At 46.3% G+C, this 129,588-nt stretch overlaps 2 protein-coding genes across 9 annotated transcripts in view; both read left to right on the plus strand.

Annotated features, from left to right (window-relative positions):
- Window positions 1–10,478: 10,478 nt before the first annotated feature.
- EHMT2 (euchromatic histone lysine methyltransferase 2) lies at window positions 10,479–88,101 on the plus strand. Of its 8 annotated transcripts, none has more exons than XM_068250275.1 (28): window positions 10,479–10,505; window positions 14,127–14,205; window positions 15,528–15,656; window positions 16,288–16,496; window positions 20,372–20,459; window positions 22,624–22,670; window positions 28,972–29,121; window positions 29,196–29,246; window positions 32,805–32,913; window positions 60,107–60,205; window positions 60,439–60,584; window positions 61,963–62,106; window positions 62,187–62,407; window positions 63,763–63,957; window positions 64,105–64,211; window positions 67,556–67,662; window positions 69,386–69,508; window positions 71,260–71,361; window positions 71,445–71,549; window positions 72,937–73,091; window positions 76,634–76,801; window positions 78,793–78,937; window positions 79,018–79,095; window positions 80,993–81,111; window positions 83,307–83,393; window positions 83,675–83,753; window positions 84,735–84,910; window positions 87,642–88,101. In XM_068250275.1, exons 1-28 carry the CDS (start codon window positions 10,494–10,496, stop codon window positions 87,811–87,813), a joined length of 3,402 nt encoding a protein of 1,133 aa, XP_068106376.1. In that variant the 5' UTR covers window positions 10,479–10,493; the 3' UTR covers window positions 87,814–88,101. The 8 variants fall into 8 exon arrangements, with proteins under 8 accessions (XP_068106376.1, XP_068106377.1, XP_068106378.1 ...); XM_068250276.1 differs by having other exon boundaries at window positions 80,996–81,111; XM_068250277.1 differs by having other exon boundaries at window positions 63,763–63,945.
- A 27,962-nt stretch (window positions 88,102–116,063) lies between these two features.
- The window catches only part of SLC44A4 (solute carrier family 44 member 4), a 146,850-nt gene continuing 133,325 nt past the window's right edge, over window positions 116,064–129,588 (plus strand). Inside the window, exon 1 of the mRNA XM_068250284.1 lies at window positions 116,064–116,162. Coding sequence (XP_068106385.1) covers window positions 116,147–116,162 — 16 coding nt within the window. The 5' untranslated portion in view covers window positions 116,064–116,146. The remainder of the gene's footprint in view (window positions 116,163–129,588) is intronic.

Below are 129,588 nucleotides of genomic sequence, written 5' to 3' on the forward strand. Positions count from 1 at the left end.
ACTCCGCCCACCTAGTTCCCCCTGAAAGAGAGCAGCTCTCACTGCTGAGCACCCAGGTACTCCTCCCACCTAGTTCCCCCTGATAGAGAGCAGTTCTCACTGCTGAGCACCCAGGTACTCCACACACCTAGTTCCCCCTGATAGAGAGCAGCTCTCACTGCTGAGCACCCAGGTACTCCGCCCACCTAGTTCCCCCTGAAAGAGAGCAGCTCTCACTGCAGAGCACCCAGGTACTCCTCCCACCTAGTTCCCCCTGATAGAGAGCAGCTCTCACTGCTGAGCACCCAGGTACTCCTCCCACCTAGTTCCCCCTGAAAGAGAGCAGCTCTCACTGCTGAGCACCCAGGTACTCCTCCCACCTAGATCCCCCTGCTAGAGAGCAGCCCTCACTGCAGAGCACCCAGGTACTCCTCCCACCTAGTTCCCCCTGATAGAGAGCAGCTCTCACTGCTGAGCACCCAGGTACTCCTCCCACCTAGTTCCCCCTGATAGAGAGCAGCTATCACTGCTGAGCACCCAGGTACTCCGCCCACCTAGTTCCCCCTGATAGAGAGCAGCTCTCACAGCTGAGCACCCAGGTACTCCACCCACCTAGATCCCCCAACTAGAGAGCAGCTCTCAGTGCTGAGCACCCAGGTACTCCACCCACCTAGTTCCCCCAGCTAGAGAGCAGCTCTCAGTGCTGAGCACCCAGGTACTCCACCCACCTAGTTCCCCCATCTAGGGAGCAGCTCTCACTGCTGAGCACCCAGGTACTCCACCCACCTAGATTCCCCTGATAGAGAGCAGCTCTCACTGCTAAACACCCAGGTACTCCACCCACCTCGTTCCCCCTGATAGAGAGCAGCTCTCACTGCTGAGCACCCAGGTGCTCCACCCACCTAGTTCCCCCTGATAGAGAGCAGCTCTCACTGCTGAGCACCCAGGTGCTCCACACACCTAGTTCCCCCTGATAGAGAGCAGCTCTCACTGCTGAGCACCCAGGTACTCCGCCCACCTAGTTCCCCCTGATAGAGAGCAGCTCTCACTGCTGAGCACCCAGGTACTCCTCCCACCTAGTTCCCCCTGATAGCGAGCAGCTCTCACTGCTGAGCACCCAGGTGCTCCACCCACCTAGTTCCCCCTGCAAGAGAGTAGCTCTTACTGCTGAGCACCCAGGTACACCATCCACCTAGCTCCCCCTGATAGAGAGCAGATCTCACTGCTGAGCACCCAGGTACTCCTCCCACCTAGCTCCCCCTGATAGAGAGCAGCTCTCACTGCTGAGCACCCAGGTACTCCACCCACCTATTCCCCCTGATAGAGAGCAGCTCTCAGTGCTGAGCACCCAGGTACTCCACCCACCTAGTTCCCCCAGCTAAAGAGCAGCTCTCACTGCTGAGAACCCAGGTACTCCTCCCACCTAGTTCCCCCTGATAGAGAGCAGCTCTCACTGCTGAGCACCCAGATACTCCACCCACCTAGTTCCCCCTGATAGAGAGCAGCTCTAACTGCTGAGCACCCAGATACTCCACCCACCTAGTTCCCCCTGATAGAGAGCAGCTCTCAGTGCTGAGCACCCAGGTACTCCACCCACCTAGTTCCCCCAGCTAAAGAGCAGCTCTCACTGCTGAGAACCCAGGTACTCCACCCACCTAGTTCCCCCTGATAGAGAGCAGCTCTCACTGCTGAGCACCCAGATACTCCACCCACCTAGTTCCCCCTGATAGAGAGCAGCTCTAACTGCTGAGCACCCAGGTACTCCTCCCACCTAGTGTCCCCAACTAAAGAGCAGCTCTCACTGCTGAGCACCCAGGTACTCCACCCACCTAGTTCCCCCTGATAGAGAGCAGCTCTCACTACTGAGCACTCAGGTACTCCACCCACCTAGATCCCCCTGATAGAGAGCAGCTCTCACTGCTGAGCACCCAGGTACTCCACCCACCTAGTTCCCCCTGATAGAGAGCAGCTCTCACTGCTGAGCACCCAGGTACTCCTCCCACCTAGCTCCCCCTGATAGAGAGCAGCTATCACTGCTGAGCACCCAGGTACTCCACCCACCTAGTTCCCCTGATGGAGAGCAGCTTTCACTGCAGAGCACCCAGGTACTCCTCCCACCTAGTTCCCCCTGATAGAGAGCAGCTCTCACTGCAGAGCACCCAGGTACTCCACCCACCTAGTTCCCCCTGATAGAGAGCAGCTCTCACTGCTGAGCACCCAGGTACTCCATCCACCTAGTTCCCCCTGATAGAGAGCAGCTCTCACTGCTGAGCACCCAGGTACACCGCCCACCTAGTTCCCCTGATAGAGAGCAGCTCTCACTGCTGAGCTCCCAGGTACTCCACCCACCTAGTTCCCCCAACTAGAGAGCAGCTCTCAGTGCTGAGCACCCAGGTACTCCACCCACCTAGTTCCCCCAGCTAGAGAGCAGCTCTCACTGCTGAGCACCCAGGTACTCCGCCCACCTAGTTCCCCCTGATAGAGAGCAGCTCTTACTGCAGAGCACCCAGGTACTCCACCCACCTAGTTCCCCCAACTAGGGAGCAGCTCTCACTGCTGAGCACCCAGGTACTCCACACACCTAGTTCCCCCTGATAGAGAGCAGCTCTTACTGCAGAGCACCCAGGTACTCCACCCACCTAGTTCCCCCAACTAGGGAGCAGCTCTCACTGCTGAGCACCCAGGTACTCCACACACCTAGTTCCCCCAACTAGAGAGCAGCTCTCACTGCTGAGCACTCAGGTACTCCACCCACCAAGTTCCCCCTGATAGAGAGCAGCTCTCACTGCTGAGCACCCAGGTACTCCACCTACCTAGTTCCCCCTGATAGAGAGCAGCTCTCACTGCTGAGCACCCAGGTACTCCTCCCACCTAGTTCCCCCTGATAGAGAGCAGCTCTCACTGCTGAGCACCCAGGTACTCCACACACCTAGTTCCCCCTGATAGAGAGCAGCTCTCACTGCTGAGCACCCAGGTGCTCCACCCACCTAGTTCCCCCTGATAGAGAGCAGCTCTCACTGCTGAGCACCCAGGTACTCCACCCACCTAGTTCCCCCTGATAGAGAGCAGCTCTCACTGCTGAGCACCCAGGTACTCCTCCCACCTAGTTCCCCCTGATAGAGAGCAGCTCTCACTGCTGAGCACCCAGGTACTCCTCCCACCTAGATCCTCCTGCTAGAGAGCAGCTCTCACTGCTGAGCACCCAGGTACTCCGCCCACCTAGTTCCCCCTGATAGAGAGCAGCTCTCACTGCTGAGCACCCAGGTGCTCCACCCACCTAGTTCCCCCTGATAGAGAGCAGCTCTCACTGCTGAGCACCCAGATACTCCACCCACCTAGTTCCCCCAGCTAGAGAGCAGCTCTCACTGCTTAGCACCCAGGTACTCCTCCCACCTAGTTCCCCCTGATAGAGAGCAGCTCTCACTGCAGAGCACCCAGGTACTCCTCCCACCTAGTTCCCCTGATAGAGAGCAGCTCTCACTGCTGAGCACCCAGGTACTCCTCCCACCTAGTTCCCCCTGATAGAGAGCAGCTCTCACTGCAGAGCACCCAGGTACTCCTCCCACCTAGTTCCCCTGATAGAGAGCAGCTCTCACTGCTGAGCACCCAGGTACTCCTCCCACCTAGTTCCCCCTGATAGAGAGCAACTCTCACTGCTGAGCACCCAGGTACTCCACCCACCTAGTTCCCCCTGATAGAGAGCAGCTCTCACTGCAGAGCACCCAGGTACTCCTCCCACCTAGTTCCCCCTGATAGAGAGCAGCTCTCACTGCTGAGCACCCAGGTACTCCTCCCACCTAGTTCCCCCTGATAGAGAGCAGCTCTCACTGCTGAGCACCCAGGTACTCCTCCCACCTAGTTCCCCCTGATAGAGAGCAGCTCTCACTGCTGAGCACCCAGGTGCTCCACCCACCTAGTTCCCCCTGCAAGAGAGCAGCTCTCACTGCTGAGCACCCAGGTACTCCACCCACCTATTCCCGCCTGATAGAGAGCAGCTCTCACTGCTGAGCACCCAGGTACTCCACCCACCTAGTTCCCCCTGCAAGAGAGCAGCTCTCACTGCTGAGCACCCATGTACTCCACACACCTAGTTCCCCCTGATAGAGAGCAGCTCTTACTGCTGAGCACCCAGGTACTCCACCCACCTAGTTCCCCGATAGAGAGCAGCTCTCACTGCTGAGCACCCATGTACTCCACCCACCTAGATCCCCCTGATAGAGAGCAGCTCTTACTGCTGAGCACCCAGGTACTCCACCCACCTAGTTCCCCGATAGAGAGCAGCTCTCACTGCTGAGCACCCAGGTGCTCCATTCACCTAGTTCCCCCTGATAGAGAGCAGCTCTCACTGCAGAGCACCCAGGTACTCCGCCCACCTAGTTCCCCCAACTAGAGAGCAGCTCTCACTGCTGAGCACTCAGGTACTCCACCCACCTAGTTCCCCTGATAGAGAGCAGCTCTCACTGCTGAGCACCCAGGTACTCCACCCACCTAGTTCCCCTGATAGAGAGCAGCTCTCACTGCTGAGCACCCAGGGACTCCACCCACCTAGTTCCCCCAACTAGAGAGCAGCTCTCACTGCTGAGCACCCAGGTACTCCACCCACCTAGTTCCCTCAGCTAGAGAGCAGCTCTCACTGCTGAGCACCCAGGTACTCCTCCCACCTAGTTCCCCCTGCTAGAGAGCAGCTCTCACTGCTGAGCACCCAGGTACTCCACCCACCTAGTTCCCCCTGATAGAGAGCAGTTCTCACTGCTGAGCACCCAGGTACTCCTCCCACCTAGTTCCCCCTGATAGAGAGCAGCTCTCACTGCTGAGCACCCAGGTACTCCACCCACCTAGTTCCCCCTGATAGAGAGCAGTTCTCACTGCTGAGCACCCAGGTACTCCTCCCACCTAGTTCCCCCTGATAGAGAGCAGTTCTCACTGCTGAGCACCCAGGTACTCCTCCCACCTAGACCCCCCTGCTAGAGAGCAGCTCTCACTGCTTAGCACCCAGGTACTCCTCCCACCTATTCCCCCTGATAGAGAGCAGTTCTCACTGCTGAGCACCCAGGTACTCCTCCCACCTATATCCCCCTGCTAGAGAGCAGCTCTCACTGCTGAGCACCCAGGTACTCCTCCCACCTAGATCCCCCTGATAGAGAGCAGCTCTCACTGCTGAGCACTCAGGTACTCCTACCACCTAGTTCCCCTGATAGAGAGCAGCTCTCACTGCTGAGCACCCAGGTACTCCACCCACCTAGTTCCCCTGATAGAGAGCAGCTCTCACTGCTGAGCACCCAGGTACTCCACCCACCCAGTTCCCCCTGCAAGAGAGCAGCTCTCACTGCTGAGCACCCAGGTACTCCACCCACCTAGTTCCCCTGATAGAGAGCAGCTCTCACTGCTGAGCACCCAGGTACTCCACCCACCTAGTTCCCCCTGATAGAGAGCAGCTCTCACTGCTGAGCACCCAGGTACTCCACACACCTAGTTCCCCCAACTAGAGAGCAGCTCTCACTGCTGAGCACTCAGGTACTCCACCCACCTAGTTCCCCCTGCAAGAGAGCAGCTCTCACTGCTGAGCACCCAGGTACTCCACCCACCTAGTTCCCCCTGATAGAGAGCAGCTCTCACTGCAGAGCACCCAGGTACTCCTCCCACCTAGTTCCCCCTGATAGAGAGCAGCTCTCACTGCTGAGCACCCAGGTACTCCTCCCACCTAGTTCCCCCTGATAGAGAGCAGCTCTCACTGCTGAGCACCCAGGTACTCCTCCCACCTAGTTCCCCCTGATAGAGAGCAGCTCTCACTGCTGAGCACCCAGGTGCTCCACCCACCTAGTTCCCCCTGATAGAGAGCAGCTCTCACTGCTGAGCACCCAGGTACTCCACCCACCTATTCCCGCCTGATAGAGAGCAGCTCTCACTGCTGAGCACCCAGGTACTCCACCCACCTAGTTCCCCTGATAGAGAGCAGCTCTCACTGCTGAGCACCCAGGTACTCCACCCACCTAGTTCCCCTGATAGAGAGCAGCTCTCACTGCTGAGCACCCAGGTACTCCACCCACCTAGTTCCCCCTGATAGAGAGCAGCTCTTACTGCTGAGCACCCAGGTACTCCACCCACCTAGTTCCCCGATAGAGAGCAGCTCTCACTGCTGAGCACCCATGTACTCCACCCACCTAGATCCCCCTGATAGAGAGCAGCTCTTACTGCTGAGCACCCAGGTACTCCACCCACCTAGTTCCCCGATAGAGAGCAGCTCTCACTGCTGAGCACCCAGGTGCTCCATTCACCTAGTTCCCCCTGATAGAGAGCAGCTCTCACTGCAGAGCACCCAGGTACTCCGCCCACCTAGTTCCCCCAACTAGAGAGCAGCTCTCACTGCTGAGCACTCAGGTACTCCACCCACCTAGTTCCCCTGATAGAGAGCAGCTCTCACTGCTGAGCACCCAGGTACTCCACCCACCTAGTTCCCCTGATAGAGAGCAGCTCTCACTGCTGAGCACCCAGGGACTCCACCCACCTAGTTCCCCCAACTAGAGAGCAGCTCTCACTGCTGAGCACCCAGGTACTCCACCCACCTAGTTCCCTCAGCTAGAGAGCAGCTCTCACTGCTGAGCACCCAGGTACTCCTCCCACCTAGTTCCCCCTGCTAGAGAGCAGCTCTCACTGCTGAGCACCCAGGTACTCCACCCACCTAGTTCCCCCTGATAGAGAGCAGTTCTCACTGCTGAGCACCCAGGTACTCCTCCCACCTAGTTCCCCCTGATAGAGAGCAGCTCTCACTGCTGAGCACCCAGGTACTCCACCCACCTAGTTCCCCCTGATAGAGAGCAGTTCTCACTGCTGAGCACCCAGGTACTCCTCCCACCTAGTTCCCCCTGATAGAGAGCAGTTCTCACTGCTGAGCACCCAGGTACTCCTCCCACCTAGACCCCCCTGCTAGAGAGCAGCTCTCACTGCTTAGCACCCAGGTACTCCTCCCACCTATTCCCCCTGATAGAGAGCAGTTCTCACTGCTGAGCACCCAGGTACTCCTCCCACCTATATCCCCCTGCTAGAGAGCAGCTCTCACTGCTGAGCACCCAGGTACTCCTCCCACCTAGATCCCCCTGATAGAGAGCAGCTCTCACTGCTGAGCACTCAGGTACTCCTCCCACCTAGTTCCCCTGATAGAGAGCAGCTCTCACTGCTGAGCACCCAGGTACTCCACCCACCTAGTTCCCCTGATAGAGAGCAGCTCTCACTGCTGAGCACCCAGGTACTCCACCCACCCAGTTCCCCCTGCAAGAGAGCAGCTCTCACTGCTGAGCACCCAGGTACTCCACCCACCTAGTTCCCCTGATAGAGAGCAGCTCTCACTGCTGAGCACCCAGGTACTCCACCCACCTAGTTCCCCCTGATAGAGAGCAGCTCTCACTGCTGAGCACCCAGGTACTCCACACACCTAGTTCCCCCAACTAGAGAGCAGCTCTCACTGCTGAGCACTCAGGTACTCCACCCACCTAGTTCCCCCTGCAAGAGAGCAGCTCTCACTGCTGAGCACCCAGGTACTCCACCCACCTAGTTCCCCCTGCTAGAGAGCAGCTCTCACTGCTGAGCACCCAGGTACTCCACCCACCTAGTTCCCCAACTAGAGAGCAGCTCTCACTGCTGAGCACCCAGGTACTCCACCCACCTAGTTCCCCAACTAGAGAGCAGCTCTCACTGCTGAGCACCCAGGTACTCCACCCACCTAGTTCCCCAACTAGAGAGCAGCTCTCACTGCTGAGCACCCAGGTACTCCACCCACCTAGTTCCCCCAGCTAGAGAGCAGCTCTCACTGCTGAGCACCCAGGTACTCCTCCCACCTAGTTTCCCCTGCTAGAGAGCAGCTCTCACTGCTGAGCACCCAGGTACTCCACCCACCTAGTTCCCCCTGATAGAGAGCAGTTCTCACTGCTGAGCACCCAGGTACTCCTCCCACCTAGTTCCCCCTGCTAGAGAGCAGCTCTCACTGCTGAGCACCCAGGTACTCCACCCACCTAGTTCCCCCTGATAGAGAGCAGTTCTCACTGCTGAGCACCCAGGTACTCCTCCCACCTAGTTCCCCCTGATAGAGAGCAGTTCTCACTGCTGAGCACCCAGGTACTCCTCCCACCTAGTTCCCCCTGATAGAGAGCAGTTCTCACTGCTGAGCACCTAGGTACTCCTCCCACCTAGTTCCCCCAACTAGAGAGCAGCTCTCACTGCTGAGCACCCAGGTACTCCTCCCACCTAGATCCCCCTGATAGAAAGCAGCTCTCACTGCTGAGCACTCAGGTACTCCTACCACCTAGTTCCCCTGATAGAGAGCAGCTCTCACTGCTGAGCACCCAGGTACTCCACCCACCTAGTTCCCCTGATAGAGAGCAGCTCTCACTGCTGAGCACCCAGGTACTCCACCCACCCAGTTCCCCCTGCAAGAGAGCAGCTCTCACTGCTGAGCACCCAGGTACTCCACCCACCTAGTTCCCCTGATAGAGAGCAGCTCTCACTGCTGAGCACTGAGGTACTCCACCCACCTAGTTCCCCTGCTAGAGAGATTTAAAGCGGTATCGTCACCATAAAAAACAAAATTACAACAGCAACTGGTCTGAATGTATTAAGTGATAAAGATGCTAATTCTGTGTTCAAAACTTTTTCTGCTGTTATGGTTTGGAGTTATCACATACCTTAGGACAGTGTTCGCCAACCCCGTCCTCAAGGCCCACCAACAGTGCATGTTTTGTGGAAATCCACAGAGGTAGTTAATCAGCTCTGCTGAGACACTGATTACCCCACCTGTGAATGTTTGTGGTTTTCTGCAAAATGTGCACTGTTGGTGGGCCTTGAGGACAGGGTTGGGGAACTCTGCCTTAGGAGCACTGGCCCTTTAATAGCCATTGCCATTTAGTTGCATGCTGGGGGTTAATTTTATCTATAGTATATTCCTCCTCTTCCTTTTTTTTTCCTGCCTAGCTGAAACATGATCCTCTGCTTACTTGTACCCCCCAGGTTTTTATTGTTACAGAGTCTCTTTAAAGGACCACTATCGTGAAAAAAAGTAGGCAGTTAAAATCTGACAGCCAGTCCATCTCCTCATGGGGGATTCTCAGGGTTTTGTTTGTTTTCAACAGCAATATTTCTTGGACAGCAGTTTAACTGCCAAAATAGTATTATACCAGCCAGCCTCCCTACTCACTTGCACACTATTTTGTCAGTTACACTTTGAAATTGCTGTTAAGGAAATGCTGTTGAAAACAAAGAAAACCCTGAGAATCCCCCATGAGGAGATGGACTAGCCCAGTGATCTGCAAACTTGGCTCTCCAGCTGTTAAGTAACTACAAGTCCCACAATGCATTGCAGAAGTCTGACAGCCAGAGTCATGATTCACAAAGGCAAATGCATTGTGAGACTTGTAGTTCCTTAAAGAAAACCTGTAACGAAAAAAAACCTCCCCTGAGGGGTACTCACTTTGGGTGGGGGAAGCCTCCGGATCCTATGGAGGCTTCCCCCCCCCCCCCCCTTCCTCCTCGGTCCCACGGTAGTGGCAATAAAGCTCTCCGAACAGCAAGGATGTAAATATTTACCTTCCCAGCTCCAGCGCAGTATCAGGTCTCCGCTCGGAGATAGGTGGAAATAGCCGATCGCTGTCAGGCTGCTCTACTGGGCAGGCGCAAGTCTCCTGCGCAGTAGAGCGGACCCGACAGAGATTGGCTATTTTCGCCTATCTCCGTACTGCGAGCCGCAACAGCGTCCCCGCTGGAGCCAGGAAAGGTAAACAAATCAGAGCTTATCAAGGGAGGATTCCGGGACACTTCGGGGAGCCAGCGCTGGACTGCCTGTAGCTACAGGCATGGGAGAAGCCTCAATGGGACCCTGAGGCTTCCCCCTCCCGAGGTGAGTACCCTCCAGGGGAACTTTATTTTGTTACAGGTTCTCTTTTAACAGCTGGAGAGCCAAGTTTGCAGATCACTGGACCAGCCCAAAACCTGTCGGTTCTATCAGATTTTAACTGCCTACTTTTTTCACGATAGTGGTCCTTTAAGAATCAGCAACCGCATGCGGTTTGCATTTTTAGCAAAAACACAGCTAGTGGAAAAGGGTGCAAAGTCAGTTTTTATGGACTGTACGAAAACTCATCAGTGAACTACAGGTGAGAGACCAGCAGCTTCCATCAGAGGCTTCTCACACAGGTAATCTGATAGACGCCTGACATATTAGCACTGAGGGGATCAGGTGCTCCTCAGGCACACGTTGCATCTGAGCTAAGGGCGCCCCCTGCTGTTCCAGACGCCGGGCAAGACCCCACTCCAGCACACGCCTCGCACACCTTTGTTATGCCCTCTGCCTCACGTGTCTTTCTTATTTGCACGTCGTTGCCGCTTTAAGAAGGCGCCACCCGAGGTGACAGCGAGGCTTGGAGAGCACGGCGGCCAATCGAGAAGCAGACACGTGACCCCGCCTTCCTCGCGCGAGCAGATTTGGAATGGAAGCGCTATGCTCCGTTTCCACGGCAACGCGTCAGCCAATGGCGAGTCAGGTAACGTTGTTGTAGTCGGCCCACCCGCTGGAACGCTCCGCATCCAATCGCGCGAGGAGGCGGCCGGAAGTGAGGTCAGTGGCAGACAGGAAGCGCCGTGTGCCGTGGAGCCATGGAGGCGACGGCGGGAGAGAGAGTGAGAGAATGGAGGGGAGGGCATGCTGGGGGATCAGCACGCGGGATAGTGCAGGAGGGGGCGCTCTCAGCGCTGGGGGGAGGGGGACATACTGGGGGGATGATATAGGAGATGGGGACTTGCTGTAATAACATGGGGGAGGGATCACAGTGCAATGGGAGAGCTGCAGGTGGGGGGATACAGGAAGGATGTTGGGATCAGTTTGATGATGCAATGAAAGTTGTAGGTGTGAAGGGCTATACAGGTAATTGTATGGTACATAGGTGATTCAAGAACACATGTGGCATGTAGGGGATATTAGAGGCATTGCAGTGATGTCTATGGTATGCAGGGGGTATGAGAGGCAATGCAGAGATGTATGGGACATGTAGAGGGTATACGAGGCAATGCAGAGAGGTATGTGCTATGCAGGGGGTAAAAGAGGCAATGCAGAGAGGAATGTGTCATGTAGGGGGTATGAGAGGCAATGCAGAGAGGTATGTTGCATATAGGGAGTATTAGAGGCAATGCAGAGAGGTATGGGGCATGTAGGGGTTATAAGAGACAATGCAGAGAGATATCTGGCATGTAGGAAGTATAAGAGGCAATGCAGAGAGGTATGTAATAGGTAGGCAGTATATGTGGCAATGCAGGGAGGTATGTGGCATGAAGGGGGTATAAGAGGCAATGCAGAGAGGTATGTGAAATGTACGGGATATGAGAGGCAATGCAGAGAGGTATTGGGCATGTAGGGGGTATATGTGGCAATGCAGGGAGGTATGTGGCCTGTATAGGGTATAAGAGGCAATGCAGAGCGGAGCAGTGCTTTTCAGCGCTGCTAGATTTGGGCGCCTCCATAGCCTACAATAGGAATCACTCCTATTGTAGCGCTCAGTGAGTAACGTCGGCTCTGTCAGAGGACGGAGCCGAGGTTGCTTAAAAACATAATAATTCGACCTCCAGCAATCGCTGAAAGACGAATTATTTCATTCCCCCACTATCCATGGCGGCCTGGAGGGGGAATAGTAATTAAATCGGCCTGGACTTGTGCAGAAGCAGGACCAGCCATATACCGCTGTGTCCTGCGCCCAAGTCTACCGGCGCCGATTTCAAATGTACTCATGCAGAGAGGTATGTGGCATGTAGGGGGTATAGGAGGCAATGCAGAAAGGTATGTGGCATGTAGGGGGTATGAGAGGCAATGTAGGGAGTTATGTGGCATGTAGGGGGTATGAGAGGCAATGCAGGGAGTTATGTGGCATGTAGGGGGCATGAGAGGCAATGCAGGGAGTTATGTGGTATGTAGGGGGTATGAGAGGCAATGCAGGGAGGTATGTAGCATGTAGGGGGTATAAGAGGCAATGCAGGGAGTTACGTGGCATGTAGGGGGTATGAGAGGCAATGCAGGGAGTTACGTGGCATGTAGGGGGTATGAGAGGCAATGCAGTGAGGTATGTGGCATGTAGGGGGTAAAAGAGGCAATACAGAGAGGTATGTGGCATGTAGGGGGGTATATTGCATGTAGGGCTTATGGAAGGTCATATAAAGAGTGATATGGCGTGTTGAGTATATGGGGAGTGATATAAGGAAGTATACGGCAAATGGGGAATATGAGGAGCAGTACACTTGGTCATATGGAATCTAGGGGACAATATAATGAGGAATATGCTTTGTAGTGGCTATATGAGACAATACAAGGGAATATATGACGTGGGCTTACAAGAGACAATATGAAGAGATATATGGCATTTAGGTGATATAAGAGGCAATACACAGCAGCATATACAATGTGGTATATGCTTTGTAGGGGTTTTTTGAACAATAGAATTAGATATATACAAGGTTTAAAGTGCAATAAAATGGGTTAACTGGAATGTGATGTTTATGGATAGTAATAGAAGGGGACACATGGAAATGAGGGTTTGGGAGTCAGGAGAATGGCAAATCTTGTCCGTTTCTAAAATCAGATTGACACACGACCAGTGGAAAGGGACCCTGAAATCTTGTTATTTTTATCAATGCTCACTAGTCTAGTGCTGGGAATACACCATGAGTTTTTTCAGCAGATAGATGGCTCGAAAGATTTTGCGACAGGTCCGATCTTACTTTGTTCATTTTTCTGATCGATTTTCTCATAGAAGCGAATGTAAATCGATCAGAAAACCGGTCGGAAAGTAAATCTGCCAAAAAACTCCTTGTGTATTAGCAGCATAGGGATGGTCAGTGAGATGCAATGGTTCATTCATCTGATCAGTGCAATATCCAGCTGCATACAATTCACATGAAAGCCAGTATTGCTTACTTCTCATTTACCTTATCTTGTGATTTCTTTGATAGTTTTCTTTACACAAAGCTGTTATTGTATGTTAATTCTTTGATGAAACATTTGAACTGAACACAGGTTTACTTCACTACCCAGAAGTAGAGTGGGCAAATGATAAGCTAAATGTGGCTTATACATCTTATCGACTTGATGGGCGATCGAACATCCGATTTGATTATTAAATTAAAATCGGTGCTGCCAAGTGCATGCCAACCATTGATGCAATTTCAGGCTGAAATTAGTTGCGTGTATCAATCAGACATGCTGCAAGATGTCGGGTTGTTGTGGGCGGTCGAGTGCGCGACGGTAACAAGGGCTGTGGAGTCGGTACAAAAATCTTCCGACTCCTCAGTTTATGAAACCACGACTCCGATTCTGGGTACCCAAAATTGCTCCAACTCCTCAGTCTAATACTTAACATGGCTGTGGATTTTATACAAAAATCATCCGACTCCGACTCCTCAGTTTATGAAATCAACAACTCCAACTCCGGGTGCCCAAAATTGCCCCGACTCCACAGCCCTGGCGGTAACAGCGAGCGTTATTGGGAACGAACAATGAAACCCCCAGCTCTGTCTCCCCTAATGCCAAATGTGCCCCCCGGAGCAGTATACTTTACCTTTCTGTGCCCACCACTAGATCCAGGCTCCATCCACAATCCGCCTACACACACCTCTCATGGTTTGTGGAGTAACCTGGGTGCGTGTGGCACATGTGCCCACATATACGCCGGCAGCCACATGGGACGGGTGTATGCGGATTGTGGACAGAGCCAGCGGTGGACACAGACAGGTCAAGTATACTGCACGGGGGGCGGGGGGTCAGCATCCTTTTCAGGCCATTTCCTGATCTATTTCAGCATGAAATTGATTGGGAATCAGCCTGTGGTGTATGGGCAGACCTCTCTTATCAGATTCAATTAGATAGAGATTTGTCTCTTGGTCGAAGCTGCCCATCATCGCTAGATGTATGGCTACCTTAGTAATTACGGCTGGTACGCAGCTTCGATTTGAGCCAGTCTGATGTATTTCCTGGCCACTTTTATTGGCCCAGTTACAGGTTGCATACAATTTGCATGCAAGTCAGAACTATCAGGATCTCGCTGACCATCTCTAGTCATGAGTTTTAGCTAATCACCCCCAGCTGTGTAACACAATGACGAGTGCTGCTGTTCTTCATCTAGGCACTAACCCCGAGGGAGCCCGAAAGGGACAACCCCACTGAGAAAACCACCATGGGATTGTCGGGCAGCACAAATAAGGGTAAGTCTAGACTCATTACCACTCGACAGACTTTGTGAACTGGGAAGTTTTTGATCTTAAATAACTGGAGGATTTAGGGAACAGAAAAGGAAAAGTCAGATTTTGCTTGTCGAGACATTGTTGTTTTGCATTGGTGCGCCGCAGTAGTGTTGCGATTTGGAGCCCACAAGTCGCAATGCGTATTATAGCTGTGGTGGGCAGAAAAATTAACACGTGACTGCCGGTGCACTTCCGGGATTACTGCAACAATGCGCTGCGGCTAAAGCGTTACTTCTGCGGAGCACTTCCGTCATACCGTGGGCAGTGTGTTGTGTCTCATTGAATTTAATGACCACTGCGACGAGCTGTGGCAGGGGGTTGTACCGCGATACGACTCACAGAGGTAAGTGTAAAAGGCCTAAAGTGTTCTTGAAGTGATATGGTGAAATAAACATGGGTACATCTTTTACTAGCTTTAAGTGAAAAAAGCAAACTTGAGTTATCTATGCAAAAGAGCTTGTCAAGTTCAGTCTGGTTTCCTGAAAAGTAAGTAGAGGCCGAAACAGAGAGAGAGAAGGTTCCTGTCAAGGTTTTAGTGAAGTAAAGTTCAAAGGGACATCATTTCTATTTCAGCTTAAAGGGAACCTGAGAGATTGGGTTAAAATGACAAAATATACATACCTGGTGCTTCCTCTAGTCCCCTCCGGCCTCATCGATCCCATGCCGTCCTCCTTTGGCCCCAGAAAGACCTTCAGTCCGGGGCTATATGCCGCCTTCATGTCGGCTACATGAGCATAGGTGCACAACGCTCCTGGAGACTGGGGAGCACACCTGGCCGGACTGCACTTGTGCCAACTAGCACCGACTTGATCATTTTCTGGTGCCAGTTGCAGGCGAACTATGAGGTGACTGATGACTGCGAGGGAGCAATCAGGGCGGAGGGGGCTGCAGGAAGCACCATGTATGTATACATTTTTAATGTGGCCCCTATTTCAGGTACCCTTTAACTGAAACCTGAGATAGCAACTAGTGCAGTATTTATACTTACCTGGGGCTTCCTCCTACCCCATGTGGGCTCCCGTGCCGTCCTCGCGGCTGCACGGTTGTCCCGTGGTCTGCCCCTGTAATTCGGCCAGTCGTGCTCTTCTGCACGGGGCAAATGGGAAATTGAAGTAAAAGTCAATTTCCTTGTTTTAAAACAATACATGAGATGTAAATTTATCAGCTCACCGTAGAGCATATAAAGTAAGTCGGAGGTGCAGAAAAGGCATTGGCGCTCCACCAGTCCAGGCCTCCTGGAAGTAGTGTCATCTCATCAGGACCCTGTACTATGTCTTTCCTAGGTGAGGCTGAAGTGGAGGTGTCCCTGGATGCTGTGTCAGTAAGTGTGACACTCGAGGAAGAGAAGGCCGATGCCAGGAGCTCTGAAAAGGAGAATCTAAGCTTCTCTCCAGCAGGCCGAGGTATCCCAGGTAAGAATCCTACTTCCCCCTTCCCCTCCTGTCACATGCAGTGGAATATGCAGAGGGGAAAGCTTTTCCTCAACTTGTCCTGGGAGCTCCCCTTTCTCTCTTCTCATCCTATTGTTTAACTTTGATGCCCAATCCCTAGACCCTTTGACTAACATTGAAGAGATGGATCTCAGCAAAACTACCTGGCATTGTAAGCAAATGCCAATACACACTTCATCATGGCTGTCAGAGGGCTGGTACAAATTTATGGTGGCATCAGTTGCCACAAGTTTGGTTAAACTGTAATTTGCTGCCTTTAGGAAGCCCATCAGCTGCTACATGTAACGACCCCTTACCCAGAGCAGGATCATCCACGAGGCAACCTAGGCAGGTGCCTGGGGACCAGTGGGCCTCTGGGGGCCCAACTGCCACTTTCTCTGACCCTTCTCCCATCTTAGAGCCATAAGGAGGAGCAAAAGCTACTACCGTAAGCTACCTCATCCCAACCACCCCCCTAAACGGGGAAGCTATTTTTATTTTTTTTAAATGTATTTCTATGTAGTTGCTCTGTTGCCTTTAAGAGCGGGTGTAAGTTGTCACATGTTTGTCCATATACCCGTTTCTAAGCTAACTTCCTTCTCTTCTGCACCAGGTCATGCTTCGAAGTCTCTCCCAACACCTCCTTCTTTGACTGCTTCACCCCTCTCCAGCCGAGCCAAAATGTCCCTTACAGGGGGAACCAAGATGCCCCACAACCAGCAGAGCCTGGCCATGAGGCTGCTGAATATCAACAGGGAGGGAGCGGACAAGGTGCACCGTGCCAGGAAGACCATGCCTCGGGCAGGGAACATGACTGCATCTGTAAGTCTCTGCCATGGCAGCGCAGTGTATATCCTGGAGGATGCAGGAAGTGGCAGCGCAGTATATATCCTGGAGGATGCAGGAAGTGGCAGCGCAGTGTATATCCTGGAGGATGCAGGAAGTGGCAGCGCAGTGTATATCCTGGAGGATGCAGGAAGTGGCAGCGCAGTATATATCCTGGAGGATGCAGGAAGTGGCAGCGCAGTGTATATCCTGGAGGATGCAGGAAGTGGCAGCGCAGTATATATCCTGGAGGATGCAGGAAGTGGCAGCACAGTGTATATCCTGGAGGATGCAGGAATGGGCAGCTTATACACCAACTAAGCACAAAACTGAGCAAAGCAAATTCTAACCGCAATTGAGTTGAAAAGTGAAACTGAAAGTGTATAGGAGCAAAGTGATGCACAAGACACACATTTTCATAGGCCAAATGTGCTTCTAACCATAGTACAGCTTGTTTCCTGTCTCCTCTCTGGACTTAGCTGCTGGGTGGGTCAGTCAGTTGTGACACCCAAAGTGGGAAAAGCAATAGAGGCCATTTTCCAGCAGAAATTGTTTTTTCCAGGTAGTTGGTGTTGTAAGACTGCAAGCCACTAGCTGGTAATAGTGGTAGTGATCTAAGGCAGTGCTGTCCAACTGGCGGCCCGCGGGCCGGATCCTCCTGCTGTGGCCGCCCGCTCCATGCTGTGGCAGCGTTAGCCCCCCGAATCCCCAGAGCTGACAGGACTTTTTTTTTCTTTTTTAAACCCTTTCCCCCAAGGCCCCCCCCCCCCCCCTCGTTCTCCCAGTGCTGCCACCTCTATCACACCTCAGATTGGTGGCGATGTTCCAACATTTCAGGAGATGGGAACCAGCCAGACCGGCACATAGCAGCGGCACGGGGTACTTTAAAGGGACACTTAAGTCAAATAAAAAAAATAAGTTTTACTCACCTAGGGCTTCCAATAGCCCCCTGCAACTGTCCGATGCCCTCGCCGTCTCCCTCCGATCCTCCTGGCCCTGCCGGCAGCCACTTCCTGTTTCGGTGACAGGAGCTGACAGGCTGGGGGACGCGAGTGATTTTTCGCGTTCCCAGACACATAAGCACCCTCTATGCTGCTATATGGTATATGATATATGCTATAGCAGCATAGATGGAGCTATTGTGGCCAGGAACGCGAAGAATCACTCACGTCCCCAGCCTGTCAGCTCCTGTCACCGAAACAGGAAGCGGCTGCCGGCGGGGCCATGAGGATCGGAGGGAGACGGCGAGGGCACCGGACAGCTGCAGGGGGCTATTGGAAGCCCCGGGTGAGTAAAACTTTTTTTTTTTTTTTGACTTAAGTGTCCCTTTAAATGCTGGACGTGACCAATGATGTCACTTCCTGCATTTAAATTCACAGTGCGGCTGCTATGCGCCGGTCTGGCTGGTTCCTATCTCCTGCCCGCCGCTGATCTGAGGTGTTAGAGGCGGCAGCACAGGTGAGAATGAGGGGAGGGGGGGGAATATTTATATTTAAGCAGCGGCAGCACAGGGTGAACGAGGGTGGGTGTAAATATTTACTTGTGCATTGAATTTTGTTAGGAAATCTGCTCCCAATCTGATTGCATTTTGTGGGAAATCTGCAGCCAACCTGATTGCATTTTGTGGTGAAATGTGCTCCCAATCTGATTGCATTTCATATGTAAACTGTTGCTAGATTTTTTTTTTTCCTGGTGAGGGAGGGGGGGGGGGGGTGAGACCTGCCAGCCCTCCACCGTGTGGTCAGGGTAAAAAACGTCCCTCCATGCCCGCGAAGTTGGACAGCACTGGTCTAAGGAATTGAATTCTGAGTATCGCAATGGTATTACTGTGAATTTACAATGATTGACTTTATTACTTTTAGGTTTTACTTTTTTGGGGGCTTGAAACTGGGATTCTGCAATTATTACCCCTAGTAATATCAGTTTTTCCAGCTCATTTTGAACACTTTTTTTTTTTTTTTTTTTAAGAAATTCCAAAGTTTTTTTGGTATGTTAAAAAGCTTAAAGTAGATTTGTTTTGCCTGTGCTCAATGACCCAGTCTTTTCTGTGTCCCAGAGAGCTCAATTATATAAAATAGACCTTTTTATCTACCCCCTGCTCTCAAAAGCTGTTCTGTGCTGGAAAAGTGTTTATGGCTGTTATTCCTTATCAGTGAGGGTTATGCTATAGTTCAACTGGGTCCTGACTGGAGAAAAACTGTCAGTTGCATAGCTTTCAGGTAGAAAAAGAATAAACGGAACATAGTTATTTGTATGTTTGGCCCTGTACATGCACGTCTATCTCATCATGTCACATTTCACTTAAAGTGAACCAAGCACCATTTTTAGCACCCAGGGCATCTTAGTAGCACATTAACCATTTCAGCCCGCGGGGATTTTTCACCTTCTGCATCAGAGCAATTTTCACCTCCCATTCATTCACTAATAACTTTATCACTACTTATCACAATTTATTGAGCTAGATCTTGTTTTTTCCGCCACCAATTAGGCTTTCTTTGGGTGGTACATTTTGCTAAGAGCCACTTTACTGTAAATGTATTTTAACAGGATTAATAAGAAAAAAATGGAAAAAATTCATTTCTCAGTTTTTGGCCATTATAGCTTTAAAATAATCCATGCTACCATAATTAAAACCTATGTATTTTATTTGCTCGTATGTCTCGGTTATTATACCATTTAAATTATGTCCCTATCACAATGTATGGCGCCAATATTTTATTTGGAATTAAAGGTGCATTGTTTCCGTTTTGCGTCCATCACTATTTACAAGCTTATAATTTAAAAAATGTTTGTAGTATACCCCCTTCACATGCATATTTAAAAAGTTCAGCCCCCTTAGGAAACTATTTGTCCTTTTTTTTTTTTTTTTTTTTTTTTTTTTTTGTAATTTTTTATTTTTTTAGCATCAAAAATTTTATTTGGGTAATATGTTGGTGTGAGACATAAACAATTTAATTTTTAATCTTGTAATGTGTGTAAATTGTGATGTAAAAAAATGTGCAGATGTAGTTTTACTATTTGGCCACAAGATGGCCACCTACGTTTTTGGTTTCCCTCCTTGTACTTCTGCTAAGCGGAAGTACAAGGGGGATGTAGAAGAACTGAAGCCTCACGGGTGAGCGCTTCGGTTTTTCTGCGGGGGACAGGGATCGGTGATCAGGAACCATTTTCCCTTTGACTGATCCCAGGGCTACCGGGGGACACAACGGGGGTGCGCCCGCGATCGCGCGCGGGAGCGCGCCAAAACGCGGGTGTACAGGAGAGCAGCCGCCCGGACGTGAGCTTCACGTCTGGGCGGCTGAAATGGTTAAAGGATACCCGAACTGACATGTGACATGATGAGATAGACATGTGTATGTACAGTGCCTAGCCCACAAATGACTGTGCTGTGTTCCTTTTTTCCTTTCTCTGCCTGGAAGAGTTAAATATCAGGTATGTAAGTGGCTGACTCAGTCCTGATTCAGACAGGAAGTGACTACAGTGTGACCCTCACTGATAAGAAATTCCAACTATAAAACACTTTCCTAGCAGAAAATTGCTTCTGAGAGCAGGAAAGATAAAAAGGTTCAATAGTTCTTAGATTTTGGCTCTGGCATACTTCAGTGAATGTGTCATTTAGAAAAAAACTATAAAACAGAACAAACAAAAGCTTTCATCAGCAGGGGGTGGGTAGAATGGACACTGTGCATAAAGAGTTTAGAGAAGTCACAGATGCTATCTTCACATCTTCCCCTGTATAAATAATGGACAGCTAGAAGGGGAGGGGGGAATATGGCAGCTCCTATAGCTATTAGAAACCAGGAAGAAAAAAAGTGGTGCTTGGTTCCCTTTAAAATTCCTTTTCAAGTCCACCTTTTCCTCCTTTTTTTCAGGTGATGGGCAGTACTAGAGGGCTGCTGGTCAGTGCAGAGCAGCAGAGCGCACAGAATGGTTCTCAGCCTGAGAAGCGGGATAGTCCAGGTACAGAGGTGGCATTGGGTTGTTACAGGTGGGAGAAGATGGCTATACAGTGGTGTGAAAAACTATTTGCCCCCTTCCTGATTTCTTATTCTTTTGCATGTTTGTCACGCTTAAATGTTTCTGCTCATCAAAAACCGTTAACTATTAGTCAAAGATAACATAATTTTATTATTTAGTGAGAAAAAAAACTCCAAATCTACATGGCCCTGTGTGAAAAAGTAATTGCCACCCTTGTTAAAAAAATAACTTAAAGGAATACTATCGCTGTATGCATTTATTTTTAAATGCTGTATGTTGTAGCACACATTAGGACAAGTACTAGGAGCAATTTGATTCCTCACACAGCTGTTCCTCTCAGCTGTAAAATCTGTCAGTTTTGGCGTCAGTGTTGGATACAAAATGTATCTAATACTGAGCTCCCAAAGGGCTAGACCATATCTCTGCACAGGGGAGTTGCTATCAACTCCTCAGTTTATAGTTTAATTATCACCTTGCTGAAAGAATCTTGTTGATATGGTGGTAAGGGGTTAAAGATTCTAGCAATGTGTGTTTATTATCTTTGCTTCTCTTGACTGATAAAGATACTAATAATGCTAATTGTAGACAGTGGTCTGCCCCTCTCAGCAGCTTGTAAAGTGGATGCAGCCTGGAGTGAATCACCTCAAGCAGGCAGCCAGTCTGAGTATAAACATAGACTACTGTTATAGCTAGTTATATTCCAGTAATATTACAGCCTCAGACCCAAACTATTATCAGCTGTGTGAGAAATGAATTTTTAAGCAGGGATAGCGAGAGTGAGACCTGGGTAAATAAATAAAGTGCCCCTAGCACTAGTGGTAATGTGTACACTAATATAGAGTATTAAAAATCATGCCAAGATCCAAAGAAATTCAGGAACAAATGAGAACAAAAGTACTGTAATTGAGATCTATCAGTCTGGTAAAGGTTATAAAGCCATTTCTAAAGCTTTGGGACTCCAGCGAACCACAGTGAGAGCCATTATCCACAAATGGCAAAAACATGGAACAGTGATGAGCCTTCCCAGGAGTGGCCGGCCGACCAAAGTTACCCCAAGAGCGCAGAGAAAACTCATCCAAGAGGCCACAAAAGACCCCAGGACAACATCTAAAGAACTGCAGGCCTCACTTGCCTCAATTAAGGTCAGTGTTCACGACTCCACCATAAGAAAGAGACTGGGCAAAAACGGCCTGCATGGCAGATATCCAAGGCGCAAACCACTTTTAAGCAAAAAGAACATTAAGGCTCGTCTCAATTTTGCTAAAAGAAATCTCAATGATTGCCAAGACTTTTGGGAAAATACCTTGTGGACCGACGAGACAAAAGTTGAACTTTTTGGAAGGTGCGTGTCCCATTACATCTGGCGTAGAAGTAACACAGCATTTTAGCAAAAGAACATCATACCAACAGTAAAATATGGTGGTGGTAGTGTGATGGTCTGGGGTTGTTTTGCTGCTTCAGGACCTGGAAGGCTTGCTGTGATAGATGGAACCATGAATTCTACTGTCCACCAAAAAATCCTGAAGGAGAATGTCCGGCCATCTGTTCGTCAACTCAAGCTGAAGCGATCTTGGGTGCTGCAGCAGGACAATGACCCAAAACACACCAGCAAATCCACCTCTGAATGGCTGAAGAAAAACAAAATGAAGACTTTGGAGTGGCCTAGTCAAAGTCCTGACCTGAATCCTATTGAGATGTTGTGGCATGACCTTAAAAAGGCGGTTCATGCTAGAAAACCCACAAATAAAGCTGAATTACAACAATTCTGCAAAGATGAGTGGGCCAAAATTCCTCCAGGGCGCTGTAAAAGACTCGTTGCAAGTTATCGCAAACGCTTGATTGCAATTATTGCTGCTAAGGGTGCCCCAACCAGTTATTAGGTTCAGGGGGCAATTTCTTTCTCACACAGGGCCATGTAGGTTTTGAGTTTTTTTTCTCACTAAATAATAAAAACCATAATTTAAAACTGCATTTTGTGTTCAATTATGTTATCTTTGACTAATAGTTAACGGTTTTTGGTGAGCAGAAACATTTAAGTGTGACAAACATGCAAAAGAATAAGAAATCAGGAAGGGGGCAAATAGTTTCTCACACCACTGTATGTGGCTGTGACATGGTTCTTTAACTGCTTTCTTTCTCTATCCAGATTCCACCCAGAAAACAACCAGTTCCACTCACGGCCCTGATGCAAAGGCGAGTAACTCCACAGAGGCTGAGGTGTGAATGTGCGTGGTGGCTTCTGGAAGGCTGGTGTATTGCTGAGTGTGTATATGGTTGCAGTATTGCTGAGTGTGTATAGGGTTGCGGTATTGCCGAGTGTCTATATGGTTGCTGTATTGCCGAGTGTCTATATGGTTGCTGTATTGCCGAGTGTCTATATGGTTACTGTATTGCCGAGTATGTATATGGTTGCAGTATTGCCGAGTGTGTATATGGTTGCAGTATTGCCGAGTGTGTATATGGTTGCTGTATTGCCGAGTGTGTATATGGTTGCTGTATTGCCGAGTGTGTATATGGTTGCTGTATTGCCGAGTATGTATATGGATGCTGTATTGCCGAGTATGTATATGGTTACTGTATTGCCGAGTATGTATATGGTTGCTGTATTGCCGAGTGTGTATATGGTTGCAGTATTGCTGAGTGTGTGTATATGGTTGCTGTATTGCCGAGTGTGTATATGGTTGCTGTATTGCCGAGTGTGTATATGGTTGCTGTATTGCCGAGTGTGTATATGGTTGCTGTATTGCCGAGTGTGTATATGGTTGCTGTATTGCCGAGTGTGTATATGGTTGCTGTATTGCCGAGTGTGTATATGGATGCTGTATTGCCGAGTGTGTATATGGTTGCTGTATTGCCGAGTGTGTATATGGTTGCTGTATTGCCGAGTGTGTATATGGTTGCTGTATTGCCGAGTGTCTATATGGTTGCTGTATTGCCGAGTGTGTATATGGTTGCAGTATTGCCGAGTGTGTGTATATGGTTGCGGTATTGCCGAGTGTGTATATGGTTGCGGTATTGCCGAGTGTGTATATGGTTGCTGTATTGCCGAGTGTGTATATGGTTGCAGTATTGCCGAGTGTGTGTATATGGTTGCGGTATTGCCGAGTGTGTATATGGTTGCGGTATTGCCGAGTGTGTATATGGTTGCTGTATTGCCGAGTGTGTATATGGTTGCTGTATTGCCGAGTGTGTATATGGTTGCTGTATTGCCGAGTGTGTATATGGTTGCTGTATTGCCGAGTGTGTACCGTATATACTCGCATACAAGCCGAATTTTTGACCCCCAAAAAGGGGGCCAAAAGTTGGGGGGGTCGGCTTGTATGCGAGTCATGTTGGTCCGCGGGTCCCCCCCCTCCGCTGGTCCGCGGGTCCCCCGCTCCCCCCACGTCCGCCGCCGCTGCTATTACCTGCCCGCATCTTCTATTCTTCTCTCCGTGCTTGTAAACATTCACAGCAGCGCGCCCGGCGCTGCTACTGTGACGAGGCAGGAAAGAGCGCGGCTTCCTGTTACTATGGGAACCGCTCTTTCCTGGCTCACCGCTCGTCACAGTAGCAGCGCCGGGCGCGCTGCTGTGAATGTTTACAAGAACGGAGAGAAGAATAGAAGATGCGGGCAGGTAATAGCAGCGGCGGTGGGGGTGGGGAGAGCGGGGGACCAGCGGAGGGGACCCGCGGACCAGACTATACTACCTACACTGGGCACTTTACTAGCTATACTGAGCGCTATACTGAGCACTATACTAGCTAAACTGGGGCACTATACTATCTATACTGAGCGCTATACTAGCTAAACTGGGGCACTATACTATCTATACTGAGCACCATACTAGCTAAACTAGGGCACTATACTATCTATACTGAGCACCATACTAGCTAAACTGGGGCACTATACTATCTATACTGAGCACCATACTAGCTAAACTGGGGCACTATACTATCTATACTGAGCACCATACTAGCTAAACTGGGGCACTATACTATCTATACTGAGCACCATACTAGCTAAACTGGGGCACTATACTATCTATACTGAGCACTATACTAGCTAAACTGGGGCACTATACCATCTATACTGAGCACCATACTAGCTAAACTGGGGCACTTTACTAGCTATACTGAGCACTATACTATCTATACTGAGCACTATACTAGCTAAACTGGGGCACTTTACAAGCTATACTGAGCACTATACTAGCTATACTGAGCACTATACTAGCTAAACTGGGGCACTATACTATCTATACTGAGCGCTATACTAGCTAAACTGGGGCACTATACTATCTATACTGAGCACCATACTAGCTAAACTAGGGCACTATACTATCTATACTGAGCACCATACTAGCTAAACTGGGGCACTATACTATCTATACTGAGCACCATACTAGCTAAACTGGGGCACTATACTATCTATACTGAGCACTATACTAGCTAAACTGGGGCACTATACTATCTATACTGAGCACCATACTAGCTAAACTGGGGCACTTTACTAGCTATACTGAGCACTATACTATCTATACTGAGCACTATACTAGCTAAACTGGGGCACTTTACAAGCTATACTGAGCACTATACTAGCTATACTGAGCACTATACTAGCTATACTGGGCACTATACTAGGGCACTATACTAGCTATACTGGGACACTATACTAGCTATACTGGGACACTATACTAGCTATACTGGGACACTATACTAGCTATACTGGGGCACTATACTATCTATACTGAGCACCATACTAGCTAAACTGGGGCACTATACTATCTATACTGAGCACCATACTAGCTAAACTGGGGCACTATACTATCTATACTGAGCACTATACTAGCTAAACTGGGGCACTATACCATCTATACTGAGCACCATACTAGCTAAACTGGGGCACTTTACTAGCTATACTGAGCACTATACTATCTATACTGAGCACTATACTAGCTAAACTGGGGCACTTTACAAGCTATACTGAGCACTATACTAGCTATACTGAGCACTATACTAGCTAAACTGGGGCACTATACTATCTATACTGAGCGCTATACTAGCTAAACTGGGGCACTATACTATCTATACTGAGCACCATACTAGCTAAACTAGGGCACTATACTATCTATACTGAGCACCATACTAGCTAAACTGGGGCACTATACTATCTATACTGAGCACCATACTAGCTAAACTGGGGCACTATACTATCTATACTGAGCACTATACTAGCTAAACTGGGGCACTATACTATCTATACTGAGCACCATACTAGCTAAACTGGGGCACTTTACTAGCTATACTGAGCACTATACTATCTATACTGAGCACTATACTAGCTAAACTGGGGCACTTTACAAGCTATACTGAGCACTATACTAGCTATACTGAGCACTATACTAGCTATACTGGGCACTATACTAGGGCACTATACTAGCTATACTGGGACACTATACTAGCTATACTGGGACACTATACTAGCTATACTGGGACACTATACTAGCTATACTGGGACACTATACTAGCTATACTGGGACACTATACTAGCTATACTGGAACACTATACTAGCTATACTGGGGCACTACCTACCCATACTGGGCACTTTACTAGCTATACTGGGACAAACTAGGGGAATAAGGCGGCCAGCATTTCCTACCCCCGGCTTATATGGGGGTCAATCATTTTCCCCTGGTTTTTCAGGTAAAAGTTGGGGGGTCGGCTTATATGCGGGTCGGCTTATATGCGAGTATATACGGTATATGGTTGCTGTATTGCCGAGTGTGTGTATATGGTTGCGGTATTGCCGAGTGTGTCTATATGATTGCGGTATTGCCGAGTGTGTATATGGTTGCTGTATTGCCGAGTGTGTGTATATGGTTGCTGTATTGCCGAGTGTGTATATGGTTGCTGTATTGCCGAGTGTGTATATGGTTGCTGTATTGCCGAGTGTGTATATGGTTGCTGTATTGCCGAGTGTGTATATGGTTGCTGTATTGCCGAGTGTGTATATGGTTGCTGTATTGCCGAGTGTGTGTATATGGTTGCTGTATTGCCGAGTGTGTGTATATGGTTGCTGTATTGCCGAGTGTGTGTATATGGTTGCTGTATTGCCGAGTGTGTGTATATGGTTGCTGTATTGCCGAGTGTGTGTATATGGTTGCTGTATTGCCGAGTGTGTGTATATGGTTGCTGTATTGCCGAGTGTGTGTATATGGTTGCTGTATTGCCGAGTGTGTGTATATGGTTGCTGTATTGCCGAGTGTGTGTATATGGTTGCTGTATTGCCGAGTGTGTGTATATGGTTGCTGTATTGCCGAGTGTGTGTATATGGTTGCTGTATTGCCGAGTGTGTGTATATGGTTGCTGTATTGCCGAGTGTGTGTATATGGTTGCTGTATTGCCGAGTGTGTGTATATGGTTGCTGTATTGCCGAGTGTGTGTATATGGTTGCTGTATTGCCGAGTGTGTGTATATGGTTGCTGTATTGCCGAGTGTGTGTATATGGTTGCTGTATTGCCGAGTGTGTGTATATGGTTGCTGTATTGCCGAGTGTGTGTGTATATGGTTGCTGTATTGCCGAGTGTGTGTATATGGTTGCTGTATTGCCGAGTGTGTGTATATGGTTGCTGTATTGCCGAGTGTGCGTATATGGTTGCTGTATTGCCGAGTGTGCGTATATGGTTGCTGTATTGCCGAGTGTGCGTATATGGTTGCTGTATTGCCGAGTGTGCGTATATGGTTGCTGTATTGCCGAGTGTGCGTATATGGTTGCTGTATTGCCGAGTGTGCGTATATGGTTGCTGTATTGCCGAGTGTGCGTATATGGTTGCTGTATTGCCGAGTGTGCGTATATGGTTGCTGTATTGCCGAGTGTGCGTATATGGTTGCTGTATTGCCGAGTGTGCGTATATGGTTGCTGTATTGCCGAGTGTGCGTATATGGTTGCTGTATTGCCGAGTGTGCGTATATGGTTGCTGTATTGCCGAGTGTGCGTATATGGTTGCTGTATTGCCGAGTGTGCGTAGATGGTTGCTGTATTGCCGAGTGTGTAGATGGTTGCTGTATTGCCGAGTGTGTAGATGGTTGCTGTATTGCCGAGTGTGTAGATGGTTGCGGTATTGCCAAGTGTGTATATGAACATGTGTTTGGAGGTGGGAGAGTGAGAGGCAAAACCCTGTTAGACGATTTGGGTCCCTCTTATTTGACTCGCCATGTGGCCAGGAATATATATGTCGCAGTCCACCAGATGGTTTACAGTTCTCTTTAGCACGACGAAAAATGACTGCTGGGTTTTTATTTTTTTAGAGAAACCGGATGCACAAATACTGGTGGGTGAGGCGGCATACTGAAATCCTAATAGGACCCATAGGCATGACATGCTTCTGGGTTATTGTATCGCTGCTGTCCTCCCTTAGGATCGCCAGGCTAGCGACAATCTGCTTGTTGCTAGCCTGCTTTGTTTACCTGAGGCTCCTTCGCCTCCATTACAGGCTCCCCCCGCCGCTCTCTGCCTCTGTTAGCTTCCTCCAATAGGAAGCCAAGCCGCGACCCAGGAAAAGGTGGAGATCGGTGGGGGAACGGGTTATCGAGGGGGAGGTGCTACGAGGCTGACTGACAAGCCTCACATACACAAAGCAGGCTAGCGACAAGCAGATTGTCGTTAGCCTGGCGATCTTTTAAGCTGGAACAGCAGAGCGCAGGGGGGTTGGCAGCGGCGATACAATGACCTTAATGGCATGCCATTGTGCACACGACATGCCTCTGGGGCCTATTAGGATTTCAGTATGCCGCCTCGAGTTCTCTTTAAAGGACCACTCCAGTGAAAAAAAAAAAAGTAAGCAGTGAAAATCTGACAGAACCGATCGGTTTTGAACTAGTCCATCTCCTCATGGGGGATTCTCAGGGTTTACTTTTGTTTTCAAAACCATTTCCTGGACTGCACACTATTTAGTCAGTTGGACTGAGCAACTGACGGTCAGGAGGAGATCATCAGAAGTCTATATTTTCATACATAACCAGATGTGATATCGGCATTTTGTGCATCTGTAGCGTCAGTAATAAGTTGACAAAGGTGACATGAAGAATTATTTGCAAGCTGTTAATACAGGAATCTGAATCTGCAGAAGAGCGTGAGAGTTGCGAAGACAGCTGATATAACAGTGACGTAACAGCAAGAACATTTGTTACACATTTTAGTTTCCTTTTTAGTGAAAACTTTTTACCCCCACTGTAAAGGAGGGAATAGTCCTGATGCGTTTCACATAAAAAGACGCTTACTCACTGGGTCTGAGTGGGCTTTTTTTTTTTTGTGTGCTCCTGTATGTGCACTGGATGATTTACTGAAGGAGTCTTGTAGTCAGTATATCCCTTGAGCGTGGTTCCTCTTTTCCAGCTTTGCATTGGTGAGACTGGCAGGCTTTAGTGTACACCCCCCACCCCCCCTCCCGGGTGAGCTGAGCACTTGTCCTCTTTGATACTAATGTGTCACTTTATGTAACTGTTGTGCAGGCGCCCTCAGCGCCGTCCTCGTCTGCCCCAGGAGCGTCCCGGGAACAGGACGGGGCAGAAGCTGAAGAGTGGGATCAGGAGGTTGGGGCAGAGTTCAGCCTTTATTATGACGGCCTGTCTGTGGAGGAACAAGGGGACACGGACAGTAAGGTGAGTGCAACTGGGAGGAGAGCTCATCAGGATCACGTCATCAGCTGCAGACTGACTCTTCTTATTGTCCACAGGAAGATGAGGAGGAGGAGGAGGAAGAGGGGTCCGGGAACCAGTCTGAGAGAGTAAGTCCCCACATACTGCTGCTAAACACTGATAATGCTTAAAGAGCAACTCTGTGCAGAATAGAGAAAAGAGTAGCTGTACCCAAATACTGAGTGTGTACATTTCAATGAAGAGCTAGCTAGGGATCTAGAGAGATGTACTCCTGTGTTCTTCATAAGCAGTTAGCTAGGGATCATGGGAAGTGTAGTCCTGTGTTCTTCATTAGATGTTAGCTAGGGATCATGGGAAGTGTAGTCCCGTGTTCTTCATTAGCAGTTAGCTAGGGTTCATGGGAAGTGTAGTCCTGTGTTCTTCACTAGCAGTTAGCTAGGGTTCATGGGAAGTGTAGTCCTGTGTTCTTCACTAGCAGTTAGCTAGGGTTCATGGGAAGTGTAGTCCTGTGTTCTTCATAAGCAGTTAGCTAGGGTTCATGGGAAGTGTAGTCCTGTGTTCTTCATAAGCAGTTAGCTAGGGATCATGGGAAGTGTAGTCCTGTGTTCTTCACTAGCAGTTAGCTAGGGTTCATGGGAAGTGTTGTCCTGTCTTCTTCTGGAAGTTGGAGGGGGCCGCAAGTGTAAATATATATTCATTATTACGATCAAGCTGTGATTAATTTTAAAATAATTGAATTTATTTTTATTTCCATTCACTGTTATTGCAAACTAACTGAGCACTAAAACTTTTCTGCCTTTTTTTTCGGTAGTCCCAGCTGTATTTAGACATGGTGTATATACAGTGATATGAAAAACTATTTGCCCCCTTCCTGATTTCTTATTCTTTTGCATGTTTGTCACACTTACATGTTTCTGCTCATCAAAAAACGTGAACTATTAGTCAAAGATAACATAATTGAACACAAAATGCGGTTTTAAATGATGGTTTTTATTATTTAGTGAGAAAAAAAACTCCAAATCTACATGGCCCTGTGTGAAAAAGTGATTGCCCCCCCCCCCCCCCCCCCCTTGTTAAAAAATAACTTAACTGTGGTTTATCACACCTGAGTTCAATTTCTGTAGTCACCCCCAGGCCTGATTACAGCCACACGAAATCACTTAAATAGGAGCTATCTAACACAGAGAAGTAGACCAAAAGCACTTCAAAAGCTAGACATCATGCCAAGATCCAAAGAAATTCAGGAACAAATGAGAACAAAAGTAATTGAGATCTATCAGTCTGGTAAAGGTTATAAAGCCATTTCTAAAGCTTTGGGACTCCAGCGAACCACAGTGAGAGCCATTATCCTCAAATGGCAAAAACATGGAACAGTGATGAACCTTCCCAGGAGTGGCCGGCCGACCAAAATTACCCCAAGAGCGCAGAGAAAACTCATCCGAGAGGCCACAAAAGACCCCAGGACAACATCTAAAGAACTGCAGGCCTCACTTGCCTCAATTAAGGTCAGTGTTTATGACTCCACCATAAGAAAGAGACTGAGCAAAAACGGCCTGCATGGCAGATATCCAAGGCGCAAACCACTTTTAAAGTGACTCCGAGCTCATCTAAAAAATAAAAGTTGTACTCACCAGGGGCTTTCTCCAGCCCAGTGCTGGTCGGGAGGTCCCACGCCGGCGTCCTGGCTCCTCTCCTTCTCCCTGCTCCGGAATGGCTGACAGGCCGTAGCCCGGGCGACACTCTCCCGAGTGTCGGGCTGCTCCTTCCGCATATGACGCGGATTACGTCACACGCCGGCCGGCGTGAAAGTACTGCGCATGCGCGCTTTAATCGCGCATGCGCAGTACTTTCACGCCGGCCGCCGTGATGACGCGAGGCGGCCGGCGTGTGACGTAATCCGCGTCATATGCGGAAGGAGCAGCCCGACACTCGGGAGAGTGTCGCCCGGGCTGCGCCCTGTCAGCCATTCCGGAGCGGGGAGAAGGAGAGGAGCCAGGACGCCGGCGTGGGACCTCCCGACCAGCACTGGGCTGGAGAAAGCCCCTGGTGAGTACAACTTTTATTTTTTAGATGAGCTCGGAGTCCCTTTAAAGAGACACTGAAGCGAAAAAAAAAATATGATATAGTGAATTGGTTGTGTACTATGAATAATTACTAGAAGATTAGCAGCAAAGAAAATATTCTCATACTTTTATTTTCAGGTATATAGTGTTTTTTCTAACATTGCATCATTCTATAATATGTGCAGATTACGCAACACTCAGCATTCAAAATGAGTCTTTCAGAGCAGTCTGTGAAGTAATGACCTCCCCTCTAGCAGAGGAAAAGTAAATAGTCCAGGAACAGTTGAGATAATAAAAGTCAGATAACAGCCCTCTCCACGACTAACTTAGTCGGAGAGATTAATGGCTTGTTTGCATAGAGATAACAACTGGAGTTTCTCAACTCTTCCTGTACTGGAAACAATTACACTGATGTATCTGATCTTAATGTTTTATTTCTTAGCTGTACTACACATACAAATCTTAATATCATCATTTTTTTTTCGCTTCAGTGTCTCTTTAAGTAAAAAGAACATTAAGGCTCGTCTCAATTTTGCTAAAAAAACATCTCGATTGCCAAGACTTTTGGGAAAATACCTTGTGGACCGAAGAGACAAAAAAGTTGAACTTTTTGGAAGGTGCGTGACCCGTTACATCTGGCGTAGAAGTAACACAGCATTTCAGCAAAAGAACATCACACCAACAGTAAAATATGGTGGTGGTAGTGTGATGGTCTGGGGTTGTTTTGCTGCTTCAGGACCAGGAAGGCTTGCTGTGATATAGAACCATGAATTCTACTGTCTACCAAAAAAATCCTGAAGGAGAATGTCCGGCCATCTGTTCGTCAACTCAAGCTGAAGCGATCTTGGGTGCTGCAGCAGGACAATGACCCAAAACACACCAGCAAATCCACCTCTGAATGGCTGAAGAAAAACAAAATGAAGACTTTGGAGTGGCCTAGTCAAAGTCCTGACCTGAATCCTATTGAGATGTTGTGGCATGACCTTAAAAAGGCGGTTCATGCTAGAAAACCCTCAAATAAAGCTGAATTACAACAATTCTGCAAAGATGAGTGGGCAAAAATTCCTCCAGAGCGCTGTAAAAGACTCATTGCAAGTTATCGCAAACGCTTGATCGCAGTTATTGCTGCTAAGGGTGGCCCAACCAGTTATTAGGTTCAGGGGGCAATTTCTTTTTCACACAGGGCCATGTAGGTTTTGAGTTTTTTCTCACTAATTAATAAAAACCATCATTTAAAACTGCATTTTGTGTTCAATTATGTTATCTTTGACTAATAGTTAACGGTTTTTGGTGAGCAGAAACATTTAAGTGTGACAAACATACAAAAGAATAAGAAATCGGGAACGGGGGCAAATAGTTTTTCACATGTGATGGTGGGGTTCGTAAGGGCTTGTGCGCACTGCAAGAGCTTTCCTGAGCACTTTTTGATTTGAAAAGCTCTTGCTAATGTAATGCTATGTGTGAGTTCACACTGGAGCGATGTGATTTTATAAAAATCGCCAATAGTATTACATTAGCAAGAGCTTTTTCAAATCGCTAGCACTTTAAAAAGCTTTTTGCAGTGTGCACCAGCCCAAACTCTGTATCATTTCATAAGACGCTGTCTGTCTCCCCCCTGCCCAGAGTTCAAGCAGTCTAAAAAAGAAAAGTAAGAAGAAGTGGAAGATGGACAAGGCTTGGCTCAAACCAACCAGGAAAAGGAAGAGGCGGGACAGAGAGAAGCCTGGCTCAGGTATGGGACATGGAATGATCATCTGATGGGGGAGATCTTTCATGGTGATACTGGTGGAAAAAAAATGTAGTTTCAAATATTTCATAGAAATTTGTAGGAGAATTGGGATCATTCTAAGTAGTACCGGAGTTCCCAAATCAAATATGCTAATTTGTAACTACCTGCAGCGCCACCTGCTGGTGAAATGTAGTACAGGACCTAAATACACCATACATAGCACAATTGAAGGTAAAGAGGCGCCCTGGTTGAAATAAAAGCATCTAAAAACAGCTTAAAATCGAGGAAATAATATGAGGTGGCTTACCTCAATAACGAAATCCTTGTATATGACAAAAGATTTTTATTTAGCACAGGCAACGCGTTTCGCGGGTCCAAGCCCGCTTCATCAGGCCAATAAAAGTGCCTACAATAGTGAAAGAGCTCCTCAGTATAACTATATCGACAGCGTTATAGGTTAATACAATGAATACTTATGCATTATACATTTATATCCCAATAGTATACATACCACTGGGTTAAATGAAAACGATCGAATGATTCGATAGATCCATCAATCAGAAAAACGATTTTTCGAAAAAGTAAATTTAACCTAATTTAAGGATCTAGACTGCCGATCTAAAATGGGAGATGGTAAATATGCAAATGCAGTGTTCAGCTGCATTTGAAGGTATTTATATAATGTTCAAAAATCAACAGTCCATGGGCCTGATTCACAAAGCCGCGCAAACCGTCCAGCACGGGTGCGGCAAACAGCCAGCACGCGAAGCGCCGCCCGCGGCCTCCCGCGCGCGCAAAACGCCGCGACCCACGTGACCGCGGCAAAACGCGTTTGCAATAGTCCGCGACCGCGCGAACCGCGGCACCCCACTCGCGCAAAAGCCCGCGAACGGCACCCCACGCGCCAACCACCCAGCACACCCGCGCCAAACAGCCCGCACGCCCCCGCGAACCAAGCCCACATGCCCAAAATTTCCATATGCTGGAGGAGGTTTTTATAACAAAAATTGATTAAAAACTAAAGTTATAAAATATATATATATATATACAGATATACATACACATACATACATATATATATATACACACATATACATATACACGCAGCCACAAATTAAATTAATAATAAAATAGTAATAATAGTACTAATAATGCACAAATTACATATGCAAGAATCCAGCATTCATAGTACAGTATAGGAGATATTTATCTTGCCCGTGAATATATAGCTTATAAGATAGACTAAAGTGCATATATCAATCTAAAAAAAGGGGGAACAATTATCACAAGACTTGGCCAGGTATAAATAGACATGTGTCTGACACTAACTGACACTTTAAGAATACCTGGTCATTGATATCATAAAAACAGCAAAAAACTGTGCATAGTTTAAACAGCAGGGGGAGCGCTTCATATAACTGTAATAATGGGAGTAAGCTTGACTTACCAAATGAACAAGTCGATATGGCAAAGGGAGCCTCTAATGGAGACTCTGAAGAGCTGCAATATATATTAGCTTTGCTAATCTCTGCAGCTGCAGTAATGAGAGCTCAACGAGGGGTGGATCAGATGTTCAGAGGGTGGGATGACATCACATAAGATGATGACTTCCGCAGGAAGTTGTGGCGCCGCCATCTTGGTTTAGGGCATCCGGACTATTGCAAACGCGTTTTGCCGCGGTCGCGTGGGTCGCGGCGTTTTGCGCGCGCGGGAGGCCGCGGGCGGCGCTTCGCGTGCTGGCTGTTTGCCGCACCCGTGCTGGACGGTTTGCGCGGCTTTGTGAATCAGGCCCATGGACTGTTGATTTTTGAACATTATATAAATACCTTCAAATGCAGCTGAACACTGCATTTGCATATTTACCATCTCCCATTTTAGATCGGCAGTCTAGATCCTTAAATTAGGTTAAATTTACTTTTTCGAAAAATCGTTTTTCTGATTGATGGATCTATCGAATCATTCGATCGTTTTCATTTAACCCAGTGGTATGTATACTATTGGGATATAAATGTATAATGCATAAGTATTCATTGTATTAACCTATAACGCTGTCGATATAGTTATACTGAGGAGCTCTTTCACTATTGTAGGCACTTTTATTGGCCTGATGAAGCGGGCTTGGACCCGCGAAACGCGTTGCCTGTGCTAAATAAAAATCTTTTGTCATATACAAGGATTTCGTTATTGAGGTAAGCCACCTCATATTATTTCCTCGATTTTAAGCTGTTTTTAGATGCTTTTATTTCAACCAGGGCGCCTCTTTACCTTCAATTGTGCATAGCTATACCCCCAAACAATCTGTGTTTGAGGGGTGGTGACAGACCACCTGTGGGTGCCCCACAGTGGACACCTGTCCCTACTTTTTCAAGGAGAGCGACCACATCCAGGTCCCGGCTGGGACTACCCCGAGTGGAGTCGGGTTTATGGTCTCCACCTGCTTCCTACGGTTGGTTGCCCTTGCAACCTCCTTTTGTGAGTAGTAATTTATTGAAATTTCTTTTTTCAATTGCATACTAATATACTACACTATTGGGCTCCCGTATTTGTCTCCTATATTTTTTTCCCTGCAAGGTGCTGAGACACCCCCACTACACTACACACCATACATAGTGTCTCTTTGAGGGCTATTTTATCTTTGTAGCTGGATTTTAGCTCTTTGTACTACATGGTGATCTTGTTGTGGCAGAAGGGACATTGTTCATGATCCAATTCACTTTGTCTCCTAAGTTATCTCTTAGGAGATCATTTTTCATCTTTGGTTTAAAATGTCAGCACTCTGCAATTGAAAAAAGTATCAAAAAGTTGGTGAAAAGTACAGTCAAAATTATTCTGAGTATTTTCCATGCTTTCTGGTGGCTTAAGACATTTTACCTTATATACTCTCGTATAAGCCTAATTTTGTCAGCACAAAAAATGTGCTGAGAAGTTACCCCCTCAGCTTATATGCGAGTCAGTGCAGCAGAACTGATGGTGGAGCAGGTTTTGTTACTGGCAGAGGAGGGTAAGGATCATGCGCTGGTGATCCTGCTCTTGCCAGCTGGCTCCCTGCTGTGTCCGTGCCCCCCCCCCCCCCATCCCCTGCAATATGGTGTGCAATATGCACTGCTCAAGACCAGCTGTGTCCCCTGACTTGCAGAGCAACATGTCAGCGGTGCAATGATCGAGTTTTCTTCCTGTGTGGCAATTTCTGACTTTCATATCTATGACGCCATCTAGTGGCACAGCTGTATCATCCTTGGGGCACAACTGCCTATGGGGAGGTGGGCTGACTTGTACTGGGTTCACATCTGGCTACTGTGGAGGGAGCTATACTAGGTAGGGGGCTTATACATGAGTCAATCACTTTTTCCTGCTTTCTGAGGAAAAAGTGGGTACCTTGCTTATAGGCGGGTTGGCTAATATGCAAGTATATACGGTATTTATAATGTTAAAATATCACTTAGGAGACACCTAAGGAAAAACAGTGAATTGACTCAGACCCATTGTGTCTGAAAGTACTTAAAGGGGTCTCTGTGAAATGAGGTCTGCTGTTTAACTGGACAGTGTTTTTAAATTTTATGAAAATAGTTTTTTTTTTTTTTTTTTTTTATTTAAAGGGGCACTATGGGGAAAAATTGTAAAATATGTGCAAACATAAATTAAGTACGTTTTTTTCCAGAGCAAAATGAGCCATAAGTGACTCTTCTCCTATGTTGCTGTCACACACACACACACACACACACACACACACACACACACACACACACACACACACACACACACACACACACACACACACACACACACACACACACACACACACACACACACACACACACACACACACACACACACACACACACATATATATATTAAACAATGATGCTGGCCAGCCTTCCTGCTCGCTACACAGTTTTTTGGCAGTTGGACAGAGCAACTGCCATTCACTAAGTGCTTTTGAAAATAAATAAATCCCTGAGAATCCCCCATGAGGAGATGGACTAGCCCAAAACCTGTCGCTTCTGTCAGATTTCTACTACCTACTGTAAGTGAAAGCAACATAGGAGAAAAGTAATTTATGGCTCATTTTACTCTGGAAAAAAATGTACTTCTAATTTGTATATGTTTGCACATATTTTTAGATTAAGCAATTTTTTCGCCATAGTGTCCCTTTAAGTGAAGTTTTACTTTTGTTGCACAGAAGTTTGCAATAAATTTACTGCGATTGTAATGTTTAATTTCCTCATTTCGGGTTTGCTATGACTTCTCAATACTGATGGTAGCCGCAGACCTAACTGAACTTACATAGAACCTGAAGTGAGCGGAATATGGAGGCTGCTATCCTCTAATAGACAATGCCAGTTGCCTGACTTCTATGCCGATGCTCTGCCTCACTGGCCCAGGAGGAGAGCATGTAGATCAGGTGCCGACGCTCTGCCTCACTGGCCCAGGAGGAGCATGTAGATCAGATGCCGACGCTTTGCCTCACTGGCTCAGGAGGAGCATGTAGATCAGATGCCGACGCTCTGCCTCACTGGCCCAGGAGGAGCATGTAGATCAGATGCCGCCGCTCTGCCTCACTGGCCCAGGAGGAGCATGTAGATCAGATGCTGCCGCTCTGCCTCACTGGCCCCGGAGGAGCATGTAGATCAGGTGCCGATGCTCTGTCTCACTGGCCCAGGAGGAGCATGTAGATCAGGTGCCGATGCTCTGCCTCACTGGCCCAGGAGGAGCATGTAGATCAGATGCCGATGCTCTGCCTCACTGGCCCAGGAGGAGCATGTAGATCAGGTGCCGATGCTCTGCCTCACTGGCCCAGGAGGAGCATGTAGATCAGGTGCCGATGCTCTGCCTCACTGGCCCAGGAGGAGCATGTAGATCAGGTGCCGATGCTCTGCCTCACTGGCCCAGGAGGAGCATGTAGATCAGATGCCGATGTTCTGCCTCACTGGCCCAGGAGGAGCATGTAGATCAGATGCCGATGCTCTGCCTCACTGGCCCAGGAGGAGCATGTAGATCAGATGCCGACGCTCTGCCTCACTGGCCCAGGAGGAGCATGCAGATCAGGTGCCGACGCTCTGCCTCACTGGCCCAGGAGGAGCATGTAGATCAGATGCCGACGCTCTGCCTCACTGGCCCAGGAGGAGCATGTAGATCAGGTGCCGATGCTCTGCCTCACTGGCCCAGGAGGAGCATGTAGATCAGATGCCGACGCTCTGCCTCACTGGCCCAGGAGGAGCATGTAGATCAGGTGCCGACGCTCTGCCTCACTGGCCCAGGAGGAGCATGTAGATCAGGTGCCGACGCTCTGCCTCACTGGCCCAGGAGGAGCATGTAGATCAGGTGCCGACGCTCTGCCTCACTGGCCCAGGAGGAGCATGTAGATCAGTTGCCGACGCTCTGCCTCACTGGCCCAGGAGGAGCATGTAGATCAGGTGCCGACGCTCTGCCTCACTGGCCCAGGAGGAGCATGTAGATCAGGTGCCGATGCTCTGCCTCACTGGCCCAGGAGGAGCATGTAGATCAGATGCTGTTACTCTGGTGTGACGCACTATATGAAAGGAAGGGAGGGGTTCCTCCAATAACTGTAAAATATTTTATATTTGTCATCATGCAGCTGAAAAAAGGCTGCTATTTATTATAATTTAGAAAATAGATTTTATTTCTGAAATCTTGTATTTTTAATTTGGGCCCACCACTTAAGGACCAGACGAATTTCTAATGATCGGTGCTGCGTGGGCTCTACAGCCCGCAGCACCGATCAGGATTACACCAGGGCGATCAGACTTCCCCCCCCCCCCCCTTTTTTTCCCCACTAGGGGGATGTCCTGCTGGGGGGGTCTGATCGCCGCCGGCCATTAGTGAGTTGCGGGGGGGCTCTTCAAAGCCCCCCAGCGCAGCGTTCTCCGTCCTCTCCCCGCTTACCTCCCTCCCCTCCTTTCCTTAGGTGGCGCAGGATGGATATCTGTCCTGCGCATTGTGGGATAGGCTTCAGCCTATCATATGCCGGCGATCCCCGGCCAATCAGAGGCCGAGGATCGCCGATCTGCATTACGGCGCTGCTGCGCAGCAGCACCGTATGATGTAAACAGCAGGGATTTCTTCCCCGTTTGTTTACATTACGTGTGCGAGCCGCGATCGGTGGCTCGCACACTGTTCACAGAGGCACCCTCCGTGAACTGGCATGGAAAGGTCGCTCGTGTGAGCGGCCATTTCCATGCTATACCACTAACGACCAGGCGCCGCCCATTGGCGTGAGCTGGTCGTTAAGTGGTTAAAGCAGAATTAGTCTGGCTTAACTTAACATTAAAATGTCTTCCCAGCTCCTTGTTGCCTTTATTCACCATTTCATAGCGCTTGAAGCAGCCATCATGCATAATTATTGTCATTCCTGTGCAGTCAAGGAGCTGTACGTGTCAGGGAAGAAGTACTCTGCTGCACACAATCAGTGCAGCTGCCAGTTGCAAGCTTTCTCCTTATACCAATCCTTATCTACTCCTCTCTGTACGTTTAACCATTTACCGCCATCCTAACGTATTAAAACGTCATGCTTACCGCTATTAACAGCAACATGACGTTTTAATACGTCGCGCATTCCCGCCGCTGCTACCGCCGTGTGTCCGCCGCTACCGCCGCCATTACCGTCGGGATCCCGTGCTGGGCGATTGGGGAAGAGGACTGAACAGTCCTCTACCCAATCGCAGTGCCTGGAGTGAATGGACGTGACCGCGAACAGCGGCTACGTCCATTCACATAAACAGGAAATATAACAGTTTAATAAAGTGTGTAAAAAAAAAAAAAAAAAAAAAAAAAAAAAAAAAAAGTGAACACGTCCTATGAGTGTTCACCAGCGCCATCTTGTGGCCAAAAAGTATATTACACTTACAAAATACATACATTTTCAAGTATATACACATCATTAATAAAATTACACTTCCAACCCTCCCCCCCCAAAAAAACACTTGTAAAAAAAAAAAATCAGCTTAAAAAAAAAAAAAAAATAGTTGCCTTAGGGACTCAGCTTTTTTTATTCTATATTTTATGGGGGGAAATTAATTTTAATTTATTACATAGGGGCTTGTAATTATGGCCAGAACAAACAGAAAAATAACCACTTATATTTCAAAATAATATACTGTCGCCATACATTGTGGTAGGGACATAATCTAAACGGTTTAATTATCGGGACCACTGGGCAAATAAAACATGTTTGTTGTATCCACAGGAGAATGTTTAATTTTAAAACTATAAAGGCTGAACACTGAGAAATAATGATTTTTTTTCTTTTTTTTTCTGTTTTTCTCATTAAAATGCATTTAGAATAAAAAAATTCTTAGCAAAATGTACTATCCACAGAAAGCCTAATTGGTGGCGAAAAAAACGAGGTATAGATCATTTTCTTGTGATAAGTAGTAATAAAGTTATTAGGGAATAAAAGGGAGGAGCGCTGACAACTGAAAATTGCTCTGGTCCGTTAGGATAAAAACCCTTGGGGGTGAACTGGTTAAAGGAGAACTGTAGTGAGAGATATATGGAGGCTGCCATGTTTATGGCAGCCCTGGTGATCTATTTGGCTAAAGAAGTGTCTGAATCACACCAGAAAGCATGCAGCTAATCTTGTCATAGCTGTCAAAATTGTCAGAAAAACCTGATCTGCTGCATGTTCAGGGGCTATGGCTGAAAGTATTAGAGGCAGAGGATCAGCAGGATAGCCAGGTAACTGGTATCGCTTAAATGGAAATAAATATGTCAGCCTCCCTACAGTTCTCCTTTAAATTTTTTAATCCATCAGGAAGAGCTGAGCTCAGGGTAGCTTCCTGTCTGTGCAGTTACATGTTTAGGCTTCAGGGGAAAGTGAAAATAAACCTATTAACAATTTCAGGTCCTTTTTGTTTAATGTGATTCTGTTCTAATCTTTATTAGTGGGGCAAATATATTGAAGCAGAGGGGAAAGTTTGACTGCCTTCTTGCTTTAACTTCTTCAGCTGTTATACAACCAAACATTTAGCAGTAAGATTTATTTATTTATATATTTATTTATTTTGCTCAGTAGGCCCATTTTGGCACAACACAACGCTTGAACACTTTTTGACTATAAAGATAGATTTATAGCTGAGCCTGGAGTTCGGTTTCAGTAAACCGCCACAAAGTCACTGGCTGCATGCTTGTTCCAGGTGCGACTCCTCTGGCTGCATGCTTGTTCCAGATGTGACTCTTCTGGCGGCATGCTTGTTCCAGATGTGACTCTTCTGGCTGCATGCTTGTTCCAGATGTGACTCCTCTGGCTGCATGCTTGTTCCAGATGTGACTCCTCTGGCTGCATGCTTGTTCCAGATGTGACTCCTCTGGCTGCATGCTTGTTCCAGATGTGACTCCTCTGGCTGCATGCTTGTTCCAGATGTGACTCCTCTGGCTGCATGCTTGTTCCAGATGTGACTCCTCTGGCTGCATGCTTGTTCCAGATGTGACTCCTCTGGCTGCATGCTTGTTCCAGATGTGACTCCTCTGGCTGCATGCTTGTTCCAGATGTGACTCCTCTGGCTGCATGCTTGTTCCAGGAGTGACTCCTCTGGCTGCATGCTTGTTCCAGGAGTGACAACACTGGCTGCATGCTTGTTCCAGGAGTGACTCCTCTGGCGGCATGCTTGTTCCAGGAGTGACTCCTCTGGCTGCATGCTTGTTCAAGGAGTGACTACACTGGCTGCATGCTTGTTCCAGGAGTGACTCCTCTGGCGGCATGCTTGTTCCAGGAGTGACACCTCTGGCGGCATGCTTGTTCCAGGAGTGACTCCTCTGGCGGCATGCTTGTTCCAGGAGTGACACCTCTGGCGGCATGCTTGTTCCAGGAGTGACTCCTCTGGCGGCATGCTTGTTCCAGGAGTGACACCTCTGGCGGCATGCTTGTTCCAGGAGTGACTCCTCTGGCGGCATGCTTGTTCCAGGAGTGACACCTCTGGCGGCATGCTTGTTCCAGGAGTGACTCCTCTGGCGGCATGCTTGTTCCAGGAGTGACTCCTCTGGCGGCATGCTTGTTCCAGGAGTGACTCCTCTGGCGGCATGCTTGTTCCAGGAGTGACTCCTCTGGCGGCATGCTTGTTCCAGGAGTGACTCCTCTGGCGGCATGCTTGTTCCAGGAGTGACTCCTCTGGCGGCATGCTTGTTCCAGGAGTGACTCCTCTGGCGGCATGCTTGTTCCAGGAGTGACTCCTCTGGCGGCATGCTTGTTCCAGGAGTGACTCCTCTGGCGGCATGCTTGTTCCAGGAGTGACTCCTCTGGCTGCATGCTTGTTCCAGGAGTGACTCCTCTGGCTGCATGCTTGTTCCAGGAGTGACTCCTCTGGCGGCATGCTTGTTCCAGGAGTGACTCCTCTGGCGGCATGCTTGTTCCAGGAGTGACTCCTCTGGCGGCATGCTTGTTCCAGGAGTGACTCCTCTGGCGGCATGCTTGTTCCAGGAGTGACTCCTCTGGCGGCATGCTTGTTCCAGGAGTGACTCCTCTGGCGGCATGCTTGTTCCAGGAGTGACTCCTCTGGCGGCATGCTTGTTCAAGGTGTGACTCCTCTGGCTGCATGCTAAAGAAAATAGAGAAGCTTCCTTATCCTTACTTAAGGTTATCTTTAAAGCAAACCTGAACTGAAAATGAACTGATAAAATGTTATCTATCCTCCTACTCCTAAATAGCACTTTTAAAGTGTACCTGAGACCAAATACACGCAATGATTTATACTTACCTGGGGCATCCTCCTGTAGGTTGTGGGCTCCCCTCTGTGTCCACCGGTCCCATCTATACTCCCACAGCCAGCTCTGGTAATGCACATGCCCGGCCCTGGCTGACTCCTTGGTCAGACTCCCGCGGCCATAGCGATCAGTGCCTGCGCAGTTATGAGCTTTAACTGACTGCTCATGCGTATAACTGTCATGGGAGCGTGACCAAGGAGTTCAACCGACAGTCAGGGGTCCTGGAATCTGCGACAGGCCAGAACCCATAAACCACCATGTGATACCTAGATGATGATTAGGTCCAGGGCTCACCTGTATCTCCCTCTAGGTATCACATGGTAGTTTAGGGGTCCCGGTCTGTCACAGATTCCGGGACCCCTGACTGTCGGGTGAACCAGTGTTTTGTGGTTCTACGCAGTGATGGCGCTGTACATGCCCATGTTAAACCCATCGCGTCACATGTCTGTTCAGGGGCCTTGTGCCAGCTCCTACACATTAGGTAGGATTATTAACAGAAAGAAGTGCAACTCTTCATTTAGCGTTACTACTTTAATCTGTTAATATCAATGGGTATTAAGCCACTGAAAGCTTGCATATATTTGTTTTTAGCATATCCCAGGTTGAAATAAACAGAACACGCAGACAAGAGAATTATCACTAAATATAATGTATTCTTGTGATAATATACAGAGAATATACAAAAATTACATATAAGCAAGTTATGATTAAGATGCCAATTACTAAGATATCTGCTAACATATTATAAGGTCCACCAAAAAAGATATTGCATGAGATACATTACCAGTTCCTAGAGACCGTTTAAGCAAGAGCAGCAGCCTAAAAATCTCTCTCTCGTTACCTATCTTTATAATGTTAGAACAAAGAAAGAAATCTAACTCCTCCTGCTGATTAACATACGCGTATGTCAGCACATCACATTCCAGAAATTCATTCCGATGATGTAATGTGCTTTTGGTTTCACTTTCTATCTTACGAGTCATTCTAGGAGACCTTGCCAACTATTAGCTACTTGCTAAAATATTTCAGCTATTAGTTACGTCATTTGCAGCATGAGAAAAACCAAGTGTGGGAATACATGAGAATAGTTTCACATCATTACACTCTATGCGTGATATAAGACTGGTTATACAACAGTAATTTTGAGACTATGGGTTAGGAATAAATCAAAAGATATAAATTCATGATATATAAAAGGAATACAACGTTAAATACTTGACACCCCGGCCTGAAGGTGTCAATCTTCAAATCTTCTCCTTGGAAGGAATGTAAGGAAAATAATCTTCACTTTCCAAGACTTTTTCTAGTTCAGGATGCTCATCTCCCTCACCCCCAGGCATGGGTGTCTCAAAGTCAATAACTCCACAGACTTAAGTTCCATACGATGCTTGCAACAGCTCCTCAATCGATTCAATCTCAGAAATATTTTCCTCACTTTCTTCACCATTTGATGATTTACTTGAAATGTCCTCTATGTCTTCAGTCCAAGAAGTCATTTTACTATCCTCTTCCACATCTGATGTAGCATCTGTTAGATCTACAGTTTCCACATTCTCAGATGAAGCAGGATTGCTTTGTGGACCAACAGAAGTTGAGGCTACTACTATTACTGATGCCCTTTCTTTGCCATCTATAATTGCAGTAGTAGCTGAAGCAGTATATTCCTCAGGCTTACATGTCAGCCAATGCTGCATAATGTTTTTCTCATAAGTTTCCACATTATTTTCAGCACAATCGGTGTCCTTTTTTAGATATAGATCATAAAGGGTATCCCAAAACACTGTATGACAATGCTCATGCATCAATCCAACTGAGCACCGAAATATTCCAGTTTCTTCTTCATCAAGGTGTACTTTTCTTTCATCAGAAACGCAGAATGACCAGTGTTGTTTGTTCTCCAGAACTGGCCTCAACCCCTTATGTTGAATCATCCAGTTGCTGTACACATATTTCACATATTGTCCCCACACTCCAGCTGCATCAAAATTATAAAGTGAGAATGATGCCATTTTTTCCCCTTAGCTCTTGGAATTATTTCCTGAAGAGAATAATTAAGCAAACAATTATTATTATAAAAAGTATTGGTGTTCCAACTGAAAACAATCCGCGTAGAAAGGATCCTGCTCTGGAGGTCACCCCGGTGACTAAGGTACCTGCTGCAGTAGTTAAAGCCAGTAATCCATTAGCCAGAGAGTTGAGTATTCCAGGTAATACAGAGGTGTCTTGAATCAATCTTTCTACTCGTCTTAGCTGTTCAGCTGTAAGTGAAGTCAATCTTTTGAGATTTACAGTCTCTAGTATGGCAGCGTCTGTCAAATTGTTCAACAACAACGGTGTGTCCTGTAACACTGCTAACAGAGAATATAAAGGTTTGATGTCTCTGTGCTTAACCTGTGGAACGTGCTGTGCAAGGCTCAGATAAACCTCTTCTTGTTGGAGAGCTGGCAGCAGATGAATTTCGCCACAAGTGAACCTTGAGGTACTGTTTACCAGATATGAGACCCCAGGCTCCAGACCGCACGCCCCCTCTTTTAGTAGGAGAAGATAAGTTCCATTATATAGTCTATGCTGAATGGATACAAAATCCTTGACCTGGGTGATTTGCACTGGGCATTCATTATTCCTTAGACATGAGGTGGTAATAATGTTGATAGTTCTGCAGCTGGTAGTGTCTGTAGAGTAACACTCCTCCGCTTGTATCCATGTGGGCTCCTCATTTTTCAGACAGATATAATTCACGTCGGCCTTCAGCTCAGACTTTGTTTTTTGCTTATCCTGTAAATCATACAATGGTGTGGTAATTATATTCCAGCAATGTTCAAAAAACATATCAGGCATTGGAATAATTATATCCATATCAATTATACAGGTATACGCTATCCCAGTGGTAAAGACATTTCCCACAGTCTTTACTATCTTTAGCTGTCTCACAAAAAGTTTAGCATGCTGTCTCATATAAGCTTGCTTCAGTGTACTTGATGACAGTTCAGAAATCCATGTATCTTCTTCCATTAATTGCCAAGGTACTCGTCCATTAATTAGATCACTGAATACTAGCTGGAACCTGTCCCACAAAATAAGGGTTTGAAGTTCTTCCTCAATGTCCTGTCTGACTGCAATTAATTCTTTCAATGTAATTTCTATTGCTCTCCGGTTAGTAAGGATTGCCTCTGCCAAATGTACATCATTCTCATCTGCCAGGGTAAAAAGTGAAATCATCGCTTGATGTAAGGCTTCTTGTTCTCGTACATAGTTCAATGCTAGTTCAGAAACAGGGGAACTCCAACCCCCGCTTGAAACCATATCCAGAAATGGTTTCAAAACAGGTTTTTTAGTAGTAGAAGGCAGAAGAGATGGGGGAAATGTGGGCAAAAGATCATCTTCCACAACTTTTAAATGCAACACAGTTTGTTCCACCAATTTATCCATAATCAATTTTACTTTTTGTGATTGTTCAGTAGTATATATTCCACGGAAGTTATGTTTACACATCAAAGACAGCGATAATACAGTGGAACCAGTGTAATTCCTTTGCAAGACACCTGTACAAATTCCACCTTCATGTGAAAACCACTGTCGTCTTCTACATGCATTAGGTTGACTCACCCACATACTTTCCGGTGCACCATTTTGATTCATGCGGCATAGGTGAGTTGAAAGATCACAAGGCAACGAACAAGCCATACTTTTCGGCCATGCAACTGACGTCTTGACTGTACGAAATCGAAGAGCTTCAGTAGTAAAATTATCACAAGTAGCATATGGAAGAATAGGGCTAAGATGTTGCATCAAATAAGGATACCTGCAATAAAGATCAATCCAGGGCAATTCCGTAGACCCAACCTTGTGAAGCATCCTCTTAAGCAATAACACCACCTCTGTACCATTTGGTGGAAGAAGTGGACAAGACAAATCCAACTGGCAAGAATCAAAAAGAACCAGAGGTACAAAAGAATCTGTAATCCTGGGCCAAACATTATGCTGTAACCAAGGGAACAATCCAGGCTTGCCATCCCTCCAGTTTTTCGCACAGATTTGAATCGGCAAATCCTCATTCAGATCCAAAGGTACATCCTGTTTGGAAAGATAAAGAGATCCATATTCCTTATCACACCAGGACGAAAAGTAATCCTCTCTGTTCCAAGATGTCTGTGTTCTTTCAATAGCTGTAAGTTTCAAATTTTTCAGCATGTGCAAAACACTTGGTAAAATGCTGATTTTATTCTCGCTTGAAGCAGGAAAAAGGGCCTCCGTGTTAAAGCGCAAAACCATTTTCTGTATTATATCCTCAGGAATGGAGTGCAGCGGCTTAGCCAGCCTATCATAAACCACTGCTGGGCTTTTCACAAATGCAAACTCATCCGTAGAAAGCAATTTTCTGGAAATCCTGGCAGCAGACTCCCCATCATGATCCCCATGCACTTTGTAATCCGCAAAAAGTGGAGAAAATATTTGTATTCCAAAGATGAAAACCAGGATAATCCACAGCCATAGCCAATATAACAACAAATTCAAAAAATATACATCCAAAGGGTTAAGCAACCAAAAGATCCTTTTATGATTTTGTAATCCCATGGGTCGTAGCAGACTCTGGCAGCTCAACGGTGCAAGAAGGTGAAACATCCACAGAAATCCCAGGAGAAGAAGCATCAAAGCCATTACATCCTGCAGGGTCTGGAGATCCTCTTATTCTGTTAAAAATATTATCCAACAGTCTACTGTGTGAAGAAGGGTTTGACATGTTCAAAAAACACAATCCGACGTTTCCCAAAAGAATCAGTAACGATCACTGCCTTGTTTTCCACGTGATCAACAACAGAAAAAGGCCCACTCCATGCGGGTTCAAGCGCCTTTTTGTGCAAAGTTTTCACTAGCACAGATGATCCAATTGCAGGCAACAATGTACTCTGATCTGGACCTAAAGGAGTAAAACAGTGGTTATGCATGTCATGCAATTTTTGGTGGACTATATACGGCTCTAGGAACAAACTATCAAAACTAGAAGTTTCTTTAGTGCTGGTTAATCTAGTATTGATGCACTGCACTGCTCTAGGTAAAAGACTTAACCAGTCTGAATTTTCTTCTAGAAGCATTTTCTGCAGTGTCTTTTTTACTTCAGCATTGATCCTTTCAATCATCCCATTAGTTTCAGGTGCATTTGGTATAGAGTGTTCTAAAGCAAAATCCAACTTGGCTGACAGTTCACGCAGTAATTTGTTAGAGAATGCAGGCCCATTATCAGTGACTAGTTTTTTGAAAGGAGCGGTGGACCATAGTTGAGAAATCAACTCACAAGTTTTTTCTCCTGTCAATCTCTTTTGTGGAAATGCAAACAGATATCTGCTCTTTGAATCTATCACTGTGAAAATATAAGAAAATCCTTTAAAGAGAATCTGTATTGTTAAAATCGCACAAAAGTAAACATACCAGTGCGTTAGGGGACATCTCCTATTACCCTCTGTCACAATTTCGCCGCTCCTCGCCGCATTAAAAGTGGTTAAAAACAGTTTTAAAAAGTTTGTTTATAAACAAACAAAATGGCCACCAAAACAGGAAGTAGGTTGATGTACAGTATGTCCACACATAGAAAATACATCCAAACACAAGCAGGCTGTATACAGCCTTCCTTTGTAATCTCAAGAGATCATTTGTGTGTTTCTTTCCCCCTGCAGCTATCTTCCACTGAAGTGTCAGGCTTTTTCTTTCTGCAGAGTGCAGACAGCTCTTCCTGTATGTAATTCCTCAGTATGTGAAAGCCCAGCCAGCTCAGAGGAGGATTTATCCAGATTGTAAAAGATAATAGAGCAGAGAGAACCTGCCATAATCTAAATAACACACTGGCAGTGTGCAGAGAGGGGCCTGGAGGGGGGAGATGCATCACAGAACCACAACACTGAAGAACTTGGCAGCCTTCCAGACACAGGCTGACAAGTCTGACAAGAGAGAGATAAGTTGATATATTACAGAGATGGTGATAGTAGAACGTGCTGCAGTAAGCCAGAACACATTAGAATAGCTTTTGGAACTTGTAGGATGATAAAAAACAGGATGCAATTTTTGTTATGGAGTCTCTTTAACTGATTCTAATGGCCCTATGTGATCAGCATATAGCAGAGACAAGTTCTGAGCACCTATTTCAAGCCTACCTACATAACCTTTCTTCTTGTATTGTGTAGTGACTTTTTGGCATATTAAACATGAGCGGATAGTCCTATTCATGTCCTGTTTCATTCCGGGCCACCAGTAATCAGATAATGCCTTAGTCATAGTCTGTAGATTGAAGTGTGGTGTTTTTGAAGTATGACATTTGATCAAAATCTCATCCCTGCAGTCTGGAGGGGGACACACTTTAATTCCATTTTGAGTTCCAACTAAGAGGCTCAAAGAATCTTTGTCTTTAACATAATCAAAGTCTTTTGGGTAACCTTTAACTTCTTCCCCTCTTAGGATTTTGTCAAAGTCTTGCATAGAAGATCTTAATGTCATTCTTTTAGTGAGTGCTTGAACGCCATCATCTATCAGGGAATTTCCTTGAGAATGAATGCCTTCAGTACTGTGTCCCTTCACATGTAGAAATGTCATGTTTGCTGTCACATGAGAAAAAATGTTTTTCCAAATGTCTATATTCTTCACCTTTGCTCCTTTGCAGGTCAGGAAATTGTTTTTCAACCAGACTTCCCTATTGTGAATTCCCTCTATCACATAGCAGGAATCAGAGCAGATTAATATCTTTCCAGGCACTTGCCTAGCATCAGTCACAGCCATTTCCATTGCCATAAGCTCAGCATTCTGTGCACTGTTGTCTCCCAAGGATTTAATGTTTCTGTACTCTTCAACAAAACAGTCATTAACAAATGTACCTCTTATGAATCCTCCAGCGGCTTTATATGCAGATTTAGTACCAAGTGCATGCCGTGCAGAACCATCTGTATAATAAACTACATCAAAAGTGTCCCTATCTACAGTGTCTGACTCAGAGAAAGGCAAATCGGTGAAGTTTTCTTGGTTAGAGTAGATGAAATGTAATTGTTCATTATTCAGAGAATTAGCCCACTGAACCCATCTGACATGAAGAGCTTTAGAGTCACTCACAGATGCTTTGGTTGCAGCCTGCAGCTCTGGGACTGGAGTAAAAATATAGATGTCCTTACCACCAGCCATGTCTTTATATTTACTGAGTGCATACTGTATGCATGCTAACACTTGCTCAGTCCGTGCAAATTTCTTTTCAGCCGGCGTCATTTCTTTAGAAAACCACAAGATAGGTTGTGTTTCATGCCTGTTAGTTATTTTGCCCATAAAGAAAGCATTATTTGACATAACATGAATTTCCATATCTGCAGTATCACTTCTGGAAGCCAGAGCTTCAGGGCTTGCTAAAGTCTGTTTCAACTCAGTTAGCATAGTATCATGTTCCGCTGTCCACTTGTCTTTTGTAAATCCCCCTTTCAACAATTCATAGAAAGGACGTATAAGTGAGGCAAAAACAGGTGTTGTTCTCCTGACGAAATTACAGAGTCCTAAAAGGGATTGTAATTCCTTCTCAGTAGCAGGTTTTGTAATATCCACAAGTTTTTGTTGAAAACTTTTAGTCAAAAGTTTGCCATCTGAAGAGATTTCAAAGCCCAGGAATTCCACACTGCAGAATCCAATCCTGCTTTTGGAGGGGTTAAGTACATAACCATTGAGAGCTAAAGTTTTGCAGATGAGAGTAACAGTAGCCATCAACTCACATGTAGTATCAGAAGTACAGTAAAGATCATCCATATAAACTACTGTGTCTTTGATTCCAGCCATGAGCTCCTGTACTCTGCCAGCAAATATTGGTGGTGAATTTTTGTGACCTTGCGGTAATCTTTTATAAACATAAGATGATCCTCCAAACGAGAAAGCAGTGTATTCACAATAGTCCTTATGTAGGGGTATAGACCAGAATCCATTGGATAAATCCAAGATTGCTTTATATTTTTTCCAGGGTATGGTATCGATTGTAGCAGTGGCATTCAAATTTTGTGTACTAACTCCATATGTACAGCGGTTCAAATGTCTGTAGTCCACCACAAGGCGCACTTTTCCATTACTTTTCAAAACAGGGGTTAAAGGGCTATTATAGGGGCTTGATTTTTTCTCAATTATTCCTTGTATAACCTGCAAATCAAGATTATGCTTAACTGCCATATAAAGTCCTTTCCGTATCGGATATTGCTTTTGAGGCACAGGTTCAGTTTTTATCATTTGCGGGATAATGTCACAATTTAAATCCATACCACAGTGTTCAGGATATAATTGCAGGGCATCATGTCGATCCAGTTTGTTCCATAAGGCCAAAATCTCAGGAGTGTGATATTTTTTCATATCCTCGGAAAAAGTACCTAGAAACAAATGGTTAGTATCCTGGAAAACAGGTAAGAAACAAGCATCATCCGGTTTCAGGATAAGGTCATATTCCTCTTCAGAAACAGATCTTTCTAAAAGCAGGACTGTGATAGTTCTTGCCTGTTTTATGCCCTTAAAAAAGATGGTTATAGTTCCCTGTTTGTGTTTTGCAGAAGTTCCATGCATAGTATTTAGCCATTTAAAAGAGCCATCCGGTACCCAAGAAGCAAAGTATCGTGTTAATATATTCACCTCCGTCCCTGTATCAACAAGTGCTCTTTTCCACTCAAGCCCAGGTGCTATCTGGAACAGTAGGCTGTGTCTTCCCTCCATGCTGTGTAACAGATGAGACAGGTGGAGCAGTTTCCTGTAGTCTTTTGTTGGTTTTGTAATCCTCAGGAGTTTGTTTTTTATTTTTTACTGGATCAGGCTTTTTCTGCACATGGGGTCTGTCATCAGAGAATTGCCGGTTCTTCTGTCCTTGATTATTTCGTTGCCAATGGTCAGGCATGGGAGGGGGAACAAACCTTTCAGCCTGACCCCCTCTGAACTGCTTGTTCCAATTGCCACGGTAATCACCAGACAGGTATCCTCGGCGATCATCTCTCCATCGGTTGTTATTGAAGAAAGGTCGAGGCTGACGAGGTGGATTTCTCTGTTGCTGTTGTAGATGTGGTTGTGGCGGTTTTTGATTCACAGTTTTAGGAGTGTCTTTTAGCTGCTTTGGTTTGTCCACTTTGACCTCTGGCACAAGAGGCATATGAAAAGACCTCCAAACTTCAGTTATCGCCAGTTTTACATCCTGAGTTGTAAATCCATAGCCAAGCCTCATAGTCAGAGCTCCTTTGACCCCAGTGTCATCAATTATAGCACACAAGAAATCCAAAACTTGTGTCGGTGTAGCAGTATTTGCAATAATTCTATCCACAGCAGATAAAATCCCAGAAGTCTTTAGAACCTCCTTTGCTTTCGTAGATAAATCAACAACTCCACTCTGTCCACTTGCTCTCTCCTGGCCGCAGATATACCAACCCAAGTAGAAAAAGATTCCTGCGGACCTAGGATACCTGGGGGTAAAAGCATGTTAGTGAGTAAAGTAAAATCCGCAAGGTTTAAATCCCTGGAAATTAAGTCCAGCTGTCCTGAATGCAATGCTATTTTCTGACTTAATTCTTTAGGAGTTTTATTATGCAAAGGTCCCATCATTTTAAGACAAACTTCCATTCTTGTTTTTAAATCACACATCATGCCTCCTGTATTCCAAGTAGTTTGAGGTGGTTTTTGTGGTGTCAACACAGGGAGTGGAGGGGTTAATTTTCGCTGCAAAAAAAGTTTGTTAGGGGGAGAAATTTTGTTAGTATAACGAAGCAAGTCCCCACTCCTACGTGTGGGGGTTTGGAATTCCGAAGCAACAGGCAAAGCATTTTCAGGGTCACCCTGCAGCTGCAAAGTGAGAAAAGAATCCAGCAATCCACGGACAAAGTCATATCCAGTTTGCTGCAGGTCATCCGGTAATTCCTCGTATTTTGGTATATGCACATTTTGTAACAATCCCATATCAATATCAGAAAAGTGTTTCCTCAAAAGAATAGGTCCCAACAAAGCCAAGGACGGTAGTAATTTTGCAATATCGTCCTCAAAGATGTCTGCGACTGTGTCAGCATCAATTTCACAAGTAAAGTCAATCTTCTGTAGTTTAGGCAATTCCAAGAAAACCAGAACATATTCATCTGCATCCATTTTAAAACGAAGTGGAAAGTAAATTATTTTATCCTCCACGGTTGTCTGCAAAAAACCTTGTAATCCAACAATATCTTCAAGTTTGTCTAACCCTTCATATTGTTGTCTTAAAGCAAGAAATAAAAGTTGGAGCCCTCCTGATTTAAGCTTCTGAGCTTCCTTCGGCATCGCTCTTATTAGCGCAGAAAGATTTATAATATCCTCTGTAGGAGTAGCCATTATTCTTTTTTATAGTTTGTGCACAAAAAACTGTTTCCTTGACTATCGAAACAGAAAGAATATATCTTAATTAGTTCTGTTCTATTCCAGGGACATACAACGGTGGGCGCCAAAATGCCAGCTCCTACACATTAGGTAGGATTATTAACAGAAAGAAGTGCAACTCTTCATTTAGCGTTACTACTTTAATCTGTTAATATCAATGGGTATTAAGCCACTGAAAGCTTGCATATATTTGTTTTTAGCATATCCCAGGTTGAAATAAACAGAACACGCAGACAAGAGAATTATCACTAAATATAATGTATTCTTGTGATAATATACAGAGAATATACAAAAATTACATATAAGCAAGTTATGATTAAGATGCCAATTACTAAGATATCTGCTAACATATTATAAGGTCCACCAAAAAAGATATTGCATGAGATACATTACCAGTTCCTAGAGACCGTTTAAGCAAGAGCAGCAGCCTAAAAATCTCTCTCTCGTTACCTATCTTTATAATGTTAGAACAAAGAAAGAAATCTAACTCCTCCTGCTGATTAACATACGCGTATGTCAGCACATCACATTCCAGAAATTCATTCCGATGATGTAATGTGCTTTTGGTTTCACTTTCTATCTTACGAGTCATTCTAGGAGACCTTGCCAACTATTAGCTACTTGCTAAAATATTTCAGCTATTAGTTACGTCATTTGCTGCATGAGAAAAACCAAGTGTGGGAATACATGAGAATAGTTTCACATCATTACACTCTATGCGTGATATAAGACTGGTTATACAACAGTAATTTTGAGACTATGGGTTAGGAATAAATCAAAAGATATAAATTCATGATATATAAAAGGAATACAACGTTAAATACTTGACACTTGTAAAATGTCTGCAAGCTCATCCTAGACAAAGGTCTTATGTTTAGAGATGATCAGCCAAAGGCTAATAATTCTGAGTTAAAGGGAAGGTCCGCTCTGAAATATAAAACAAACTCCCTTTACCTGCGGCTTCTTCCAGCCCCTACCAGTCAATCGGTGCCCTCACCGCAGCTCCTCTCACTCCCAGTGTCCTGCGCTGAAGAAGCCGACCTCGCCAGGTCGGCTTCCGGGTCGGCTTCATGTGCGCTCCACGGCGCGGATCACATGCTGTACATGACATCATCGGGTCTCTACTGCGCAGTAGTTCTGCGCCTGCACAATAGAGACCCGATGACGTCACGTACACCACATGGTCGGCTTCTTCAGCGCAGGACACCGGGAGTGAGAGGAGCTGCGGCGAGGGCACTGATTGACTGGCAGGGGCTGGAAGAAGCCGCAGGTAAGTGGAGTTTGGGGTTTTTTTTCAGCGCGGACCTTCCCTTTAATGCATTGTTTAACCTCCCTGGCGGTATGATTATTTCCAGATTTTTAGGGTCTAAAAGCCGTGCAATTTTCGTAGGAAATCTTTTTAATCCTATTGCTCAGAGATCTGCAGCAGCCTTAGCACTTACCTCTCTGGGAGACGGCGCCGCAGTTCTCCTTCCGTCCTCCAGGTGGCTCTGTGACCCTGTAGTGAGATTGCAGTCTGTCGTCATGACGATAAACGCCGATCTCACTAGAGGAATGCAGAGCCTCCAAGAACAGGAAGGAGAATGACTGGCGGTGTCTGGATCCCCCGCGGAGGTGAGTTGGAACGCCCGTTGCGCACTATACTTATTGAGTATACATAGACCTCCCAGCAGCTACCATGAGTCAGGCTTGGGGTTACGGCTCTGAGCTGGGAGTTAAAGGGACACTTAAGTCAAACAGAAAAAATGAGTTTTACTCACCTAGGGCTTCCAATAGCCCCCTGCAGCTGTCCGGTGCCCTCGCCGTCTCCCTCCGATCCTCCTGGCCCCGCCGGCAGCCACTTCCTGTTTCGGTGACAGGAGCTGACAGGCTGGGGACGCGAGTGATTCTTCGCATTCCCAGACACATTAGCACCCTCTATGCTGCTATATGGTATATGATATATGCTATAGCAGCATAGATGGCGCTATTGTGGCCAGGAATGCGAAGAATCACTCGCGTCCCCAGCCTGTCAGCTCCTGTCACCGAAACAGGAAGTGGCTGCCGGCGGGGCCAGGGGGATCGGAGGGAGACGGCGAGGGTACCGGACAGCTGCAGGGGGGCTATTGGAAGCCCCAGGTGAGTAAAACTCATTTTTTTTGTTTGACTTAAGTGTCCCTTTAAGCAACTTTGATAGACCAATCACAGATGCTGCATTTGAGTGATCTATTTCCAAACTGTATAAGATTTGCTTAGACTTAGACTTCTTCATCTCTCTGTATTTTGCATGGTTCTTGGCAGCAGAATTTTGTGTCATTAAAATGTCTCCTGTGCCTGACATGATCATAAAACTGGAGGAATGTGTATTATTTGTAACTGTTGTAAGAAGCAATTTTGCTTTTAAAAGACCACTGAAAACAAATCTCCATGAATTGACTGAAAAGTATTCATGTCTAAGTCCAGGCATCAAAGAAAAGAATCTCTATGCAATCTGAAACTTCCCCATTTATGGATCTGGCCACGTGATCTTTTCCCCGCTCTTCATTCGAATGATTCCATGAGAGTAGGGACTGCGTTTGCAGACGATGTGCTGACTCTTCATCTGGCTCAGCCTGGGAAGAGGGAAGGACTTTTCTGTCTTCCGTATACAGTAAAGGTGGCCATATAGTGGTAGATTTTTTTTTTTCCTTTCTTTCCATCGTTATCTGGCCAATTTGATCATTTAATTGTATCTGCTAGAAATCAATGCCCAATCAGTTATAAAGGATACATCCAGGCAGAACAAAAGCCCACTTCCTCCAGCCCCCTGCATCCGTAATGTGCCCTGGCCGCAGCTCCGGTGGCTCCCGGTCTCCTCGGCTGCAAAAGCCGACCTAGGCAGGTCTGCTTCTTGTGCGATCCACCATGCGGGTCACGTGGTAGCGCTGACGTCATCAAGATGCAGGCGCAGTAGTTCTGAGCCTGCTCAGTACAGTCTTGATGACATCAGCACTACCACATTAACCCGTGCGGTGGAGTGCAGAAGAAGCAGACCCGGCGAGGTCGGCTTCTGCATCAGAGGAGACACCGGAGCTGCACAGGAGCTGCGGCGAGGGCACAGGACGGATGCAGGGGGCTGGAGGAAGCCCCAGGTAAGTGGGTTTTTGTTTTTTGTCCTGCCTGGGCGTATCCTTTAAGACAAAATCGATTAATTGAAGGATTGTGCTGGACAGAAGATAATGCTCTATTGGTGGTGGGTCATGGATCGATTTTAAGCGACATACAGTGTAGGCAGCAGAGCTTACCCTCACCTGTCAGCCAGTGCACTTCCCGTGTCTTCTCTCCACTGCTTGCGCCACTTAACAAACACTAGAGGCCCAGCATGTACATGGTGATGCCAGGTCTCTGGTGTTCGGTCTCCAGTGTTTGTCACGTGATACAGGTGCCCTGAGAAAGAAGAGAGGGAGGAGGACTGGTGGCAATGGAGAGAAGACACTTGCCAGAAGATAGGTAAGCTCCACTGCTTAGGGCCCGTTTCCACTATCGCGAATTCGCGTGCATTTGCTGCATGCGAATTCGCATAGCTAATACAAGTGGATGGGACTGTTTCCACTTGTCAGGATTTGAGCGTTTTCGTCGGCGTGAAAAATCCGCATGGCAGAGCCATCAGAATTCACGTACCGCTATGCGGATGTATGCATATTTTCACGCAAATTCGCATGGAATCAATGGAGAAGCACACAGGTACTGCCATGGTTAAATTCGCATGCAGCGTCATTCATGCGAATTCGCATGAAAATTCACATACACCCGCATGCAAATTTTTACTGCGGCGATTCGCACCGCACAAGTGGAAATGGGCCCTTACACTCTGCACGCCCAAGGGGGGAGGGGGGGGGGTGGTTCATAGATGGGGTGACCTGAGGTGGGGTAGGGCGGAACGGCAGGCAGTGTGCAGCTCCACATGCTAAAATCTATTGAAAATCTGTGTACAGTGTGTGGAAGGAATCAATCAGATACCTCTCTGATCAGATAATGATCTGAGATGGATCTATCTGTCGGACATATCCACTAGCATATGGCTAGCTTGATTAGTCTAGCCTGGAAATAGATGCTAATAATACCAGCTTGTATGCAGATTGTACGAGCCGTGCAAATAATGGAGAAGGAGGGGGGTATTTCCTTATGCTGGGAATACACGAGTCGACCCGGCGGCTCGATTAGCCACCGGATCGACTCCCGTCACGTCCCCGCATGCGCCCGGATCGATTCCCGCTCGTCCCCGCGGGCACTCCTTATCTTCCGCTCGTTTTCTTCCCATTGTCCACCCGCGGGGATTGAGCGCAGAATCGATCCGGCAGGGTATCGGACACGTCGGAAATGATCAATCGAGCCATCAGCGGCTCGATTGATAAGGAGGAAACGAACCGTCTATGCCCAGCATTAGAGTACTTAAAGAGGAACTGTAGTCTAAATCCGTGTTCCCCAACCCTGTCCTCAGGGCCCACCAACAGTGCATGTTTTGTATATATCCACAGAGGGAGTTATTCAGCTCTGCTGAGACATCAACTACCCCACCAGTGATTGGGTGTGGTTTCCTGCAAAACATGCACTGTTGGTGGGCCTTGTGTACAGGGTTGGGGAACTATGGTCTAAATAACAACATACTTATTCATTTATATGTTATTTAGTCAGTGTTTGCCCATTGTAGAAATCTTTCTTCACCCCGATTTACTTTCTAAGATTTATCACTGGTGGTGACATCTTAGGTACTGGCAGGTGATCTCTGCGGCATGTTTGTTCTAAAGCCAGTAGAGAAGATCGCTAGTCTACCAGAATGTTCAAGGCGGGGTGTGGTTGTGGTGATTATGCGTAATAAACAGTCCAGGCTAAGCCTCATTGGATGGGTGGGGTTGCATTGCAATATATAGTTATAGGAAATGTTTCTGATGCTGAAGCTAGAAGATTTGGCCTAGTGCACACCGAGCGGTTTTGGTAGCGTTTTCAAAAACTCTGCCGCTTCTGAAAACGCTTGGCTAATGTATCTCAATGGGATGGTGCACACCAGCGGTTTGAGGCTTTTAGCAAACCGCAAACATGGGTCCTGCAACACTTTTTGCGGTTTGCAGATGCTTTCCTGCCACAATGTAAAGTATAGGAAAAGCTCAAACCGCTCTGGAAAACGCTAGATCAGAGCGGTTTTCCAGGAGTTTTCGTTACATTATACTGTAGCAAGATTTGTAATCTGCTACAGAAACGCTCCAAAAAATGCTAGGCATGTTTAGAAAACCTCTAAACATGCCTAAAATCGCTCTGAAATCTGCTTCAAAAACCTCTAGCGGTTTGCAGATCTGCTAGAGGTTTTTGGTGGGCACTGGCCTTTAACATAAATGTAGGTACACTGTAAATTATTCAGCATACCCACATTTATGTTAAAGGCCAGTGCCCACTGAAGTGAACTGATAACAGTGCAAGTTTTAGGGCAAATTATAAGACTTGTAATTACAGAGGAACCGTAACAACATATAGTAGAATGCTGTAAATAACAACATATAGTAGAATGCTGTACATTTTACAGCATTCTACTATATGTTTATGGTTCCTCTGTAATTACAAGTCTTATAATTTGCCCTAAAACTAGCACTGTTATCAGTTCACTTCAGTGAAGTGTAAATGTGCCTTCAAATGACACTCAACCAATCATTTAGTTTCATGTTTGTTTGTTTTTTACTATGTTTTGTGCAAAATGTTATTTTGAGTTTCATCCCACCAAGACACTTAAAGGGACACTTAAGTCAAACAAAAAAGTGAGTTTTACTCATCTGGGGCTTCCAATAGCCCGCTGCAGCTGTCCGGTGCCCTCGCCATCTCCCTCCGATCCTCCTGGCCCCGCCGGCAGCCACTTCCTGTTTCGGTGACAGGAGCTGACAGGCTGGGGACGCGAGTGATTCTTCGCGTTCCTGGCCACAATAGTGCCATCTATGCTGCTATAGCATATATCATATACCATATAGCAGCATAGAGGGTGCTAATGTGTCTGGGAACGCAAAGAATCACTCGCATACCCAGCCTGTCAGCTCCTGTCACCGAAACAGGAAGTGGCTGCTGGCGGGGCCAGGAGGATCGGAGGGAGATGGCGAGGGCACCGGACAGCTGCAGGGGGCTATTGGAAGCCCTAGGTGATTAAAACTCATTTTTTTGTTTGACTTAAGTGTCCCTTTAACAAATAAGATGGATAACAGATGCACATCTCATTTTTTAGCTTATTTATGCCTGGACCTGGGCATTATTGTGTCTCCTGATCCAGGGCTGAATAATGGAAAAGCCTGTAAATACCTTTTCTTATGCTTTAAAGTAGGATTTTACTACCAAAACTAACATTTGTTACTACTCTTAGGTACATGAAAGAATATTTGAAACCCTTCCCATGTAAAAATGTTAACTTTCACTGCAGAAAGCAGTACAGGCTTGCTCATCTCTGGCAAATCTGCAAATGTAATCCTTGCCAGCCAGAACACTCTCTCTGCCTGTGTCTTGATTCTGCTCCCTCCCTCTGCTGAATAGACACATCGCCCTGGCAACAGCTGAGTGCAGAGTGAAGACACAGGCAGAGAGATTATTGCCGGCACTGATTACATTTGCCGATTAGCCAGAGATGAGCAAGCCTGTACTGCTTTCAGCAGTGAAAATATACATTTTCTTTTACACACAGGGAATGCTTGCAAATGTTCTCTTATGTACCTAAGACTACTTACTGAAATTTTTAGTTTCGGGAGTATAATCCCACTTTGAGAGGGTAAACATGTCTTATGCCTCCATCTCCTCCTCTGCTCACCCTTGGCTATTTGTTGAGCTCCAACCCCTGGAAGCCCAAGACAAGGCCACTCCCAGTGAGGGCGTTGGATGAAGCAAAGGGGGGAGGAGACTGCATGGTCATGTGACCTCTTTTTTCTTTGAAGATATAAAAGGTATTTCCTGGATTGTCCTAAAAAAGACACATGAACCTTTTTGAGGGAATTCCTGGAGATTTGTTTTTCGGAGAATGTGGGAGGGAAGGATGTTATTAAGGGCAATAGACAAAGCGGGTTGTTTCCATCATAGTCACAGCTCTATTGCCCTACTTGTTGCCCCGCTCTTTTAGCTGTCCCTTCCGTGGGGGGATCACAAAGTGAGTACACAGAGGTGCCTCTGGGATCCCTGGATCTACCCAGCGAGGGCGCTCTATCTCCCAACCATACAGGTAACTCTTTTACCCAGTCGCCTAACATTCACGTTGTGCTCTGTGCATGCCAGTGCTGCATCATCACTTATATCCCCCTCCCGCCCCCCAAGCTTGCATCACTCCCTCCTGGAACCTCCCCCTCCCCTCCTTCCCACTGATCCGGTGATGGCTGTTGCCCTTTTCTAATAATGCCCCATCCTCACCTGCATGCTTCCTTATCCTGCCCTGCTGATCGCAGTGTCTCCTCCCAGGTGTGTGTAATGAATCCAGCTCCATGGACACCGAGCGCTTTGAGGAACTGCCCTTATGCAGCTGCCGTATGGAGGCCCCCAGCGTGGAGAGAGTGTCAGAGCAGGCTAATAACATGTGTATGGCCACCGAGAGCGTAGACGGAGAGGTAAGCGAGACCAGGCTGTGGGTATTGCTGCTGTGTCGTGTGTGGAGGGAGGGGCACAGGATAACCCTTTGCTAACTGCTTCACCAGCACAAAAGTCATATCAATCGATGGCAACAATAGCTTATCAATACTGAACATACATACTGTGTGCATGATGTCTCCACAGTGCATCACTGCTGAATATGCAAATTATCCATTGTTGTCCCTGCAAGTTATACACACCTCCAGTTCCCCTGGAATGCAATGATGTATCAGCTTGTTAATTGTACAGAGCCACAATAATCCAACATGCATACAGACTGTTTTTCAGATTGGTTGATCATCAGTGCATGGCATAGATTAATGTGGCTTTTGGAGTAGGACTTGAAACACCCAGAGGTACAGAGTACCCAGCAAGCTCAAGGTCCTTTGTAGCCCCTTACACATTCGTAGGAGTACTGGTTCACCATGAGCTCGCTGGGTCTAACTCCTATACTAGGATGTTATATGCTTCCGCTGGGGCACTAATGTTTGGCCACTGGCTGTCATATTTATGTTTACCATTCGCAATGAAGTGATACATTGATAATATTGAACAAATGCAAGCTGTCCTAAACGTTTGCACTGCAGACAAGGAAATCTCATATAGTTGCTGAGAAATTCACTGTGTGTGTGTGTGTAGAGAGATCAGCCAGTGTAATTAGCTGATCTGTATTGGTGTCTACCATTGTCTGTATTATTCTGTACCACATATTTGTTTCCTACTTTTGTACAACGCTATGGAACATGTTGGCACTTTATGAAATAATATCGGCAAGTAATTTGTAAGTGTTAGAACCGGTGTCCACTGGGAGCCGCGGCCGTTTCTGAATTGGCCTCGGCTCCTTTGCCATGCTAAGCTATAGGGCACAGCATAAAACTGCAGCATGCCATCCGGATTTAAACCGAATTGAGATGTGGACGGAAAGCCATAGCCTTTAGCTGTGTTTCCTGCCCCTCAGATTTGTTCTGAATTTGGCATTAGTGGAAAAGGGGCCCTTAATTATTGCTGTGAGCTGTGCCACAGTGTGCCATTGTGCTAATATGTAAACACTGGAGCTTAACCCTTTTTGTGCTCCCAGAAATTCCAGGAAGTAAACACTGCAGGCTTATTGTAAGAGTTGTATAAATTGTAACAAAGAAGTTCTGAGTTTAGGTCTGCTTTAACTGTACAGAAAACACATTTACTATTGTGAACTTTTTGTTTACTAGACTAGGAATCTGTTTGCATACAAGCATCTACATAAATGCAATTAGGCCTTTGCAATAATTTTTAGCTTTTTTTTTTTTTTTTTTTTTTTTTTTTTTTTTTTTGAGTTCCTGAGTCTGGCTAATGAAGTTTTATCTGTTTCCTTTGTAGCTGAGCGGGTGCAATGCTCCCATCACCAAGCGGGAGACAATGCGCCCTTCAAGTAGAGTCCCCCTTATGATCCTGTGTGAGAACCACCGCGCCCGCATGGTGAAACATCACTGCTGCCCTGGATGTGGCTATTTCTGCACCACCGTGAGTACCCAGCGGTGACTGTGTGTTTATGTAGCTGTTGTGCCCTCTGTGCTGCGTTCTAAAAGTCCTGTGCCCTACAGGGAACGTTCTTGGAGTGCCACCCTGATTTCAGGATAAACCACCGCTTCCATAAGACCTGCGTGTCTCCTCTGAACGGGATTATATTCTGTCCGCACTGTGGAGAGGATGCCTCTGAAGCTGAGCAGATTACCATAGCAAAGGCGGATACACCCATCCCTGTCCCTGCTCCACCCCAGCATGATGCCAATGGACCTGGAAGAGCCGACACTACACAGCCTAGGTGAGTATAACTTACCTGCTCATTGGGGGACACGATGGGGGGGGGGGGGGGGGGGCAGTTGTCATGACTGTCACAAATACTCTTTGTTGCTCCACTGACCATCAGTGGCATGAGCACCGTAAAAACAGCACAGGAGATTTGGGCGCAGCCGGCGCCACCATAGTCCGTAATAGGAATTAACGCTAAAGCAGCGCTTATTGAATGATTTGGGTGCCGTCAGAAGACGGAGCCCAAATTACTATAAAAACACTGTAATTCGGCCACCAGCAATAGCTGGAAAAGCTGAATGACACCTTACCCCAACTATCCATGGTGGCTTGGAGGGGGGATAGTACTTAACACCGCCGGGAGTTGTGCAAGAGCAGGGTAAGCCATTTACTGTCTTTACTCTGCGCCCCGGCGGCTCATATATACTCTCAGTGGCATACTACACTTCACCTGTGGCAGTTGGTTGTTGCACTTGGCTCTGATCCATAGGCACTTGGTTGATGGCACCATATACGGTACATATGACCACAAGGGGGGTTGCATGTGTTGGAAAGGTTTTTACAAAAAATACAACTTTCTATTTTCTATTTTAAAATTGAGAAAGAGAAGGTTCATATTGGGTAAATGATAACTAGAAACAAAATTAGTTGGGAAAGAGATCAAATTCTAATAGTGACTTAGATCATGCTCTTAGTTCTAATCAATCTCCTCTCTCTCCTGTCTGCTACCGAGTTGTCCGCCTATTCCTAACAAGCAAAAAAAACCTACATGTTTTACCTCCAAGAGAAGGATTCGTCAGAGGTGCCACAATCATAGGACACAACATTCACAACATATTACATGTAGCAACAAAAAGACTGCCTGTCCGGCCAAGCGCATCAGCATACATGACTTTACCAGGGGTGTTTATTCACCTGCATTATGATCCATGTTACATTGGTAAAAGGTAACTGCATGTGATAAATGCAGCTATATCTTCTGTGCTTCTTTCCTGCACTGGATCACTGCCTAAAGGCTGTACACATGCTGGTGACTTAAAAAGCCTTTAATTGACAAGTTGTGAAAATATCCTCTGGGCGAAAAGTCAGGAGAAAAAGTTAGTTTAATATGGGCCCTAGTTCTCCAAAAACGCACTGGGAGGAGAAGTCTGCATAGCTAAAGAGCCTAGGAAGTGATGTCACTGGGAGGGCGGGGCTACGAGCCAATATACAGATATAGGAAAATTACTGTAAAGCCGGATATCCTGAATAATTAATTTAATGCATTCTACTATGTGCCACCACAGTTCCCATTTAGGCGAAGTGAGGAGGAGTTGGAGGTTAGAGAGCCTATATGAGTCACGTTATAATGTGTTCTTCTGCTTGTAGCGCCCGTATGAGAGGCATGGGGGAGGGGAAGCGCTCCCTGGTAGATGACCATCTTGTTAATGGGGAGACTCCAGGCCCCTCGGTTGTTCTTCAGTCTGGAGTGACTCTCAGCACTGCCGGTCTGCCGCCTGGTCCTGCACGGGATGCTCTTCAGAAAGCCTTGATGTCCCAGGAAACTGACAGGTACAAGGCCTGGTATGCTCTCTTATGTCTTTATTCCTCCCCTTTCCATCTGTTGTACCCTCGCTATGCATTTCATCCCTACATGTATGTTACGTGTTCACTGTGTGTCCCTCTGCCTGATCAGAAGCGTAATCCCCCCCCCCCCCCTTCCTTGTGCAGCTTATCCCAGCAGAAGAGAGATCGCAGGAAGAAGATCCGTTACAACTCTCGCCAGCTCTATCTCGGCGTGAAGGCTGGAGAACTGCAGAAAGTCCTGCTTATGTTAGGTGAGGCACGCCAGTTCTTGTAATTTGTCCACTAGGGGCCACTGTAGAGTTAGAGAACTCGAGGTGGGATTGAAAAATTCTATTAGGACACAGAGGCAAGTGCTGTATACAATGAGCAGCCTCTGTGTCTTTACATACTGTCAGCCAAAACAATCCTAGTTAGGACTTCCCCCTCAGCGGATATATATCCAATCAATTTTATTGCATTTCACTTGCGGTAGTACAAAACATAGAAGCCAGCATGACGTTTCAGGCCAAGTGCCCTTTATGAAATGATAAGCATTTGATAAAGGGCACTTGGCCTGAAACGTCATGCTGGCTTTTACGCTTTGTACTACCGCAAGTGAAATGCAAAAAAATTGATTGGATATATATCCTCTGAGGGGGAAGTCCTAACTGGGATTGTTTTGGCTGTTCTGGACTTTGGAAGGGAGGATTGAAGGACCTCTTACCCGATTTGGACTCCCCATCATCATTGATCCCAGAGGTGGGCAGATACACCTTGTCCTTACAGACTGTCTCCAGGTTCCCCCCGGGCTCTGCTGTCCCCCATTAAAAAAAAACAACAAAAAACCTGCCAGGCTAGCGACACATAGATTGTCGCTAGCTGGCTGTTTACCTGAAGGCTGTCAGTCACCGCTGCTTCCCCACCTCTTGTATAGCGCGGCTCCCCGCCTATGTCCCTTTCCTCCCCGCCTCCGTAAGCCGATTGGGGAGCCATGCTATACAGGAGGCGGGGGAGCGGCAGTAAGTGGCAGCCTTCAGGTAAACAGCCGGCTAGCGACAATCTGCGTGTCGCTAGCGTGGCGGGTTTTTTTATGGGGCACAGCATAGCGCCGAGGGGAGCCTGGAGACAGTCTGTTAGGACACAGAGACTTTTCATTGTATACAGCGCTTGCCTCTATGTCCTAATAGGATTTTTCAAACCCACCTCGGGATCTCTTTAAAGGGAACCCAAGGTGAGAGACATATGGAGGCTGACATAACAAAGCAGACCTGAACTGTTGTAGCAGTCATGTGACACGGGAGAGATCAAATTACAACTTGTGATTAGACCCAGATAAAGGGGAACTAGAGAGGCTAAACTCTCTAAAAACATACAGGGTACATTTAGCGGTTTTCCTCCTGTCCCATGCAAGTGTTCAGGCCCACTTTAAACAAAGCACATTGCCTGGCTGTCCTGCTAATCCTCTACCTCTAATACTGTAAGCCAGTTTCAGGTGTGTGACTTAGACCCAACTAACCAGAAAGATCAACAGGACAGCCAGGCAACTGTTATTGTTTAAAAGGAAATATGCCTCACCTCGGGTTCCTTTTAAAGGGAACCTAAACTGAGAAGGGATATGGATGTTTCCTTTTAAACAATACCAGTTGCCTGCCAGTCCTGCTGATCTCTTTGGCTGCAGTAGTGGCTGAATCACACACCCGAAACGCGCATGCAGCTAATCCAGTCTGACTGCAGTCAGAGCACCTGATCTGCTGCATGCTTGTTGAGGGGCTATTGCTAAAAGTATTAGAGACACAGGATCAGCAGGAGAGTCAGGCAACTGGGATTATTTTAAAATAATAAAATCCATGTCGTTCTCAGTTTAGGTTCCCTTTAAGTAGTGATGGTCATGTCTAGGTGAACTCATGCAGAAGCATGTGATTTGTTTATCCATTTCAGCCAACGGGTATTTTTCACCTTATGGACGAGAGGAATTTTTACATTTCAGCCCTCCTCCCATTCATTCCCCAATAACTTTATCACTACTAATCACAACGAAATGATCTATATCTTGTTTTTTACGCCACCAATTAGGCTTTCTTTGGTTGGTACATTATGCTAAGAATTATTTTATTCTAAATGCATTATAATGGGAATATTATGAAAAAATGATTAAAAAAATCATTATATTTCAGTTTTCAGCCATTATACTTTTAAAATAATTCATGCTACCATAATAATATCCACACATTTTATTTGGCCAATTGTCCCGGTTATTGCTACATTAAAATTATATCCCTAGTATAATGTATGGTGACAATATTTTATTTGGAAATAAAGGAGCATTTTTTCAGTTTTACATCCATCACTAATTTTTAGCCCATTATTTAATAATTATAGTCCCTCTTGACATGGATATTATTTTTTTTTCCCGCTAAAGTCAGTAGGTGTATTTTACTATTTGGTCACAAGATGTCCCCGCTGAGCAAAATTCTATGTAGCATACAAGTAAGCTACATAGGATACAATGGCCTCAATTCACTAAGCTTATCTCCTGTCTTTAATAACTCTTCTGGAGTTGTTACCATGGTGATAAGGCATGTAGTATTCTGGAAACATTTTACCTCAGGCAAACCTAAAGTTAACTCTTCTGTCTTTAAGTTAACTCTTTAATCCTTAAACTAACTCCAGAGTTAAAGACAGGCTGTTCATTAACTGCATGTGAAAATAACTACAGAGGAGGTAACTTAATTACAGAGGAGGTAAATTAACTACAGAAGAGGTAACGTAAGGAATGAAGAGATAAGATAACTCTCTTACTAGTGGAGGTAAGTTTTCTCTTGCCTTATCTCCAGCATGATCTTAGTGAATTGAGGCCAATGTATTTCTACATTGTAACTAGGGGAAGTGACACAAGGTTTCAGTGGAAACCTGCGATCACAGTGCTGGCGGGGAGATTAATGAATGGGAACTTAGTTTCCATTCATAAAATTAACGATCGGGCGGCGGAATTCACGGCGGGAGATAGCGTGGCGGCTCTATATAAGAATAATCACTGTTTTTGAACAATAACTGTTTATTCTTGGCGGTAATGTACAGATTGGCACAGGGAGCTTTTGCCCCCCCCCCCCCCCCCCCTTCCCCTGCAGCCAATCTCCCCCTGCTTTCTGTAACATCGCAATCGCCTGCAAACCACCCAAACTGCTGGGACGTGACTAGCGTGTCCCTGCGGCTCTAGCAGCTGCCACTGCGGACGTGAAGCTCACATCCACGCGGCATAATAATGGTTAATCAGCTTATAGAATTGCAAAGCTCTGATTTGGTAGTATCACATCCTGCCTTCTTAGCACATGATCCTGACTATTAAATCAGAGACTTGCATATCTATCACCTGACCAGACAATGTGGCGTTTAGCTACTGCTAGTTCATAGTAGCCAAACTCCACGCACCGCTTTCTGACTCCTCTCTGCCAATATCAGGGGTTAGGTTACTTGATAGCCACACCCCCGTCACCACTTAAACCCCTTTGCTGCTAATTTATGATCTGCTGCATGGTAGCTGAGCTCTGTGCTTCACTGCTGCCGTCTGGAGTTCTGATCTGGAGCTGTAACCTCCCCCACTTCTCTCCTCTCTTAGTGGATAACCAGGACTCCAGCTTCTTGAATGACCATCAGCTGAAGAGGAGTCCCCTGCATGCCGCAGCCCAGAGGGGGAGCCTGGAGCTCTGTCATATCCTCGTACAGGTGACGCCTCTTCTGCCGTCTGTATTAATAATCTCTTGTACTTTATCATTTATTTACAGTACTCTTCTTTTAGCCTATATTTATATGGACAGTCAGTTCAAATGCCATGAAAATGTAGTGAGCTCTTTTTCCTTTTACCCCGAGCATTTTGCTGCTGCTTGTACATCACTAGAGGGCAGCAGTCATAGCGAGTGGAAAGGGTTTCTGTCTGTAATGTAGCCTGTCAGGTGATCTATTGGCATTTAAAAAGGAACTGCAGTGAAAAAAACATAATGGAAAAAAAGTGCTTAGTTTTTACAATAATTATTTATAAATAATTTAGTCACGGATTGCCCATTGTAAAATCTTTCCTCTCCCTGATTTATATTCTGACATTTATCACATGGTGACATTTTTACTGCTGGCAGGTGATCTCTGTGGGAGGAGATGCTGCTTTTTGGCAGTTGGAAACGGCTGTTATTTCCCACAATGCAACAAGGCTCCCACAGTGTGATGTCAGGACCATGGTCCTGACATCACACTGTGGGAGGGGTTTTCACCACAATATCAGCCATACAGAGCCCCCTGATGATCCGTTTGAAAAAAAGGTAAAGATTTATCATGGGAAAGGGGGTATCAGCTACTGATTGGGATGACGTTCAATCCTTGGTTGCAGTTCCTCTTTAAGTTTTTATTAGTATTTTATTAGTATCTGTAGAACACTAGCTTAAAAAAAGTTTTGTTTTTTTATTCTTTAGAGCAGCTTGAAAACTATAGAACAACTGTCTGGCTGCACAGTGCTTATAAAAAGCTCCTGCCTTACATACGTTACTGGAGCATACTTCACTTTAATTTGCCCCTGTTGTGTCATTAAAGGGAACTTGAAGTGAGAGGTATCTGGAGGCTGCCATATTTATTTGATTTTAAGCAATACCAGTTGCCTGGCTGTCCTGCTGATCCTCTGCCTCTAGTACTTTTAGCCATAGCCCCTGAACAAGCATGCAGCAGATCAGGTGTTTCTGACATTATTGTCAGATCTGGCAAGATTAGCTGCATGCTTGTTTCTGGTGTGATTCAGATACTACTGCAGCCTCCATATTCCTCTCACTTCTGGTTCCCTTTAAAGCATATTTGTAGTCGGACTAAAAAAAAAGTTACTCACCTCAGTCAGGAGGAGCGGATGGTGCTTCCCCAGCCTTCCTCTGCCCCTCCTGTGCTGCGTTGGGTCCCTTTTTACAGTGTTGACTATTAATGTTGAAGACTTCTCATGGTCACACTCTCCTCCATGCATGAATGCTGCTGCACTGCACAGAGGGCCTGCGCAGTAGCACAAAGTCGCTCATGCAGGAACCCGCTGGCACCTGCATAGTGCAGCCATGTTTGTACACTGAGGGGAGATCACTCCATACAATTCGCCACATCTAAATGTTCCTTTAGTCCCAGTTGACAGAAAAGGGGTCATGGAGGATCACTGAAGCCAGAGGCTTCACACAAAGGGCCCTTTTACACTTAATGCGTTGGTGTGCGTTAGTACGCGTTTTTTTCCATAGCAGTGCATTGTGAAGAAGATTTCAGTTAAAACGCGTATAGTGTGAACTGTGCCCTAGGAAAACATGGGACTTACTTTGAAAATCAGTTTTCTTTCCGTTATAACTGAGAGCAACCGATTACATGTAAAAGGGGCCTAAGTTAAGTTTTATAAAGTTACAGGTGTAATGTTATTTTAATTGTATTTCTCTTACAGGCTGGTGCCAACATTAACGCCACTGACAAAATCCTGCGCACCCCATTGTTGGAAGCCGTTGTGAACAATCACACCGACATCGCCAAATATCTGGTTCAGAACGGAGCGTGCGTTTACCACAAGGTATCTTCATCCTCTCACTGCCAATGTTAACGCCTCCCTGCACAGAGCTCTTCCCAGGCTTTACCTTCTTCCAGCACTAGATGGCACCATTGAATTTTTCATTTCTAGTGCTCTGTTAGTGGAAATGCTGGAGTGTATGCAATAAACTGTGTTAAAGTGGACCTGTAGTGAAAAAAAAAAGTGCCCATAGGGGGTGCTTACCTCAGGAGAGGGAAGCCTCTGGATCCTAAAGAGGCTTCCCTCTTCCTCCTCAGCAGAGGGGATACAGCGCTGGGATCACTGAAGATCTGCTTGTCGACACTTGTCTCTAGCCTTAGGTGCAAAAATGAGCTGCCTGTGCAGTAGAGCGGACCTGTTCAGGCTCTGCTATTTCCACCAGAGCCCGAGTGGAGAGCTGCTAGTGCAAAATATTATTGTGGCTCTGCATTCGAGGGCTGTCAGCGCTGGATCAGACTGGCTTCCCCCTCCCGAGGTAAGTATCCTACACAAGCTCTTTTATTCCCCCATACAGGTCTACTTTAAGCAGAATTACATGCAATACTTAACACGTATGCATTACAGTAAGACTTTACGCACGTAATTCTGCTTAACACATTTGATTGCATACACCCCTCTGATAGATATTTAATGGTAAACCACATTAAATCTGTGGAGGAAAAATAAAAAAAACTTCAACGCACTATTTTCATCAATGGCTCCTTCTCCTGGTGAGTACTGATGTGATTGAGGTGTGTGGCTCCACCCCCTTACCCACAATCCTGTGCTCCCTGCTTGCGCTCCAGCTGCAGCCAGAGGATTTATTACACGAGACCTTATCACTGGGTAAAAAACTGACTTGGGCTAGCTTACAGTGATAGACAAACTTGGCTCTCCAGCTGTTAAGGAACTACAAGTCCTACAATGCATTGCAGGAGTCTGACAGCCACAGTCATGATTCATAAAGGGAAATGCATTGTGGGACTTATAGTTCTTTAAAGTGAACCTTAAGCCAGAAAAAAAACATTTAGTTTTACTCACCTGAGGCTTCTACCAGCCCCCTGCAGCAGTCCTGTGCCCTCGCAGCCACTCACTAATCCTCTGGTCCCGCTGCCAGCTAGTTTCGTTTTTGACGACAGGCCCGTCAGGACTGGCCACGCGTAGCTTTTTCCGCATTCCCGACTGTAATTAGCGCTATTGCGCGTCGCAACGCGTACAAAAATACACGTTGCCGCATATCTATGCGTTCGTAATGCGGCAACGCATATTTTTGTACGCGTTGCGGCCCTCAATTGCACTAATTACAGTCGGGAATGCGGATAAAGCTACGCGTGGCCAGTCCTGACGGGCCTGTCGGCAAAAACGAAACTAGATGGCAGCGGGGGACCAGAGGATTAGTGAGTGGCTGCGAGGGCACAGGACTGCTGCAGGGGGCTGGTAGAAGCCCCAGGTGAGTAAAACTTTTTTTTTTCTGGTTGAAGTGTCCCTTTAACAGCTGGAGAGTCAAGTTTGCCTATCATTGGGCTAGCAGAAGGGAGGTGTGAGTGGCAAGTGGTCATCACAGTGGGAGGGGCAGACCAGAACCTCAGTCAAGTGGTTCTGTTGATTTCACAAAAGCTTGATGGTAAAGGCGAGGAAACTCTCCTGAAAAGAGCTCCTTTTTGCCCAAACAAATGTTTGCCAGGTCATGCTTGTGAGGGGCTCTTGGCCGTAGTTTTTGTTTGGCAGCAGAGTTCCTGTGTTCAGATGCACTTTATCCTCCTGATGTTTTCCAGGAGGAAGACGGTTCCACGTGCCTTCACCACGCAGCCAAGAGCGGCAACCAGGAATTGCTGGACTTCCTTCTGGCCACCGGCCAGGTTAATGTGAACGCACAGGTAAGAGTGCAGCCTTGGTAACGTGCAGCTGTCATAGCTGTCAGGGTGAGGCTTGTCCCACTAATCGTGTCTCTTCTGTACAGGATAATGGTGGATGGACTCCAATCATCTGGGCTGCAGAACACAAACACATCACTGTGATCCGTACGCTGCTGACTCGGGGGTCCGATGTCACCCTGCAGGACAATGTGAGTACAGGCCTCTCCTCTCCTGCATTTAGCAATGATTCCCTGTCCTGCAAAACCCACAGTTCAGCAACAACCCATATTTCCTTGTAAAAAGAATTATACTTGGGAATTAGTTTTCACTAATGAGGGTTTTTTCCTCTTATTTCTTCCCATGTGTAGTGGTTTTTGGGCGTTTTCAAGATATAGCAAATAATTGTTAAAGGGGTACTATGGCGAAAAACTGTATTGCAACTGAGGTTGTTTTCACAGTTCAGCGCAGCTCTGAATTCCTTGGCAATAACTTTATCACTACCTATCACAGCTAATTCATTTATATATTTTTTTCATGATAAATTAGGCATTTTTTTTTTTTTTTTTTTTTTTGTAAATCCCTAAATTTCTATGCATTTTAAAGGGATAAATAAGGAAATCAATGCAATTTTCCCATTTTTACCCATTATAGCTTTAATGTAAACGGTTCATTGTACATTAAACCCCACACGTTGTCTCTATTTCTCCTGTTTGTTAAAACTGTGCAGTGACTTATTTTCTTGTCCTGTGGTTGGAAGTGGTTACATTGAATTGTACACATACATATGGAATGCATTCATCCCAGAATAAAATAAACTATACATTTTTTTACTTCCAATGTAGCTGTCACACACATGCATTCTAATCTACCAACATTGAACATCTTATGGACAGGTATTGGACTAGTCTATCTCCTCATGGGGTACTCTCAGGATTTATTTTACTTTCAAAGGCACTCCTTGAATGGCAGTGGCACGAGTAGGCAGGCTGGCATTTTTGTATATGTCCTTTCTAGTAAGTGCTTTTGAGAAGTTGAAAGAAACTTTGAGGACCCCCCATGAGGAGATGAACGAGTCTAAAACCCCATGACAGGAAGTAAATTTATGGTGCAGTTACTTTGGAATAAGTGTCTGTGTACATATGTGTTTCCTGTTTCTTGCCATAGTGCCCCTTTATGTGTTGCCGGGGGACACCTGTACACATTTAAGAGGCTCATCAGTTAATGTAGCTGTTGTGCAGTGAGCTGCCAGATTATTTTCTTTTATCTTGAATCTGTGACGATAAATCAAAGAAAGCACAAGAGTTTTTGTGTGTAAGCTTCATTGATTGTAAGTAGAAGAGAGACATTTTTTCTCACTGAAGAGCTTCTTAAATGAAATGGACATAACATACCTAGGCAGTAGCAGCTCCCAGCTGTGCTAAGATTTATTTTTTGGGGGAGGGGGCTTGTGATTTTGACAGAGGTAACATTCATTTTGGAATTATATGGGCAATAAAGATTAGTAACACAGGTTTCATTACATATTATGTCAGGCTGCATTTAACTGTATGCAGATGGCATGTAAATGTGTGTACTCTGCTGTTACGCCTTCCTCAGGAGAAAAACATCTGCTTGCACTGGGCATCCTTCACTGGCAGTGCCGAGATCGCCGAGGTTCTCCTAAACGCTCAGTGTGACATCCACGCGGTTAACTTCCATGGCGACACGCCTCTGCACATCGCAGCCCGAGAGGGTTTCATCGCCTGTGTCAAGTGAGTGGTATTAATAACTCCTCTACAATGTAGGATAACTAACTTATTTAGGGAGCTTATAGAGGAATTCCAGTGAAAATATTGTCCATTGTAAATTCTTTCCTCCCCCCAGTCTGACATTTATCACATGGTGACATTTTTACTGCTTGCAGGTGATGTCAGTGGAAAGAGATGCTGCTTGCTTTTTTTGGCAGTTGGAAACAGCTGTTATTTCCCACAATGCAACAAGGCTCCCACAGTGTGATGTCAGCACCTTGGTCCTGACATCACACTGTGGGAGAGGTTTCACCACAATATCAGCCATACAGAGCTCCCTGATGATCCATTTGTGAGATTAAGATGAAGAGATTGGTATGAAGTTCAATTCTTGGTTACGGTTTCTCTTTAAAGGATACGTCCAGGCTACTAAAAAAAAGATCCACTTACCTGGGGGTTCCTTCAACCCCTGGCAGCCGCCATGTGCCCTCGCCGCAGCTCCGGTGGCTCCCGGGCTTCTTCTGCGCAGTACCGTCCTAATGACGGTGAGACCACGTGACCCGCGCGGTGGAGGGCAGAAGCCGTCCCGGAACCCAACCTGTCAAGGTCCGCTTTGCCAGCGGAGGAGACCAGGAGCCACCGGAGCTGTGGCGAGGGCTGCCAGGGGCTGGAGGAACCCCCAGGTAAGTGGATTTTTTTTTTTTTTTTTGTAGCCTGGACGTATCCTTTAAAGTGAACCTGAAGTGAGAGTGATACGGAGGCTGCCATATCTATATTTACCAGTTGCCTGGCAGTCTTGCTGATCTAGTTGGCTGCAGTACTGTCTGAATTATGCCAGAAACAAAAGAATAAGGCATTTTTTCTGACTACCTTTTCTTGCACTGCCTGGCTATGGGAATGGGGGGGGGGGGCGAGCAGGAAGGCGATAATGGTTGGTTTGCTACAGTAATTAAAGGACAACTGTCACAGAAACTGTAACCATAAATGAAAGCCATGCTGTGCAGACAGTGATTAGGAATTGTAAGACGTGCTTATTGTGTGTTCCTTATACAGGTGTGTGGGAGCAAAGCCTGCAACAGATGACTGCACCAAAGTGCTATTTAAACTTTTTTTTTAGCTTCTGTTTATCCCCTCCTTGCGGCTGTTTATCTTTCACTCCGTAAATGACAAAGGCTGATGGGAGAGGGATTTTCTCTGACACCGTGGAGGTGGCCACTGCAAGATAAACTGCAAGGATTGAAATAGAAGTTATATTTAAGTTTAATGACCGCTTTGCTATCGTCCTTGTACATCGCCATCCAGTTATACAAGTGAGATTATAGAGAAACATTGCTATTTACACACACCTCTTTGTGAAAGGGCAATGCCATGTTTTAAAAAAGCGAAAGGCCTGGTAGACACGTACGAGGGCAGTCGCCTGCATGGATCAGGGCTTGATCAGGTGACCCATGTTAGGGGCCAAGGCTTTACAGATAAGGCTAGTAATGCTTTATGTTGCTCTGCAGGCGGAGCTGCTTGAGCAAACGGCGCATGACAGAGCACGGAGAGCAGGCAGGGTGATTAGGGTAATAATTCTCTCGGCAGAATTGTTCCGCCAGGCTGATCACTGGCTAGGCACCCAGAGGGCAAGATGGGTCATTTGGCCTCTACTGGGCGCGCTTCATGTAAAAAAAAGGCTGTGGTTACCGGCAAGCACTATCCACACCACCATCCGAGTGAGGATAGTGGAGTTGAAGCAGCTGGATCAAGCACTGTGCCCGAAGCCCAGCAGCTGAAGACACCGAGGGTCCTGGTATGCAATTTCATAGGCTTTGCTCAAATTACCCGGCGCCTTTTCATATTCATGCCCCCGAAGGAAGTCTGGGTCTGCTGTACACAGGCTAGATTTCCTGCAGTGGAGGCCCTGATTGGTTGAGAACCCATTTAGCCATGTACAAGGCTGTACAGTCTGCATAGGTTGGCAGTGATTTTGGTTATTTTTAGTGTGTTCTTAACCACTTAAGGACCACAGGGTTACAACCCTCCAGTGACCAGGCTATTTTGTACAATTCAGGGCTCTGCTGCTTTAAAGGGACACTTAAGTCAAATAAAAAAAATGAGTTTTACTCACCTAGGGCTTCCAGTAGCCCCCTGCAGCTGTCCGGTGCCCTCGCCGTCTCCCTCCGATCCTCCTGGCCCCGCCAGCAGCCACTTCCTGTTTCGGTGACAGGAGCTGACAGGCTGGGGATGCGAGTGATTCTTCGCGTTCCCAGACACATTAGCACCCTCTATGCTGCTATATGGTATATGATATATGCTATAGCAGCATAGATGGCGCTTTTGTGGCCAGGAACGCGAAGAGTCACTCGCGTCCCCAGCCTGTCAGCTCCTGTCACCGAAACAGGAAGTGGCTGCCGGCGGGGCCAGGAGGATCGGAAGGGAGCCGGCGAGGCACCGGACAGCTGCAGGGGGCTATTGGAAGCCCTAGGTGAGTAAAACTCATTTTTTTTTTTGTTTGACTTAAGTGTCCCTTTAACAACTCGCTGCAGAGCCATACAACTTAAATAAATTTTACTTCCTTTTCTTGCTACCAACAGAGCTGTTGGTTGCATCTGATTGCTGCTGCGATCGTTGTTTTTTTTTTTCCTTATTTCCCTCCCTCCCCCTGAGATCCAATCAGTGATCACCTCTCATAGGCATATGCCTATGAGAGGGGATCACATTGTGAGCGACTCGAGGGGACAGTTTTGTCACTAAGCTGTCCCCAAACAGCACTGTGCATAGATCACAGCGCTGTAAACAGAAAAAAAAAAAAAAAAAAAAAGCTTTTATTTTCTTTTAGCAGCTTGATAGCCGCGATCGCGTGCGATCCTCGCTAATCTCCTCCCCCAGGACATTACGCCTTTTGGCGTTAGGCGGTCCTGGGGAAGCCACTCTGCGACCGCCAAGCGGCGTTAGGCGGTCGTAGAGTGGTTAAAGCTTGAAAACGCATACTTGCCTAAGGAGAGGGATGCCTAGATCCTAATGAGGTTTCCCACAGCATACTCTGGTCCCACGTTACTGTTGTCAGACCTTCCAGCAGTCGTGGCCTCAATCGAGCTACTAACAAGCCCTTGTCAGTAATCATTGGAGGGTCCGCGAGTGGCTACAGGGGACGCTGTGGGAAGCCTCTAGGATCCAGAGGCTTGCCTCTTCTTAGGAAAGTATGGGATTTTTGTACCCGAGCCTCGGCTTATGTAACTTTTTTTAAGCAGACTGCTCTGCTCCTCCCCACACCAGTGAGACCTGTCTGGATAGCCCTCCTGGCCACACTTTTCTCCATACTCTGAGGGAAGTTTAGAGACATACTGGCCCCTTCTCCTAGCCCTGATCACCACATCGCACAGTGACACGCCCCTCTACCACACCCCGTACATTTAACAGGAAGGCGTGACTAGCCTCTCTTCTCCAGTCAGATAAGGGAGTGTTATTCTCCAGCCCCTCAAAATAGTTATCGTTTCTTCGGAGCACAAGCAGGCCGTACACCAAGTCTCTGAAAATGCATGCAGTATATTTATGCCCTTAATTTTCTCCCGCTCTTTCTTTAGCCTCTTCCTGTCTCGTGGGGCAGACACAGAAGCGCGGAACAATGAAGGAGACATGCCATGTGACCTGACAATGGAGCACACCGATGTCTGGTACGCCTTGCAGCTCAACCGCAAGATCCGGCAAGGGATTCACAACAGGGCCGTGCGCACAGAGAGGATTGTCACCAGGTGGGTTGTACTACTGTCATGTGACATTCATCCCAACCTGACCGCGAACAGATTTTAATTTTACCTTATAACCCTGTCCTCAAGGCCCCCCTACATGTTTTGCAGGAAACCGCACACAATCACAGGTGGGGTAATTAGTGTCTCAGGCCTTATTAATTACCTCTGGATTACGGTTGAGCTACGTATAGCTCTGCCGTTCCTGATCAAAATTACAATAACCACTTGCTGGAGGGCATGGTGTGGGTGGTTTCACTTGCCCATGTTGCCGCCTATAGCCGATGCGCTCCGAGTTGCGTTCACTCGTGTTCCTCGTCACTCCCATGCTTCCTCCTTCCGGGTTTGAAGTTGGAATCATGGAAGTGACGTGGAACGAAAGTGAACGCGACGTGGAGCGCATTGGCTATAGGCGGGAACCTGGGCAAGTTAACGCCCCCTCTGCTGCGGGCAGCAAGTAGCAGTCCTAATTTATATTAGAAATGGCGGAGCTCAACACTACTGTGGGGATGTCCACAAAACATGCTCTGTTGGTGGTACTTGAGGGCAGGGTTTGGAGAACAGTGAAACCACTAGGAAGAGGTGTCTGTAGTGTTTGTTTGTTTTTTTTTTGGGGGGGGGGGGGGGGGGACCTTGCTCCATCTTCTTTACTGCCTTAGAAGTGCCTGGCTGACCTTCATGGCTCTATGCACCCTAGTTAGGCCTTTTTTGTTTTGTTTTTTCCATGTGTGGCTGAACTGCTCGTTTGTCGAGCAGTTCAGGCTGACGGCCACAAGTGCCATTCACCTGCAGTTACTTGCAGTCAACTGGAAATGTTTGGTAACACTGCACAAGTCATGTTTGACATGCAGCAGCATTAACTGGTGGCCGAAAACTGACAGCAACCGCCATGCTCAGATGCAGCTCTATGGGAAGCCGCCTGTCCACCGCCTGTGCCGACCGATACCATGTGCCTGCTTGTTCAACAGGAGCCTCTGACAGGCAGTGAACTCGCTGCCTTCAGCTTCTCATGGAAAATGTTGCTTACTGGTGCCTTCCCAGCTCCACACATTTACTCTTGCACCTTTGCTTGTTCAGAGGGCGGGGAAGAAGTGCCAGAACAGCCTGAGGCCAGCTTCACACTGCAAACTGGGGGTGCAGTAGCCACACCGCACTGCCAAAAACAGGCCTTCGGAGAATACCGCATTACTATGCGGTATTGCCCATCTGGCCAAGCAGGAAGTGATGCGCGCTTGCAGTCACTTTCTGCTTTGGGGTATGCGGAAGTGCACGGTGCGCCGTAAAATGTTAAAAAATCCCCACGTCGCCATAGACTAACGTGACTTCCAGGCCGACGCAGATCGCCGCAAGTTGCCGCAGAAGCAACACAGCAACATTGTTCTGGATCACCCTCAGATCGAGGACTTCTGGTGGATCGCACCGTGATGCAGGTAATACGAATGACTCCATAGGTTTGCACTGGAGTGCGGTATCAGGTGCGTCAATTTGACGCACCGCCCCAGTGTGAAATGGCCCTTACGGTTACTGGTTTTCTGTGGCAAGACGAACAGTTGGGAATGGGGGTGGCCTCTTACGGAGAAGAATGTACACAAAGCCATGCACAGAAGAGTGATAAATAAATCACCACTGTTAGCAAATGTCAGGAGCAAGTCCTACAAGGAGCTTGTCCACAGCTCTTGTCTGCAAGTGTTTGGGATTAGGTACACTCTGTGATTGGTGGCTTTAGTGACCAATAGTTAAGCTCATCTCACTTTACTGACCACCGCATAGCCTTGTTATAGGACTTACTGGAGTACCAGATTCCAAAGTCTCCTTTTTTTAACATTATTGGTGTTGTGCAGTGTTTTGCACTGAGACAGCATGATCTCTAGTCTGCTCTTAGACTAATATATGCCTTTAGTGAGATAATCCAAGGGTACTACTTGTGCCTGTGAAGCATGAGGTCATGAGTTCGACTCCCTGGTCAGAAACAAAATGCCTCTTTTTTTTACATGCAGAGATATTGCTCATGGATATGAAAATTTTCCAATTCCATGTGTGAATGGAGTGGATGAGGAGTTCGCTCCAGAGGACTACAAGTATGTGTCAGAGAACTGTGAAACTTCAGCCATGAGCATCGACCGCAACATCACCCACCTCCAGGTACAGCACTTTCTACCTCAGCTTCTGTCTGTTCCCAGAATCCTCTGTGCTTCTGTCACTGACTTCCTGTGTATTCACAGAACTGCAGCTGCCAGGACGACTGTTCATCCAGTAACTGCCTGTGCGGACAGCTGAGCATCCGCTGCTGGTATGATAAGGTGAGCTGATGGATTACCTTTGGATGAAGCCTCACTCCGGTGGGGAGGTCTGTACAGAGAGTGGAATTCTAGTTCCTCTTCTTAGTAACCTCAGGGAATAAGATTGGGAACGCTCTGACTGTGCAGCATTTCCTGTAGCAGAGCTCTCTATATCCATTGTGCTACCACAACTGTGTACACTTGCAAATCACTTTGTCGGGAACACTGTACGTATCCAGTATAGAGCTTCCCTCTGCCTCTTAACCGCCCTGGCGGTATGGTTATTTCCAGATTTTAGGGTCTAAAGCGGTGCAATTTTTTTTACACTCTTTATACCCTAAAACCAGGAAAAATAATAGCAGTGAGATCTGCAGCAGCTCCTGCACAGACTCGCCAAACTGGTATCCAGCGCTGCAATCCTCCTTCTGTCCTCCAGGAGGAGCTGTACCACTATAGTTAGATCACTGTCTGTCATGATGACAAACCGCAATCTCACCGGAGGGATCCAGAGCCTCCTAGAACAGGAAGGAGAATGGCTGCCAGCGTCTGGATCCCCCGTGGAGGTGAGTTGAAACGCCCGCTGCGCACAGGCTCTGCATTTACCTCCCCGCGGCTACCCCAAGTCAGGCTCGGGATTACCGCACCTGGCTTCTTTTTTTCCACCCTGAGCCTGACTCTGGGTTACCGCCAGGGAGGTTTAAACAGCTTTAGTTCTTTATAGCCTGGATTCCACAAGATGGGAGGTTCTGGTCCATGTTGACATGATTTCAGGCACTCGTAGTTTAGCGATGTGAGGTATTGTTGACTTCAGCTTACTTTTCAGCATTTTCCCTGCCCTGATTGTTTGCAGCTGATCCTAACCTTCAAATACTTGATAGTCAGATGAACCTGATAGTCAGATAAAAAGTTATATAGCCTAACTTTTATGCTACAGGTTCTCAGGTTTCCCATCAGCCAGTGGTGGCTTAGTCACTCCACTTAAAAGCGGACCTGAACTCAGATCTTCCTCTCTGCTCTAAGGCCCGATGCACACCAAAACCCGCTAGCAGATCCACAAGATGCTCATAGATTTTTAAACACTTTTTTTTTATGTTTCCGAGGCGTTTTGCTAGCATTTTACGGATTGCTGCTGCGGATTTCAGTGTAGTAGATTTCATATATTCTTACAGTAAAGCTGTTACTGAACAGCTTCTGTAACACAACCGCCTGGCAATCTGCTCTGATCTGCCGTTTTTCAGAGCGGTTTGCATTTTTCTTAACTTAACATTGAGGCAGAAACGCCTCCGCAATCCAAAAAATGCCTCACCCAGGGAGGATTCGTTTCTGCAAAACACCTCCCGCTCTGGTGTGCACACCCCCATTGAAATGCATTACCCTAGCGTATCCGCAGCAAAAACGCTCAAAAAGCCGCTCGGTGTGCCCAAGCCCTAAAAGATAAGCAACAGCATAATAACCTTTAAAGCAAAACATTTATTTGTTACAGCTGATACAAATCCTGCAATAAATCTACAGTGTGTTTACTTCCTGCTTTTGTAGAAGCAGACAAAACATTTTGTGTTCACAGATTTGCTGCTCTGCCTTGGCAGGGGAGATTCCTGAGCTGACACAGCTGAGAGCTCAAATTACAACTTGTGATTAGTCATAGTTGAGGGGGAGTTAGACAGGCACCCTGTATGTATTTAGAAATACATACAGGGTGCATTTCTCTGTTTTCCTTCCTGTGCAAAAGTTCAGGTCCACTTTAACTTGGTGTTTATAGACTTCCTGTATGAGAATACTGGAAATATCTGCCCTCCTCCTAGCTGATCACACATGAGAGATGGAGCTGTTTTAGGCTGTAGCATCATTTGATACACTGTACGGTTAGAGAGGTTTTCCCCATCACATTGTATTCTAATTGTCATCGCTCTGCTGTCAGCAGGATGGCCGCCTCCTCCAGGAGTTTAACAAGATCGAACCGCCGCTTATCTTTGAATGTAACCAGGCCTGTGCCTGCTGGCAGACCTGCAAGAACCGGGTGGTGCAGAGCGGCATCAAGTAAGTATACTGGTGACTGTGCTGTGGCCTCTGCACTGAGCAGCGCAGGGTCCGGCTCTGGAATATGTGCTGCAGCTGTGAGGGGTGACATCACTTTACAGGTCGCTGGCCTAGAGGCTAGCAATGCGTCTGTTAGTGGGGGAGGGGTGGGTGATGCACGACATAGCAGCTTCCGGGAAGGGCGGATAGCTAGAGTGGGAAGATGGCGCACTCGGGGGTTCTTCAGTTGTTGCACTAAAGGCCCGGATGCCAGACGTTTGTTACATCTGGGTGCTTCCATACAGTGTTGGATTCACACCCAAGGCATTATCTATCAGCTGCCTTAGATGAGTGTAATCCAGTGTGTGTATATAAAAGGATGTCCGAGGTGACATGATGAGATAGACTTGTATATACAGTGCCAAGCACACAATTATGCTGTTACATTTGCATACATCCAAAAGCGGCACCAGGAAATTTGGGCGTAGGGTTAAGCCGATAAATGGCTCACCCTGCTCCTGCTCAACTCCCGGCGGTGTTAAGTTCTATTCCCCCTCCAGGCCGGCGTGGATTGCTGGTGGCCAAAATACGCTGTTTTTAAATTGAATTTGGGCTCTGTGTTTTGACAGCTCCAAATCGCTGTCTGAGCGCCACTATAGCTGTAATTTACATTATTCACATCCTGGTGCATGGTGCGGACAAACTTCTGTTATGGTCCTTTATATCTTTATTCTGTCTTGTTTGGGACTAGTTTGGACTATAGAATAACTAACTAATAAAGAATTGAGGCTTGTTCACACTACAAGAGCTTTTCCTAAGGGCTTTGTGATTTTTAAAGCGGACTCAAACCAAACTTTTTTTAATTCAAAATATTTAGTTGCAGCACTCTGACACATACAAAGATAAATAAACACTCCTTCAAGCCTATGAGCATTTCAGTGCATGCTTTTCACCCTTCTCTTTTCATAACTAGAGTTATACAGGTGGCAGCCATTACTTCTGAGCTTAGTAGGAGGTTTTAGATCATGGGTGTGTTTGTCATCAGCTACCCTCCCTCACAGGGGCGCCGTCTTTGTGAAATCTCACACAAGCTGAGATCACCTCCCCTGTGATATCATCAGTAGCAGCCTGTGTTTTGTTTTTGTTTTTTATCTCCTCCACCAGTTTGCCGGAAAAATCCCGGCAATATGAGAGGAAGGGAGGGGTTCCTCCAATAGATGTAAAATATTTTATATGTGTCATCATGCAGCTGAAAAAAGGTTGCTATTTATCATTATAATTTAGAAAATAGATTGTATTTCTGAAATCTTGTATTTTTAATTTGGGTCCACTTTAAAAGCTCTTAGGGTAATGTGAGGACAGGGATTCCCTGCTTAAAACGTCCACTGGGGGTGTTTTTGCAGGCTTTCCAGAGCTGCCATTGGGCAGCTCTCTCTCCCTGGCCACTCCCCCGCCTCTCTGCTTCCAGCGTTAAGACTCAGAGGTCACGATAACAAAAGTGATTGCAGGCCAACCGAGCGACAAGGATGGCGGCTACCTGATCCACCCAGCTCCCCTGGTCAGGTAGCATAGGGCTCTCTCTCTCGGGCTCTCTTTAAATGAAGCCATCAAAGTGCATATAAAGAAAGTGTAGCTGGTTCTCTGTATTTGGAAGCTGGGCTTCTGTGTTCTCTGGCTGGGGAGAGACTTCACTCCTCCCTCATTTGAATTGCTGCATCCTTCCCCTGTCCCAGCCTGAGCAGTGATCATAGCTTCTGTTATGCTGGATACACACGGTGCGTTCGCGCACTTCGATTTCCCGCTCGATTCCCGTCGATTCGTTTATTTCCAACATGTACGATTTGGATTTCGATGGATCGTTAGGTCGATTTGGCATACTTTGCATGCGAATCGACCTAATGATCCATCGAAATCCAAATCGGACATGTTGGAAATAAACGAATCGACGGGAATTGAGCGGGAAATCGAGTGCGCGAACGCACCGTGTGTGTTCAGCATTATGTGACATGACAATGGAGTACCTAGCAGGGGGGGGGGGGGGGTAGGGGAATGTGAGCGGACTGTAACATTTGTTGCTGGATTGCTGAGGACAGCATGTGTATTAATTACATTACTGTTTGCTGAAGGATTTTGGTTTCTGTCTGAAGATAATAGTTTCAGTGTGCTCTGTGTATTTAGCTTAGCCCTGCTGTAACCCTCTGGACTTGTCTCCTCAGATTCCGGCTCCAGTTATACCGCACAGCCAAGATGGGTTGGGGAGTGCGAGCTCTGCAGGACATTCCACAAGGAAGCTTCATCTGCGAGTGAGTCCATCACACATGGAGGAATCTTCTTTAATCCCTCTGTTTGTTATCACTCTGCTCTGAATGTCGCATTTGTCTATTACAGTGAGCCTATTATCCTGATAATGCGGGTGCAGCAGACCCAGCTTGTTTGTTGACCACATTTGCATTGCTGTCTTTGTATCTGTTTTGATTCCTTATACTGATGATGTGTCTGCCTTGTCCTCCCTCCTGTGATGTGCACTCTGTTGCCTGGATGTTCTGCCCGTCATTGTACCGTGTCATGTGACTCATTGCTGCAGGTATGTGGGGGAGCTGATCTCTGATGCAGAAGCCGACGTCAGAGAAGACGATTCCTATCTGTTTGATCTGGACAATAAGGTCAGTGGCAGAATGTAGTATTCTCAATAAGGGGTTACTGTGCTGTTTAAAGCAGAACTCTACCCACAGTATTTTGGCTTCAATTCAAAAAGCCTTACTGCCCTTTGTAAAACAGAAAACAGATAATTTTTACCAAACATTTACTAAAATGTAAATTCACTAAGGCAGCTACCAAGGTTTAAAGGAGAGTGCCGAATCAAATATTGCCCCTAGCAACAAGCAGTAACAAAGTTGTTGTGATGCCACAGTTAGGGCCCTTTTACACAAGCAGTTGATAGGTAGTGAAAAGACTGTCGAACTCTCACAGCTGCTTGCTGCTGCCTGACAACTGCATACCGCTGCCTGGCAAGCATACTGCTGCCTGGAAAGCACACTGCTTGCTGAGCACACAGTTCAACTGCCTGTAGAAATGAGCCCCTAGGGCCCTTTTTCATGAGCAGTTGATAGGCAGTGACAAGACTGTCGAACTCACAACTGCCCGCTGCTGCCTGGCAACTGCTCACTGCTGCATGGCAACTGCTCAGCTGGGCCCTTACTGCTGCATACAGATGGTCAGTGAGATGCTAATTTTTCTGGCTTGCATGCCAATGTCATGAAAATTGTATACAGCTTGGAATTAATCCAATCAGTTGAACTTCCTGTCTGCTGTAATTGGCCTACTATAAAGCTGCATATAATTTGTATGCAAAACTGAAATCATTTGCATGTTTAAGACCAGTGTTTCTCAAACTTATTAGACTATGTACCCCTTTATGATGGTGTTTACAGAGTACCCCCTGTTGTGAGCCACGTCATCTCATGTGTCTCCTGACACGTATATTTTTGTATAAATGCATTTGAAACATTCCGTTATGTTTTTTAATGAACTCAAATGACTTAATCTGGCATATTTATTTATGACATAGACAATCCTCGCTGCTGGTTGATAAGCTTGTAGCTGTATTTGTCTGGATGTAATCCCCCCTTCCTTCTCTCCCGCAGGATGGAGAGGTGTACTGTATAGACGCCAGATACTATGGGAACGTCAGCCGCTTCATCAACCATCTGTGTGAGCCCAACCTGATCCCAGTGCGAGTCTTCATGTCCCACCAGGACCTGCGCTTCCCCCGCATCGCCTTCTTCAGCGGGAGGGACGTCAAGGCAGGGGAGGAGCTCGGGTAAGTAGGGGGCGGGAGGTACTGTTCACTCTAAAGGGGAATTCCGCCTTTGCTGAGGAATAAGCAAGCCCTTCTGTTCAGCTTTGCCTATTGTGAGGATTAATGGCGCATTTCGTATTGATTACTTTGTATAGAGGAATGCATCTTGCTTATCTTAAACAGAATCTGTAAATATAAAACTGATACTTACCTCGGAAGGAGGAAGCCTGTGGATCCTAATGAGCCTTCTGTTTAGAGCCCAAGGAGGGAGACCACTAGACACCAGGGAACTATTTAGGGGTGGGAGAAGGACCACTGGACACCAGGGAACTGAATAGGGGGAGGGGGGCACTAAACACTAGGGAACTGGTATAGGGGAGGACACTAGGGAACTATATGGGGGGGGGGGGCTTAGACACCAGAGAACTGTATAGGGGAGGGGTTCACTAGAAGCCAAGGAACAGTTTCAAGGAGGGGGACCACAAGACACCAGGGAATTGTATAGGGGTGGTAGAGGGGCCCATTAGACACCAGATAACTTTTTATAAAGGGAGGGAAGTGCTCACTAGACATCGAGATTGGCCCATGACTTGGTCGCAGTGGAGCAAATGTGCTTGTGCACTGTTTTTCAGTTTATGGGTGGACTGTACCTGCCCATGTGCAGTACGACCACACCATGGCCCCTGCTTGCACACTGAAGGGGGAGACAGATACAGAATGGCTTTAAAGGACAACTGACCTGAGCAGGATATGGCAGCTGCTAAAAAATACCAGTTGCCTGGTAGTCCTGCAGATCTTTCATGCATCAGTAGTGTCTGACACAACTCTGAAACAAGCATGCAGCAAATAAAGTCAAACTCAACAAAGAAGGTCATTTCGGTGCACGCTCTTCCCCGCGCTGCGCCTGCCCTGGGTACCACCATAGACACAATGTTATGTCTACGGCCGCCGCGCAGCAGTGTAATTCAGGTGTCGGCGATCGCCAGACCCCAAATTACTTCTCCTTCTGAGTTGCTATGACTTAGAGGGGGAATAGTCATTAACGCCGCACGGAATTTGTGCGGCTGCAGGGTGAGTCATCATTTGACATCATTTGCGCCAAAATGACGGGCGGCGAAAAACAATGTACACCAAAGTCAAAGAGACTGTAACAAATTTTCAGCCTTATTTCTTGTATCCTATAAGTTCCTATACCTGTTGTAATGTGGTCTGGCTTACTGCAGCCTTTTCTAATTGCACTGTCTCTGTAATATATCTAATATAATATATCTAGTCTTTTTTTTTGTTGAGCCAGGGAGGAATGTTCTGCCTCTACTGTGATAGGGAGAAGTTATACACGCCCCCTCCAGGCTCTGTGTGCTTTGTTTACTACTCACAGACAGAGCTCTCTAAGGGGGGAAGGAAGCTGCCTGTCTCATGCTGAGAACTGTGAGAATCCCAGACTGGAGTGCAGATAATTCTTTATGTAATAAAAACTTGTAGTATACTGTAACATGAGACCTATACAAACATCACTTGCTGGTTAGCGGCCATGTTTTTTGTTTCTAAACACTGCCTAAAACTGGCGATTAAAAGCCAGGATTGCAGCAGGGAGTGGCAGAAACAGCACAGAGGGGCCCAGGAGAACATCATGAATAGAATGGTATGCTTTTTATTGTAAGAATTTGAGAGTACAGATTCTCTTTAAAGGACACCTCAAGTGAGAGGGAAATGGAGGCTGCCATATTTATTTCGTTTTAAGCAATACCAGTTGCCTGGCTGTCCTGCTGATCCCCTGCCTCTAATACTTTCATCCATAGACCCTGAACAAGCATGCAGCAGATCAGTCGTTTCTGACATCATTGCCAGATCTGACAAGATTTAGCTGCATGCTTGTTTCTGGTGCGATTCAGACACCACTGCAGCCAAATAGACCAGCAGGGCTGCCAAGCAACTAGTATTGTTTAAAAGGAAATAAGTATAGCAGCCTCCATATCACTCTCACTTCAGGTGTCCTTTAAAGCGAACCCAAGCCGAAGCTCAGGTTCAAAATCTGATACTATGAAGAGAGGTAAGCCTCAGGATCCTATTAAGGCATCCCTCGGTTGTCGGAAGCCCAATGTTGCTGAGCACGGCCACCCTTCACAACGGGCCCACGCAGCTCCTCATCCTGGATCAAGTGTGCACACACAATGGCCACACGGGGGGAGCAGCATGGCCCGATGTGATTAACAATGCGAGGAAGGGGGGGGCGCTCAGCGACAGGGGACCAAAGAGTAGCAAGGGAAGCCTCAATAGGATCCTGAGGCTTCTCTCTCTTTAGGTAAGTATCTGATTTTGTACCCGAGCTTCGGCTCAGGTACACTTAAAGTCAAACTTCTGATCTGCATGCTTGATTTGGGTCAATGGCTACAAGTGTAAGAGGCAGAGGATTACCAGTACAGCCAGGCAATCTGCATTGTTTAAAATGAAATAAATATGACAGCCTCCATATCTTTCTCAGAAGCCGGTTGACCTTTAAGTGTGGGGCCTCTTAGAGGCCTGGCATAATGCCCTAGGAGAGAAGCACCGGTTGCTGTTTGGACATCACAAGTACTCACAGCCGGCTGCTTGATTCCGCACAGCTGCCATAACTGCATATCATTGTTTTTTTCCACTGAACTGTTTTATTTTAGCTTGTGACACCGCTTTGGGTTTTTTCTTTCTGTGCTTCCTTGTTGTGCGTTTCCCAACCTCCTCTCATTATTTGTTTGTCCTTTTCTGTCCTCTGCAGCTTTGATTATGGAGACCGTTTCTGGGACATTAAGAGTAAATACTTCACCTGTCAGTGCGGCTCGGAGAGGTGTAAACACTCGGCTGAAGCCATCGCTTTGGAGCAGAGCCGCCTGGCCCGGCTGGAAGTCCCCGACGCATTGCCAGTTCCCGCTGCTCCGCCGGTCGTGTGATACCGTTAGACTTGTGTGCCTGACTCTGTTCATGGCCCCGTACTCTTATACCAGAGAAGCCCTGCAGAGCCTTTTATCATCAGCCCTGGTGGCCAGCAGCGTTTCGCTCACACATCCGGGACTTCTTCAGTGTCACTCTGTTCAGCCTCTTCCTGCCAGGGCTCTGCAGAGCGCCGTTCCCTTCTTGTGGAAGTAGAATCACTCTGTTACCCGTTCTTTTTCCATTGTCTTGTAAATCGTACAGTCTCATGATAAAAATAAAGAGCTTGACTTTTTTTATATATAAAATTACATTTCACTTATTTGAGACACATTTTATAGAATACTGCTTGGGAATAATATATACTGTATATCATACGCTTACAATAATTATTTATGGGGGTGATTCATTTAGCTGCGCTGCTAAAGCAGCACAGCTTAAAGTGAACCTCCAGACTAAAAATCTACTCAGCAGCACTGAAAAGGCTTGGTGCTTCTTTAACAGTTTCACAGCATCAGAACTTTGTTTTTCTTACTTAAGCCTAATTTTTAGCTGCACGGAAGCTAAGCTCCACCCATCAAAGAAAACTGCCCGGGCATTTTTCACCTGATGCTGTGCAAAGCATGATGGGATTTCCTATGTTCTCGTTGCCTAGCAATTGGGAGGGGCGATCAGGACACAGGACAGTTGGAACTGTGTCTCATGCTCCCTGTCACCTCCTGTCAACCAAAAAGATGGCTGCCCCCATGAAATCAAACATTTGCCTGTTCTTTTAAAACAGGGTGGGTAAGAGATTATATTACCTATCTATTTTAATTAACATAACTAATGTAACTTTTTGACAGTATGTTTGTTTAGGCTGGAGTTCCTCTTTAATGATAGGAGTGCAAGTTTTGCGCACGCTAGTGCAGCGTAGCGTTCGCTAACTACCTGGCACTCCTGGCTAATAACAGCCACTCCCACGAACCCGTCCTGAGCCCTGGTGGGTCCAGTGGCTTTAATGGACATGATCCTCACACTTTCATTGGCCCAGTAGGCTGCCTGTCAAGTGACAGGCAGCCTATTGGGCCAATCAGAGTGCAGGGATCATGTCCATTAAAGCCACTGGATCCGCTGCAGTTCAGGATGGGTTCGGGGGAGTGGCTGTTATTAGCCAAGAGTGGCAGGTCGTTAGCAGCACACGCTATGCTAACTCTCACTTCTGTCACTAAGCTCAATGTATCAACCCCTATGAATTTTCCATTTCAGCCAAGGTGAGGGACCTCGAAGCAGGCACTATTGGAAACGCAAGGATGTTCTAGAAGATAAAGTACTTACACTATTGTTTCCCTATTGTTACTGCTTCAGGTGGAGCTGCTGGGTAACACCAGCAAAACACAGGCCCCATGGGCAAGGCTGGATTTATACTTTTTCCATTCCTAGGTCAACTTTCTTGCAGTTTTCCTTCCATGTGCAACACCCCCCTATTATTCCTTGTGCAGCCCCCTCTTCCATGACTAACCTTCCTCTACAGCATCCTCCTTCACTGCTGTATGGGTCCTTTACGCAGCAACTCTCCCTATTTCTGTGTGTTGCTCCTAAAGTTACAACCATAGTATTCTATTTGCAGCATTCTCTTCCATATGCAGCAATCCCTCTTCCATGTCCAGCCGCCCCTTGGCTAGTTGCAGCCCAAGGCCCGGGCCTTGGGTGGCCTTTCCAGAAGTCCGGCCCTGCCCATGGGTTCAGCCGCCCGTTTACACTTGCATTGACTGTAGATGTTCATGTTTCGTAATTACAGTTTGCAGCATCTTTGGGCCAACTCGCAGGTGTCCCATACCCAATGAATATTGCCATGCCACATACGGCGTTACTTATTAGTATTATTATTATTGGTTTATAAAGTGCCAACATATTCTGTGGTTACTTGCGTTGCTCACAGACATCAGTCTAAATCTACCCTGATTTAGGGTGAAAGTGGCTGGATAGGGTATAAGGGCTTCACCTCTGACATGGGAAACCTGGCTTTGGATCTCGCCTCTTCCAGTTCAGTAAGCCTGCACGTATTCAGTAGGAGACCTTGGGCAAGCCTCCCTAACACCGCTACTGCCTTTAGTGCACTTCCTTATGGCTGCAGCTCAGGGGTACTTAACTCAGTAGGGTGAAGCCTCTGGGTCCTAAAGAGGCTTCCCCCGTCCTCAGCAGAGGGGATCCAGCACTGGCTCCCCTGGACGCAGAGTAGCAATAATATTTACCATTGCCACTGTGATCACGCGCAGTAGCGGAAATAGCTGAGCCCCATAGGGTCCGGTCTGCTGCGCAGGCGCATAAGGCTCGCGCCTTCAGAGCAGACTAGATTGGACTCTATTTCCGGCGGAGCAGAGTCACTACTACACAGCTGCAATGTTATTATTGCTGCTCTGCGTCCAGGGGAGCCAGTGCTGGGTCTCCTTTGCAGAGAAGGATGGGGGAAGCCTCTTTAGGATCCATAGGCTCCAAGAAATCCCATCATGCTTTGCACAGCATCAGGGGAAAAATGCCCGGGCAGATTTCTTTGATGGGGCAGAGCTTAGCTTCTGTGCAGCTAAAAATGATGCTTGGGTAAGAAAAACAAAGTTCTGATGCTGTGAAACGGTTAATGAAACGCAAAGCCTTTTCAGAGCTGCTGAGTAGATTTTTAGTCTGGAGGTTCACTTTAAAGAGAAACTCCAGTGAAAATAATGTAATAAAAAAAGTGCTTCATTTTTACAATAATTATGTATAAATGATATAGTCAGTGTTTGCCCATTGTAAAATGTTTTAAATCCCTGATTTATATTCTGCCATTTATCACATGGTGACATTTTTACTGTTGGCAGGTGATGTAGCTGCTGCTTGTTGTTTTGGCAGTTGGAAACGGCTGTAAACAGCTATTTCCCACAATGCAACAAGGTTCACAGACAGGAAACTGCCAAGAGTACGTACTCAGAATTTCTTTGTGGGAGGGGTTTCACCACAATATCAGCCATACAGCGCCCCCTGATGGTCTGTTCGTGAAAAAGAATAGATTTCTCATGTAAAAGGGGGTATCAGCTACCGATTGGGATAAAGTTCAATTCTTGGTTGGGGTTTCTCTTTAAGTATTTCCTTTTTGACCCAAGCTTTGGCTAGGGTACACTTCAAAGAAAACCTGTTAGGTGATTTAGACAAAAAAAAAGCTAGTTGCCTAGGTAAAATAAGTACTCTAGATCCTCCAGATTCTTCCCCAATCTCTGTCGTCCTTGCCGTTCCAGCGATGAGACCCCTGAAGCTCGCGGACGCGCTCCCGTACAATAACGAGTGCAGGCGTACCACGGCTCATGTCTAAGCAGTAGCACACTGCAGTGTACTTACAGCACTGAGGAATCTATGCCAAGACAATAGGTGTTATCTGGGGCTTATTACAGGAAGAGGAACCCGCCCACTGCAACCAATTGTCTAGTGCAGGTTAAAAGATGAAAATGGCCACCTGTTTGCTTTTGATATGTCTTCCCCTTTTGCTTCACTTTGTATAAAGTAACCTCAGACTGCTGGTGACTGTGACAAGCCACGATCTGCAGGTCAGGGCTGTGGTTTGCGGGTGATCGTAGATCAGCCATGTTTGCCCTGTTGTCATCTCCCAGTCATGTGACAGAACCTTGTGACGCCAGGGGTAAATAGCTGAGAAATCGTATTCCTTTCAGAAGTGATTGATGCGTTATCCACAATAACAGGCGGAGAACAGGGTTCTTTATGTCCATATCTATAAATACAGGTCTGTGCAAACATACTGTACATTACAGCTGCATGAAAGCATCTGTGGTGTGGAGTAAAAGGGAAAACTCAGTGTAGCGTCATTGAATTAGGCGTGCAAAAGATGTTCTTTCAGTAGTGGTCAACTGCACAAAAATATAGGGCAGCCATAAACCAATAGCTGGCCACTATATTTGAAACACAAGGCACATATTTTTATCTATTGAAGACCCGGAGCCGTGCACTGCCTGGCGCGCCCCCCAAAGCCATGCAAACTAGGTGCCAGAGCTTACACTCTCCTATCCGCCAGACACTCTTTCCTGTATCATGTGATAAACCCTGAAGACAACACTTTATGTGACTACTAGAGGCCTCTAGTGTTTTGTCATGTGACACAGGTGCCCTGGAAGAGAAGAGACAGTGAGGAGCGCCCAGCAGGATATAAGACAGGTCCGTGGATAGATGTGTAATGGTGGCCAATGATGATCCAATCTTTTTCATCCAATCTTACCATTTCTATGTAATACAAGGGAACTGCCCAAATTAAACATTGTATACAATAAAACTGGAGTGTCGCTGCGTCCAGCAGTTTGCAGCGTCTGTGTCCCAGGTTTTTTGTTACTGCGCATGTGCGCAGTAACAAGCAGCTGGGAGCTGGGAGGACGAGCAAGGTGGGCACGCGCCTGCGTCGGGGGCGGCCGCCGGAACAAGACCTAGAGCCCGTTTTTAAACAGGCTTGGGTCTACTATTTCAATATATTCACTCATTTCACCTTTATACTACAGATTGGATCATTAGTGGCCACCTTAAGTTCTGCCAGTGCTGCACGCCCATCATCTCAAAATAGAACGCATAGTGGCCAGGCAACTGGCATTGGTTTATAAGGGATTGAAGATGGCAGCCTCCATATTCCACTCACTTCAGGTTCCTTTTAATTAGTGAGGGTTAATGAGATGCAAATAATTTTGAGTTGATGCAGGATTAGGCAATTTTTGCATTCAAATAATTTTCAACTTGAAAATGAACCAATCATATCCTGCTGAGGTAAAACTTGATGGGCCCATTTTCAAGATGCAAACATTTGCATACAATATTTGCATAATCCAACTCTAAATGATTTGCATCTCATTGACCATCACTACTTTTAATCTCTGTAATTTCATAATTAATTTTGTGGAAAGCGAAATCTGTACTGTACATGGAGTGGTGCTGGGAGAGTCTGTGTGCGATCTACAGTACAACTAAGAGCACCGCTCCATGTACAGTACAGACACATGCGGTCTCTGTGTGAGGCTGGGGACTTGTAGATCACACACAGACTCTCCCAGCACCTCTCCATGTACAGTACAGACATGCGGTATCTTTGTGAGGCTGGGGACTTGTAGATCACACACAGACTCTCCCAGCACCTTTCTGTGTACAGTACAGACATGCCGTCTCTGTGTGAGGCTGGGGACTTGTAGATCACACAGAGTCTCCCAGCACCACTCTGTGTACAGTACAGACACGCGGTCTCTATGTGAGGCTGGGGACTTGTAGATCACACACAGACTCTCCCAGCACCACTCAGTGTACAGTACAGACATGCGGTCTCTATGTGAGGCTGGGGACTTGTAGATCACACACTGACTCCCAGCACCACTCTGTGTACAGACATCCGGTCTCTGTGTGAGGCTGGGGACTTGTAGATCACACACAGACTCTCCCAGCACCTCTCTGTGTACAGTACAGACTGGTCTCTGTGTGAGGCTGGGGACTTGTAGATCACACAGACTCTCCCAGCACCACTCTGTGTACAGACATACGGTCTCTGTGTGAGGCTGGGGACTTGTAGGTCACACACAGTCTACCAGCACCACTCGGTGTACAGTACAGACACGCAGTCCCTGTGTGAGGCTGGGGACTTGTAGATCACACACAAACTGTCCCAGCACTACTCCATGTACACAGTACAGACACATGGTCTCTGTGTGAGGCTGGGGACTTGTAGATCACACAAAGACTCCCAGCATCATTCTGTGTACAGTACAGACACGCAGTCTCTGAGTGAGGCTGGGGACTTGTAGATCACACACACAGTCTCCCAGCACCACTCCATGTACAGTACAGACACATGGTCTGTGTGAGGCTGGGGACTTGTAGATCACACACAGACTCTCAGCACCACTCAGTGTACAGTACAGACATGTGGTCTTTGTGTGAGATGGGGACTTGTAGATCACACACAGAGGTTGCAGAGCCAGATTATGAGCAAACTAGCACGAACAGGTGCACAACTACAAGCACCGTTACACAGAGGTTTTCTGAACTTGAAAATTCTGTAAGGCTCATCATTTACACTAACATAAATGCTTTGAGAATTTGACCTGTTAAGCTCTGGATTTATATGGATTTTACATAAATCTGTTAGCTATTCACCATCCTTTCCTACAGTAAAGACTTCCAGATGGCTTGGCTTGTGCCCTGCCCCTTTGTAGGCCCAACAACCCACCTAACGGCAGCCCAGCTGACAGAGCTTGTACTTGAAGTGTACCTGAAGCACATAAAATTATTTGAAATAAACACGTGATGTGCCTGCAAATGAATCTTACATACTTACCTCGCTGTCAGTTCCTTTCAGAAGCTCACCATTTTCTTCTTACAACCATTCCTTCCAGTTTTGACAAGATTTTGTCAGAACTTAAATGACAACTGATGTGCAAGGTAAAGTCCATGCTTCCCTATGCCTACCTGTTGCGAAGGCATCACCAGAATGGAGGACGGAGAACTCCATTGATCACAGTGGTCTAACAGGACGCATGAGAGGAGAAAAAGATTGAGGAGTAGACTACGGAGGTAAGTATGACTTGTGTATGTTTGTTCTGACTTTTTTCTTTTTCAGTTCAGGTTTTCTTTAAGGGGCCAGAGACGGTCAAGTCCTGAACGGGTTAACTAACTGTCACCTGAAACTATCATAAAAGACTGTTTCTGTGAGAAAAGTATAACCTGTACACATAACTTTATTATGTTGTATGACGAGGGCTCTTGCAATGTCATTTGCTTTCCTCTAACTAGGAATGAGTAACAGTTTCTAATTTTTTTAAGACTTCCTTGTTCTAAAATCATTTGCTCTTTGCAGTTAATGTGTTTGAACTTTGAGTTCTTCTCTTCCTTATGTGAAAACATAATAAAGTTATAAATTCATTGTTGGAAAATACACAAAAAAAGACAACCGACAAGCAAAAATTAAAGGGAACCCAAGGTGAAAGGGAAAGGGAGGCTGCATTATGTTTTTCCTTTTAAACAATGCACGTTGCCTGGCTGTCATGAGGATCCCCTGCCTCTAATACTTTTAGCCATAGACCCTGAACAAGCATGCAGCAGATCAGGTGTTTCTGACTGAAATCTGTCTGGATTAACTGAATGCTTGTTTCAGGTGTGTGATTTGGTTACTACTGACACCAAAGAGATCAGCAAAACAGCCAGGCAGCCTCCATATAGCACTCACTTCAGCTGTACTTTAGATAAAAAGCAAGAAGTTTTAAATCAGGATGATACCATTTATTGGCTAACTACAAATGAATAAGAATAAACAAGCTTTCAGCCTTGCAGCCTTCGTTAGGTTTACATCCTGTTAGTTTGCAAGCTGGTGGTACAGACAGCTTATATACATGCAACATCAAAAGGGAAAACAGATATTTTTTTCAAGCATAAATACGTCATTAAGATGCCTTAATACAAACAGACCATCTAAATGGGGTAAGATAAGGATCCTTGTTTACTCCATTGCTCACAGACCTGGTATTAGGATTGACCCAGAGGTATCGTAAATTCTTAGTTCACAAGTTCAGCTAGAGTGGCTGAGACCCTTATCTTACCCCATTTAGATGGTCTGTTTGTATTAAGGCATCTTAATGACGTATTAATGCTTGAAAAAAATATCTGTTTTTCCTTTTGATGTTGCATGTATATAAGCTGTCTGTACCACCAGCTTGCAAACTAACAGGATGTAAACCTGACGAAGGCTGCAAGGCCGAAAGCTTGTTTATTCTTATTCATTTGTAGTTAGCCAATAAATGGTATCATCCTGATTTAAAACTTCTTGCTTTTACTGATGGCTAACACGGTACAATACCCTACTGCTACTACTAGGTTAGATAAAAAGCAAACTAATAGAAAAACTCAAAAGCCAACTCTTTCTAATAGTAATGCAAACATATAGCACGGTTCTCCTGTTGGACTCCAGGCATTTGAGAGCTGCAGCCACCAGGGGTGCTCTCAGTAGGCTACTCTGCAGTATTACGGAGTCTTGCCCAGAGACTCCTTACTGAATACGCCCCGGCCCTAAGCCAAAATTCAAACCCTCCCCTCCTATTTCAAAGGTGGTGCCCTAAACCAGTACACTGCCCATGCACTGATACTGTATGCAGGGCCAGTGCTAGCTACAATAGTGCCCCCCTGACAGACCCCCTTCCCTAAAGAGGCATTAGGAGTAGAGCAGGATCACCAACCAGGCAACCTAAGAAGGTGCTTGGGGCCTAGTGGGTGTCAAGAGGCCCACCTTCTTGGACCTCCCTCCACTTCATCTTACCAAAAGGACCTCAAGGAGACTCCAAATCTACTACCTTGCCTAGGGCCCTAATACATCTTAATCCATCTCTGATTAGAAGCCTTGTTTTGATGGCAAATTTCACCCCAGGGGCCCTGAGCTGGCTCCGTTGCCCCCCCCCCCCCCCCCCATCCCCAAGGCACCCCCCAACTCAACCGTCGCTCCCTGGGGCCCCTGCAGAATCTTTGGCAGAGTAGTGTCTCACCTGCCCAGGCGTCACTCTATGGCTCCCTGCACTCTCCTCTCTGTCTCCGTCATCTAGCGCTGCCTGCAGCTTCTCTGTCATCCGTGGCATGTTATCACGTGATCTCATGGACTGGGTCACGGAGGAGAGATGCCCCTGTGAAGATGAGGATGGGAGTCACAGAGCCACGTTGTGACAAAGGAGTGCGCCCGCCAAGGCAGGTGCGATGCTATTCTGCCAGATTCTGCAAGAACCCTGACGAGCAAGAGTTGTGCAGGGTGGCAAAACAGCTGACCTAGGGAGCAACTGCCCAGTGTGCCCCTATGCTAACACCAGCCCTGACTGTATGCGGCTCTTCCCTGGGCCCCATCTCACATTGCATACTGCCACTATACTTGTATAAATGTCCTTGACTTGTAATATACACACTGCCTGTCCTTGTATTGTTTTTGTTTGCGTTTGTTAAGCAACTGCCAAGACAAATTCCTTGTAGGTGCAAACTTACTTGGTGAAATAAAATTGATTCTGATATGTTTTCACATGGTGTCTGGTGGCATTTGAACCAAAACATTAGTGGCTGATCCTGTAAGTTGGGGGCGGAGCCTCCAAGGATCAGACTTGTTTTTCCAGCACATGCCAGAAATAAAAGGTACACAAACACTTGACCAAACTGCATAGCCTAAAACGGGTCAGGAACTTTTTGGGCTGAGAAAGCCATAAACGCCACATATATTGTATGGCTCTCAGGGAAATAGATTTTAAAATGTTTCAAACTGGGACAGTGTGCATGCGCAGCAGAGGGCTCACGTCCCTGTTGCCATGGTAATGTGTATACAGTTGATCAGCCGGGCAGCAGAAGTGTCAGACACGTCTTCAGCTTCTCTTTGGTTTCAACAATTCCCTGAGAGCCAGACAGGAGAAATACCAATTAACAGCTTATACAATTAGCTAGTTGACTTGGGAGTTGATTCACTTTGTAGGACGAGATGCCGGCACTTTGGCCCAATAGGCTGCCTGTCAAATGACAGGCAGCCTATTGGGCCAATTGAACTGTGGGGATCTCGTCCTACAAAGTCACTGGACCTGACAGGATCCAGGGTGGGACAATTGGAGCAGCTGTTAGTTTTGGGGGTAACGCAAGTAAGTTAGTAGTGCATGCTACAGCATTAGCGTGCACTACAACATTTTGAACATTTTACTCATGCTGCCACACTAAGCTGTGCTGCTTGAGAAGTGTAGCTTAGCGAACCAACCCCTACTGATTTGTATGTGAGCCAGATGCAGCCATCAAAAGAGCCACATCTGGCTCCCGAGCCATAGGTTCCCTACCCCTAGATTAAAAGAAAACTGGAATGATTACATCAGGCCACCCTCTTCCATTGCTGCATGTTACATGCCTGACACTCCCCTGCTCATTCTACGCTCTCCTGGTACTTGGAGGGGCTAGCACAGACACTCTGATGGGTGCGTGACAATGCAATCTCAAACACAACCAGCTGTGATACTCTGAGGGTTCTGACACCCTTCTCTCCCAAAAAGATTTCCGACTCTTGTCCACCACTGATGATCTCCTGGCTTTTTTTTATAAGATTTGGTGGGGCTAGCATCCCCCAGGCCCCTGGACTCTCTCCAGGCAACTGCCTAGAATTGCTGTATCATGGATTATCCGGCTCTGGTTCTCTTCTCTCACACCTAGCGCTATGCTTTTCAGCAGTTTGGGCCACATTAAACCCTCGTACACACATAGAAGGCATGTCGACTTGCGGGCAGGGGCGTAGCAAGGGGTGGGCGGGGTAGGACATGTGCCCCCGGGCGCTGGGTCCCTAGGGGCGCCCAGCTGTGACCTGAGGTGTTTTTTTTTATATATATTTATTTAATTATAGCGGAAGTACAGAGAAGAGGGAGAGCAGTGGGCACAGCGGTGGGGAAGGGCAGACGCCCCCCCCCCCTTACCTCACCTTGGGCCTCCCCTCTCTCTTGCTCCCCCCTCCAGATATGAGTGGCGGGCGACAGAACACTTACCCTATTCACGGCGCATAGAAACATCTGTGCTCCGCTACTCTGGTCTAGTCTAGATCAGAGTAGCGGAGCACAGATCGGTCTACTCCTCCGGGAATAGGGTAAGTGTTCTGTCGCCCACCGCACATACCTGGAGGGGGAACCGAGAGAGAGGGGGAGCCCCAAGGTGAGGTAAGGGGGGGGTCCGCCCTTCCCCACCACTGTGCCCACTGCTCTCCCTCTTCTCTGCGTACCCGCTGGGGGGGGCACCTGGCTACCTATACTGGGCACATATACCCCTGGCTACATATACTGGGCACATATACCCCTGGCTACATATACTGGCCACATGTACCCCAGGCTACATATACAGGGCACATATACCCCAGGCTACATATACAGGGCACATATACCCCTGGCTACATATACTGGGCACATATACCCCTGGCTACATATACAGGGCACATATACCCCTGGCTACATATACAGGGCACATATACCCCTGGCTACATATACTGGGCACATATACCCCTAGCTACATATACTGGGCACGTATACCCCTGGCTACATATACTGGGCACGTATACCCCTGGCTACATATACTGGGCACACTCGCAAGACTATTCAACCTCATCCTGAGTGCTGGCTCCTTTCCTCAGGCCTGGAGCGAAGGCCTCATAACACCCATCTACAAGAATGGGGACAGATATGATCCAGCAAACTACATAGGAATCTGTGTCAGCAGCACACTGGGGAAACTGTTTAACAGCATCATCAATAAAAGGATCCTCTCCTTCCTCACACAGCAGGACGTACTCAGCAAAAGCCAAGCTGGGTTCATGCTGGGCACATATACCCCTGCCTACATATACTAGGCACATATACCCCTGGCTACATACAGGGCCGGATTTGTACTTTTCACCGCCCAAGGCCAACTATACCGTCTGTTTGGTTGTTATCTCTTTGTGCCTCAATTAGAATTTTACCTACTTTCCCTCATTGGATGTCAGTTGTCACAGATGACTATTTTAGTAATATGCGTATAGATTATAAGTTATGTTTTCCTTAAAGAGTAACTGTCAGGCTGCAGAAGCTAATTTAAACCTCTATTCTCCTGTGTTAAACAGTTTAGAAGGAAGCCCAAAAGCCATTAGTGAAGATAAAAATCTCAGTTACCTTTGATGTGTGCTTATCAGCAAGTCTGTTACAGAGCCATAAGGACGCAAGCCGCATACTAAACTGCAAAGCATTCTGGGGCCCTCCCCTCGGCTGCTAATGAGACGTTACAGAAGCTTGTAATCAGTCCAGCGTGTAGCACTGATAAATCTCGGGGCAGAGTACTCTGCAGGAGTCAGCTATTGTTCCTAGCCACATGGCTCATTAATATTCACTGCACACTGTGTTGTTCAAGTAGGAGCTTATCTGTGATCAGGAAGCAAGCAGGACATGACGACACATTTGACAGAAAAACATGGAGCCTGCCATGAGCTGTCAGGAGCATCTATCTCTGCATATACTATATACAAATTCTGTGAAATCCAAACGTGGACAGTGAAATGCATATGTAATGTAAGTACAGCCAATCTTTAGCTACTGATATATGTGTTTATTTTCTCTGAGACATTATACCTAACAGCTCCTCTTTAAGAACTTTTATGTTATGTTTGTTATCTCATTCATGATCGAACCATTGTGTCACCATGAGAGTTAGGCTGACGTGTACCTGCAGGATAGAGCTTACAGGTCTTGCAGGGACGACACAAGTACAGGACAGGGAGTTTGAAGGTTAAATCTGTTCTTGTAGATATGGATGGCTGCATAGAATAGCTTTACTGCCCCTCACTGAGCCGCCCCTAAATTTCTGGTGCCCTAGGCCATCGCCTATGTGGCCTTGCCAGAAATCCGGCCCTGGCTACATATACTGGGGACATATACCCCGGCTACATATACTGGGGACATATACACCTGGCTACATATACTGGGGGAACATATACACCTGGTTACCTATTCCGAGGACACCTATAGGCCTGGTTACTTCCACTGGGGACACCTATAGACCTGGTTACCTATACTGGGGGGCACCTATTTTGGGGGAACTGCTGCCAGATTAATTGTATTTTTGGGGAACCGCTGCTGCCAGATTAAGTGTATTTTGGGGAACAGCTGCCAGTTTATATGTATGTTGGGGTAACCACTGCTGCCAGATTATGTCTATTTTGGGGGAACCATTGCCATATTATCTGTATACTGGAGGAACCTCTGCCTAATTACATGTATTTTTGGTGAATGCTGTCAGATTACATGTATTTTGGGGAGAAACACTATGGCAGAGCTTAAACTTCCCTGGCAGACCTTTTACACCACTGCTAAGGTCATGTATATTTGGCTCCACCCATTACCACACCCACATTCTGTTGCGTGGTCACGCCCCCTTTTTTTGGCGCGGTGCGCGTAGTTCCCCCCCTTAGAGGGCGCATTAATAGCCTTTGTCCTCGGGCGCTGAAAGATCTAGCTACGCCTCTGCTTGCGGGGATTGGGACCCGATCCCTCAAGTGACTTTGCAAGGTGGAGGCTGTACAGACTCCTTGCTAGTCTGCAGGCTAGTGATGTGTTCTGCTACTATGTGGGGGGGCATAGGGATGACTGAGGATAGCAGGCAGGTAAAGCCTGGTACGCACATTCTATTTTTATTGGCCAATGATGATTTTACCACTTCCATGTAGTGTGAGAGCTGTCCTACACAATCTGTTGATGGTATTCAGAATCTGTTGGCCCTCAAACTACATGGAGGAGGTAAAATTGGCCAATCAAAATTGAACGTGTGTATGCACCCTAAGTGGGGAGAACAATGCTCTAAGCCGACGCTTGGTCGAATTGATCCTCCAGACTTATCGCTGGCGGAGCGGGTCAGGAGCTGCTGAACACAAACTAGATTATCTGCAGAGTTGGCCGTTATTGGTTGCCGGCCCTCCGCTTGTGTGTACATCTAGTGTGTGTACAGCTTACACCGTATCTTCCATGCAATTAGTCCAGATAGCTAAACTTCTTTCTCCATGTCTTGGGTGTATATTTAACCACTTCACAACTGAGGGGTTTTACCCCTTCAGCGTCCGAGCAATTTTCACCTTTCAGCGCTCCTTCCATTCATTCGCCTATAACTTTATCATTACTTATCACAATGAAATGAACTATATCTTGTTTTTTTTCGACACCAATTAGGCTTTCTTTAGGTGGGACATTATGCCAAGAATTATTTTATTCTAAATGTGTTTTAATGGGAAAATAGGAAAACATTTGGAAAAAAAAATCATTATTTTTCAGTTTTCGGCCATTATAGTTTTAAATAATGTACGCTACTGTAATTAAAATCCATGTAACTTATTTGCCCATGTGTCCCGGTTATTACACTGGTTTAAATCATGTCCCTATCACAATGTATGGCGCCGATATTTTATTTGGAAATAAAGGTGATTTTTTTTTTTAAATTTGCGTCCATCCCTAATTACAAGCCCATAATTTATAAAGTAACAGTGTTATACCCTCTTGATATAAATATTTAAAGAGTTCAGTCCCTAAAATAAATATTTATCTTTTTTTGTTTTTTTTATTGTAATTTTTTTTTTTTAATTACAAAAAAAAGGTAACAATTGGGGAGTGTGGGAGTTAATGAGTTAATTTATAATGTAGAATAATGTATTTGTATATGAAAAATGTTTTTGGGTGTAGTTTTACTTTTAGGCCACAAGATGGCCACAATACATTTTTGGGAATGCGCCCTGTAAGCGCCGGAAGTACGCTTACAGGATGTTCAGGGAGGCTGGGAAACTTTTTTTTTTTTTTTTTCACAATGATCGCGCAGCTTCTCAAAGAAGCAGCTGATCATTGCTGGGGGGCAAAGATCAACGAATGGGAATGGTTTTTCCCGTTCATTGATCTCCAGGCGAGCGGCCAGCGGCGTGCAGGAGCACGCACACGTGGGAGCGCGGGCAGCGGCGGTAGCGGCGTGGGGTGCGTATATCTACTCTCAGGGCGAGGAACTCAAGTCCAAAGGAGCGTAGATAATACTGTACCCGGGCGTGGATATTTCGCCACAGCCAAATTTCAGTTCAGGGTAAAGCTGAAAGACAGCTCACCTTGCACCTGCTGAAAGTCTGGGCTGGGGTTAAAGGTAACCCGAGGTGAGAGGGATATGGAGGCTGCCATATTTATTTCCTTGTAAGCAATGCCAGGTGCCTGGCAACCCTGTTGATCTTCTGGCGTAAGTAGTATCTGAGTCAAAACCCTGGAACAAGCATATGGCTAATCCAGTAAAACCTGAGTCAGTTGAGTCAGAGTACTTGATCTGCTGCATGCTTGTTCAGGGTCTATGGCTTAGTATTAGAGTATTAGAGACACAGGATCAGGAGGACTGCCAGGGAACTGGTATTGTTTAAAAAATAAATATGGCAGCCTCCATATCTCTCTCACCTCAGGTTCCCTTCAAAGGACAACTGTAGTGAGAGGTATGTCATATGTATTTCCTTTTAAACAATACCAGTTGCCTGACAGCTCTGCTAATCTACCTGGCTGCAGTAGTGCCTGAATCGCTGACCAGAAACAAGCATGCAGCTAATGTTGTCAGATCTGTTTATAATGTCAGAAACAGCTGATCTGCTGCATGCTTGTTCAGGGGCTATGGCTGAAAGTATTAGAGGCAGAGGATCAGCAGGACGGCCAGGCAACTGGTATTGCTTAAAGCGGTATAAAACCCTGACACAATATTCAATAAAAACATGTTTTCCTACTTTTTATATGCCATGCGGTTATCATATTTGCATTTGTGCCTAAGTATTATTCATTTAGAAATTACAGGTTCCCAAAAGTACAGTTGTTTGCTTTGAGAGCTGACTTTGCATTTTATTCATAACTGGTTTTATTCATTATGTATTGAAGGCAGAAATGCTTTGAGTGTGTGTCTGTGTCCAGGAGCTTCTGCACAGTCAGAGAATGTGTTACATTCCTCACATGATACAATTAAGTAAACACAAGATAACATTATCTTCACGTTCGATGCATCCAGATTTCTTTGCAGTGAACTTTCAAGCTCTGTGTTTAACTAGTTGAATGCTGTTCCAGTAAAAACCAAAATGTGGGTAGTAAATAATATGCTGTAAATAATGTTGTAGGGCCCGTTTACACTTGCGCGGTTTCTGCGCCGAATCCGCAGAGTTTCCCCGCAGGCAAACAGCAGAAATTATTTGGTTACTGTGCCATTAATTCAGCAGCTTGTACACCCGTTGGGCAGCCTGGTGAGTATCTGAGTTACAGATTAACCTGCAATCCTTTCCTCGTAATACTCCTCTGGTTGATCACACTAATCATCTGCAGAGGAATCAGGTGTGAAGCACATTCCTAGTAAACATTAATCTTGCTGTTTCACAATCCTGCTATTACCAGGTGAGCCAGCTCCTCAGCTATGGCTTCCTGTAATTCTCAATACACACCTACCAACTGACGTCTGATTGCCTCATCTGTGGTCAGACCATTGTTCCTGCCTCTTTAGCAGGACTGCTGTTTCTCTCTCTCTCCTTCCCTCACCAGGGATGCTGCTAAGGTTTTTCTGGCCCCAAGCGCCACATAATTTGTGTCCCTCCCCCCACCCCCTTGTCAGAGGTTCCTTATCCCATTATAATAGGTAGCCTTACAGTTTACGTAGGTAGCTCAGGTGCACCTCCCCAATATAGGTAGCCGCCCCCTGTATAGGTAACCAAGGTGTCCCCCTAGTATAGATAGGGATCCATTCTACAGGCAGCCAAGGTGTCCCCCAGTATAGATAGCCACACCCAGTATAGGTAGCCAAATATGTAGCGTCCTTCAAGTAGGGTTGCTCATTCGGATTCCACAGAAATTGCATTTCCGATTGGAAATTGCATTTCCGCATCGGAATGCGGAAATCAGTAATACAAGTGCGGTAGGCGGATTTTCACGCATTTCCACTGGAAATCGCTGTAATTTTAAGCTAATCAGAAGACTCGGAATGAATAAACTAATCAGAGAATGGGGATTTAGACGGAAATTTTCGCATTCTCTGATTGGCTTATTCATTCTGAGTCTTCTGATTGGCTTAAAATTACCACATATCGGATAATGCGGATTTTCTGCATTTTACAGTGGCTTGCAAAAGTATTCGGCCCCCTTGACGTTTTCCACATTTTGTCATATTACTGCCACAAACATGAATCCATTTTATTGGAATTCCACGTAAAAGACTAATACAAAGTGGTGTAAACGTGAGAAGTGGAACGAAAATCATACATGATTCCAAACATTTTTTAAACAAAAATAACTGCAAAGTGGGATGTGCGTAATGATTCAGCCCCCTGAGTCAATACTTTTGTAGAACCACCTTTTGCTGCAATTACAGCTGCCAGTCTTTTAGGGTATGTCTCTACCAGCTTTGCACATCTAGAGACTGAAATCCTTGCCCATTCTTCTTTGCAAAACAGCTCCAGCTCAGTCAGATTAGATGGACAGCGTTTGTGAACAGCAGTTTTCAGATCTTGCCACAGATTCTCGATTAGATTTAGATTTGGACTTTGACTAGGTCATTCTAACACATGGATATGTTTTGTATTAAACCATTCCATTGTTGCCCTGGCTTTATGTTTAGGGTCGTTGTCCTGCTGGAAGGTGAACCTCTGCCCCAGTCTCAAGTCTTTTGCTGACTCCAAGAGGTTTTCTTCCAAGTTTGCCCTGTATCTCCATCCATCTTCCCATCAACTCTGGCCATCTTCCCTGTCCCTGCTGAAGAGAAGCACTCCCAGAGCATGATGCTGCCACCACCGTATTTTATAGTCGGGACGGTGTGTTCAGAGTGATGTGCAGTGTTAGTTTTCCGCCACACATAGCGTTTTGCATTTTGGCCAAAAAGTTCCATTTTGGTTTCATCTGACCAGAGCACCTTCTTCCACATGTTTGCTGTCTGTGTCCCCCACATGGCTTGTGGCAAACTGCAAACGGGACTTCTTATGCTTTTCTGTTAACAATGGCTTTCTTCTTGCCACTCTTCCATAAAGGCCAACTTTGTGCAGTGCACGACTAATAGTTGTCCTATGGACAGAGTCTCCCACCTGAGCTGTAGATCTCTGCAGCTCGTCCAGAGTCACCATGGGCCTCTTGACTGCATTTCTGATCAGCGCTCTCCTTGTTCGGCCTGTGAGTTTAGGTGGACGGCCTTGTCTTGGTAGGTTTACAGTTCTGCCATACGCCTTCCATTTCTGAATTATTGCTTGAACAGTGCTCCGTGGGATGTTCAAGGCTTTGGAAATCTATTTGTAGCCTAAGCCCGCTTTAAATTTCTCAATAACTTTATCCTTGATCTGTCTGTTGTGTTCTTTGGACTTCATGGTGTTGTTGCTCCCAATATTCTCTTTGACAACCTCTGAGGCCGTCACAGAGCAGCTGTATTTGTACTGACATTAGATTACACACAGGTGCACTCTATTTAGTCATTAGCACTCATCAGGCAATGACTATGGGCAACTGACTGCACTCAGACCAAAGGGGGCTGAATAATTACGCACACTCCACTTTGCAGTTATTGATTTGTAAAAAAATGTTTGGAATCATGTATGATTTTCGTTCCACTTCTCACGTGTACACCGCTTTGTATTGGTCCTTCATGTGAAATTCCAATAAAATTGATTCATGTTTGTGGCAGTAATGTGACAAAAGGTGGAAAACTTCAAGGGGGCTGAATTCTTTTGCAAGCCACTGTACAGCAGTAAAAATCCACCAACTGTAGTGGTTAATAGCAAAGCCCCCATAAGTCCTAGAAACACCAAATTTTCCAGGGTTTATTAAACAGAATCTTGTGAACAAGATGAAAAAAAAAGTTTTCAAAAAGACCTTATAGTTTTTAAGAAAATCGATGTTAAAGTCGGCAGAAATGTCCACGATTTCCAGCGGAAATCGACATCGGTATGCGGAAATTGGTAGCGGAAAGCGGAATAGATAGCTGTGACGGTAATTGGCAATGGCGGAATGCAGATTTTCCACGGAATCGGAAATTGGCATTTCCAACCATCCCTGCCTTCAAGCTCCCCATCTCCAACAGTCAGATACCTGCAGAGCGGCAGCAACTCGAAAAGAGGAGAGCAGCGCATAGTAACCGTGCAGCACACATCAAATACAGGAAGTGACCAATGACCTCACTTCCGCATCTGCAGTATGCTCCATAGTCACTGTGCGGCTCTCCCCTCTGCTCACTTTGTAGGTGATCTGAAATCTGTGTGTGAGTGACGATGAGGCAGAGGCGGCCATACAAGTCAAGACAAGTTAGTGTTAGGCAGAGGAGAGGGGAGGTTAGTGTTATGACCACTAATGATCCAATCTTTTTCATCCAATCTTACCAAATCTATGTAGTAGAAGGGTAAACTGAGTGAATATATTGAATGGATACTATAGGCAGTGGCGTACCTAGGGCATTTGGCACCCGGTGCTGGGTATTAAAAGACACCCCCCCCCTAAAAAAATGGGCGTGGCCACAACCTGCGGCGTGCTTCGTGGAAAAATGGGCGTGGTCATGACCGGATGAGGGCGGAGCTAACTGTAATTTAAATGTGAAGAGGGAGGCAGGATGTAGCCAGCACTGCGCTTCAAATAATTCTTTATTGAGATAAAAGAGTTCACTTACAGTTGATATAGTTGGTTCAGGCAAGATGCGATGCGGATGTGGTGGGTGCCAGGTCTAGGTCCCCCTGCGGACGTCCGTTTCGCGCGTCTAGCGCTTGTTCACCGCAATGGGGGGAAAAAAGGATGGCTACATCCTGCCTCCCTCTTCACATTGAAACACTATTGTTCATCCAGCCCGTGCACGCCCTTCATAGAGTCTATATCCACTCACTATATGGCTGACCAGGCATAAGTCTCATCTCCTACTGCTATTCCTGAGAGTGCTGGAGTTTCTTTCTCTCCCTCATCCACTAACTGTAATTTAAAGTATTAGCTAGTATAGTTGCCCCAGTATAGCTAGTAGTTTCCCCCAGTATAGCTGCCCCTAGTGAAGCTAGTTGCCCCCAATGAAGTTAGTAAAGTTGCCCCCAGTATAGTTGCCCCCAGTATAGCTAGTATAGTTGCCCCCAGTATAGCTGGTATAGTTGCCCCCAATATAGCTGCCCCCCAGTATAGCTAGTTTAGTTGCCCCCAGTATAGCTAGTATAGCTGCCCCCAGTATAGCTAGTATAGCTGCCCCCAGTATAGCTAGTTTAGTTGCCCCCAGTATAGCTAGTATAGCTGCCCCCAGTATAGCTAGTTTAGTTGCCCCCAGCGTAGGTAGTTTAGTTGCCCCCAGTGTAGGTAGTTTAGTTGCCCCCAGTGTAGGTAGTTTAGTTGCCCCCAGTGTAGGTAGTTTAGTTGCCCCCAGTGTAGCTAGTATAGTTGCCCCAGTATAGCTAGTTTAGTTGCCCCCAGTATAGCTAGTATAGTTGCCCCCAGTATAGCTGGTATAGTTGCCCCCAGTATAGCTGCCCCCCAGTATAGCTAGTTTAGTTGCCCCAGTATAGCTAGTTTAGTTGCCCCCAGTATAGCTAGTATAGCTGCCCCCAGCGTAGGTAGTTTAGTTGCCCCCAGTGTAGGTAGTTTAGTTGCCCCCAGTATAGCTAGTATAGTTGCCCCCAGTATAGTTCCCCAGTATAGCTAGTTTAGTTGCCCCAGTATAGCTAGTTTAGTTGCCCCCAGTATAGATGTCCCAGGAGGTCGGAAGCAGCGCTAGAAGGAGGGGCAATGGGGGCAGCGGTGGGGAGGGGGGAAATATCCCCCCCTCCCTCACCTGGGACCCCTCCTTCTGCCTCTCTCCCCCACCATTTAGCGGTGACAAGTGCGGGCTCGGCGGCGGGGAGACATGCGCAGAATTACTCACCACTTCCGCGTTCCAAGCGCTGGCAGCGTCATGTCGTCACAGATCTCCGCCTTCAATGCCGCCCACTGTGCTTCCGCTAATCAGGAAGCACAGTGGGCGGCATTGAAGGCGGAGATCTGTGACGACATGACGCTGCCAGCGCTTGGAACGCGGAAGTGGTGAGTAATTCTGCGCATGTCTCCCCGCCGCCGAGCCCGCACTTGCCACCGCTAAATGGAGGGGGAGAGAGGCAGAAGGAGGGGTCCCAGGTGAGGGAGGGGGGGGGTATTTCCCCCCTCCCCACCGCTGCCCCCACAGCCCCTCCTTCTATCGCTGCTTCCCCCTCCTGCTCTGCTGCTGTGGGGGGTCGTGGCGACACCCCCCTGGCTGTCTGTCACCCGGTGCGCCACGCCCCCCTGCGCACTACAGTAGGAACGCCACTGACTTTAGGCAGTCCCTTATATTACATAGAAATGGTAAGATTGGATGAAAAAGGTTGGATCATTAGTGGCCACCCTTAGGCAGAGGAGAGGGTAGTGTTAGGCAGAGGAGACGGGAAGGTCAGTGTTAGGCAGAGGAGAGGGGAAGCAGGGGCGTAACTAGACATCACTGGGCCCTCCTGCGAAACTTTAGAAGGGGCCCCCACACCCCCCTCGCTTTCTGCACAGGAAAAGACCAATGTGTTTTCCCCATGCAGATAAAAACACTTAGACTTAAAGGAAACGTCAGGCATTCTATGCTACCCCCAGATCTACTTGCCCGTGGCTTCCTCCAGCCCCTTGCAGCCAACTAGTCCCTCGTCACAGCTCTGCTCCCAGTACGTACACACACAGCCATATTATTTTACTACATGAGAGCACATGCTATATGGAGGAACAATAATGACATGCTGAACATAAGATATAGTATTCACTGTAACTTTGGCAAAACATTCAGAATGTCACTGATTGATAATGTTATTACATGATCTTAGACTCCGTATGAGACAACAAGCTCTCAATGAGGCAGAGACAGTCAGACATCAATCTTACCCATTCCACTTTGTCCAGTAATTAGACACCATAAGGTCATTAGCCTATCTGTGATAAGAATCTAGGAATCTCTTCTGAGGGAAGGTCTACAACTTTTTTTCAACTGTACATAAAGTCATCAGAACTCTGCTGCAGTGTGAGACAGATGTTTTTTACGAACCCTAGGGAGCAGGGACAGTGTACGAATTCCAAAGTGTGTATGATTCCTTATCTGTGTGGTAGACACATGCAGTCAACATAACAATGGTACGAGAGTAGAATACGGTTTCTCACCATGCCCTTAGTTGTCAGTCTCTTAAACTTTTTACCCCATGGGGCCCCCTGTGGCTTCTGGGCCCCCTTGCGGAGGAATCCCTTGCAGGGTCTATTGTTACGCCCCTGATGGGAAGGTCAGTGTTAGGCAGAGGATAGGAGAGGGTAGTGTTAGGCAGAGAAGAGGGGGAGGTTAGTGTTAACAAAGGGGAGGGGAGGTCAGTGTTAGGCAGAGGAGGAAATAAAGGGCAAAGCAGTAAATAAAGGTGCATGCGGCATGTGGAAATTGGTCCCTGCCATAGGCGCCAATGTAAAACATCGGTATTTGGGCACCGGAGCGGAAATTTGGGCGCCCGCTATACATCGGGTAACGGAGACACCCAAAGGCCAATATTTTGAGGCGGCTGTGGTGGCGCCCGAGAATTTATTTTTGTTTTAATTTTAATTTTTTCTGGGAAGTTTGTGTGTTTGGTGTTAGGTTTAGGTAGGTAGCGGGTGTTTGTTCTGGGACTCCTCCGCTGTGCTGCTGTGCCATAGCTGTGACCCAGCCAGATCGGAGCTTTTACTGAGGGGTGACAATATAGGGGACCCCAAAGGAAACTGGGGGGCTTTAAAGTTTATGGCGGCTGGTACAAGCCACCTTTTAAACCAGCTCTTTTTTTTTTTTACCGGTTCAGGTGTGCTTTAACAGGAGAGGTGATGATAGACGATGCTGTAAGCAGCTATAGTTTCTATTACCGGAGCTTATGCATCCTTGTATCTCTCTGCTAACCTCTCTGTGATAATAGATCTCAGGTATGTGAAGCGTACCACTGTATCCTACTCTTCATTATGAGAAGTCCCTCCTCCATATGTATCACTATCATGTGTCATTACATCTGTTTAACTTCCCAATTATTAATACATCAACCATCTTATCAAAAAGTTTTCTCCAGTTAATTAAGGTTTTAATTTCGACCAATGCTCTGATGTTCCTGCTCAGCAGGACTACAGGATCTTCTCAAAATATTAGCATATTGTGATAAAGTTCATTATTTTCTGTAATGTACTGATAAACATTAGACTTTCATATATTTTAGATTCAAATACACACAACTGAAGTAGTTTAAGCCTTTCATTGTTTTAATATTGATGATTTTGGCATACAGCTCATGAAAACCCAAAATTTCTATCTAAAAAAATTTGCATATTTCATCCGACCAATAAAAGAAAAGTGTTTTTAAAACAAAAAAAGTCAACCTTCAAATAATTATGTTCAGTTATGCACTCAATACTTGGTCGGGAATCCTTTTGCAGAAATGACTACTTCAATGCGGCGTGGCATGGAGGCAATCAGCCTGTGGCACTGCTCAGGTGTTATGGAGGCCCAGGATGCTTCGATAGCGGCCTTAAGCTCATCCAGAGTGTTTGGTCTTGCGTCTCTCAACTTGCTCTTCACAATATCCCACAGATTCTCTATGGGGTTCAGGTCAGGAGAGTTGGCAGGCCAATTGAGCACAGTAATACCATGGTCAGTAAACCATTTACCAGTGGTTTTGGCACTGTGAGCAGGTGCCAGGTCATGCTGAAAAATGAAATCTTCATCTCCATAAATCTTTTCAGCAGATGGAAGCATGAAGTGCTCCAAAATCTCCTGATAGCTAGCTGCATTGACCCTGCCCTTGATAAAACACAGTGGACCAACACCAGCAGCTGACATGGCACCCCAGACCATCACTGACTGTGGGTACTTGACACTGGACTTCAGGCATTTGGCCTTTTCCTCTCCCCAGTCTTCCTCCAGACTCTGGCACCTTGATTTCCGAATGACATGTAAAAGTTGCTTTCATCCGAAAAAAGTACTTTGGACCACTGAGCAACAAGTCCAGTGCTGCTTCTCTGTAGCCCAGGTCAGGCGCCTCTGCCGCTGTTTCTGGTTCAAAAGTGGGTTCATGCTTTCATCTGCTGAAAAGCTTTATGGAGATGAAGATTTCATTTTTCAGCATGACCTGGCACCTGCTCAGAGTGCCAAAACCACTGGTAAATGGTTTACTGACCATGGTATTACTGTGCTCAATTGGCCTGCCAACTCTCCTGACCTGAACCCCATAGAGAATCTGTGGGATATTGTGAAGAGAAGGTTGAGAGACGCAAGACCCAACACTCTGGATGAGCTTAAGGCCGCTATCGAAGCATCCTGGGCCTCCGTAACACCTGAGCAGTGCCACAGGCTGATTGCCTCCCTGCCACGCCGCATTGAAGTAGTCATTTCTGCAAAAGGATTCCCGACCAAGTATTGAGTGCATAACTGAACATAATTATTTGAAGGTTGACTTTTTTTGTTTCAAAAACACTTTTCTTTTATTGGTCGGATGAAATATGCTAATTTTTTGAGATAGAAATTTGGGTTTTCATGAGCTGCATGCCAAAATCATCAATATTAAAACAATAAAAAGGCTTGAACTACTTCAGTTGTGTGTAATGAATCTAAAATATATGAAAGTCTAATGTTTATCAGTACATTACAGAAAATAATGAACTTTATCACAATATGCTCATTTTTTGAGAAGATCCTGTATAGCCTCAGCATCATGGCTGGATTTCAGGGAAGGCCATGGCCTAGGGCACCAGGAAAGCAAGGGGCGGGTTGTGGGCAGCAGGGTGGCAGTAGCAGTTAATCTGACGAACATTCGCCCTGCTACACAGAGTTTGCACACAGTGGTGGGCGGGTACAACAGCCGGATCTGGCTCTCAGTGGATGACGGAGCAGTGAACGGCCACTCACAGTGATCTCTGAGCTGCCTGTCACTCACCAAATGTGCCGCTGGCCAAGGAGCTTTCAATCTAATCCCTGCCATCATGTCACTAACTGTTCTCAGAGGAGCTCATAATCTAATCCCTGCCATCACTTCACAAACTGTCCTCAGAGGAGCCTGCAATCTACTCCCTGCCGTGTTGAGGGAGAAGTTTAAGATGCTGACGGTCGGGAGGCAGCTGGTGAGAGTGGGCCTTGGGCGGTAAAAAGTACAAATCCGGCCCTGCTCAGCATAGGCGGGGTTATGTGAGGTTCTGCGTCCACCTGTAGCCCCGCCCCCTAGCATAAGAAGTCACAAGCGCTTCTGTAATTGGACATAGAGAAGCACCTATGACCTCTTGTGCTGCGTGATACTCCCAGGATGGCGGGGGATAGCAGATTTCTGGCAGATTCTGTGCAGACTGAATCTGCTGTGTATGGACAGCGAACAGTTGGCGGGCTCGAGGAAGGTGGCTGGCCTGTCCTCTATTGTCTGTAAGTAATATAACACATGAAACAACATATGAGCCAGGTGTGGCTTAAAGAGCAAACCTCTGACATCAATCTTACATGTTGTTAATATCACAATGTTTTCCCTGTGAGTCACTGAACACCTGATAGAACAGCTCTAATCTCACCTGACTGTTATTAGAATATAATTACCAAGCGGCTAATTATAGCCAGTTCTCATAATTTACTAAATATTGAAATAATAGTAGATGATGCAATGAGTGTTCAGCCCATGGAGATCAGTGCTGCAGTGTGCGTTCAACACATGGAGATCAGTGCTGCAGTGTGCGTTCAACACATGGAGATCAGTGCTGCAGTGTGCGTTCAGCCCATGGAGATCAGTGCTGCAGTGTGCGTTCAACACATGGAGATCAGTGCTGCAGTGTGCGTTCAACCCATGGAGATCAGTGCTGCAGTGTGCGTTCAACACATGGAGATCAGTGCTGCAGTGTGCGTTCAACCCATGGAGATCAGTGCTGCAGTGTGCGTTCAACCCATGGAGATCAGTGCTGCAGTGTGCGTTCAACCCATGGAGATCAGTGCTGCAGTGTGCGTTCAACCCATGGGGATCAGTGCTGCAGTGTGTGAGATCAGTGCTGCAGTGTGCGTTCAACCCATAAAGATCAGTGCTGCAGTGTGTGTTCAACCCATGGAGATCAGTGCTGCAGTGTGCGTTCAACCCATTGAGATCAGTGCTGCAGTGTGCGTTCAACCCATGGAGATCAGTGCTGCAGTGTGTGAGATCAGTGCTGCTGTATGTGGGCAACCCGTTTACTAAATATTGAAATAATAGTAGATGATGCAATGAGTGTTCAGCCCATGGAGATCAGTGCTGCAGTGTGCGTTCAACACATGGAAATCAGTGCTGCAGTGTGCGTTCAACCCATGGAGATCAGTGCTGCAGTGTGCGTGCAACCCATGGAGATCAGTGCTGCAGTGTGCGTTCAACCCCTGGAGATCAGTGCTGCAGTGAGCGTTCAAGCCATGGAGATCAGTGCTGCAGTGTGCGGTCAACCCATGGAGATCAGTGCTGCAGTGTGCGTTCAACCCATGGAGATCAGTGCTGCAGTGTGTGAGATCAGTGCTGCAGTGTGTGGGCAACCCGTGGAGATCAGTGCTGCAGTGTGTGGGCAACCCATGGAGATCAGTGCTGCAGTGTGTGGGCAACCCGTGGAGATCAGTGCTGCAGTGTGTGGGCAACCCATGGAGATCAGTACTGCAGTGTGTGGTCAGTGTATGGAGATCAGTGCTGCAGTGTGTGGGCAACCCATGGAGATCAGTGCTGCAGTGTGTGGTCAGTGTATGGAGATCAGTACAACAGTGTGTGGGCAACCCATGGAGATCAGTGCTGCAGTGTGTGGGCAACCCATGGAGATCAGTGCTGCAATGTGTGGTCAGTGTATGGAGATCAGTGCTGCAGTGTGTGGTCAGTGTATGGAGATCAGTGCTGCAGTGTGTGTATAATAATTTACTAAATATTGAGATAATAGTAGATGATACAGTGAGTGTTCAGCCCATGGGGATCAGTGCTGCAGTGAGTGGGCAACCCATAGAGATCAGTGCTGCAGTGAGTGGGCAACCCATAGAGATCTGTGCTGCAGTGAGTGGGCTACCCATGGAGATCAGTGCTGCAGTGTGTGGGGAACCCATGGAGATCAGTGCTGCAGTGTGTGTTCAGAGTATAGAGATCAATGTGTAGTGTGTGGTCAGTGTATGGAGTTCAGTGTGCAGTATGTGGTCAGACTGTGGACATCAGTGCAGTGTGCAGTTTATGGTCAGTTTATTGAGATCAGTGCTGCAGTGTGTAGAGTGTAGAGATCAGGGTATGCAGGCAGGTCAGCGGGTGTATAGAGATCAGTGCAGGCAGGCGGGTCAGTGGGTGTATAGAGATCAGTATAGGCAGGCAGGCAGGTCAGTGGGTGTATAGAGATCAGTGCAGGCAGGCAGGCAGGTCAGTGGGTGCATAGAGATCAGTGCAGGCAGGCAGGTCAGTGGGTGTATAGAGATCAGTGCAGGCAGGCAGGTCAGTGGGTGTATAGAGATCAGTGCAGGCAGGTCAGTGGGTGTATAGAGATCAGTGCAGGCAGGTCAGTGGGTGCATAGAGATCAGTATAGGCAGGCAGGCTGGGCAGTGGGTGTATGGAGATCAATACAAGCAGGCAGATCAGTGGGTGCATGGAGATCAGTGCAGGCAGGCAGGTCAGTGGGTGTATAGAGATCAGTGCAGGCAGGTCAGTGGGTGTATAGAGATCAGTGCAGGCAGGCAGGTCAGTGGGTGTATAGAGATCAGTATAGGCAGGCAGGCAGGTCAGTGGGTGTATAGAGATCAGTGCAGGCAGGCGGGTCAGTGGGTGCATAGAGATCAGTGCAGGCAGGCAGGCAGGTCAGTGGGTGCACAGAGATCAGTATAGGCAGGCAGGCTGGGCAGTGGGTGTATGGAGATCAATACAAGCAGGCAGATCAGTGGGTGCATGGAGATCAGTGCAGGCAGGCAGGTCAGTGGGTGTATAGAGATCAGTGTATGCAGGCAGGTCAGTGGGTGTATAGAGATCAGTGTATGCAGGCAGGTCAGTGATCAGTGCAGGCAGGTAGGTCAGTGGGTGTATAGAGATCAGTGTATGCAGGCAGGTCAGTGATCAGTGCAGGCAGGCAGGCAGGTCAGTGGGTGTATAGAGATAAGTGTATGCAGTCAGATCAGTGGGTTTATGGAGATCAGTGTATGCAGGCAGGTCAGTGGGTGCATAGAGATCAATGCAGGCAGGCAGGTCAGTGCAGCGGGTGCATATAGATCAGTGCAGGCAGGCAGGTCAGTGGGTTTATAGAGATCAGTGTATGCAGGCAGGTCAGTGGGTGTATAGAGATCAGTGCAAGCAGGCTGGGCAGTGAGTGCATAGATATCAGTATAGGCAGGCAGGCTGGGCAGTGGGTGTATGGAGATCAGTGCAGGCAGGCAGATCAGTGGCTGTATAGAGATCAGTGCAGGCAGGCAGGTCAGTGGGTGCATAGAGATCAGTGCAGGCAGGCGGGTCAGTGGGCGCATATTAGAGATCAGTGCAAGCAGGCTGGGCAGTGAGTGCATAGAGATCAGTGCAGGCAGGTTGGGCAGTAGGTAGCTGTATAGAGATCAGTGTAGGGTACATGGAGATTGGGCAGCGCTGCAGATCATAACATGATGTGATCTCTGCATCTGCTCTATACTAACAAGCATTTATCTCTGTACTAAAGAGCCGTGGCGGGGGAGTGCCTGCTATGGTGAGGGGGCGGGGCTAGGAGCCGCAGGTGAGAGAGGGGTGTTAGCGGGGTGTGGCAGGTTCGGTGGGCGGGGCTATGTTGCAGGACGGGTAGCTCGGGGACAAGCAATACACCGGGACTGCCAGTTACCTGCGCTACGGCGGCGGGAGGCGGAGGAGGATGGCGGAGGAATACGGTGAGTGATCGTCCTGATAGCGGGACTATTATTACTGCGTGCTGATCTCCCGCCTGCCATATAGGGATATACGTCCACCTGTCTATACACCTGTATGCCTCTCCGCCAGCACCTGCACCGCCCGGGGACGGTACACAGTATATATATATATATATATATATATATATATATATATATATATATATTCTACCTTACTTGTACCTATACTGTACAGGCTATACACCTGGAGAGGGTCCAGCTGATTTACTTACATACATACATCAGTGGTACCTGTCTATGTCTCCTTGATCCCAGTATGCTGTAACATTATATCATTAATGGCAGTTTCCGCAGTAATACACTTGTATGATTGCTTTATGACTCTTTATACAGTACTGTGTGCTATATGGGGTATGTATAAGGTGTTATGGTGTGGTAGCGCTTACTGAACCATAATGGTTGTCCCTTTAACTGGTTGAGTTTTTGCCTTGACTTTTGTGATTTTTTTTTTTAATTTTTTTTTTGGTAAGATCTTGTTATTATATATTTTATTTTGGGATTGCTTTCTGACATTTCTGTTTGTATTGGTGGCATGTAAAAAGTAATAAAAAAAAAATAATTCCAGCTTCCTGTGCCACTAATAACTTATTGCATCACTTCCAGTCCCCTATCCCATGCCACTAATAACTTGTTATATCACATCAAGTCCCCTATTCCACTACTAATATTATGTCACTTCCAGTCCCCTATGCCAATAATAACTTAGTTATGATGTCACTCCCAGTCCCCATGCCCCCAATAACATCATGTCCGGCCCCCTATTCCAGTAATAGCTTAATATTTTACTTCCAGTCCACTAATAACATCATGTCACTTTCAGTCCCCTATCCCACTACTAACTTATTACGTCACTTGCAGTCTCCAATGCCACTAATAACATCGTGTCCGTTCCGGTTCCTTATGCCACTAATAACTTATATCACTTCCAGTCTCCAGTCTTAGTTATCATTGTCACTTGCAGTTCCCTATGCCACTAATACATTATTACTTCACTTCCAGTCCCCTATGTCAGTGTTTCTCAACATTTTATTGGTATGTACCCATTTTTAAAACCCTGCAATCACCAAGTACCCCTAGCATAGTAAACATTATCACAAGTACCCCTTGACAAATACTGTCTTTCCCCGAAAATAAGACAGTGTCTTATATTAATTTTTGCTCTAAAAGATGTGCTAGGGCTTTTTTTCAGGGGAGGGTTTATATTTCTATCAGGAAGTGTCTCCCAGTAGCACATTTCCTGTTCCTTTGTACTGTGCTGTTCATGGATTTTAAGGTATGCTACTGTATTGATCAGGCACTTGCCCTGTCATCCCTGCACACAGCTGATAACCTTGCTGTGTGCTGGGAAGACAGGACCGGTGCCCAATCATCACTGCATCACTGTGTCCCCGCTTGCTGGCTGACCTCTTCCTCCTCTTTAACTTTTGCTAGGGCTTATTTTCGGGGTAGGTCTTATTTTCAGGGAAAGAGGGTATATATTTAATCATAGTACATTATAATTGGTTCTAAACAATTTCCAAGCATTTACTATTGCTTTTAATTAGTTAAAATACTAATTTGGTGTTGTTTAAATAAGATTTATCATTTTCTAAAAAACTTTATAAGTTTTTACCTACATCAAGTCTGAGTATCCCCTGAAACCATCAGAAGTAGCCCCTGGGGTATGTGTACCACACATTGAGAACCTAGGCCCTATGCCACCAATAAATTACTTAATTTTCAGTCCCCTATGCCACTTATGTCACTGGTCCACTATTTCAGTACCACTGAACATTTACTGCATTACCTTTTTCCTATATCTTTTATAGCTTTTAGTCACCTGTCCCCTTATCAGTAATAGCTGCCTATATTACTATAGGCATACTATATACATTTTACTACAGTGTATATCTGCACTCTGCAGTCCCCTTTATCATTGTTTCTCAACATTATTATAGCGTATACAAACATCATGCTTACCAATGCAGTGCAGCAGTGTAAAAGTAGCCATAGTGTGAAGAATACCACATACAGTAATTGTGTATAAATGTTTTCTAATCACTACATTTTGCTTTTAGTCAAAAAAATAAACCCCGAAATCATAATTCAGATGTGTTCATGATTGATGTGTCATTTTTAACCTCAGAAGTTCCCAGGATGAAATAATCTTTGGGCCCAACTAAAGTACCCCCTTGGGGTATGCATATCATATGTTGTCAACGTAGGACCCATGTCATTATTATTATTACTTTGTAAGGACTAATAATAGTACTAGCCTCCTCTATCAGTAATAACGTTTACTAATTACTATCACCTATCGCCAAATTATAAACATATTATTTTTGAAACATAATTTATGGTACCTATCCCCTATATAAATAATTACTGATTACCCTATATTCGTTAGCTGACTGTGCTAGTAGCCTCCTATATCTGTAATCACCTACTATACTACCAGTTCCCTTTATCAGCAATACCTTACTATGCTACTAGTCCCCTTTATCAATAATAACTTACTATGCTACCAGTCCCTTATATCAGTAACTTACTATGCTACCAGTCCCTATATTAGTATAACTTACTATGCTACTAGTCCCCTATATCAGTAGTAATCACTAGTCCCCTATATCAGTAATAACTTACTATTTTATCAGTCCCCTGTATCAGTATTACTATGCTACCAGTTCCCTATATCAGTGTTCCCCCAACCGTTTCCTCAAGGCCCACCAATGGTGAATGTTTTGTGGAAATCCACAAAGGTGGTTAATCAGCTCTGCTAAAGCACTAATCACCTCACCTGTGCATGTTTGTGGTTTCCTGCAAAACATGTACTGTTGGTGGGCCTTGAGGACAGGGTTGGGGAACTCTGCCCTATATTACTATAACTTTATATGCTACCAGTCCCTTATATTACTATAGCTTACTATGCTACTAGTCTCCTATATTAGTATAACTAACTATGCTACCAGTCCCCTATATTAGTATTACTTACTATGCTACTAGTCCCCTATATTAGTAATAACTTGAGGAGGGTTGTTTTTTAAAAAGTACATAAATACTGCTCAGTGCACTTTAACAGCTGAGCAATGATCGTTAAAGGCTACCTGAATTAACATGCAACATAAAGAGGTAAACATAGGCACATATAGTACTAGTCCTGCTAAGCAATTGTCTTAAGTCCATTTCTGTTTACTGTACAGAAAAATTACTGCTATCTATGCAAATGTCATACAAACAGAAAGTCAAATTTACCCGATGTCCTGAAAAGTAAATAGAAAGCAAATACTTTTATCTGGCTGAGGAAACACTGATGATAAGGCTTTTGTCCTATAAGGTTCAAAGGGTCATACTTCTGTTTGGTTTGCAACTGAATAAAGCCGTTTTTACATCAGACTGTCCTGGCTGCTGGCTGAATTGAATATAAAATTAATTGAAAATAAAACACAGTTGAAAATTAACTGAAAATAAAAATTAGACACAGTTCTATATTACTAATGTTCTATTTATCATTAGTAATACACCTACAATTATCTCATAAATTTATTTTCAGTTCAGGTTTGCTTCAAAACTGAGAGGGCTATAGAGGCTGACATATTTATTTCCTTTTAAAGAGGAGCTGTCAGTCACACTATTTCAGAAAAAAACAACACATATATAAGTAGATAAATACTTGGTCTACTTACATAACATATGTATTGCACTGTCCACGTTTTGATTTTAGTGATTTTTCTATAGTAAAAAAAAAAGAAAATTCTTCTTAGGATTCTCCATTTTAACTGTCTATTTTGAAGCCAGTCCTGATGTCATTTCCTCCCTTACTCTCCTCTGCCTGATTGTGTATGCATTGCCCGCCCTTCCTCCCAGTCTTCAGACACTCCCACCCAGCTCTGCAATAGAAAGTGCATTGTCTCAGCATGAGAAATATTGGCCAATCAGAGAGGAACAGAGGTGTGGGAGGGAAAAACAGGGGGGAAGAGACTTCAGCCAATCAGGCTGCATTAGATAAGTCTGAGGGGAAAGTAGAGAAGTAAAAACGGACAACCCAGCATGCCCTGCAACTTCCTTTGTGCAGCAATGTACCAAATAGTTAGGTAAACTGGGGACTGATCATTTATCAACAAGAAAAGTTATAGTGATTTTTAACTTTGGATTGTCTGGTTAGCATCCTTATTACTTGTTACCAGATACAAATAAAGAATTGATTGATATTATGCCCGACCGCTACACCTTAAACAATGCAGATTGCCTGGCTGTCCTGCTGATCCTCAGCCTCTAATACTTTTAGACTCGGTTCCCACTTGAGCCGAACCATGTGTGGCCAGCGGGAGCAGACAGTGTAGCGTCCTCGGCTGTAGTCCGGGGCAGATGCATTACCCCCATAGGCTATATCAGGCATGGGCAAACTTGGCCCTCCAGCTGTTAAGGAACTACAAGTCCCACAATGCATTGCAGGAGTCTTACAGCCACAGTCATGACTCATAAAGGCAAATGCATTGTGGGACTTGTAGTTCCTTAACTACTTTGGCCTCCTGGACGTACTAGCTACGCCCAGGAGGCCATGTGCGCGTTCGCGCGCTCCCGCAGCCAATAGCACGCGCGCTCCCGGCCGCGGTTCGTTAGCCTGGCAATCAGTGAATCGGGCTATGGTGCCCGATCACTGATACCTCTCCCCCGCTGAAAAAGTGACAGCTTCTCCCGGAAGCTGCGCTTTTTCTGGCTGTAACGTCCCCCATACGTCGCTCTAAGCGTATGTTACGCTTAGAGTGACGTCCTGTAAACAAACGCATGGCCGCCATCTTGTGGTCAAAAAGTAAAACTACAACTAAAAGTGAAAAAATAAAACTCAAGACACATTTACATTATAAAACTATGGCCTCCCAAAAATACCCAAATAAAATGTTTAATAAAAAAAAAAAAAAAATTACAATAAAAAAAAAATGTAAATATTTACCTAAGGGTCTAAACTTTTTAAATATCAATGTAAAGATGAAATATTTCTAAAAAAATTTTTTATTTTAAACTTGCAAATAGTGATAGATGCAATACGGAAAAAATGCACCTTTATTTCCAAATAAAATGTTGTCGCCATACATTGTGATAGGGACATAATTTTAACGGTGTAATAACCGGGACATATGGGCAAATACAATACATGATTTTTCATTATGGAGGCATGTATTATTTTAAAACTATAATGGCTGAAAACTGAGAAATAATGATTTTTTTTCCGTTTTTTTCTTATTCTTCCTGTTAAAATGCATTTACAGTAAAGTGGCTCTTAGCAAAATGTACCCCCCAAAGAAAGCCTAATTGGTGGCGGAAAAAACAAGATATAGATCAGTTCATTGTGATAAGTAGTGATAAAGTTATAGGCTAATGGGAGGTGAAAATTGCTCGGATGCATAAAGTGAAAACGACTGAAGGCTGAAGTGGTTAATAGCTGGAGGGCCAAGTTTGCCCATGCCTGGGCTATATGGAGGGAAGCATCCACCTGCCCAGGATTATTGTGGACTGCACAGAAGTGCGGCCCGCTTACTGCAGCAGATCTAATGGATCCGTGGCAGCGGATAAAATAGGAGCCGTTCCATGTCAGTTTAGCAGCAGTGAGCGGAAAATGGACAAAAAAAAAATCCTTTCTTCACTGAAGTGGGAACACAGTCTCAGCCACAGACCACGAACAAGCATGCAGATCAGGTGCTCTTACTGAAATCTGACAGGACTAGCTGCATGCTTGTTTCAGGATTGTGAATAAAGGGAACCTAAACTAATAAGGAAGTGGATTTTTCCTTTTAAGATAATACCAGTTGCCTGACTCTCCTGCTGATCCTGTGTCTCTAATACTTTCAGCCACAGCCCCTCAGCAAGCATGCAGATCAGGTGCTCTGACTGAAGTCAGACTGGATTAGCTGCATGTTTGTTTCAGGATTGTGATTCAGCCACTTATGATGCCTGAAAAATCAGCAGGACTGACAAGCAACTAGTATTGTTTTAAAGGAAATTAATACGGCAAGGAGCTTGGGTCCCCAGTGCGAGATTTTTTTTTCTTTGGAGAGAGCTGCAGTGTGAAAGTGTTTCCTTACTCTACATACACCTCTCACCACTATGCAGTGCGCACATATAGAGGTATTCATTACCAGCATAGCAGCAATTAAAAGCTAATAAGATAGATAAAGGAGAGCGCCTTTGGTCCAGGAGCCCCGGTGCAGTCGCAACCTCTGTACCCCTATTGCTACGCCACTGCAGCCATCATATACCTTTAAGTGTACTTTAGGCCTCGTTCAGATGCATTTTGGCAGCGTGTATAGCGTGCGACATGCAAGTTGTAGAAGGGTATAGACAGCCCTTCTACCGTTTCCAGCACTATCACACTGCTGCATGCATTTTTCAGGAATCTAGCGCAGATCCATTCACTGTAGTGAATGGGATCTGCAGTGCATAGTACCGCAGGTGGCGTGCGATCGTACGCCTTGTGTTCCGATCGCACAGCCATCTGCGCTAAATGATCTGGACAAGGCCTACATGGTGACATTTATAGAGTGTTTGTTTGTATTGGGCTTTAGTTCCCTCTGTGCTGTCATAAACCATTGTTGCTTTAGTGACTTCTGCTCTTTTGTGTTTCTTTGACTTCTCACTTAGTTTATGTAAAGTGAGTTTTGGTCCTCTGATCCTCTCACCGTGACCTGTGTGTGCTGAACCCTGTACAACGGGTTTTACATGCTGCCCCTCTCCCACCTGACCCTGTGTGCTGTGTGCCCTGACTCTGCTGCTGTGTCCCCTGACTGCTGCCCCCAGCGGCGGCTCCAGCTTCAGATTTTCGGGGAGGCTCAAAAGGGGCACAATGGCTGGCCGGCGGGGCTCACGGGGGAAATTTGCACTGCGCCTTAAAAATGGGCGTGGTCATGTGGGCGGGGCTAACTGTAATGTAGTTGTACCAGCTAATGTAGTTACATAAAAAAAAAATGAAGTAAATGCACATAAGGAGAGACAGCGTTTCCCTAGTAAATGCACGTAATGACAGACAGCATTTCACCACTAAATTCATGTAATGAGAGACAGCGTTTCACCAGTAAATGCGCATAATGACAGACAGCTTTTCACCAGTAAATGCGCATAATGACAGACAGCTTTTCACCAGTAAATGCACATAATGACAGACAGCTTTTCACCAGTAAATGCACATAATGACAGACAGCTTTTCACCAGTAAATGCACATAATGACAGACAGCTTTTCACCAGTAAATGCACATAATGACAGACAGCTTTTCACCAGTAAATGCAGCATAATGACAGACAGCTTTTCACCAATAAATGCACATAAGAGACAGCTTTTCACCAGTAAATGTATGTAATGACAGACAGCTTTTCACCAGTAAATGCACCATAATGACAGAGCTTTTCACCAGTAAATGCACATAATGACAGACAGCCTTTCACTAGGAAATGCATGTAATGACAGACAGCCTTTCACCAGTAAATGCACATAATGACAGACAGCCTTTCACCAGTAAATGCATGGAATGACAGACATCCTTTCACCAGTAAATGCACACAAGAGACAGCCTTTCACCTGTAAATGCATGTAACGAGACAGCGTTTAATGTAGCCAGGTGTATAGTTGTCCCCAGCATAGGTAGGTAGGAGGACTTACCTTGTCCCCAGTATAGCCAGGTGTATCGATTCCCCAGGACTCAGGAGGGGTGAAAGGAGGGAGCCGTGGAGACATCGGTGGCAAGTGGGGAAGGGGGGCCGTCTCCCCCCCCCCTTCCCTCACCTTGTGTGCCCTGACTCTGCTGCTGTGTCCCCTGTCTGCTGCCCCTCTCCCACCTGACCCTGTGTGCTGTGTTCCCTGACTCTGCTGCTGTGTCCCCTGACTGCTGACCCTGTGTGCCCTGACTCTGCTGCTGTGTCCCCTGTCTGCTGCCCCTCTCCCACCTGACCCTGTATGCTGTGTGCACTGACTCTGCTGCTGTGTCCCCTGTCTGCTGCCCCTCTCCCACCTGGCCCTGTGTGCTGTGTGCCCCGACTTTGCTGCTGTGTCCCCTGTCTGCTGCCCCTCTCCCACCTGACCCTGTGTGCTGTGTGCCCTGACTCTGCTGCTGTGTCCCCTGCCAGACACCCAGGAGCTGCCTGCTGCCCCTCTCCCACCTGACCCTGGGTGCTATGTGCCTTGTGCTGCTGTGTCCCCTGCCAGTCATCCAGGAGCTGTATGCTGCGACTTTTTGGACTGGTTTCATGCACACAGTAGCGGCTTTGCAAGATCACTGCCAAGTGGTATTAGAATTTTTTTGCCTTTCTTTTTCCTTCATCCTGCTGCAGTAATAATGTTTAATTACTTGTTGGGAAGTGATTTATTTAAGAGGAATTCTGCTTAGTGAGATTGTTGGGTATATACTGTTATAGTTAAAGGAGAACTGAAGTGAGAGGTATATGGAGGCTGCCATATTTCCTTCCTTTTAAACAGTACCAGCTTGCCTGGCAGCCTTGCTGATCTATTCGGCTGCAGTAGTGCCTTATTCACACCAGAAACAAGCTTGCAGCTTATCTTGTCAGATAATGTAACTGCTTCATGATTGTTCAGGGTCTATCGCTAAAAGTATTAAAGGGCAGAGGATCAGCAGGACAGCAGGGCAACTGGTATATTCTGGAGTAACAATAGCTCCTTCTTGAAACAGAGTACATGCTTGCCAATCAAACACCACTGTGCTCTCTGACCACAATTCAGCCTGCTGGAGGATCTCACAGGAATTGCCAGTGGCACAGGACACTCCCACTGTCTTCCTCTGGGTGGAGTCTGTAGAGTGTCATCACTTCCTGCTGCATGAATGTTGGAATGAATGGTTGATCTGTCTGAGAAGCTTTCTCAGTCTTGTTTATTGAAGCTTGGCTAAAGCTAAACATAAATGGCCTGTCAGTCAAATAGAACTGTGCTCTTTGACCACAATTCAGCCTGCTGGAGGCTCTCAAGTGTGATAGTGGTCAGTGACACTCCCGCTGTTTCTCTGGGCGGAGTCTGCAGAGTGTCATCACTAGGTGGATCCTGAGAGCCAACACTAAAAACGCAGTTTACTAGGAAATTCACAAAGTTAACAAAAATTTGCAAAAGATTTATGGGATGTGTGTTTTAGGCACGACTCGGGTGTCATACAAAGAAATCCTATAACTGTAATCTTGACAATAAAAAGATATATAAAAACTTAAAGGAAACTAGTACAGTGAGTCTCCTAGGACCTTTAAAATTATTATAAAATGGTAAAACAATGGTATGTTGACCATAATGAGGTCTAGTATTGTTGTTATCAATATTTCCTAGACCATAATTTTTTTTATTTTTTTTTTTAGCATTTTATGATTTTAGAAGTCCTAGGAGATTTACTGTGGTGGTTTACAGTACTTTACATTTTCATATGTCTTTTTATTGTCATGCTTACAGTTATGTAAGTCAGATGTTGGCTTACAGTATACACCTACCTATGGTGGATTCTATTATAGATGAATTTAATTGTAGATACAGTATTTACCCGATGAAGCCGGTATAACCTGAGAAACGCGTTGTAGTTTGTATCTAATAAATGTCTTTGTAGTCAGGTCAAATCAATCAAATCAAAAATCGTTTTATTGGCATGACAAAGATTCATACAGACATAGCTAAAGCATGGGGAGAAGGGGTGGGGCATGGAAGGGGGTGAGATAGGGGTAGACTGTAGAGGTTTTTTTTTTTTCTCATTCTCTAATATGTGAAAGACATTCTTAAAGAAGCAGTGGTGTAGCATAGGGGATGCTGAGGTTGCGACTGCACCGGGGCTCCCTGGACCAGTGGGGCCCACTAGGAACCCTCGTTCATTCAACTTATTAGCTTTTCATTGGTGCTATGCTGGTTATGAACACCACCTATATGTGCATTGCATCATGGAAATCCTTAACTAACGGTTTCCTTACTCTGATTACACCTCTCTGACACTGCAGCTGTCCTTGGTAGGTTTTGAGGTTCCTTTTCAATAGAGTGCTTGGGGGCCCCATGTAAATCTTACACTGGAGCCCCAAGCTCCTAAGTTATGCCACTGTAAAGCAGGTTTCCCTGGTTGCTGTATATTTGGGGCAGTGCATCAGTAAGTGACTCTCGTCCTCACGGGTCTTCTGCTCACCGTATTGGCAGAGTCTCTCCTCCCTGGGGTTGTGCATCTCTCTGTCTCCCAGACTCAATTTCAAGTTTTTGAGCACTCATTCTGTAGACACTCAGGATTTGCCTGGAGATATTCAGGTATGGGGCCATTTTATATTCTCTCTGTAGGGACTGGTATATGGTTAGCTTCTGTGGCTTTTATTCCACTCCTCCATTTATCTACACAGTCCTCTCTTCTCTTGGCTGTGGTGTGTATTATTTAAGTTCTTGTTCAGACCTGTGGATCTGGGTTTGGAGGGAGCATAGGGCTGACCACTTCTTTCAGTGCACACGGCTTTTCCTGGTGTTCATTGTGCAGCATGGCTTTGTAGTGGGGTGAGTCAGTGCTACTGCTCTGTAGGTGGGCCCAGCAGGCTAGCACTCTTTTCTGTATCTTAAAGAGAAACTCTGACCAAGAATTGAACTTTAACCCAATCAGTAGCCGATACCCCCTTTTACATGAGAAATCTATTCCTTTTCACAAACAGACCATCAGGGGGCGCTGTATGACTGATATTGTGGTGAAACCCCTCCCACAAGAAACTCTGAGGACCGTGGTACTCCTGGCAGTTTCCTGTCTGTGAACCTTGTTACATTGTGGGAAATAGCAGTTTACAGCTGTTTCCAACTGCCAAAACAGCAAGCAGCAGGTACATCACTTGCCAGCAGTAAAAATGTCACCATGTGATAAATGTCAGAATATAAATCAGGGATGTAACATATTTTACAATGGGCAAACACTCAATAAATCATTTATACATAATTATTGTAAAAATGAAGCACTTTTTGATTACATTATTTTCACTGGAGTTCCTCTTTAAGCACTAAAGGGAATCTACCCAGCTCAGCTTGGCCGGCATTATTTGAGGTACTCCAATGGGCATGGAGGAGATGTTTGTAGAATTCCAGGTGGAATATTTCTGTTGGGCTGGATTCTCTCCTCCTCCTCCTCCTCCTTCTCCTTCTCCTCCTTCTCATCCTTCTTCTTCTTCTTTTATCCAGAATTCAGGCAACCGGAAGTTTCAACTAACTGGCATGCCTGAGTGATAACAGGGACTTAGTATTCGGCAGTTTTGAGGCTTTATAAATTACTTTACCGAGCCTCTAGCAACCTTCTGGCGTCCGTGCACACAGGTGGTGTGTCACCTGACCCGATGCAAGTTAGGTGACATGCTGGCTTCCGTGCTGGAAGAAGCCGGGAAGCTGCTAGTAGAGATGGTGCGAATTGTTCGCAGGCAAGCTGTATTCTGCGGACATCAGTTGTTCGCATTTGTGGCAAATAGTGAACATTTGGTGATTCGTCCCCTATAAATCATCGAGATAAACTTTGACCACTTACCTCACAGTCAGCAGGCACATGGCAGCCACTCAGCTAGCACACCCTCCTGGACCCCCCACCCTCCCCCATTAAAAAGCTGTTGCGGTGGCTATATTGGATTCATTCGCTACTGACTGTTAGTGAGAGCAGGGTCAGACTTGCTGCAGATAGGTAGGGAAAGCATTAGCTAGGCCTGTGTTCTTGTTCCTCACTTGCTGTGAAAGCACCCCAAACAGCCCTTTTGAAGGCTAGCACATCGGTATCCTGTGTTGTTGTTTTTTTTTGTGTGTGTGAGACACTCCACAGCCCACTGACACCCAGAGCTGTGTACACACTACTGCTGTTGCTACACTAAGTTGCAGGCACAGAACCACTCCAGTGCATTATTATTTCACTGTATTCTGATAGTACTATTGCATTTCTCTGTGTGTGACACTCCACAGCCCACTGACACCCAGAGCTGTCCGTAATGTGATTTCTGCCCATTAGGGATTAAAACCCAACTTTGCGTCAACTCCGTAATCTTTGGTGGTATTTTTGGCATGGACCCCCCTCCGGCATGCCACAGTCCAGGTGTTAGACCCCTTGAAATAACTTTTTCATCACTTTTTTGGCCAGAAACAGTCTTTGTAGGTTTTAAAATTCACCTGCCCATTGAAGTCTATGGTGGTTTGCCAGATTCGCCTGTTCGCGAACATTTTTCTGAAGTTCGCGTTTGCCATTCGCTAACAACAAATTCTATGTTCGCGACATCTCTAGCAGGAAGGCTGCAAGACATGGCTGGAGGCTCAGTATTTGTGGGGGGGGGGGGGGGGGGGGGGGAGGTTTGTGCTTTTCAGGCAAGTTGCTCAAGCAACCAGCAAACGCATGTATCTGGGATCAGGCGATGCCCGCCAGTGCGGATATTCAGGACTAAATACTGTTGTATTGAGGAAGAAGCAGGCTTCCTCTATGTAACTACTCCATGTGGCTACACAGGTGCCACGTACCACAGTTTGCTCCTCATCAGGGCCGGGCCGAGGCATAGGCTGGAGAGGCTCCAGCCTCAGGGCGCAGTGTAGGAGGGGGCGCAGAATTCATTCATCTGTCATTCCTAATTGTGTTTGAAGCAGAAAGAAATAAGAAAAGGGGATACATAACAGTGACTGCAAGCCAGATAACTAGATATTAAGGTGTTGGGGAGGTTGTGGGCCCTGTGGCGCTTCTTAGTCTAATAGCAATCAGTGAGCGACAGCTGGGGTGGGAGGGATGGGGGGCGCACTTTGGTGTCTCAGCCTTGGGTGCTGGAGGACCTTGTCCCGGCTCTGCCCCTCATATCCCCTGCTCGCTTTTCTGAGGGAAATCATCAGTTTCCTTTTAGGAGATGTTGTTTTCAGTGGCTGGAGTTTTTATTGCTCTTATGCAAACTACTTGTGCTGTCGTGTGCGCCAAACTATTTTTGCATATTTGACAGAAAATAAATATTGCAGGGCAGTGCATCCCCAGGCAGTATGGCGCACCTGTGTAGAGGATATGTGTTGATGTTCTACATAATAATATACTCCACCACTGACACCATGGTAACCTATAGTATCTGACACCTCCAGTAAGGCTATTTAAAGGGACACTATTGCGAAAAATTGTAAAAATTAAAATATGTGCAAACCTAGACAAATAAGTATCGTATGTTTTTTCCAGAGTAAATGAGCCATAAATTACATTTCTCCTATGTTGCTGTCACTTACAGTAGGCAGTAGGAATCTGACGGAAGTGACTGGTTTTGGACTAGTCCATCTCTTCATAGAGGATTCTCAGCAAGGTTTTTATTCTTCATAAAGATATTCCCTAAAAAGGATTTAAACAATGATGCTGGCCAGCTTCCCTGCTCGCTACATAGTTTTTTGGCAGTTGGACAGAGCAACTGCCATTCACTAAGTGCTTTTGAAAATAA

Source organism: Hyperolius riggenbachi, chromosome 8, assembly GCF_040937935.1.
Source record: "Hyperolius riggenbachi isolate aHypRig1 chromosome 8, aHypRig1.pri, whole genome shotgun sequence".
Taxonomy (NCBI): domain Eukaryota; kingdom Metazoa; phylum Chordata; class Amphibia; order Anura; family Hyperoliidae; genus Hyperolius; species Hyperolius riggenbachi.

What these genes read in the sequence shown, in the direction of transcription:
- EHMT2 (XM_068250280.1), top strand. Translation starts at nt 10,618, where the DNA reads ATGGAGGCGACGGCGGGAGAGAGA. An exon ending in GGTTTCATCGCCTGTGTCAA is followed by an intron (nt 73,092 to 76,633) that starts GTGAGTGGTATT and finishes CTCTTTCTTTAG; the next exon opens with CCTCTTCCTGTCTCGTGGGG. An exon ending in GCAACATCACCCACCTCCAG is followed by an intron (nt 78,938 to 79,017) that starts GTACAGCACTTT and finishes GTGTATTCACAG; the next exon opens with AACTGCAGCTGCCAGGACGA.